This window comes from Schistocerca gregaria, chromosome 2 (assembly GCF_023897955.1).
Source record: "Schistocerca gregaria isolate iqSchGreg1 chromosome 2, iqSchGreg1.2, whole genome shotgun sequence".
In the NCBI taxonomy this organism is placed as follows: domain Eukaryota; kingdom Metazoa; phylum Arthropoda; class Insecta; order Orthoptera; family Acrididae; genus Schistocerca; species Schistocerca gregaria.
The window spans coordinates 904301734-904445912 of NC_064921.1; positions in this window are offsets into that span (position 1 = coordinate 904301734).

Here is a 144179-nt window from a genome sequence, read left to right on the forward strand (position 1 = left end):
AGTTAAATGTTTTGTTTGCATTTTCTTTCTGGATTGGTGAGCATCTTTTATTTTTTTTATGTCATTCATTGCTACGTCGTCCAAGGCTGGAAGATCGTTGTTTTAATTTTTTTTGCGTAATGTCCGTAGTAACTAGGTCGCAGTCGAAAAGTGTAGTCACCATGGAGGAGGGTGATTCTGCGGTGAACGTAGCAGGAGGATTAGTGGAGCAGGAAGTTATTGACGACCTTGGGTTAATGAGCGAGAATTCAGAATGGGCTGAATTGGTAAGCGGACCACGTCTAGAAGATCCGTTGTGCTGCGGGCTTTGACCGCCATCGGGGCTTTTCCCGACGACGCGGGCGAGCAGGGACTAGGTCAGTTATGCAGTGAAAGTGTAGCTACCCTTAGCGAAGCTCCGGTTTCTCAGGCGAACGAGGTGAGCGCACCGAAAGTATCAAAAGACAATGTGCTATTACAGTTTTTACAGAGGATGGATAGAGATAATGAGAGAGTTAGGGAGAATAAGGAAAGATTGGAAAAGGATACGGAAAGATTGGAAGCGATGGATAAAGACAATAAGGAAAGATTGGAAGCGATGGATAAAGATAGTAAGGAAAGATTGGAGGCAGTGGATAAGGGAAATAAAGAGGCAAAGAGGGAGCTGCGTCTGCCTGCAGTTAATAATCGGTTAGATGATGGGGAGAAGAATCTGGGTGCGTTGAAGCAAGTATGTGATGCCGTGAAAGAAAAAATCCCATAATTTGGAGGTACGAATAATTGCAATAGAGAGTCATATTACAGACTCTAGGGACGTGTTGCCGAATGAGCGAATCAAAGAGGTAGTGGAGGACTTAATTGCAGATAAACAAGGGACATTAGACAGCGTGGAAGCTCAAGTCACCTGGCAGGAAGTGGCGCTAAATAAAGACAGGGATGAAGTTGCACAGGTAGTGGTCAGAAAGAATAAGATTAGTGCAGATGTAGAAAAGATCAGTATAAGAGGCGAGACAGGTTCTGACAGTAAGCAGCGAGAGGTTTATGCCGACCAGGAGGAGATACAATCACTATTACAGTTTAAAGAGGCACAATTAGAAATAAATAGGAAACAAAGGGAAGAACTAGCACAGTTGCAAACAACGTGCAGTAGCGAAGGTGACACACCACCAGGTAGATTGCTGACGTAGAGTGAGATAAATTCAAAAAATGAAAATAGGCAGAAAGAGGAAGACGAATTCAGAGAGTCGGAAGAACGGTTGTGTCGGATAAAACAGGTGGCAAACCCAACTGGGTATAGTCCAAGGCTGTCTCAGTTTCAAGATTCATTCCGTTCATCGTGGGGACCGCTCCTCAAAATGAAGTTTGTGTGTAATCATTTGAGGGACGAGGCTAGATCGAAAATGCAGGAAGTTATTAAAGATTGTAGTGGCTACCAGATATTTTGTGACAAGTTTTTAAATTTAATTCTGGTCGAAAAGTAAGCAGAAACAGGTTAAGCAAAGCATATTGATGATGCCAAAATGTAACGAAGGTGGCATAAGAGATCCAGTGGCGTGCTATCAGGAAATGCTGAGACGAAATAGGTATTTGGATGTGCCATACGAACCTGGGGAGCTCATTAGGACCTGTATAACGAAGTTTGCAGTGAAATTGGGCAGAGATATAACAATAGCACGCAGAGGCTTAGACGATTCTTCGTCATTTCAGCAATTTCTACAAGAATTGTGTAATGAGAGCAACATCGTTAACGGAGACACGACTCATAGGCCAGACAGTGTCGAGATTAGGAACGGCAGAAACTACCAGAACGAAAGGAGAGCATGGAATCCTGGCATTTCATTCTTGTCATAATGGATTGACGGATAGGAGAAACTAATCCAACGTATCAGCCCTTAGCATCTTGACTTAAAACACATGCCGCTGGCACTGAAAATGGTCTATGTAGCAGACATACTCTACTGATATGTAGGAATGCAAATACCATACTTCAGATCATAGAATAAAACACCAGTAATGGCATCTGTTAGGCTGGTCTCTCAGAGCAAAAAGATATTAAGGCATACAAAAATTTGCAAATTTTAATTTGGAATACTAAAGTAAAAGGACTGTTTCCTCAACAAAGAAAAACAGTTGCTAAAAATGTTATATGTTATGTAATAATGCCAATGAGTCCAGTTTAATTAGTGCGATTTGACTATTGCAGGTACTTAACACGTAATGTACAAAGTCAACATGGTGATCGAAGTTTTTAGATTAACTGCCATCTGATCTATAGTATGTCATTGCCGTGGTGACAGATATAATGAAGTGCTGCGTATGGATGTTCAGAATCTGGTCTTAAGGAAAGAGGCCACTGGCATCAGAGTTTCTAACACTTGTGCTGTCCCTTTCTCTCAGATTGTATATTCTCTGCACACATTTAATTTTCATGCAAGCACAGATTCCTAACTAGCAAATTCTTTACTGTGTAAAGTGGACCATTCGGACTGAGGCGGATTGTCCATGAAATTGCTGTACTGATTGAGATGATCAAGGGAAAACAATCACGTGGCCTTCATCACATTTCTAACATCAAGTTATGGAAAAGTTAAGGATAGATCGAAAGTAGGCAAGTTATGGTAGATAGTCAGTGTATTTATTTGTGGTGTGTCAGGAAGTATGACGGAATAGACTGGTCGAATGAGTCATGAACAGGAGTCGACAGAGTGGTGTATGTATGTCTTTTTTGCCATATGAATAAGGATCAAGCGGAAATGACGTGATGATTAATGAATGGATACAGATGGTAGATAGAGAAGCGACGTGATAAGTAGTAGTGGATAGGGGTGATATTTAAGGAGAGAAGCGACGTGAAGCAGTGTGATTAATAAAGAGAGATTCGACGAGATGAAACAGTGGTAAATGAAGGTGAGTAGAATTGATATTGGGGAGATGTCTTAGATGTATGCTACAGAGAGGCCTGAGTATGCTGCAATCGAGATTGATGCCAATGGCGAAGGAAGACCAGGAAATGATGGAGTAATGGACGGACGGAGAGCCGAAATACGAAAGAAGAGATGAGGACAACTGCACAACGTGATGGGACATAAAGGGAGTATGAGATACAGATGGTGAACGTTGTGGAATACTGACGTAAGTTGTAATATAAGTGTAAATCTAATTCTCACCATAACATTTGCAATATCACAAAAATAATTTTTGTTGTTGTTGTTGAAGCCTGGTACCTGTATATCTAATCAAAACGGTACCAAGAATGAGTACAGTTGTTTTGCAGGATGAATAATTTGTGTATTTTTTGTTCATAGATGAAATGTCGCAATTCTAAGTTGATATTTAGCAGGATGAATAATCGGTCAAGTGAATACAGAGGTAAGCCGATGGAGAGAGGTGCCAGAGTAAGAGGACGAATTCGGAGACGGGAATGCTATCTCCGAAACAACTCCACGTGTTATGTGGTTGAGTGTAAGGGAGCAAAGGTATGGTATGTTGTCGTGAGTGTGGTGGTGTTAAGGTTAGCTGACTTCTAGACCTATTCTGTTGATGTATTAATGGACTGAATGACAAGGAAAATGTGGTGTCAGTTGAGTGAGAGTCGTAGAGTAGTATGATCAACACGCACACTCCTGTAAAGGGGATGCTACCGATCCATAACTAAAACATTATTGTGCTTTAACTTTTGATTTGGACGAACCTCGATAGCAGGTCAGGATATGACGTCATGTGGATGGTACATACATGTCCTAGAAATGTTGTAATATATAATAAAAGGTAAAATATGTAAAGAGATACAAATTTCTGTCTGTCACAAGCATTAAAGTGCATTGTATGTTGTAGATTTAGAGTCATCAGTTTCTAAAATGTTTATTGCGTTAGAATGTTAAAGTAGTTTACTATTTAACATTATGTGGTAGGTAATTGAGAGCTTTATAGATTGTTTCTTATTTTTTTGTTAGAACACTTTCAAGGGGTATTAATTTCAGGCTGTCACAAGTACAAAGGTGCGTTGTATACTGTAGTTTTAGAATCAACAGTTTCTAATATTTTCACTGTGATAGGATGTTAAAATAGTCTACTATTTGATATTGTAATTATGAGCTGTATAGACTGTTTCTTATTCCTTTTTTTGAACACTTTCATTTTTTGTATGAGAGACGACAGGTACAATCACTAGCACAAGTGTGGGCTGTATATAGAAAAGAGATAAATGTTGATGTTGTATGTGTAGAAAACTAGGGTGTATGAAGAAACTGCAAAAAGGTGGGAATTTAAGGAGATGCGACCTGGATAAACTAAAAGAACCAGAGGTTGTACGGAGTTTCAAGGAGAGCATAAGGGAGCAATTGACAGGAATGGGGGAAAGAAATACAATAGAAGAAGAATGGGTAGCTTTGAGGGATGAAGTAGTGAAGGCAGCAGAGGATCAAGTAGGTAAAAAGACTAGGGCTAGTAGAAATCCTTGGGTAACAGAAGACATATTGAATTTAATTGATGAAAGGAGAAAATATAAAAATGCAGTAAATGAAGCAGGCAAAAAGGAATACAAACGTCTCAAAAATGAGATCGACAGGAAGTGCAAAATGGCTAAGCACGGATGGTTAGAGGACAAATGTAAGGATGTAGAGGCTTATCTCACTAGAGGTAAGATAGATACTGCCTACAGGAAAATTAAAGAGATCTTTGGAGAAAAGAGGACCACTTGTATGAATACTAAGAGCTCAGATGGAAACCCAGTTCTAACCAAAGAAGGGAAAGCAGAAAGGTGGAAGGAGTATATAGAGGGTCTATACAAGGGCGATGTACTTGAGGACAATATTATGGAAATCGAAGAGGATGTAGATGAAGATGAAATGGGAGATACGATACTGCGTGAAGAGTTTGACAGAGCACTGAAAGACCTGAGTCGAAACAAGGCCCCCGGAGTCGACAACATTCCATTGGAACTACTGACGGCCTTGGGAGAGGCAGTCCTGACAAAACTCTACCATCTGGTGAGCAAGATGTATGAGACAGGCGAAATACCCTCAGACTTCAAGAAGAATATAATATTTCCAATCCCAAAGAAAGCAGGTGTTGACAGATGTGAAAATTACCGAACTATCAGTTTAATAAGTCACAGCTGTAAAATACTAACGCGAGTTCTTTACAGACGAATGGAAAAACTGGTAGAAGCCGACCTCGGGGAAGATCGGTTTGGATTCCGTAGAAATGTTGGAACACGTGAGGCAATACTGACCCTACGGCTTATCTTAGAAGCTAGATTAAGAAAAAAAAACCTACGTTTCTAGCATTTGTAGACTTAGAGAAAGCTTTCGACAATGTTGACTGGCATACTCTCTTTCAAATTCTGAAGGTGGCAGGGGTAAAATACAGGGAGCGAAAGGCTATTTACAATTTGTACAGAAACCAGATGGCAGTTATAAGAGTCGAGGGACATGAAAGGGAAGCAGTGGTGGGGAAGGGAGTAAGACAGGGTTGTAGCCTATCCCCGATGTTATTCAATCTGTATATTGAGCAAGCAGTAAAGGAAACAAAAGAAAAATTAGGAGTAGGTATTAAAATCCATGGAGTAGAAATAAAAACTTTGAGGTTCGCCGATGACATCGTAATTCTGTCAGAGACAGCAAAGGACTTGGAAGAGCAGTTGAACGGAATGGATAGTGTCTTGAAAGGAGGATATAATATGACCATCAACAAAAGCAAAACGAGGATAATGGAATGTAGTCGAATTAAGTCGGGTGATGCTGAGGGAATTAGATTAGGAAGTGAGACACTTAAAGAAGTAAAGGAGTTTTGCTATTTTGGGAGCAAAATAACTGATGATGGTCGAAGTAAAGAGGATATTAAATGTAGACTGGCAATGGCAAGAAAAGCGTTTCTGAAGAAGAGAAGTTTGTTAACATCGAGTATAGATTTAAGTGTCAGGAAGTCATTTCTGAAAGTATTTGTATGGAGTGTAGCCATGTATGGAAGTGAATCATGGACGATAAATAGTTTGGACAAGAAGAGAATAGAAGCTTTCGAAATGTGGTGCTACAGAAGAATGCTGAAGATTAGATGGGTAGATCACATAACTAATGAGGAAGTATTGAATAGGATTGGGGAGAAGAGAAGTTTGTGGCACAACTTGACCAGAAGAAGGGATCGGTTGGTAGGACATGTTCTGAGGCATCAAGGGATCACCAATTTAGTATTGGAGGGCAGCGTGGAGGGTAAAAATCGTAGAGGGAGACCAAGAGATGACTACACAGCTGATTCAGAAGGACGTAGGTTGCAGTAGGTACTGGGAGATGAAGAAGCTTGCACAGGATAGAGTAGCATGGAGAGCTGCATCAAACCAGTTTCAGGACTGAAGACCACAACAACAACAACATGATTTTATGTTTTTTAGAACAAAGATTCTTTTATTACCAATGTATCTAATAGATCATACATGTAATCAATGAGTAATTAAATAGTGTAAGAATATTCTTTTGTCTGTAATGTTACGAGATGCACTGAAGGGTCTAACTCATTGGGTGTCGTAGCGTTGAGGGGCTACACAGAACTCGCCCGTCCCACATAAGCCAAGCTGACGTCGGCATGGGAGAAGCAACAGAGCTGCTGCGCTCCCCACTCCACTGCCGGTCGAGGTACATTCCACGCGCCCACTACAGCAGGTCAACGGCCTGGGGCAACACGCACGTACCACTGGACATTCATAAGTTCCGCCACCTTTACGACTGGAGACAGTATCCCGTGGAGGTAACAGCGGGTGGTTTTTCCTGGTCAATGGCTCGCTTGGCGGTGGCGCGACGGCAGAACGAACGACGCGCGGCAGAGTCCGGCGGGCATTTCTTAACAGCAACTATTAATTAGTACTGGACTGTGGAGCCGTGAAACAAGATGACTGCTCGTGTGTCTCAATAAGTTGGAAAGTGGTGTTTCCATGGTGTGAGTGGTGGAAAAGATTTTGTCTTCAGCAGACAGGACGATTGCTCTGTTTTGTCTTGACCACTGAACGGTGGGATCCATAAACTTTTGGCAGTGACTTGTTAAGTGTGCTTTGTAAATTGCATGTGGCACACTTTGTATACTTAAAGAGGACAGTTGTCCTTTGGTGACCAATTATTGTCTGAACGCAAGAAACTAAAGTGGGACATTGACATTTGCATTTGTAGTAGGAGACATTTCTTTAATTGGTGCGGGAATAAGTGCTGTTTGTTGGAACTTACGACTTTTAATTACACCATGAACTCAAAGGACAGAACCGTGGGTAATAGTAGTTGTAAGGCCATTTCTGGACAACCAGATTCGTGTGGATGGTAATCTGAGAGTGACTGTGACATTTGTGTTTAATGTGAGAGACAGTTTGCTGTTCAGTGCTTGTTCAAAATGCCGATTTGAGTGACCTAAAGACTTTCGTACGGGTAACTATGGGAGAGCTTTGACACAGAGACAGTGTTTATAGGAAAACTATCAGCAACTTTTTGACCCCAACAAAAGCACAGAATGAAATGTTTCCGTGTAACTCGCGAGATAGGGAATAATGTTTTGTACTTGTAAATGTGTAAATTTTTAATTATGTTTTATTCCTGAAGGGAGAGCAAGTGTAATTGTATTTCATTAACATATGTTTTTAGAATAGTTAGTGTGTATTTTTTGTTTGTTCTGGGTTATCAATATCACGTAGCATGTTTATTAGAATATTTGGCATGAGCATGCTTTAATTATTAGCCACTGGCGCAATAATAATGTAGCGGCTCTTGTTGCGTTGGTCAGTTGGGTTGTCACAGGGGACAAGAGTTTGCATTCCACAACAAATATCGTAATTAACTGACGCATTTTGATGTCGTGGACAGTAATAATCTTGTTGGAGTGGTGACTGAAGCCACTTATTTTCATTATCATAGTGGTGATATTTCACATTGAAGTGTAACGGAGGCTAGTCAATGTAAGTTCTTGTCGTCTAAATGTGTAACAACAGAGAAATTAGCAGTAGAGTAAGATATGAGAGCTACTGGTGGATTCAAGCACTTATTGCTAACTATTTACTGTGTGTATTGATCAAAGTTGATGAACTGAATAGCTCAGCATCAGGTGTATGCAATGGTGTACAAGGATACTGTTAAACTCAAAGTCGAGTAGTGGTGGCAATTGCTTAAGTGATGATAGTTAATGAGGTACGACATGTTATCGTAGATGAACTATATTACGTAACCACTATGTAACTTGTGGTATATTTCATTGTTTTTCTTCTCAGTTTTATTTCTCTATATGTTTGATGTACATTTTAGAGTAATGGTATGGAGCCTGACATTCTACATGTAACTAGCGTACGCAATTTTTTTTTCATTTGTTAATTTTGTTTTGTATTTAGACATTGCCGGGTAAAGATTATTACAATGCAATTTATGAATGTCAGATTACTTGTTCTGTGTTTGGACGATGAGCTATTTAATATCTTATGAGTGCAATTAGTATTTTTTATTTGTTTTAGAATTATTGAAGATTGGATTACTCCTACAAATAACGGAGATCCCGGTAACGAAACAAATTTTTATCTCACCATTATTTTTTATTTGTATGATGTAATGTTTTATTTGTCATTTGGATTGTTGTAAATTTGCATGTGTACGTTACTCCGGATTGTGGAGAGTACAATAATGCAACAACTGTGTCAATAATTTGACAAAGTAACAGCATTTGGTCGTCTATTTGAGGTCACCAGGGGCTAAGGTCTCCTCCTTTATGACGACTTGCAACATTTGTTCTAATACAGCTTTCTTAAGAAAAATGTTCAGAACTACCCTCGCATTGCAAGGATATTACCGTGCCATTTTGTTCTGCACGGGTATCTGGTGGTGAAAGCGTACAGTACTGCCCGACATTGAAAATAGGTACTACATTCTTGGTTATTCTTGTCAGTACAACATATTTTTTCTAACAATAACTCAATTTCAATTAATATAGCCAAGCTGGATACCAGTGTGCCAAAGAATGTGCACTCCCACAAAATAAATCCCTACATCCAGTTTGGTGAGATCTGTGAAAAGAATGAATGTCTGGTCGTCTGCTAACTGCAGATAGTGAATGTGAATATATGATCATCTTTGATACATTACTTTGGTCACCTATGGTGGAAGCAAAGAGATGAAACTTGCCGGAGCTTTGAGCGCCTGAAACGTGGCTGACCAATACGGTAGCATGGTCTTCCCACACCTCGACAGAGATGCGAGATGACCTGAAGAACGGAGATGTTTCAGCACTCTGCGCTGGATCTAGTGTTGGTATGACCTGTCTTAGGTGTGCTCAGTAAAGACAAAAGAGTGGAGACATGGTATGCATGTGATATACTTAAGAGTAGTTTGAATAATAATTTCTCTATTTCAGGAACTTTTGTGGGGAGAATTAAATGTTAGGCAGGTAATATTAAGGGGTTCCTAGTAATCTTTGGAAGTGGCCAACAGTCGCAATGAAACCACGTGTAGCAATAAGTTGAAATACTTCCAAGTGCTTAAGTTAAGCTGAATTACTAGCGTGTTGGAAATATTTAAGGAATGGCGTGTGCAGGACTTGAAATTAGAGACGAGTACTTCCACGTGGTGAGTGCTGTGTGAGTCCCAGTCTGTGTGTGAGACAAAGGATAAAGAGAAGTACTTGCCCATGGTATCAGTTGAGGACCCGCTTGTGTGATGAATATGTTCTTAAAATTACTTTGCGTGTTATGATTCCGTGTGACGCTTGATTCAAACTATAGTACTCTGAGAGTGAAGCAAGGTGAGTCAGCCGTCTATCCAGCAACGCCACTTGGCTTGTGTGGCACAGGAAGATGTGCATATATCCTCCTGAGTTCATAGTAGGAATGAAAAGTTGAGAAGTGGGGCAGTGTCGTGTGAAAGTGGGATAAATACTAATTGAAGTGGGAAAGCTGGAACTATTGTGATTATAACGTTGAGACTATGCATGTTCCTTTTGGTACCGCACAGTCCTGAGGAAATTTTCATGATGATGAGTGTGAGAGTAGAAGTGTGAGATATAGCGAAAGATCCACCATCCTATCCAGAAAGTGCACGGTAGCGTTAAATAATTACGAGACCATAAGATAGAGAATCACCAATGTAAAGCGGAACTTCTCATGTGTTATTGTTGTGGGTTATAGAGTTTGTGTGTTTAGGTTACAGAATTTATCGGAATAAAGAAGATAGTGAAAAGAAAAAGATCTGTGGTGTTTTCCTTCGAATAGTGTGTTGTCATGATACCCAGAATTTATAATGTGTGCACTATTCATATTCAGTGCGGTGGTGACGTGTTGATCAAAACTGTTAAATGAGAAAGAAAACGTAGGATTGTCAGTGCGTAGTGAACAGTCAGAGTTGTGTAAATTACTAATAGTCAGATGTGCGATTCCGTTGCGTAATATCCAAACAGGGGAATAACTTTTAACTTAATTGTGTGTACTAGAGTTCATGTTACTCGATAAATAAGAATGAGTCCACTCGCTTGGCAGACGACTCATCTTGCAGGCCTGACTGCTTGATGCCACAGTATGAGCAAGGCGTGTGGGTGCCTCTCAACGTGATCCTATGCTTTCTTTGCAAAACTGTGTAGGTTCCTGACGAGAGTTTTCTATACCAACAGTAAACAATTGCCTGCAGTTAGTGAAGCCTGTTTAATCAAAGTACGGTTTGTTTCAGTAAATTCATCCCATATTCTCTTGGTTTGCTTTGGCTCAATATCTCAAAACGTTTGGACTTTGTGTCAAGATGAAACATATTTATAATTTACACTTCCACAAGTAAATGACTTAGGAGAAAATTGTAGAGGTGTGATCTGTTATTAGAGTACGGTCGATAGCTGCTATTCAAGCAGCATGAAAGTTATGTTATGTGTTCAAGAAGAGAACTGTTTTATGTATATGTTGTCATACTGTGTCATAGAGTGAATTCGGAATAGTTTTCTTTAGAGGTTCACGAAATATTGGACTCTCTGGACACGACAGAAGAGTTGCTGGCTATGGGTTGTTTAACTCTAGGTCAGACCTATTAATTTTAAACTGAGAAGTTACTGAAAGGATGTGGTACTAAACTGTAGACAACAACTGAAGGTCTTATTTAAATAGTGGTACAAGTCCACTTTTGTAAATTCAGAGATACAGAGTCCTAAAGTTAAATGAGCACTGAAAAATCTGCAGTTGAGATATAAGAAATATTCAAGCATATGGTTTCTTTCTGTTTGTTTGGACCATTAATGTCAGAAGCATTATAGACAGAAAAGTGGAGTTAATGGACTTGTACCACTATTGAAATATGCCCTTCAACTACTATGTATACTTACGTTGATAAACATCTATGCGTCACTGCTATTCCCTCAGATGATGTTCAAAGCTGATCCAGTTACCATATAGTATTTCCAATTAATGAAACTTACTCATTGGTGATGAAAAGTTGCTGCTGCAGTCGAGAATGTCCACGTTTTAAATGATGCAGTAGATACAGATCATCAGTGACATAGTGCCTGCCATATTACAGCATAAACATAACTCACTATAATGTCACACGCTGAACTGCTGAAAAAGCTCGTAAGACACTTCTTGATTCTTTTGCTTTGTATATATCGTTGTTCCATGCAGCAGTAGAGCTTTTCGGGGCACGTCTTCAAATCCGTTAATGTAGATTGCTAATAAATTTTCGTGAGACACTAGACTACGTGATAATATGACAGTTAAAATGTTGTACCAGGCTTATCTACAATGTAGTCACAAAGTCGTGAATGAGGCTCTCTAGTTCTGGATTGGTTGAAGTCAAGAGGCTGCAGGTAAGGTGTCTCACATCCACATCTGATTTGGGGTAAGGATGATCGCTGTGACTGGGATAGTCTGATCCTTATTACCCCCAGTTGTATCCACCAAACATTCAGGTAATGGTAATTACCAAGATTAGGCTAATGACACCTTGTCAACTGACACCTATCGCTTCCTATGGTATGCGCAACGCATTCAGCGTAATGGTGATCACCTTGATTGGGGCAATGATAATCAAACGTGCTAAATGACTACCATTATCCCTCCATAGCCGCCCGCTGTGGCCGAACGATTCTAGGCGCTGCAGTCGCGAAACGCGCTGCTGCTACGGTCGCAGGTTCGAATCCTGCCTCGGGCTTGGATGTGTGCGATGTCCTTAGGTTAGTTGAGTTTAAGTAGTTTAAGTCAAGGGGACTGATGACCTCAGTCCCATAGGACTTAGAGCCATTTGAACAATTTTTGAGCCCTCGTTAAGTGCCCATGGTGTGTTCACCATAATGGCAGTCACCATGATTTGTGGAATGTTAGTTACCATAACTTGGGAATACTGGCCTTCATTACTCACATAGTGCTTGTCCTGCGTTCAGTGGGTAATGATGATGACCATGATTGAGGAAATGGTAGTCAACCTGTAAAATAACCTCCGTTGCCCCTCCCCCCCCCCCCCCCAAAAAAAAATATAGTATGGAGTGAAATGGTGCTCACTCTGTAGTTGGAGCATCATTTGTGATGTAATTTCTTAGACTTTCCCAGCGATTTGATGATATCTCGTGGAAATCGAGTTTCCTACCAGATATCAGCGTCTTCCAAACACGATATTTATACGTCATTACTTAACGTCTTCATCAGGTGTTCCCTGAGACTGGCTGCTTGCTGAACCGGGTCGCATATTTATGCCTGTCCCTTGCCTGGTGTTCTGTTTGCCGTTCCCTAGTCGGTCAACGCGCCCACGAGTCGCCCTATCCTGCCTCTCTAGGTGTTCTCTATTCCATCCGCGCCCAGTCCAGCCGCCTCCAACTGCGGTTGTGGCCTCCTGGTGTTGCCTTCTCGCTCCGCGCCCGTGAGTGGCGCTCCCCTGCCACTCTGGACGTTCCCTATTCCGTCCGCGCCTGCCCTAGCCGCCTCCTATTGCGGTGGTGGTCTCCTGGTGTTCCCTTCTACGACCAATTGTGAGCAATATTGGGGCAGCCCCCTACCCAGCTGCAACATATCTCAAGAAAATCTTGGCACCGTATATGGGGAAGTGTGCACACCGCATCCCCAACTCACGGGACTTTGTGGAACGTCTTAAAAACTTACGTTTGTCAGATGCAGATTTAATGGTCAGTTTTGACGTGGTGACCCTGTTCACCAGAGTGCCCCTTAAGGACACGCTTGACTTAGTGAGAAGTTTGATGGACCTGTGATGGATCTGTTGAAGCATATTCTAACGTCGACTTACTTCCTATGTGGAGATCAATTCTATGAACAGACTGAAGGGGTGTGGATGGGTAGCCCCTTGTCACCAGTAGTGGCCAACCTGTTCATGGAGAAGTTCGAGGACGAGGCTCTTACAACTGCCACTTACCAGCCAACATGCTTCCTGAGATACGTTGATGACACATTTGTCATTTGGCCGCACTGTCGCGAAAAACTGCAAGACTTCCTGAACCACCTGAACTCAAGGCATCTGAATATTAAATTCACCATGGAGGTACAAAAGGACGGTCAGCTTCCGTTTCTGGATGTCCTGGTGAAGAAGAAGGCGGATGGCACCTATAGCCACAGTGTGCACCGAAAGCCAACACACAAAGACTTATACCTACAGGCCGACAGCTGCCACCATCCAGCACAGAAGACCGAGGTGCTTAGAACACTCGTACACCGAGCCAAGACACTGTCTGACTATGATAGCCTGGCAGGGGAACTTTAACTCCTTCAAAAAGTGTTTGCTAACAACGGATTCTCATCCAGGGACATCCGCAGAGCTCTACATCCCGCCAGACTTGAGGATACACCGAAGAACGAGCAAGAAGAAGAAATGAAGGAACTGACATTTTTACCGTATGCCGGGCCTGTTTCTGCCAAGATCAGCAGAATACTAATGAAACATAACATCAAAAGTGTCTTCTGCCCACCTAGCAAAATCAGGACCTTACTTGGAATAGTCAAAGATGACCTGGGCTTAAGGAAGCCTGGCATTTACAATATTCATTGTGAATGCGGTATGTCCTACATTGGCCAACCGGCTAGAACGGTGGAAATCAGATGTAAGGAACACCAGCGACATACCAGGCTAAGCAGGCCACAAAATCAGCTACAGCAGAACACTGCCTAGAGTTGGAACATTCCATGGATTATAAGAACACCAAGGTCATGGTCCAGACCCCCAGGTTCTGGGATAGTGTCATCAATGAATCTATAGAGATAAAGATCGCACAAAACATGATTAACCGGGAAGCAGGATACTAGCTAAGCACTGCATGGAACCCGGCATTCCTGGCATTTGAACTGCTGTAGCAATACCGGAGAAAATATGTTTCCAACACCAACAATGAGCCTCAGACATCCGCACACTGCGTGCATGAACCAAGAAGGGAACACCAGGAAGCCTCAGCCGCAGTCGGAGGCGGCAAGAGCGGGAGCGGACGGAATAGGGAACGGCCAGAGCGGCCGGGGAGCGCCACTCTCGGGCGTGGACCAAGAAGGCAACACCAGGAGGCCGCGACCCCAGTTGGAGGCGGCCGGAGCGGGGGCGGACGGAATAGGGATCACCTAGAGCGGCAGGATAGCGCGACTCGCGGGCGCGGACCGACTAGGGAACGGTAAACAGAACACCAGACACTGGGCAGGCATAAAATTGCGACCCGGTCCAGCAAGCAGCAAACTGTTCACCATGACACACATTCGACGGGTAGTCGCTGCGACGTGCAGCAGCGAGAAGGACGTACCTGCGCTTGCTAGCGACACGAAGGGTGTGGCAGATAACCGTCCGGCCGTGCTTTCGCCGTCGGCAGCACCATCTGGCCCCCCACTTACGACGACCAGTGCAATGGCTATGGATTTGATGGACACCGCTACAGAAACCTTGAAGACATCGCTGTCTGCTCCACTCCCCGATTTTGATGATGAGAGCTCCACCGCGCCTCAGCCACGCGGAAGAAGCGGGAACAATAAGTGGAGGGCAACAGCCGCGACGTCCGCTGTTCGCAGCTCGCTGATCGAGAAGAGGGCTAAACAATATTTCGCCCCTGACGCCGACGGTTTTGTCCTGGCCCGGCGAACTGCAAGACGCATGCAGTCATCGACGACGCTTCCAACAGCTGTCGTCAACTCATTCGACGCGCTCACTGATGCGCCGGAACAGCTGCAACGCGATCCTGCGCTGAAGAATGACTCCCATCTTCCGCCGGTGGTCATCCAGTTTCGACCGCCCTGTGAGGAACTGCAGAAGTTGTTGTGCAGCTGGACAACGGCAGTGTACACCGTGAAGCCTGCCGGGCGTCACCTGTACAGGGTCTTACTCCGCACCACTGACGATTATCGCCGGGTCACTCAGGAGGCGTCTGAGCGTGGTATACCATTCTATACCCACGCTTCCGCACCTGACAAGGTCTTGAAGATTGTCATACCCGGCCTCCCGTTCAACATGGAAGCCGATCACCTGCATCGTGAACTCGCTGACCTGTGCTTCTACATTCGGACAGTCGTGAAGATGAAGTCGCCTAAATCACGCGACGATATGCTGCTCTTCCTGGTCGTCTGCTCTGACACCGTGGAGAACTGCAAGGTCTACCAACTGACGCGGGTCATCGACGTTCAGGTTCGGACCGAAGATCTTCGCTCCAGGAGAGGCCCAGTGCAGTGCTTTCCCTGCCAGGGGATAAATCATGTCGCGCGCCACTGCTCTATGCCGGACAGATGTGTTAAATTGGCCGGGGACGCGCTTGCCCCCGTCCGCCCACCGAGAAACCGACATGTGCTCTCTGTGGCGGTGCACACGTGGCCAGTTATAGTGGGTGTGCGGTGTGGAAGCGTGCCATCGCTCGCCAACGTTGCCAAACACCACGCCACGTCCGAAGAAGCCAGCAACGAGACGGCCCAGCTTCACTTTCGTGGCGGCAGCACCAGGGTCGACCTCTGCCGTCGTGACAGTGTCGGCTGCTCCTGCTCCCGCCGCATCCGAGGCCGTGCCGACACCTGAGGCTCCTGCGCCTGCACCTCAGCTGCTAGTGGCGGAGAGGGACGTCGGCCGGACTGCGCTCCGCCAACCACCGTCGCGGGGGTCAACGCCCCATGGGGACCCAGCGCTTGGCGCCTTCAGCCAAGCAGCCCGAGGTGGACTCTCACAGCGCAGCAGCCGTGCCTCCCACTTCCAGCGACGGGACCACGCCTGCTGCCTCCACCGCTGACCTGGCCAACCTCGTTGGGCAGCTCAATGCCCTAGTGACCAGTGCCACGAAGTTGATCGAAGTCCTGCCGCAGCAACTCACTGCGACAGTGCCGATGGCCGTTCCGGCCCCGACTGCTGTCCACCCTCACCAGATGCACCATGGGCAGCGTTAGAGGGCTCACAGTCGTCGCGTGGAATGCCAACGGCGTCCGCACTCAAGCCGGCGAACTTCGCCAATTTCTTCGCGACGAAGCCGTCGACGTCTGCCTTATCAACTAAAACCCGCCTGAAGCTGAGGGACGACGTCAGGGCGGCAAACTACTCCAGCTATCGCACCTAGCGACTGACGGCGGGTGGTGGGACAGCTGTTTACGTCCGCAATGGCATTCGTCATCACGTGATACAACTTCCACCATTGGCATCGCTGGAGGCCATTGGTGTCGTCGTTTATACCTCGTCGGGCGCCACCTCGTTCGTCGCTGCCTATCGACCGCCGTCTCGTCCACTGCACCCTGCTGACATCGATGCTCTGCCCTCCTTGAGGGGCAGGTGTTCATCGCCGTAGGCTTTAATAGTAAACATGTCTCCTGGAACTCCAGGATCACCAATGCAGCTGGACGGTGCCTGCTCTGGGTACCGGAATGTCACCATGCGCTTGTGGTAGGACCGTACGACCCGACTATCTTCCCTGCCTGTGGCCTCCCGGATATAATCGACACCGCGGTCGTCAAGGGCATCCCTCATCAGATAACTGCCACGACGAGGACGGCACTGTCTTCTGATCATGTACCAGTGGTTTTTGATAGAGACCTAGACGCCCTACACCAGCCCAGAAGAGACATCTCACTTGCTGGCATCGACTGGGACAGGTTTCAAGCAGCCGTGACGGACTCACTCGCCGCAGCGGCGCCCCCTGTGGAAGTTGGAGCGGACGCCGCACTTCTGCACTTCGAGACAACCACGATCGACGCTGCCACTATAGCAACGCCCCCCCCCCCCCCCCCGGCCACGCACTCCGCTTGACTACTCCCGCCAGCTGCCGCCGGACATCCTTGCGGCCATCACTGAGAAGAACCGGTTCTACCAGGAGTGACAGAGGAGAAGAAATGCCGACACCAAGCGCCTCCTCAACAGGTTCAAATAGCTCTGAGCATTATGAGACTCAACATCTTATGTCATAAGTCCGTTAGAACTTAGAACTACTTAAACCTAACTTACCTAAGGGCATCACACACACCCATGCCTGAGACAGGATTCGAACCTGCGACCGTAGTAGTCCCGCGGTTCCGGACTGCAGCCCCAGAACCGAACGGCCACCGCGGCCGGCTCCTCAACAGGATGAGTCGGGACATCCGGACCGCCATTGACGACCACCGCCATCGCGACTGGAATAACAAGGTCGCCACCATCTGCCTTGACGATGGCAGGGCCTGGCGGACGACGAAGCGTTTCCTACGCAGCCGCAACGTATCCCTCCGCTGATGGTCCATGGTCAGGATGTCTGCGAACCACCTGTGAAAGCTGATGCCCTCGCAGACGTCTTTGAGGCTGCGTTTACGCCGATAGACGACCCGACCGACGCTGCCCACGACGACCTGCTTGCTGACCGGCTCCCGCGCTACTTGGAGGCACGCGACGACGATGACGTCATTGACGAGACGACGGCGGAAGAAGTGTCGTCCATCCTGCTTCCCCTGAACCCCAGGAGAGCTGCAGGCCCAGACGAGGTTTCCACCGCCCTTCTCCAGAAGCTGCCGCCAGTGGCTGTTACTCATCTCGCCGACGTCTTTAATGAAATCCTCCGGTCCTGCAGTTTTCCTGAGTCCTGGAAGCATCCAGAGATCGTGACGATTCCGAAGATGGAGAAGTATCTGCGCCAGCCCGCGAACTACAGACCTATAAGTTTACTGCCGGCCGTCTCCAAGGTCTTCGAAAGGGTGTACATCAGGCGGCTGCAGCGCCACGTTGACTAGGAAGGCCTCCTGCCCGAAGGGCAGTTCGGCTTTCGCAGCGCTACGTTGACTAGGAAGGCCTCCTGCCCGAAGGGCAATTTGGCTTTCGCACGGTCCACTCGGCAGTTCACCATCTCCTTCGGCTAGTGGAAGATGCGTTCGTCGCCCTCGAGGAGCGCGTTCTTCGGCGTGGTGTTCCTGGGCGTGTCGCGTGCTTTCGTCAGTGTGTGGCACCGCGGCCTCTTATTCAAACTTTTCGAACTTAGGGTCCCGACGTCGCAAGTCCGTCTCATCCATTCCTATCTTGCCGCTGGACCTTCCATGTGAGGGCCGCGCATGACTTGATCTCCGTCCGCCGCATCAACGCTGGTGTGCCACAGGGCTCGGTCTTGGGGCCACTCCTGTACTCGCTGTAAACTTCTGATGCGCCAAAGATGGACCGTGTGCGGTTCGCCCTGTACGCGGATGACACGGCTTTATATACGAGGAGCCTCAATGCCGCCGTCATGCGCCGCCGTCTGCTGCTCGCCGTTGACACCCTGGCAGCCTGGGCAGTCAAGTGGCGTCTACAATTCAATGGGGCCAAGACGCAGTTCCTGATCGTCACCAGGCGACTCGTTCCTGCAGGTCGGCAACCGCTCACCGTCGGTGGAAGCCCTGTCCCGTGGCGTCCAACGGCGCATTACCTCGGCGTCACCATCGACCGGCGACTCACCTGGGTTCCACACATTCGCGAAGTGAAGAAGGAAGTGTGGAACAGGCTGCACATACTCTACTCGGTGCTGAACCCTGGCTCCCAACTCCCACCGCTGCTGGGCATCACTCTATACAAGGCGCTGCTCCGTCCTGTACTCCAATACGCCGCCGTCGTCTGGGGGAACGCCGACGACACGTACCTGAAGAAGCTGGAGACACTGCAGAATCGCATCCTTCGGCTGGCCTTACACCTGCCTTAGGATTTCCCCACCGCTCATCTTCACGACGACGCGGAAGTTCCTCTGCTCCGTGACCTCTTCCAGACGACCGCCCGCACCTTTTACGACCGTGCTGGTCGGTCGCACAACGCCCAAATCCGGACGCTGGGCCGAAAACTGCCGCGTAGCGTCACCACCCGCTGCCTAGCTAGCACTGCCGAACTGTGCTGAGGAGACACCCAAGAAGACAATCTACACGTGAAGACGCATTACATCGGCATGCATGGGAGGCAAAGCACTAACTGCTGCGAACTCCATCACACATCGGAGGACAAGTTATATTCATGCAGATCCACGCGAGACAAGCAGCCAGTCTCAGGGAACAGCTGATGGAGACGTCAAGTAATGACGTCGAAATATCGTGTTTGGAAGAAACTGACATCCGGCAGAAAACCCGATTTCCACGAGATGTCATCATTTGTGATAGTGAACAAAGCACATCAGTCTTCTAAACTTAAAATGCCTAGTGCAAACCGTCCTGGCCGTTTTCCTTTGGCTGTTGAGTAAGACAGAGTGGTTTTCTTTTGTAAGCAAAGGTTAAGATAAATTGCCTCTTCAGTGAAATAGTAATGACTGAACAGTATCAAGGTCGACCTTACCATCGTATCACATGATCTTTTATTAACGGTTTAAACCACACTGCTTTTATTAATTGTTGTATAAAACTATACCTTTGGTATAGTGCTAGTGACTATGATCCAGGGGCATTGGCAACTTCCCTGTAATCCGAGCATCATTCCTAATCAGTACAGATTTATATTTATAGGTTTGTGTTTCAGATGGGTGCAAAATATGTAAGACAGGCAAAGCGAAATGGACTGCAGAAGATTTGAAGGCAGGTCAGAATTTTAAAAATATTTTTTAATATCACTTCAACCAGATTAAATAGTGGAAATTAGTTGGACTCAACCACAGGACAGATATGTGCGCACCATGTTTAACTCCCTGAAGCCACAGTGTGTTTGAAGAGGGGATGCTCTTTCATATCCCATGTTACTCTCTTCCAGACACGAGCATAAAATATGTGAAAAAACAACATTCAATGGATTCTTATCGTTATTTAATTTTGTTGTTTTTGTGATCTTCAGTCCTGAGACTGGTTTCATGCAGCTCTCCATGCTACTCTATCCTGTGCAAGCTTCTTCATCTCCCAGAACCCACTGCAATCCACATCCTTCTGAATCTGCTTAGATTAGTCATCTCTTGGTCTCCCTCTACGATTTTTACCCTCCGCGCTGCCCTCCAATACTAAATTGGTGATCTCCAGATGCCTCAGAACATGTCCTACCAACCGATCCCTTCTTCTGGTCAAGTTGTGCCGCAAACTTCTCATCTCCCCAATCCTATTCAATACTTCCTCATTAGTTATGTGATCTACCCATCTAATCTTCAGCATTCTTCTGTAGCACCACATTTCGAAAGTATTTATTCTCTTCTTGTCCAAACTATTTATCGTCCATGTTTCACTTCCATACATGGCTACACTCCATACAAATACTTTCAGAAATGACTTCCTGACACTTAAATCTATATTCTATGTTAACAAATTTCATTCTTCAGAAACGCTTTCCTTGCCATTGCCAGTCTACGTTTTATATCCTCTCCACTTCGACCATCATCAGTTATTTTGCTCCCCAAATAGCAAAACTCCTTTACTACTTTAAGTGTCTCATTTGCTAATCTAATTCCCTCAGCTTCGCCCGACTTAATTCGACTACATTCCATTATCCTCGTCTGCTTTTGTTGATGTTCATCTTATATCTTCCTTTTAAGACACTATCCATTCCGTTATTTAATAAAGATGTTAAATAAAAGATGGTTATTCCTGCAAAAAAGGCCGGTTGACTTACTTGGGAACAGCAACCAAATCCACTTAACTGCTACCTAGATTGGGACAGCTATCCCGAAAGAGAGCATATTAACACAAAGAAGATGAAGGTAAAAAAGAAAATGTATTTATAGAAGCAGAAGATGGAGCAGAGGATGATGATGATAATGATTAAGAAGTAGATTCATCCATGATAAGAAGATGTTGTCCAATGAATCGTCTGTGGGTTTCGAATGGAATGCCTGTAATGAAATGGGGGAGTGACTCAGTGACTCTCTGAGTTTGAACGAAGCTGGATGTCTCTTCTGCGATATTGCGCAAAGACTTAGCAGGAATATAGCCCCTGGGCCAACATTTGGAGTTGTGGTCTCAGCTGCGATTTCGTATGACAGCAGGAGCTCTTTCGTGGTTACCGCGCACAACATGACTGCCAAATTGGCGATTCGTCCTGTTGTGATGTCAATCATGATCAGCATTCCTTGGGGTGCTTTTCAACGGATGACGCTCACTTACCGCTGTTGTAATTCAAAATGCTATAGGTAGTGTTTGCATGTTGCCTTGGCCTCCTCTAACGGCACATCTGTCTCCAGTCGAGCACATGTGGGACATCATAGGACAACTCCAGCGCAATCCACAGCAAGCATTAACCGTCCCTGTACTGACCAGCCAAATGCAACTCCCATGGAACTCCATCCCACAAACTGAGATGCGGCACCTGCACAAAACAATGCATGCAAGTTTGCATGCTTGCATTCAACATTCTGGCTGTTCAACGTTATTAATGTAATACCATTTCTCATTTACAGTGGCTTATCTCATGCTCACATGTAGGCTTGCAATGTTAATCACTGAAATATTTTGCCTAGGCAAATGTATACCCGAAATTTAATTACTCTACATTAATTATTTTTCGATTATTCAGTTTTTTTCCTTTAGTGTGTAACATGATTTCAGAAGTGCCAATATTACAAGATGTCAGAGTAAAGAAGGTGAGAGCTGAAGATACACACATGCATTCATCTATCACTCTATTGTTTGCAATAGATGGTATTCTAAAAAATGCTGGAAGAGAGTAAGAATGTGTCAGCATAACATGTCAAATATTATGTGCTGCAAGACAAACTCAGCTGTGATTTTAGCGCACGTGTGGAAAAGATACCATACGAGGTGCTTTATTGTGTGTCGCACGCAAGTGATGGAGATCAATGCATTTCACTCTCAGCTCGGCTTAATGTAACACATATGCCCGTTAGGCATCAGCCAGTTTGATCTTTCTGGCTATGCATTCCGCACGTCAAGGCCTGTCCTTCCCGAGTCGGTGAAATCTGGCTCACTGGGGACTGCAAAACACGTTGTCTTGCTGACTAAGAACTTTATGTTTGGTGCAATTTGTCGACAGTTGCTGTCCCAGGAGGAAGCTTTATAAATACGAGACAACTACTAACCGAAGTTAGTCTAGGTGCTGTTGCCACTGGTGCTGTAGCTACTGCCATCCTCTTTGCATCTGTCATTAGCAAATATTTAATTCTAATATGCACCGCTACTAATATGAGTGCTAATGAAATTTGTATAGCGTTTATCTATAATTCAAGAAAGCGGGAATTCTTCTGCTTCCATGGCGCAGAACTTGAAGCATTCGGGTGACAGTGGGAGTGCAATGTGCATCGAAAAGCTTTCGGCTCTGGACAAGTGCGTTCAGTACCCAATCTAGACAGCAACACACAGCAACACATCTGGAGCAGAAGTTATGATTTATCTGAAAGAGTACAAAATAGGTTTACCGTCAAATTTCTCAATTAGCAGTAAATATGAACGTGTTATATGCAAAAATGGCACCGTGTGCGCTACAGAACTTGGAAGAGCCAATAACATGGACGCTACTGATTTCGAGAACAGTGATGTGAACTAACGTATATTTCCACATGTGCCTAGTGGAAGACTGGCTATTAGATTGGTGAATAAGTTTGCGGCGTTTTTGTTGATATTCCGGTTAGTACATGTCTATTTCTCGATTGTCAATTTTATTTGTAGTTTTAGTTTACATATTGTCGTTATTTCGAGATAGTGAGAGGAGCTGTGGACACTAGTAAACGCAGTGCCAAGTGGAGAAATCGAAACTTTCTGACATATTCTTCTGTTTGAATTTAATAGAGGGGTACTAGCAGCGGAGACAGCCAGAAACATTTGTACCGTGTATGGGAAAATGCCACCGGACACAGCATGGCAATTAAATGGTTTTCTCTTTTTCATTAGAGTTGTTATGACGTTAGTAACTCTCTAAGATCAAGAAAACCTTCGGATGTCGATTATGATCGTTTAATTGCGTTTGAAATTTCTTAGCATATATTTTTTTTCTTTATTGATTTTCAATTCCCCCCACAGCGGGCGGGCTGGCAGCAGCCTAGTATGCTGCTCTACAGCCTACTGACTTTTTAAAAACGGAAGAAGAAAAGAAACAAGAAAAACAGGAGATAAAACGGTGACTTAAAGTTTAAAATGGCGGAAAAATGCGGAAAGTTAAACAGAAAGCAAAAGGGGTTGGCAATGGTAATAGAAGACACAGGAATCAGACAAGTAACATAGTATACACACAATTAAAATACATGGCGACAGTCAGGTTTCTGTTCCTAAGAGATAAAAAATCACACCCAGCGACATATTATGGCCCTTCGGAACACTTCCCAAAAGACGCAACACGGAACACTCACTGTAAAACACTGTATGTTCGAGGAATAGGAGCAGATGGGGGAAAGGAATGAGATCATAGAGGATCCGCGTCGGGGACGGGAGGCGTATAGGGAAGGTGAGGTGGAGTGCATGACGCTCAAGGATCTGGAGGGACTTACAGAATTTAGGAGGGGGGGGGGGGGGGGCAGATATCCAGGCGGGACTGGCATAACAGAGGATGGGACGGATTAAGGATTTGTAGGTGTGGAGGATGGTAGAGGGGTGCAAACCCCATGTCCAGCCAGAGAGGAATCTGAGGAGTCGGAGGCGGTTGTGGGCTTTGGATTCGATGGAGCGGAGATGAGGGATCCAGGTGAGGTGACAGTCGATGGTGAGGCCAAGGTAGGTGAGCGTGGGGTGAGGCGGACAGGACGGGCGCAGACAGTAAGGGAGAAATCCAGGAGCCGGAAGGAGCGAGTGCTACGACCTACGATTATTGCCTGGGTCTTGGAAGGATTGATTTTCAGGAGCCACTGGTTACACCATGCAGCAAACAGGTCAAAGTGATTCTGGAGAAGGCGTTGGGATCGTTGGAGGGTAGGAGCGAGAGAGAGGAATGCGGTGTCATCTGCATATTGCAAGAGGTGTACTGGAGGGGGGTTCCTAGCATTTCTTTTCTTTATTGTTATTTTAAAGCCTGTACAACAGGCAGGCTGTTAGCAGCGTTCTATGCTGCTCTTCAGCCATAGGATACACAATGAGAAATAACAGAAAGATTACACATAGGTTACAGAATGGTGGGCAAGAAAACAGTTGACACATAAAGACAAACACGGAGCCGTTCACACTCGACGATAATCCACACTTAAAACTGTTGACACGACGCACAAACACTGAAGACGGCGATGGCACAGGTGAACGATGGAGTGTGACGGTGAACACTGAACATTAAACACGACGGCACACACAAGACACTGATGGCGATGATCTCCGCCGCGCGAAAGTTCACGTAGTGTGTGAGTCCGGGGACTTGCCAAGAGGGGAAGAAGGGCGGGGGGGGGGGGGGGGATGGAGAGGGAGGAACAAAGATACCAGTAGCTGAGGAGATGGGAGGAGGAGGAGAGGGATAGAGGAGAGGAAGCCAGGGGGAGGAGTGGGGAGAAAGAGAGGAGGGAGGGAGGGTGCCCAAAGGAACAGACACAGGAAGAGGGAAGAAGGATCAAAGTTGGTAGGAGGGAAATATGGAGGGGAGGAGGACATCATCAGGAAGGGGGAGCTGGCGGAAGCCACCTTGGGAGAGGGTTAGGAGGATGGAGAGATGGAGACCAGGTGGGACGTGGGAATACAGGGGCGGCAGTGGGCGGGGGTGGGAGAGGATGGGCGAGACAAGCGGGTGAGGAGGATCGAGTTTGCGGGAGGTGTACAGGATCCGTATCATCTCAAGGAAAAGGAGGAGCTGGGGGAATGGAATGAAATCGTACAGGATCCGCTTGGGGGAGAGGAGACGGATGTGATTAGCGAGGCGGAGAGCATGGAGTTCAAGGATTTGGAGGGATTTGTAAAAGGTAGGAGGGGCGGAGATCCAGGCCTGATGGGCATAACAAAGGATAGGGTGGATGAGGGATTTATAGGAGTGGAGTATGGTGGAGGGGTCCAGACCCCACATACGGCCAGAAAGGAGCTTGAGGAGATGGAGTCGGGAGCGTGCCTTGGCTTGGATTGTCTGGAGATGTGGGTCCAGAAGAGTCGACGGTCGAGTGTGACGCCAAGGTACTTGAGGGTGGGGGTGAGGGCGATAGGACGGCCATAGACGGTGAGATAGAAATCAAGGAGGCGGAAGGCAGGGGTGGTTTTGCCTACAATGATCGCCTGGGTTTTGGAGGGATTGACCTTGAGCAACCACTGGTTGCACCAAGCGGTGAACCGGTCAAGATGGGATTGGAGAAGTTGTTGGGAGCGCTGCAGGGTGGGGGCAAGGGCAAGGAAGACGGTGTCATCGAAAAACTGGAGAAGGTGGATGGGGGGTGACAGCGATGGCATGTCTGCCGTATACAAAAGGTACAGAAGGGGAGATAGCACGGAGCTTTGGGGCACACTGGCGGAGGGAAAAAAGGTGTAGGTATCCGTGTTATGGATGGTGACGTAGGAAGGACGGCAGGAGAGAAAGGAGCCGATCAGGCAGACATAATTAATGGGAAGGGCGAAGGTTTGGAGGAGACCGGAATAGCATACACGGTCATAAGCATGTTTGATGTCCAGGGAGAGGATGATTGCAGAGCGACGGTAATTAAGCTGCTCGGAAAGGAGATGAGAGAGGTGAAGGAGAAGGTCGTCGGAAGAGAAGGATGTCCAAAAGCCACACTGGGTAATGGGAAGGAGGCGGTGCTGGCGGAGATGCTGGTGGGTGCGGCGGGTGAGGATAGATTCCAGGACCTTGCTGAAGACCGAGGTAAAGCTGATGGGACGGTAGGAGGAGACGGCGGATGGTGGTTTACCATGTTTAAGGAACATCAGGATATGTGAGGTTTTCCACAGGTCAGGGTAGTAACCAGTGGACAGGACTACATTGTAGAGCCTGGCTAGGGTTGAGAGGAAAGAGACGGGAGTTTCACGAAGGTGACGGTAGGTGACACAATCGTGAGCCGGAGCGGTTTTGCGTTTGGTGCGGAGTGTAGCAATGAGATCGTGTGTAGTGATAGGGGCATTGAGTTCTGTGTGTGCAGTGTTGTCCAAGTACTGGAAATCAGACGCGAGGGGAGAAACAGAGGTGTCAGTTTGATCGCGGACATCCGGGAAGAGGGAGTAATCGAACTGGGGATCGTCGGGGATGGAAAATACACTCCTGGAAATGGAAAAAAGAACACATTGACACCGGTGTGTCAGACCCACCATACTTGCTCCAGACACTGCGAGAGGGCTGTACAAGCAATGATCACACGCACGGCACAGCGGACACACCAGGACCCGCGGTGTTGGCCGTCGAATGGCGCTAGCTGCGCAGCATTTGTGCACCGCCGCCGTCAGTGTCAGCCAGTTTGCCGTGGCATACGGAGCTCCATCGCAGTCTTTAACACTGGTAGCATACCGCGACAGCGTGGACGTGAACCGTATGTGCAGTTGACGGACTTTGAGCGAGGGCGTATAGTGGGCATGCGGGAGGCCGGGTGGACGTACCGCCGAATTTCTCAACACGTGGGGCGTGAGGTCTCCACAGTACATCGATGTTGTCGCCAGTGGTCAGCGGAAGGTGCACGTGCCCGTCGACCTGGGACCGGACCGCAGCGACGCACGGATGCACGCCAAGACCGTAGGATCCTACACAGTGCCGTAGGGGACCGCACCGCCACTTCCCAGCAAATTAGGGACACTGTTGCTCCTGGGGTATCGGCGAGGACCATTCGCAACCGTCTCCATGAAACTGGGCTACGGTCCCGCACACCGTTAGGCCGTCTTCCGCTCACGCCCCAACATCGAGTAGCCCGCCTCCAGTGGTGTCGTGACAGGCGTGAATGGAAGGGCGAATGGAGACGTGTCGTCTTCAGCGATGAGAGTCGCTTCTGCCTTGGTGCCAATGATGGTCGTATGCGTGTTTGGCGCCGTGCAGGTGAGCGCCACAATCAGGACTGCATACGACCGAGGCACACAGGGCCAACACCCAGCATCATGGTGTGGGGAGCCATCTCCTACACTGGCCGTACACCTCTGGTGATCGTCGAGGGGACACTGAATAGTGCATGGTACATCCAAACCGTCATCGAACCCATCGTTCTACCATTCCTAGACCGGCAAGGGAACTTGCTGCTCCAACAGGACAATGCACGTCCGCATGTATCCCGTGCCACCCAACGTGCTCTAGAAGGTGTAAGTCAACTACCCTGGCCAGCAAGATCTCCGGATCTGTCCCCCATTGAGCATGTTTGGGACTGGATGAAGTGTCGTCTCAAGCAGTCTGCATGTCCAGCACGAACGCCGGTCCAACTAAGGCGCAAGGTGGAAATGGCATGGCAAGCCGTTCCACAGGACTACATCCAGCATCTCTACGATCGTCTCCATGGGGGAATAGCAGCCTGCATTGCTGCAAAAGGTGGATATACACTGTACTAGTGCCGACTTTGTGCATACTCTGTTGCCTGTGTCTATGTGCCTGTGGTTCTGTCAGTGTGATCATGTGATGTATCTGACCCCAGGAAAGTGTCAATAAAGTTTCCCCTTCCTGGGACAATGAATTCACGGTGTTCTTATTTCAATTTCCAGGAGTGTACATCGGAGAGGTAGGAGGCAAAGTGATTGGCCATGCTAAGGGTGTCAGGGAACGGGTGATCATCATGGAGAAGAGGATAGTAGGGGGAGGGTTTAGTTCCGGTAAAGCGACGGAAGGCTGACCAGAACTTGGACGAGTTGATAGGTAGGGTATCATTTAAAACGGTGCATGTCTGCCGCCAGAACCGGCGTTTCTTGGCCGCGAGCAAATTGCGAATGTGTCGCTGGAGTTGCCGGTGGCGTCGTAGTGTGTCCGGGTCACGCGTGTGGAGGAAGGCACGGTAGAGACGACGGGATTCACAGAGGAGGAGGAGAACGGCCTGTGGGGGTAGGCCGGTGGGGTAGGCCGGTGGGGTTGGATGGCGACAGTAGGGACGTGGGCATCCACGGCCTCAGACAAGGTCTGCTGGAGAAAGGAGGCAGCATGGTTTATATCATCAGGGTGGTGGTAGGTGAAGGGGTGGCTATCGACCTGGGTGCAGAGGGTATCCTGGTAGGCATTCCAGTTGGCACGGAAATAGTCATGGATGTATATTGGGGGAGGCTCATAACGAGGGTCGGGGCGGGAGCGACGACCGTCCCTAGCATATTTTTTTTTTTCCTTTATTGTTATTTTAATATCTATACGAACAGGTAGGCTGTCAGCGGCATGCTACGCCACTCTTCAGCCATAGTGTTGACAATGACAGAACACAGGTTGGAGAAACAGAATGAACATAGTGACGGGCTAAAAAATAGTGGTCACAGATACACAAAAAAACACAGAGCCGTTCACATTCGACAATAACGTCACGGAAAACACGTTGACACGGCACACAGAACACTGACGAATCCGATGGCACAAGTGAACGTAGAAGCGTGGAGGCGAACACTAAAAACACAAAACGACTTCACACACACACGAGACTCAGATGGCAATGATCTCCGGCGCGCGAAAGTCCACGTAGTGTGTGCGAGTCCGGGACCGGCCAAGAGGGGAAGAAAGGTGAGGGGGGAGAGGGTGGGGAGGGGAGCACAAAGATGCCAATGGCTGAGGAGATGGGAGGAGGGGGAGAGGGACAGGGGATGGGAAGCCCAGGGGAGGGGTGGGGAGAAAGGGAGGAGGGAGGGAGGGTGCCCAAAGGAACAGACAGAGGAAGAGGGAGGGAGGATCAAAGTTGATAGGAGGGGTAGATGGAGGGTAGGAGGACATCACCCAGGAGGGGGAGCTGCCGGAAGCCACCTTGGGAGAGGGTAAGGAGGGTGGAGAGATGGAGACCGGGTGGGATGCGGGAATACAGGTGCGGCAGCGGGCTGGGTTGGGAGAGGATGGGCGAGACAAGCGGGTGAGGAGGGTCGAGTTTGCGTGAGGTGTACAGGATCCGTATCCTTTCAAGGAAAAGGAGAAGGTGGGGGAAAGGAATGAGATTGTACAGGATCCGCATGGGGGAGGGGAGATGGATGGAATAGGCGAGGCAGAGAGCATGGCGTTCAAGGATTTGAAGGGATTTATAAAAGGAAGGGGAGGGGGCGGAGATCCAGGCCAAATGGGCGTAGCAGAGGATAGGGCAGATGAGCAACGCTGCTAGCTCTTTATTCGCACGAAGTAATGGCCGCCATCGACAGGGGATCTCAAGATGATTCCGTATTTCTAGATTTCCGGAAAGCTTTTGACACCGTTCCTCACAAGCGACTTCTAATCAAGCTGCGGAGATATAGGGTATCTTCTCGGTTGTGCGACTGGACTCGTGATTTCCTGTCAGGAAGGTCGCAGTTCGTAGTAATAGGCGGCAAATCATCGAGTAAAACTGAAGTGATATCAGGTGTTTTGCCCAGGGAAGCGTCCTGGGACCTCTGCTGTTCCTGATCTATATAAATAACCTGGGTGACAACCTGAGCAGTTCTCTTAGATTGTTCGCAGATGATGCTGTAATTTACCGTCTAGTAAGGTCATCCGAAGACCGGTATCAGTTGCAAAGCGATTTAGAAAAGATTGCTGTATGGTGTGTCAGGTGGCAGTTGACGCTAAATAACGAAAAGTGTGAGATGATCCACATGAGTTCCAAAAGAAATCCGTTGGAATTCGATTACTCGATAAATAGGCTGTCAATTCAACTATGTACCTGGGTGATAAAATTACGAACAACTTCAGTTGGAAGGACCACATAGATAATATTGTCGGGAAGGCGAGCCAAAGGTTGCGTTTCATTGGCAGGACACTTAGAAGATGCAACAAGTCCACTAAAGGGACAGCTTACACTACACTCGTTCGTCCTCTGTTAGAAAATTGCTGCGCGGTGTGGGCTCCTTACCAGGTGGGATTGACGGAGGACATTGAAAGGGTGCAAAAAAGGGCAGCTCGTTTTGTATTATCACGTTATAGGGGAGAGAGTGTGGCAGATATGATACACGAGTTGGAATGGAAGTCATTACAGCATAGACGTTTTCGTCGCGGCGAGACCTTTTCACAAAATTTGAGTCACCAACTTTCTTTTCCGAATGCGAAAATATTTTGTTGAGCCCAACCTACATAGGTAGGAATGATCGTCAAAATAAAATAAGAGAAATCAGAGCTCGAACAGAAAGGTTTAGGTGTTCGTTTTTCCCGCTCGCTGTTCAGGAGTGGAATAGTAGAGAGATAGTATGATAGTGGTTCGATGAACCCTCTGCCAAGCACTTAAATGTCAATTGCAGAGTAGTCCTGTAGATGTAGAGGAGGGTGGAGGGATCCAGACCCCACTTACGGCCCGAAAGGAGCTTGCGGAGGTGGAGTCGGGAGTGTGCCTTGGCTTGGATTGTCCGGAGATGGGGGGTCCAGGAGAGTCGACGGTCGAGGGTGTGGCCAAGGTACTTGAGGGTGGGAGTGAGGGCGACAGGACGGGCATAGATTTTGAGATAGAAATCAAGGAGGCGGAAGGAAGGGGTGGTTTTGCGTACAATGATCGCCTGGGTTTTGGAGGCATTGACCTTGAGCAACCACTGGTTGCACCAAGCGGTGAACCGGTCAAGATGGAATTGGAGAAGGTGTTGGGACCGCTGCAGGGTGGGGGCAAGGGCAAGGAAGGCGGTGTCATCGGCAAGTCCCTAGCATAGAAGGGACAAAGGATATGTGACGCGGAAGGGCGAATCCAAGCTGAGCACATCATTATTCCTGTTTCAAAATATGTCAACAAGAATCAGAATGTCAATTAAAACCATTGTCTTTTCTTGCTCCTGATATACAGTGTGGTCCATTGATCGTGACTGGGCCAACGAAAAAACTACAAAGAAGGAAACTTGTCTAGCTTGGAGGCTATGGTTGGCCCGCTAGATGGCGCTACGGTATGTCAAACGGATATCAACTGCGTTATCTTAAATAGGAACCCCAATTTTCATAACATAGTCGTGCAATACGTAAAGAAATATGAATGTTTTTTCGCTTTGATATAGATGGCGCTGTAATAGTCACAAATGTATAAGTACGTCGTATCACGTAACATTCTGCCAGTGCGGTTGGTATTTGCTCCGTGATACATTACCCGTGTTAAAATGGACCGTTTACCTATTGCGGAGCACATTCTCCGGCGGTATTCCGTAAGGTTACCGCCCTTCGATTGTGCAGTCCCCGGACTAATCGCATCGCTACGGTTTCAGGTGCGAACCAGCCAGCCAGCCAGCCAGCCAGCCAGCCCGACCTCCAGCAGCAGCAGCAGCAGCGGCAACCCCGGCCCTGTCCGCAGCAGCGGCGCCAGCTGCGGCATTCCTGCCAGTCGGCGTCAGCTTCAGTTTCCGCGCCAGCAGCGTGGGACTCTGGTCGTCGTCTGTCTTCGTCTTCGTACGTCTTCGTCTTCGTCCGTCTTCGTCTTCGTCTGTCCCCAGTTTTTTTCTTCTTCTTCTTCCTCTTCCCATTTTGTCCTGTGTACTTTTCTATATCCTTGTCATCATGTCAGCTCCCACCACCACTACGACCACTACTACCACAGCCATAGTCTACACGTCCCCCTCTGCCGCCACCACCACCATTACATTATGTGCCCAGTCACACCCCCCTCTTTCCATCCCTCCTCTTCTCGCTCTCCCTTCGCCTTAGCTCTTTGTCGCCCCCTCTCCAGCTTCTTCCTCCCACTTCTCTCCCTCTGATCCTTTCCCCCCACTCCCCCAGCCTGTTACTGCAGCTCCAGCTAGGGTGGTGGCCCGTCGGGCTACTGCCCACGCCCAACTCTCCCCATCGCCTTTGCCGTCACCGCCACCGCCGTCGCCTTCACCGTCACCATCTCCTGCGCCGTCTGCTGCGTCCACGCCGGGACCTGCCCGTTCCCGCCACCTCCCTATAGCTCCTATCCTTCATGGCACCACCCACCCCTCTGCCGCCGTTAAACGCCCTAGTGGCACCGCCACCTCCTCTGCTCCCCACCCCGTCCTCCTTCCCCCTCCCAGGATACCATGGATGTCGCCCCACCTGCCCCTGCTCCCCCGCTTCCTCCTCCTCCTCCCTCCTTCTTTATACAAATACCTCCTCTCCCGTCCGGATCCTTCCCTTATCGAGGCCCGGAATCTCTCTCCGTCAACACGTCCCTGGTGCCTCCGTCTCTCTCCTCACTCCCAGATGGGATTCCGTTCTCATCTCCTCCCCCAGCCCTACCCTCCATACTGACATTCTCTCCCGCCTCTGCATCACCCATTTTCGCCCCAACACTCCCATCACCCCTGCTCCTTCTCCATCCCCCAACCGGCAACCCCAACCCCGCGTCAACCGGAGACCCTCACCGCTGTGATGACTCAGCTCAGTCCAACGATCACGGAGGTGGAGGTGTTGGCAGAGCTCAAGGCACATCCCACACTGGAGGTGCGGGCGGGCCGCTGCATTTTCAACTCGTCCGGCCCCACCCGCCTTATGCGGGTTTTCTCCGAGGACGCCCCTTCCATTGACCATCTATTGAAGGAGGGTGCCCTCCTCTTCCACCAGCGCTATAAGGTCGACCCCACCCATTCTCCTCCTCAATCCCTGCATTGCCAGAGGTGTCTGCACTATAACGCACAGCCAACAGCTGAGTGCCGCGGGGCCCTCACCTGCCAGCACTGTAAACAAACGCACTTCCTCCGGCAGTGCCTTAACCTACAATCCCCTCCCTCCTGCAATACCTGCAATCTGCCCCATCCCACCTACTCCCCAAAGTGTAAAGCCCGACCCCCTCCGACCACTCCTGAACTCCCTGTACCTGTCCGTCCTCTGGACGCTCCCATCCCTCCTCGCAATTCCCTTTGTCCCACCCCCACCACTGTGGACATCATCAGGTTCCTCACCATTCCCTTGCATAACGTCCACCCTTTCCAGGCCCCTCACACCCTTCAACAGGTCTCCCTCGCCGCCCATTCCATTTTCCACTTGAAAATGTATGCCACCTACTCCAACAACCAGGCCGATTTCACCTTCTCCCGTCTTGACACCCTTGTCTAAATCCCTGTGACAGCACCGTATCCTTTTCAACAACATCCGCTCCCATCCCGCCAACAAGAACCTCTTCCTGCACACCCTTGCCACCCACCGTGTGGATGCCTTCCTCCTCAATGAAACTTTCCTCCAACCCCACCACACCGTCCACACATCGCCCTACCTCCTTCACCACTCTGATAATCCCCTCCCGATTGCGCATGCCGGAGTTGCCATTGGTCTCCACCGACAGATCCCAGTACGGTTCCAACCTCTCCTTCCCGACCCCACCGAACACCTGATCCCTGGCCTTAACGTCACCTGCGCCACCATCTATGTCCGCCCAGACATCCCTACTCCCTTCGACTTCCTCTCCCACATTGACCATACCTTCTCCTCCTACGTGATCGCCGCCGACCTCAACATCCATAGTCGTTCCGCCGCCTAGTTACGGCTGTGGCATCAGTTCCTCTCCTCCCTTCAAGGGGACCTCATCCCGATCCCCCAGCACACCCGTCCCGAATCCAACTCCACTCCCGATGTTATCCTTTCCTCCCCTAACCTCCCTGGCCGCATAACGGTGGATGTCCTGGAGCCTGTTGGTAGCGACCATCTCCCTGTCCTCCTCACCGTTTCCGACGGGCGTCGCCAGCGCCCCGACCCTCGTAATGACCCTCCCCAAAGTATATCCATGATTATTACCGTGCCAACTGAAATGCCTACCGGGATACCCTCTCCACTATGGGCGATAGCCATCCCTTCACCTACCGCCACCCTGACGATGTAACCCATACTGCCTCCTTTCTCCAGCAGACCTTGTCTGAGGCCGTGGAGACCCAAGTTCCTACTGTCGCCATCCACCCCCACCGTCCTACCTTACCTCCACAAGCCGTTCTATTCCTCCGTGAATCCCGTCGTCTCTACCGTGCCTTCCTCCACACGCGTGACCCGGACACACTCCGACGCCACCAGCAACTCCAGCGCCACATTCGTAATTTGCTCGCGGCCAAGAAACGCCAGGACTAGCGACAGACATGCACCCATTTGAATGCCACCCTACCTATCAACTCGTCCAAGTTCTGGTCAGCCTTCCGTGGCCTTACTGGAACTAAACCCACCCCCTACTATCCTCTTCTCCATGATGATCACCCATTCCCTGACACCCTTAGTAAGGCCAATCACTTTGCCTCCTACCTCTCCGATGTATTTTCCATCCCCGACGATCCCCAGTTCGATAACTCCCTCTTCTTGGATGTCCGTGATCGAACTGACACCTCTGTCCCTCCCCTAGCGCCTGGTCTCCAGTACTTGGACAACATTGCACAAAGAACTCAATGCCCCTATCACTACATGGGATCTCATTGCTACACTCCGCACCAAACGCAACACCGCTCCTGGTCATGAATGTGTCACCTACCATCACCTTCGTGAAACTCCTGTCTCCCTCCTCTCCACCCTGGCCACTCTCTACAATGTAGTCTTGTCCACCGGTTACTACCCCAACCTGTGGAAAACCTCACGTATCCTGATGTTCCTTAAACCTGGTAAATCGCCATCCGCCATCTCCTCCTACCATCCCATCAGCCTTACCTCGGTCTTCAGCAAAGTCCTGGAATCTATACTCACCCGCCACATCCACCAGCATCTCCTCCAGCACCGCCTCCTTCCCATCACCCAGTGTGGCTTTCGGCCATCCTTCTCTTCCGATGACCTTCTCCTTCACCTCACTCATCTCCTTTCTGAACAGCTTAATTTCCGTCGCTCTGCAATATTCCTCTCCCTGGACCTCGAATGTGCTTATGACCCCGTATGGCATTCCGGTCTCCTCTTCAAGCTCCAAACCTTCGCCCTTCCCATTAACTACCTCCGTCTGATCGGCTCCTTTCTCTCCCACCGTCCTTCCTACGTCACCATCCATAACACAGATTCCTACACCTTTTTTCCCTCCGCCGGTGTGCCCAAGGCTCCGTTCTCTCCCCCCTTCTGTACCTTTTGTATACGGCGGATATGCCGCCGCCGTCACCCCCCGTCCACCTTCTCCAGTTTTCCGATGACACAGTCTTCCTTGCCCTTGCCCCCACCCTGTAGCGCTCCCAACACCTTCTCCAGTCCCATCTTGACTGGTTCACCACTTGGTGCAACCACTGGTTGCTCAAGGTTAATCCCTCCAAAACCCAGGCGATCATTGTAAGCAAAACCACCCCTTCCTTCCGCCTCCTTGATTTTTATCTATGGCCATCCTACCGCCCTCACCCGCACCCTCAAATACCTTGGCGTCACCCTCGACCGTCGACTCTCCAGGACCCCACATCCCCGGACAATCCAAGCCAAGGCACGCTCCCGTCTCCATCTCCTCAAGCTCCTTTCCGGTCGTACATGGGGTCTAGAGCCCTGCACCATACTCCACACCTATAAATCCCTCATCCACCCTATCCTTTGTTACGCCCATCCGGCCTGGATCTCTGCCCCTGCTACCTTTTACAAATCCCTCCAAATCCTTGAACGCCATGCTCTCCGCCTTGCCTATCGCATCCGTCTCCACTCCCCCACGCGGATACTGTATGATCTCATTCCATTCTCCCAGCTCCTCCTTTTCCTTGAGAGGCTACGGATCCAGTACACCTCACGCAAACTCGATCCTCCTCACCCGCTTGTCTCGCCCATCCTCTCCCAACCCCACCCGCTGCCACGCCTGTATTCCCGCGTCCCACCTGGTCTCCTTCTCTCTACCTTCCTTACCCTCTCCCAAGGTGGCTTCCGCCAGCTCCCACTCCCTGATGATGTCCTCCTTCCCTCCATATACCCCTCCTACCAACTTTGATCCTCCTTCTCTCTTCCTGTCTCTGTTCCTTTGGGCATCCTCCCTCCCTCATCCCTTTCTCCCCACTCCTCCCCCGAGCTTCCCATCCCCTGTCCCTCTACTCTTCCTCCCATGTCCTCAGGCATTGGCGTCTTTGTTCTCCCCTCTGAACCCTCCCCCCCCTTCTTCCCCTCTTGGCATGTCCCCTGACTCGCACACGCTATGTGAACTTTCGCGCGCCGGAGATCATCGCCATCAGTGTCTCGTGTGTGCTGTCGTGTTTAGTGTTCAGTGTTCACCGTCGCACTCCATCGTTCACCTGTGCCATCGCCGTCTTCCGTGTTTGTGCGTCGTGTCACCAGTTTTAAGTGTGGACTATCGTCAAGTGTGAACAGCTCCGTGTTTGCCTTTCTGTGTCAACTGTTTTCTTGCCCACCGTTCTGTAACCTATGTGTAATCTTTCTGTTTTTTCTCATCTTGTATCCTCTGGCTGAAGAGCAGCATAGAACGCTGCTGACAGCTTGCCTGTTGTACAGGTTTTAAAATTACAATAAAGAAAAAATAATATTGCGGAAAAGGTCGATATCGTGATGGTGTATGGATATTCTGATCAAAATGGCCAACGAGCGTGTGCTATGTACGCTGCTCGGTATCCCTGACGACATCATCCTAGTGTCCGGACCGTTCGCCGGTTTTTTTTAAGGAAACAGGAAGTCTTCAGGAGCATGTGAAATGTCAACCATGACCTGCAAAAATGATGATGTCTGATCAAAATGCCCAACGGGCGTGTGCTATGTATGCTGCTCGGTATTCCCGACGACATCATCCAAGTGTCCGGACCGTTCGCCGTATAGTTACGTTACTGAAGGAAACAGGAAGTGTTCAGCCGCATGTGAAATGTCAACCACGACCTGCAACGAATAATGATGCCCAAGTAGGTGTTTTAGCTGCTGTCGCGGCTAATCCGCACAACAGTAGCAGACAAATTGCGCGAGAATGGGGAATTTGGAAAACATGGTGCAGAGAATGCTACATTAACATCGATTGCACTCGTACCATACTTCTATGCTCCAGGAATTGCATGGCGACGACTTTGAACGTCGTGTACAGTTTGGCCACTGGGCACAAGAGAAATTATGGGACGATGACAGCTTTTTGCACGCGTTCTATTTAGCGACGAAGCGTCATTCGCCAACAGCAGTAACGTAAACCGGCATGAAATGCACTAGTGGCCAACGGAAAATCCACGATGGCTGCGACAAGTGGAACATCAGCGACCTTGGCGGGTTAATGTATGGTGCGGCATTGTGGGAGGAAGGATAATTGGCCCCCATTTTATCGATGGCAACCTAAATGGTGAAGTGTATGCTGATTTCCTACGTAATGTTCTACCGATGTTACTACTAGATGTTTCACTGCATCTCAGAATGGCGATGTACTTCCAACATGATGGATGTCCGGCACATACCTCGCGTGTGGTTGAAGCGGTATTGAATAGCATATATCATTACAGGTGGATTGGTCGTCAAAGTACCATACCATGGCCCGCATGTTCACAGGATCTGATGTCCACAGATGTCTTTCTGTGCGGAAACTTGAAGGATATTTGCTATCGTGATACACCGACAACGCTTGACAACATGCGTCAGCGCATTGTCAATGCATGTGCGAACATTACGGAAGGCGAACTACTCGCTGTTTAGCCGGCCCCTGTGGCAGAGCGGTTCTAGGCGCTTCAGCCTGGAACCGCGTGACCGCTACGGTCGAAGGTTCGAATCCTGCCTCAGGAATGGATGTGTTTGATGACCTTAGGTTAGTTAGGTTTAAGTAGTTCTAAGTTCTAGGCGACTGATAACCTCAGATGTTAAGTCGCATAGTGCTCAGAGCCTTTTTTTTTTTTTTTTTTTTACTCGCTGTTTGGAGGAATGTCGTTACACGTATTTCCAAATGCATTGAGGTTGACGGACATCATTTTGAGCATTTATTGCATTAATGTGGTATTTACAAGTAACCACGCTGTAACAGCATGCGTTCTCTGAAATGATAAGTTCACAAAGGTACGTGTATCACATGGGAACAACCGAAATACAATGTTGTACGTACGTACGTTCTGTATTTTAATTTAAAAAACTTACCTGTTACCAACTGTTCGTCTAAAATTGTGAGCGATATGTTTGTGACTAGTACAGCGCCATCTGTCACTAAGCGAAAAAAGTGGTCCAACTAAAACATTCATATTTCTTTACGTACTACACGAATATGTAAACAAATGACGTATGGAAGCTCCATCCAGCGGGCCAACCATTGCGCCATCTGTTTCCCCCCTCAAGCTAGACAAGTTTCGTTCTTTGTAGTTCTTTTGCTTGACTCTTATTTCATGAGATATTTGGCCTTGTCACGATCAATGGACCATCCTGTATAATAATGAACAACAAGTTTCTCTTACATAAGCAGTCTTTGAGGCAAGAGAAACATCAATTTCGTCAAAAAACATCACTTACACAAGTAAGTTTAAAACGAAGACACAATGATTGAAGTAACTACTGTTTATCACAATAAGTAGGCGGAAACCACCCTTATCCCTGCCGAGGTCACTCTTAACACATGTTAAACTAACTCAAAATTTTAATAAATAAAATCCATTTACCCTCAAATAGAACACCTGGGAAATTTAACTTCTCCACCAGATGCAGCAAGAATCAAAACTCCAAAGAGAGCTAACGGCCACCAGCGGCAAGCGCCGCGTCAATTACGATGTTAAGGCTCAGAGGCCAAGAAGTCAACAAACAGCATACACGTTTACGACACTTAAGACAAGAGCTCCGGCAATAGGTCCTCCGGGTATTTCAAGATTTAAGAAACCCTTAGAGTAACGTAACGTTAACTAAGCAATTACTTTATTCTAAATTAAGTGACTAAGGCTTAAAGCTTTTTATAGTCAGCATAAATTTCAGTTACAGTACTAAAACTGCTAATATAATAGTATAAGACATTTGTGATAAGCAATACCAGATTTACCAATATACATCGAATGCTCCATTGAAACTGCAGAATAACAGATACGTAGCACAGACTTTACTCTAAGCATTTACAGGTATAATTAAGATTGAGTTGCCGACTCTCGAGATTTAAACCCATCTAAAACCAATTCAAAGGATTATTAGGTTAAATCATCGGAAGCTGATTCAACATTGTTCAAAACTTACAATAGATAAGGAATTACTTAAAACCTAGAAATCAGCCACAATGGATGCTACTGTGCATACACCAGGAGATCCCAACTGCCACCATGTCAACATACTGTCCCCTCAGTCTGTACGTGCTACTGCCTTGTACCAACACCGACTCGCCAACTGTGGTACGGGTCCCGCCTTCCACTACTCTCACCCAGCGATAAACGGAGCGAATCAGCATGGGATGTTACTCACTCAGAGGATCCAATGACAGCACAAGCCACCAGGGCTCAGTCTCCCCCATTCAAACCGAAAAAACGCCAGGGACACCCACGCCTCTCTTCCAATGACTTAAAACACAGAGATAATGAACTAACTTGCCTGTTTAACTTCGCGTAAATGCGTTGAAACGTTTTGTGAGAGGCGAGAGTACGCGCAAGTTGACTGACCGGACTCAAGAGTTCTGAAAATTTTACAAGACCAAATAAATTGTCGAGGTAACTTACCAATGATTCTCCTACACTGACCGCCACCGATGTTCAAGTGGTGAACATCACTTACTGAACGCCGAATAGGTTGCCTACATGCACTGTGACATTTTTCCTGATGTTGATGGGCTACCTTGATGCTATTCCTGGCATTCGACAATTCTGTTTCATAACAGCGCAGTTGATACACACAGATCAATTAATTATTTTTCATAGATTAGAAAGGCAGTCACTCCTATACTATGAATCAACCAAACGAAACGAGAGAAAACAAAATAATCGGCAACCACTAGGACATAACGGATCCCAGCCTTAGTACGGGGAAGAGGAATGACATAAGCAGTAAATAATTTATCCACTGGAGCCGGCTCCCTTTCGGGCTGTAGCAGTCCCTTACGAGAATCGAAATCTGTTTTACCCATATTGTAAAACTTACAATCATGAACCCAATGGTAAAAATGCTTTTACAACGTTAGCCAGGTGAAATATTTTCGAATTTTAGTCAATGTATTGTAGATAATCAGGTGCCACCTACCAAGGAATTATGAAAATAGTGAAATATGGATGGAACGAGTTCAACGGGCAAAGAAATTTAAGGCTCAGCACTCCTACCGACTTCATAATATAATATTTCCATTCGTTAGACATAACCGGGAATCAGTTCGCAAGCTAACAGTCGCTTCCTTAGTGGGCGGAAATGGTGATTTTGATCGTGCTTAAAACTGAGGTCAGTGAGAAGATGGTATACCTTAGTCAAAACACTACTTTCAGGCAGACTGCCTGACAAGTCATCGACCGCCATTTCCTAGCCCCCCTCATCAAAAAACGTGATTAAGCGTGTGAGCCAACAGATTGTCGGTGCCTCTAATATGACGAACTGTATACCAAAACGCGGATATGTCATTATCCCACCTGGCTATTTTGCCCGTTTTCCTTGAGCGTGACAAAACCCATCTCAATGCCTGAGTGCCGGTTTCCAATTCAGATTCTCTGTGCTCGAGATAAGATTTGAATTTATTGAGAACAAACAAGTCAGCCAAGACCTCACACTCTCAAACGGAATACTCCAATCTCTTGGATGCAAAGGCTAAGAGGCGCCTCTCAGCTGAATATTTCTGGGAAAGAAAATCGGCAATGCCAGCATTTTACGCATCGGTTTTAACTATAAACTTCTTCTGGAAATCCAGAACTGCCAGTACGGGAAGTTTAACGAGAGCAGTCTTTATGGCTTCAAAAGCGGATGGCAGACTATGGCCCAAGACAAAAGTTCCCCCTCTCTGACAAAGATTGTTGAGAGGAGCAGCAAGTTAGCGAAATGGGGAGAGAACTTTGTAAATTAAATGGCCATGCTAATAAACCTGGCAACCTCCTTTTTATTCCTGGGACTGACAAATTATCTCAATACAGAGGTGCGCTCTTGATCTGTCTGTATACCGTCCCTGGAAACCAGTGGACGTAAGAACCAAATCTGCTCGCTGGTAAGGGTGACCTTGGAAGGTTTAACAATGAAACCGGTTGAACGATGACGTATTAATATGAAAAAGGTGGTCCTCAAAGTAGCGACTACAATTGACGACATTATCTAAATAAATGCAAACACACACACCATCAAAGTTGCTAAGAAAGCTCCACCACTGATGTCACAGAGGCTTGCCCATGAATAGTTCTACATAAGACAGCTCCTCCTTACGCAGTCACACTACGCTCCAAATGTTACTGGCAACGGTACTTGTAACAGCGCACATGAAAGCAATACCAAATTTCTAGTTATAATCTAATATTACAGTCTGGTGGGCATCATGTCAGCACAGTTCACAACAGCACACTGCTATAAATTTAAGAATAGTATTTAGATGGGGTAACGTTCAGGCTCGAGGTTGTGCAGGTGTGGCTTATTTTTCAAACATTTTTTTAAACGAAAATATCTTACTAGACAAGTAAGAAACTGAACGTAATATGCGGCCTGGTTGTAGTTCCTAAGACCCAAGGTTTAGAACAACACGATAAATTAATTAAAATTTTTTCAGCGCAATGATTAAAAGTTGAAATGTACATCACCACATTACAACTAAAATTTGGGGCAACAACAAGAACACAGACTGTTCAAAGTATAGAGTCCAAAGCAAAGAAAGGAATACAAGTCTCACGAAATGGAAATAGCATTCACACTGAAACGCTGCCTACAACAATCAGATAGCAGCCCTCTGACTCAATTGTACATACTAGATGTACTAATCACTAATTTCACAGTTATTCATTATAGTTCTTCGTACAGAAGCATATAAAGCTCTGCTCACGTCCAACGAGTGGTAATAACAGACGAAATTAACATAGGTCTCACTTGATGGAAATGGCCCGTGCCTTGTGTGTGATCAAACACTGTAACATATTCATGCCACAATGCTACAACGTGTACACGGTGATTCCGTGTAGAATACGACCAACAAATGCCTACACAGGGCACAGCGCTTGGATCCTTCACAGCTTTAATCACCTTAGCCTAATAGGGAAGAGGAGGGTAACACGATTTACCTCTGTTTGCGAAACGGGTTGCCAACGGGTGCCATACTCTCTAAGTGGAGATGTTAATTAACGTATCTTTTATCGGCTGGTTCCGGCGGAGGTTCGAGTCCTCACTCAGGCATGGGTGTGTGTGTTTATCCTTAGGATAATTTAAGTAGCGTGTAAGCTTGCGAACTGATGACCTCAGCAGTTAAGTCCCATAAGATTTCACACATATTTGAACATTTTGTATCTTTTATCTTCTCTCCAGGGTACCTGTGTATCAGTTAGCTAGCGTGAGACTCCTCTTTTTCCTTTTTCTGGCCTACATAATTTGGTATCAAGTGCTGCTATGTGCATGGCTACTTGTGCGTTATATTAATTTGCTAATTTTTTTTTAAACTTGTAATGTGTAACCCCTCATACTAATAGGTTTTAGTCCTGGTATTCCTCCGATTTGTGCACAAGCGGGCAGGCAAAATAACTAATCCCTGATTTGTTACTATTTTTCAGTCATGAGATGCGTAACTGCCGGCACTGGTAGATCAGAGCAACATTCACAGCAACACTGCACCTACCCACATGCAGAACAAACTGATTACATCTGCTAGTCATACTACTCGACTAATTTATAACACATACTAAGGTAAGGTCTGTGTATCAATACACTACGTAAGTTCTAATTTCTAACTTACTTTGTAATTGTTTTAAGCAAAGTCTCCAATGACATGCTATTACAACATATTGTAGTATTAATCGCAGATGTTCATAGTCTCCAGAAAACTGGAAAAATATAAATCAATCTGTGAGCACCTCGAGCTACTATGCAGGCCCTAAATATTGAAGCTTGTAGCTCGATGTGGAAGCTAGAATCATGCATAAACAATGGACAGTAGTCTCGGTCGCAGCTTTCAAGCGCCTTACCACTGCGTTTCTATGTACTTCAGTCTCTTATACACTGAAATGCCAAAGAAACTGGTATAGGCTTACGTATTCAAATACTGAGAAATGAAAACAGGCATAATACGGCGCTGCGGTAGGTAGCGCCTATGTAAGACAAGCGTCTGGCGCAGCTGTTAGTTTCATTACTGCTGCAATGGCAGGTTATCAAGATTTAAGTGAGTGTGAACGCGGTGCTACAGCCGGTACACGAGTGATGGGACACAGCATCTCCGAGGTAGAGATGAGTGGGGATTTTTTTCGTACGACCTTTCCACAAGTGTACCGTGAATATCAGGAATCCAGTAAAATATCAAACCTACGATATCGCTGAAGCCGGAAAAAGATCCTGTGAGAGCAGGACCAGGATGACTGAAGAGAATCGTTCAGCGCGACAGAAGTGCAACCCTTCCTCTAATTCATAAATATATCAATGCTAGGCCATCAACCGGAGCGTCAGCGTGCGAACCATTCAACGAAATATCATCGATGTGGGCTTTCGGAGCTGAAGGCCCACTCGTGTACCCTTGATGACTGCTCGACACAAAGCTTTACGCCTCCCCTGGGAACGTCATCACTTACATTGGACTGTTGCTGACTGGAAACACGAGGCCAGGTCAGACGAGTCTCATTTCTAATTGTATGAGTGGATGGACGTTTACTGCTAGAGACAACCTCATGAATCCATGGACCCTGCGTATCACCAGGGGACTGTTTAAGCTGTTGGAGGCTCTTAATCTTGTGGAACACGTGAAGTTGGAGTGATATGGGACCCCTGATATGTCTAGATGCGACTCTGACAAGTGACACGTACGTAAGCGCCCTGTCTGAACACCTGCATTCATTCGTGTCCACTGTGCATTCCGACGGACTGTAGCAGTTCCAACAGGACAATGCGACCCCGCCCCCCCCCCCCCCCCCCAAGTCCAGAATTGCTACGGAGTGCTCCAGGAACAATGTTCCGAGTTTAAACACTTCCACTGGCCACCAAACTCACCAAATGTCAACATTACTGAGCATATTTGGGTGCCTTGCAATGTGCTGTTCAGAAGAGATCTCCATCTTCTCTTCCTCTTAAGGATTTATGAACAGCCCAGCAGGATTCATGGTGTCAGTTCCCTCCAGCACTACTTCAGACATTATTCGAGTCCCTGCCACGTCGTCTTTCTCCACTGCTGCGTGCTCGCGGATATCATGTACGCGAGCAGGCCGGTGTACCAGTTCCCTAGGCTCTTCAGTGTATAAGAAGAATGGAATAAAAAGTCAGAGAATTCAAGTTGAGTCGGCATCGGTTTCGTGAACCAGGCTTTTCTTCTAATCTTCTCAATATTTCAACCTGCATGTTACAGCACACAACAGAGGCAGATAATAATTCTTATCGATAATTAACGATTCATTAACCACCTGTCACTACTAGAGCATCAACTGCATCATGTGTTAACTCCATCTAAAAAATACAGTCGTGGTAGTATTTGTCTAAAAACACCACACATGAAACGGGAAGGTCCAAGTGACCCTGCAGCCAATCAAGAATTGGAGACCACTGCAATCAAAGAGGTTCATGGTGGTAGTTCTTTCCCTATACAGAATTAGTATAAAATCCTAAATCCTTTCAATATTTTATTCTTCTTATTAGCAATTTTTACGCACCTATGAATGCGCAGATGTAATTGGTTAATCTCCAAGTAGCTTTTAATAAATTATTCACGTCCAAAACATAGAGCACAGTGCCTGTAATTGTTAACAGAGAGAAAACGTTACAGAACTCACTACATGAATTATCGTGGTGATTACACTGGTGTTGCTACCCATTAGCAGCACAAAAAACGACAAATACTACAGTCGAAACTAACGCGAATAAAATAGTAACAGCTCAGCACTGGCTGTTGTCATCCGAAATTAAGCAGGAAATTCCCGACTTGTGTTTTTCCGCGCTGCCACATTCTGGCCCCCGTATCTGGGTCGGCGGCGACCAGACAGCGGGACAAAGCGGACACGAAGAAACATTATTATCACGACATTAACGTAACGCGGTCAGAGAGCTTTATGCCGGCGCGTAATAAATTCCGGCCGGACGTGTACGTTAGCGGCTTTTACCGCAGCATTACGCCACGGTACAGGAGGGGACCTGCGGCCGAGCAGATAACGCGGCCAGCAGCGGGCAGAGTGCTTCGTACCCGCACAGTGGCGCCGGGAGGCCAGGGGACACGCGCCTCAAACGCGATATCCTCCCTTCCATCGCCCCTTCCCCTCCCCGCATGCATTCTTTATACACGGCGCATCGAAATTTTCAGATGTATTATTCATCAAAACGCAATATGCGCCCAAGAAATGGAGTACTCACCGGCAGACGTATTGGAAATGAAAATGTTTCGATAAAATGAGACTACATTTGTGACGGGAGCCTCTCTTTTATTATTATTATTTTTGTTGAGAGTGCGTTAATACTGCGCGGTGACGTACGCTCCCGTATCGATAGTACGGGCTGTATTTCGCTCGTAGATTATTTTTCGACAGGTATTATTACCCACGTAGTAATTTGCAAAGGTATTTGCGTGACTGTAAGAGATCCCACGTGATACACTAAACTGGTCACAGCAATATTAAAATGAATTATTTGTTCATAATATCATTTTGTTAAGAGCTGTATGTTTTTTTTACTGAAAGAGCATAATATGTCAGCCAATAAACATCATCTACATTTTCATCTGCATACAATCCCCGCAAGTCACCGTATGGTGCTTGCCAGAGGACAGCTTGTACCATCAATACTCATTTCCTTTCCTGTTCAGGAAGAATATGGAAGTAACGAAGAATACTGTTCGGGCCGAAATTTATCCAAGGAGCTCGCTAACCAAAAAGAGCCTGTTGCCAATAATGCATCTTATAATAAACACTACTTCGCACCACAGGCAACGTATCCCAAATTAAGATCCAGCGAGTGTTTTGTAGTTGCGAAGTACTCTTACCAGCGCCTTAGATTTGGCACATCACGATATGTTTACTGAAAGAACAAACTTGTCCATAACCATAGGCAGCTTCCTCTCCTCTCACCATAAATTCCGAAAAAGTTACAATTGAAATAAGTAATCAAAAGAAGCCAAAGCTAGTAAAATCTAAAGTTCATCTTCAGTCGAGTGATTATTGTAAATAAATGCAGTTGCAAATATAGTTGTTCACATAGTACTGCCTTACTACTGCAGGCAATCACTTAAAATTAAGTGACTTGAAGTGAAATTCATATGCAATGGCAAAATAATTCTTGCATTCATATGGTCAAAGTAATTTTACAATTTTGTTTTCTATTTTGTAAACGATATAATGTGTGTACGTCTACGTAACATTAGTACCGAAACATAGTTTTTGCCATCAGTGAGATTTATTATGGCATTAATATGAGACGCAGACATTTGCAAAGTAATAAATAGAGAGTGATAAACAGTTTTTGCCACGATTAAGAACATTTTCAAACGGACAGCATTATCGCGAGTTATGTAACTCAGTACAGTTTCTTTTAAGTATTGATTGTCATTGGTTATCATTGGTGTTTGTTATGGTGACTACTATCATTGCATTCTAAATTAATCTGAAAGTTAAGGCTAACTGCAGTGAAATTTAATCAAATGTTGAAATGTGTATGAAATCTTAAGGGACTTAACTGCTCAGGTCATCAGTCCCTACGCTTACACACTGCTTAACCTAAATTATCATAAGGTCTAACACACACACCCCTTGCCCGAGGGAGGAGTCGAACCTCCGCCAGTATCATCAGCACAGTCCATGACTGCAGCGCCTTAGATTGCTTTTTCTTTTGAAGGAATAGTGATGTTTATTTTTATTTATTTATTATCAATAAATATCACTCTGCTAAAAGGAACATGTAGATCATTTCATGGTATAGTATGTGCATTACATATAGAGGGGTGAGAGAATCGTAATATTCATTATCAGCTGTCAAATGTTCCCACCGACTGCACCCGGCACATCCCAACTGCGTGGTGGGACGAGGAAGACTGCCTGCAGATAGTTGGCAAAGGCTTTCCGATAGTGTGACCATCTATGAACCTCATTGTGGGCTTGTTGCAAGAAGTACTAAAAGTCAAGTCGCGACTTGGCAGCATCCCCATACAGATACGCGATCGTCAAACCCTTGACCCAGATGATCGACTGTGATTTAGTTGCCGGAAAGTAGTCACGCTCCGGATGTGAGAAGGAAGCAGGTGTAATATGTTGCTGGGTCACACGGAGGTAGCAAGCCACCATCAGTCTTCCTAGGAGCCAGACGTCCTCCAGCGCGATACAAGTTAAGCAGCGATGGTCGCCCTAGGCCGCTTGGCTAATCCCGAGCGGCTGAAATTTAATCCAATACCATCTTATACATTTAAGTCGTTCTACGCAATAACAAATACTACTGCGATAGCGATCTGATTCTATCTACAATCTATAGATAAGCATTGATTTTCGGCTCTGTGTTTTGTTTTCACAAATAGCGGAACATCAGGTAGACGTGTCACAATAAAACCTTACGTATACCATGGAGTATAGGTACTTTATACTATAAGAGGAATCTACCAGTCGGACGGGAAGTATCCTAGCAGGAGAAACGTGTTGTAAATGCGGGTTATCAACACCAGTGGATTCTGGGACAACTGTACCGGGGCCTGAGTTGTTGCCGGGTCGTCGTACAATGAAGGAATTTCCACCGGAGTTGTTAGTAGTGGTTCCGTCTGTGGTGTTATCTGTCGGGTGTCTTCTGCCTGGCGTCGTATTCTTATCTCCCCTTCACCAACGGCGGCCTTATGTGCCAAGACATTTTGTACCACATATGTCGTGGAAAAAAGTTCTGCCTTGCTCAATGGGTCAAAACATCAAGGTGGGAACAGACATCTTATTTTCCCACTTTTCTTGGAGGAATTAAACGGCTGTGTAATGTAGTTCCGTAGAGATATGTTGTTTTATTTTTGCATCCTGTTTTTAAGGTTCATCGAGGCCTGGAGCGGTGGTGAAAATTCTTCACCGTAGAATGCACGCCGCTCAGTTGTGGCCGCAGCCTGACGGTAGGACCTTCAGATCTTTCCAGCCAATGCGGAGACTGCCTCGTCAATGAGGACAGCTGTCTAAGCGTCTGTTGTGGGGCAAACGTTGTTGTTAAGGAACGTCCCGGTGGGTCGTCTGCTGTAGCGGAGGGCGTAGATGTTCGAGCGTGTGTGTGATCGGACGTAAGATCATTAATGCTCTGAAGGCGCAGATCGAGCCTTAAACTTTTCCCGATAGCTATGTCCGTGACGTCCGTTCTGTGGGCTAGATTGTTTGGGATGTGACTTGGATCGACGGGACCAAATGTGCTGGCTTGCAGTACAGCCGCACACCTGGTTCCCTTCTGAGTTGTAGTCGAGCTGTCGGTCGTCGACGGAGCAGTGGCAACGCCTTCTGTCCGCTGAGCCGGCTACCCTGCATGGCACCGCTCCGCTGCGTAATCTGCCGTCACCTCACCGACAGCGTCCGAAGACTGCTGAGCGTCCTTGTCAGACCGTTTCATTCTGCGTGCTGTCCGCAGCCTTCCCCGCTGCTGCTACCCACGGAGAAGGCAATCGATGGTACACTAAATGTAATAAATGTCCAAATCCCTAAAGTTGTCTACTTAGCGCTCGTGGTGCACTAAATGTAATAAATGTCCAAATCCCTAACGCTGTCTCCTTAGCGCTCGTGGTGCCTGACAGGCCCTCCACTGCCAAGCTCCACTTTTCGTCATCTTCCATCCTCAAGGATCACAGCCCACTGACCTATATGGTAGTATGAACTTTTAGAAAATACCACCCAAGTAAGAATTAAGGATTTAGTATGAAAAAGTACTAACATTAAACTGCATCCGTTAGTTTTCTGCAATTCTTCGTATATCAAGCAAAATAATTCACTATATGAAATAAAAGAAACACTAGAAATAAATGAGAAATGACCAGTCCAGCAAATATGACCAAGGAAAGACACAATGGGAGGCTAGTAGTGTCACATGTATGTCCGATTTAAATTCCAGGAATTTGATTTCTGCTCCTGACGTGTGTTCCTCGCTTTCGTGTACATGTTCATCAATCTATCCCTTATAGAATCGACTTCAGTTGGAAACACAGAAGCGTCCGATGCCACCCGTCTGCTTTGATCCATGACGTCACAAATATGGCGGAAATGACCATACACTACAACTCCAATATGGCGCCTATGACGACATTACGTAAACATGACCACAAACACGAAAATACATTGAAAAACCAACACAAAAACGTTCCACAAAAAACCTAATCAAACTAACGGAACAATCGTGGGAAACTGGGGGTTTTTGGGTGGGGACAAAGTAAATATAAACAAATTTAGACACACACCACCATGCCAAACCACACAAAACGACGAAAACAACCGACAACCCAAAACTCCCCAAATTCCACTAAACACAATATCCTCTGGAAACGAACACATCCCTTGACCTACATAGGTCAACAGAAATTACCGATACCAAATCATAAAACCCAAATCTACAACCACGTCCACAATCATCACGGCCTCAAAAATACCACAAACCAGCAAAATTGGAATCGAACACTTCCCTTGACCTGCTATCCTTACGACATCTCCACATACAGCCACCCTGGTCCGAGACGCCGGAACTTTTGTAAGCCTCATTTTTTTCACGACATACTGAAGACTTCACGACTTCATCCAAAAATCCGAATAGTTGAAGAGATTTTATTAGAGACAACGCACTGTCCCCCATCATCGCCAACGACCGAAAACTGTCGATGTTGTCAGTCATGTCAATACCTACCAAATAAATAAAAAAAAGCAATTTTCCAAAGTTCACACACGATGAACAGCAAAAAACTACAATAACGTCGAAATAACAAAACTAAAATCGTTAACTCAGTGAAAAATATTCCGCTGAAAGCAAAGTTCCGATACCACACACGTGCAATACTATCATGCAAATGAACCCTATAACCAGCGACCGCAACAATACGCCACCTATGAACACGCCACAGACGCAAACTAAACCAGAAACATCACCTAACACACCACCAGAGAACAGCACCGATCACATCAAAACGACACCTACAAACAAGCCACTCTCACAAACTAAATTCCGCGCCGTGGTGACGTTACACACCACAACAGCCTTACCTCACGGGCCAAAGCCAACGGGTGGAATCGGACGCTTCGGTCGACCCACTCAGTTTATATCACAAGTAGGTGCACAGATAGTGACTGAAAAAGAACTTTTGAAAAGCAAATTGAAACATCGCTTCTTCTCATTTCTAACATGAGAAAATGGAATCACATCATTGAAAGATGTACACAATACCAATAAATTAATATGTCCAACACTTACTGGAAACATTTTAACAGGTGTACGCGCTCCTGACGGGGAGGCGTCTTAGACTTAAGATTCATAACACTGTCCAGGACTGCGGAAGATTATCGTAAACCAAGAATCACTTTTCAAAAGATATCATGTCTCATCGCTTAACACACTGAGGCCTGGATAGTAATTTTATGTTAGGGGTGTAAGTAAATAATTGTCTTTGTGTATAACACTCAACGAAGACAGACATCAGAGCCAAGATATGAAAACAGCTACAAAATATGATAACTTTTCATTTTCTGTCAACTCTGCTGAAATGTACATGACCTTCTTTTGCTGCTGTTTGCAACGTCAACTGGTTCTTGTGGTTCTCACTACCTAAATGAGAACAGCAATTTCAGTGGATACTGATTTGTGCATTCTCCATTGAGACAAACATGTATGCAGTGCTGCCACCTCCCTCACGTGGATGGTTATCACACATCGAACATAGACGGTGGTCACATTAATTTTCTTACACCGTGTGTACTCATATTTAATTTTCAGTCTCACTACAGCTAAGTATTTATAAGAATAAAGCTAAGCTGAAATTAAGTGCTCAGATACGAATCAAAAACTTGTCCTTAAGGAAAATAAAAATAATGAGGAATATTACATAAATGATCTAGTCAGATTAATGTGACCACCATCTACGTCCGATGTCAACATGAAACCATCACTCACATACGATAGGTGTCTTCACTAGCAGTGGAGTGTTTACAAATCGTCTCGGAGGGACGCGACAAACTTTGCAGTTAACGAATCGGAGCGATATATCTGACATCCAAACGGGGGTAATTTCCAGGAATGATTACCTATCGAACGTGCTATCGTAAATCGATCATACGACAGTGGTGGCAGGCCTTATGATCAATTATTAGTGGTCGTCATTCTTATCTGTTTTTCGTCGTTCCCTTACCTGCTGTAAAGTACATACTTCCGAGAAATTATTTGTGAGTTGCTAGGGAAACCCAGACGATGTTTGTCGGTAGTCTGTGGGATGTCTGGTGTTCTTGACGTTTCTTAGGCGGATTCTCTCACATGGAAAAATTTAATTCCATGCTTATCAAAAATAAATGGTTCAAATGGCTCTGAGCACTATGGGACTTAACATCTTAGGTCATCAGTCCCCTAGAACTTAGAACTACTTAAATCTAACTAACCTAATGACATCACACACATCCATGCCCGAGGCAGCATTTGAACCTGCGACCGTAGCAGTCCCGCGGTTCCGGACTGTAGCGCCTAGAACCGCACGGCCACCGCGGCCGGCTCCATGCTTATTCTCCATAGAAAATTGTTCAACTTTTTGTTGCAAATATGGAGTACTACCGGACGACGAAAGGAGGAACTGTGTAGACTGTGATGGTGCGAGATGTGTAAAACTTGCTGAAATACCGTTAAAATGTCTTTGCGGAGAGTGCGGCAAACGAACGAGTATAAGGAACAATACATGGTTCGACTCTTATCCATCCAGATCAGTTTAATGGCCTTTCACATGACAACAAAACCAACGACAATAAGATTAGTCGTCTCCTTTGTAATTAGAAGTATTTTTGTAACGCTCTTATTTTGTCGTAAAGATACTCACAACGCCCGCCACCAGAGTCGCGTGATCGATTTAAAATCGGACGTTAGATACGTATCGTTTGGAGTCCGCGACTTCGATAGGCGATCATTCTTGGAAATTACCCAAACGGGCGTCATCATTTTAATTCGGTAGAATGGTAGAAGCGTCTCTGAAACGGCTAATTTTGTAAACTGTTCACCTGACACCGTGCTTAAAGCATATCGTGCGTGGCAAAACAGCGCTATGCAAGCCCGGCGCTGAGACAACTGTGCTGCGCCACTGGCCATAGATAAGACGGGTGAAGGACGGCTTCGGAGATGAGGCCGGTCGAATTTTCGTTCAATTGTGGTCAACTAAACGCCCACATAAACCAAGGAGATACCAACAGAGTCTCCTCTAGGGCCGTTCAGGGATCATTGCAGGTATAGGCCTCCGCAGGAGGTGCCTGGCTCACGGACCCATTCCACATCTACATCTACATGGATACTCTACAAATCACATTTAAGTTCTTGGCAGAGGGCTCATCGAACCACCTTTATAATTCACTATTATTCCAATATCTTATAGCGCTCGGGAAGAATGAACACCTATATCTTTCCGTACGAGCTCTGATATCCCTTATTTTATCTTCGTGATCGTTCCTCCCTATGTAAGTCGGTGTCAACAAACTATTTTCGCATTTGGAGGAGGAAGTTGGTGATTGTAATTTCGTGAGAAGATTCCGTCGAAACGAAAAACGCCTTTCTTTTAATGATGTCCATCCCAAATCCTGTATCATTTCTGTGACACTCTGTCTCAAATTTCGCGATAATACAAAACGTGCTGCCTTTCTTTGAACTTTTTCGATGTACTCAGTCAGTCCTATCTGATAAGGATCCCACACCGCGCAACCGTATTCTAGAAGTGGACAGACAAGCGTAGTGTTGGCAGTCTCCTTAGTAGGTGTGTTATATTTTCTAAGTGTCCTGCCAGTAAAACGCAGTCTTTGGTTAGCCTTCCCCACAACATTTTCTGTGTGTCCCTTCCAATTTAAATTGTTCGTAATTGTAATACCTACGTATTTAGTTGGATTTACGGCTTTTAGATTAGACTTATTTATCGTTTAACGAAAGTTTAATGAGTTCCTTTTAAGTACTCATGGGGTTGACCTCACACTTTTCGTTATTTAGGGTCAACTGCCACATTTCGCACCATTCCAATATTTCTTCTAAATCGTTTTGCAGTTCGTTTTGATCTTCTGATGACTTTAATAGTCGATAAACGACAGCGTCATCGGCTGCTCAGATTGTCTCCCAAATCTTTCATATAGATAAGGATCTTCGGTTTTACTCGATGACTTTCCGCCAATTACTTTCAACTGTGAACTCTGTGACAGGAAATCACAGATCCAGTCACATAAGTGAGACGATAATCCATACACACGCATTTACACTACGAGCCGCTTGTGTGGTACAGTCTTAAAAGTCTTCTGGAAACCCAGAGATTCTGATTGCTGTTCATCGGCGACGAAGAATGGAATTTGCACGCCAGTATCGGAACTGGACGTACACTGACTGTCGACAGGTGGCCTTTTCAGACGAATCACGATTTATGCTGCAGTGAACTGAAAAGAGTCGTCGGAGGGGCCCAGGCCGGAGGATCGAGCGTTATTGTTTGGGGAATGTCTTCGTGGCATTCCCTGGTTGTTCTCTTCACTCGGGAGGCCTTAGTGGATCAGCACAAGTTTGCATCTGTCCTCCGGGATAGTGTCCATCCCTACTTGCAGTTCGTTTCCTCAGCTCGATGACATATATTGGCAGGACAGTGCAGCGTCTCAAACAGCTCGATTGCTTGAACTGAAGAGCACCAGGATGAGTTTACCGTACTCTGCTGGTCACCAAAATTCTCGGATTTGAAGCCAATCGCGAATCTGAGGGATCATCTCGATCTGGCTTTTCGCGACGTAGATGCTCCACGGGGAAATGTAGCGCAGCTGCTTACGGCACTAGAGTCGGCGTGGCTCCACATCCCTGCCGGTATATTCCACAACGTCACTAACTGTCTTCCCGTATGTCTCGCCTCGGTCCGCGCTGCAAAAGGGGTCTATTCAGGCTTTTGTCAGGTGGTCAAATTAGTGTAGTATTTAAAATGAAAAGTAAAAAGTTTTTTGGAAATTTGTGGTAAGGTCTTATTGGACCAAACTACTTACGTCATCGGACCATAAGCCTGCACACTCCTTAATCTAACTGAAAGTTACTTACGCTATGGACAACACACACAACCATTCCCGAGTGAGGACTCGAACCTCCAACGGGGGGAGACGCGCGGACCATGACAAAGCTCCTGAGACCGCGCGGCTACCCCGAGCGGCTAAATGAAATGTAATTTTTTTCTCCATTTCTTCGTTTCATCGTTAAGTAATGCACGTCTTTTTATACTTACTATACACTTGTGCTGATGCCATAGGCATTGAAGAAATAGTTCATACAGAATAATTCCGTCCAGCAGGCATCTCGTCACCATTCTACAGTTTCTAAGCTTCATGCAACATTTGCAAAAAACCTCTAAAGGTTCAGAACACATCCAATAATAATCGTCGTGACCTGATAATTGGTAAGTAGCTAGCTATGTCTATATTTTGTATAGATATGGGGCATAGAATTCCAGAATGCCTCTTATTTACTAAACAAATTTTGGCTTTAATGAGATATTTGATTAAAAATCGTCTGGTCCTGGGAGGCTCTAGATAATTGGACGCCCCGAGAACCAGAAGTACTGGGCGAGTTTCCTGCTCTGCCCTCTCCCTTCACTAAACCCAGGCCTCCCTCCCCCCTTAATCAGTCTCTGTGTTTAGTCCTTCACTGTTGTGAGTTTTTTATCTAAGATACGAATGTTGCATCTAGGATCTTTACTGAGCATATCAATATATACTGTTTGCGCAAACTACTCGTAAATTGATACTTGGCGCAGTGGGTGACAAGAGCGACCGTATAGGCATTTTCCCCATTTACAGTCACTTCCATCATCTACCGCCGTGTTACAACTTAGTTTGTAAAGACAGTAAGACCATTTCAGTTTTAATCAAGGATAACGTTTAAGCGAACCGTACATGCGTGTGTGACTGCTTTTGCAGAAGCCTGAAACATACGTAAAGGACCCTGCAGCTAGTATGGTGTTAGCGTTTCCTTAGAGTTGTCACGACTCGGTGGTGATGGTTGTCCCAGTAGGTATGACGTGGAACGGCTTCCGTCGCTTACGACAACGCCACTCTGTAACTTGTAGAAAAACGCAAACTCCTAGCGTGGTTTGGTCGTATTTCAGATACCGTCTTTCGTGGTTAATGTCAATATTTCGGCGTCACAACATGTAAGAAGCTATTGCGTCCTCACTAATAAACGCAGCAGTTGCAACCCTCGATGACGCAATGACTCCCTTGATTCGAAATGAGGACCACCAGTTTTCTTTTGTTGTGAGTCCGTGACAGATTTTTCAGCTTCCGCGAACTGCCTAACTATAGTTCTTGTTTTTATTATACCCGGTTAGATAATGAATGTTGAATATTAATAATATAAAGTCTTGTATCTTCAATCCATCACCCAAATCGTGGCAACATTATGGAATGGCAAGAATGTTAATAAATTGTTATTCCGTGGTCAAGACGTCGCTATGTCACGTGTTCAATAACTACATGATGCAATTCCAGAGATAACACGAATGTTGAATATTAATAATATAAAGTCTTGTATCTTCAATCCATCACCCAAATCGTGGCAACATTATGGAATGGCAAGAATGTTAATAAATTGTTATTCCGTGGTCAAGACGTCGCTATGTCACGTGTTCAATAACTACATGATGCAATTCCAGAGATAACACATACTTAAGCAATGTTCAGAATGCGTCGGAATCTTGGGATAAATCGATGAATGTTCACTGTCAAATAATCATGAATACACTTTTCACTTCACAATATTCTAATAGTCAATTAATTGTCCCTAATACACATAATAATGTCTATTCAATTATGTAGGCCACACGAATAATTAAAGTTTGAATCCAATTTTATTGTTCCTTGTAATTTATTGTCCCTACTCTGAGCACGCTCACCAATTTCTCACTCAAGGAATTGCTTCCGTTTACATCAGTAACCCTGTCGTTGACGACAGCTTCTGACAACTCGGCGCAATTGTAAGTTCTTCGTGTTTGCGTTTGTCTGTTGCATACTCGAGACTTATTCTTTTTCTGTCGCCGATCTTTCCTTTTCAACGTCCTTGAATGTTAGTGCTTATTCCGTGTCACGAAGACTGTAAGTCCCATCACAAATCTCACACGATTTAATTTGTCTCGAATCTCCGTATAGAGTTATCTTGCTAACGTTAAAGATGGCTTTGCTTTAGTATGACTTCTGAATACACTGCAATCTAAATCGCAAAACTTTCAAACGTCCGATTATCTCGAAACAATCTGGTAGCGCTTACATGCGCGCTACGATCTCAATAGTACTATAGAGCAACTGAAACTAACATTTCCATTTCAGAGTTACACTGTAGTCACATAGAACTTTCTTTTCTATGCGGCTACAACTCCCTTCTATGTTAAATGTTGCCTTTGGCCGGTTCACCATCTGGGCTTTAACCTTCGTTATTAATTATTTTGCAATTCCTTCTTTGATGTTTTTGTTGCGTATCCTATCATATTTTTTTATTCGGTCTCTACTTCATGATAAATATTATTATTCACATGACGTTCCTGTTCATCAAATTATCACAAGTGCCGCTACTGTCAGGATACCTAATTTTCCTACTTCTTTTACAACAAAGGGTTGTATATAAGGGTTTCGAGAATTGGTGTGCTATACTAGGTAGATCTTATCCCTCCAGCCCCCCTCCCCACCCACACACATACACTGTTCGTTACCAATGAATAAGGGAGCTGGGTTCACTTCTTCCAGTTCAGATAACCTCTCTGGCGGCTGGTCGATGATAGTTAACACAACGTGGGAAAAATTATAACTATACCAAACCTAACAGCCGGCCATTGTGGCCGAGCGGTTCTAGGCGCTTCAGTCTTGAACCGCGCGATCGCTACGGTCGCACGTTCGAATCCTGCCTCGGGCATGGATGTGCGTGATGTCTTTAGGTTAGTTAGGTTTAAGCAGTTCTAAGTTGTAGGGGACTGATGACCTCAGATGTTAAGTCCCATAGTGCTCAGAGCCATTTGAATTTGAACCAAAGCTATCATTAGCAAAAATAATTGACAACTTAAATTTTTCTGTGTTATTTTACAGTACCGGTAAGATGAGATTTAGGCACATACCATAGACAGACAACAAATAAATATTCAGTTAAAGTTAATTCCTCTTCCTTCGTTTAGCTACAAAGTTAGCACTCGATGTCACTAAAGTGTTCATTGCCTTGGAGGGTACTCACAATTGTAATCAGTTTCTATATTCCTTGCAACAGGCTCAACGTGTCTCAAACAATGCAGTCGAAAAAAATACGAAATAAACTCATGGAGACAGAAATTTTGACGCAGTACGGAAATACTGCTTGTTCGTTCTTTGTAGAACCCTCACCCAAAAGCAGAATTGTGTACGATATGATTCTCACTGCCCGTTACTCCGAACTGTTCTCCAAAATTCTGTAATCAGCGATTTAATATACCGCTCCTCTTCACTTCATCCACACCTCGTGGCAGAGGAAATTATCTACTTCCACTTAGGTGCTAGCCGCTTTTCATCACCTTCTTGATACTCTGAAGTGATTTACTGTTGCAACAGTGATCAAAATACATCTAAGGATCCTTTAAAATCTTTGAAAGCTATGAAATCTCTGCTAGTATAACATGTTACGTCTGCTTTAAGTCTCTCCGTTCCAGTGAAAATATAAAAAAGTCATCGTTCTCATGTGAGGCTGAAACAAGAAATATTTCGAAACAGACGTCAGAAATTTGGTTTCAACACGCTGCGAAAGAGAACAACCCACTGTAGGCCTGTCCTACGTCAAGTGAAGTATCAATAGCAATTTCAGAAACAAAGACTTGTATCTAAGCAAATGAAGGAAGCGTTGTCTGAATACTCCCAGGAAATTAAGTCAGCTGGCCGGGGTGGCCGAGCGGTTCTTGGCGCTTCAGTCTGGAACCGCATGACCGCTACGGTCACAGGTTCGAATCCTACCTCGGGCATGGATGTGTGTGTTGGCCTTAGGTTAGTTAGGTTTAAGTAAATCTAAGTTCTAGTGGACTGATGACCACAGTTGTTAAGTCCCATAGTGCTCAGAGCCATTTTTTTGAAGTTAAGTCGTTCTAAGTTAAGGTACAGTCGCTAGAGTCAACTCTCCGATTTGCACGTGTTTAATTTTCTTACAGAAACCCCATTGAATGTTGTAACAGATGTTGTATGTGAGAAGTTGTTCTAGTAAGTATTTTGTGGGGTATGTATAACATGTATGATGACGATTCTGCTAGTGTGTGCTGCAGTGTAACGCAGCAAGTTTATGAAGAGAGAGCTTAAAGTCAGGTATTGTGAAAACTTTCAAATAGGTTTGCGGTCGAAAGGGGCTACAAATGACTTCCGGGCTAGCGGGGATGGGAGGACACAATAATCCTCTGTAAAATGACGAAATGCAGGCGACTTGCTAGCGATGGGAGTGGACAGAGACATCCTGGCCACAGTGCTTGAGAGCTACGGCCATATGCATACTGTCTCCATTTGCGACCCAAGGCGCTGGTTGGTGCCGACGTACAAAACACTCAGATCACTACCGGCATTTGAACTGTATATGATCTTTTGCTATGAAGAATAAATAATGTATGTTATACAAGCGAAGGGAGTCTACCTTGTATCATGTCATTACTCTTTTCAATATTACATTTAATATTGAAACACTCTTAAACGTGGAGGGAGGAGCCAGCTCCTAATTGGCCTACAGAAACTTGGGTTGTGCAAGCAAGTACCTCACAAAAAATAATAAATAACATCGTAAGGACGGCTGTGAGAGTTCCATTTTATTATATGAAAAGAGAAAGCCTGTGAAATGATCCGTCACACCATCGCAGTTCACCGGCCTCAGAGGATTCCGTTCGATAAAGTGACCTGGAATTGAAAAAATCATGGTGAAATCGATTTGAACTCCATGGTAACTTATGGAACGGCAACAATTCCTTTTGGAAATGACATAAGCATTTTACTTGTAACTTGTTCCTGAGTGCTTTTTAATGCTTTCGAAATAAAATGATGTACGTTTAATTGTGTGGCGATTTTCCGCAGCAGATTTTACGTATGTTACTACACTTTACTTCCCCTCTTAACCTTACTGCCGTTTATGAGTAGCTTTCCACCATACGCGTTTCGCTCTGATTTACAGGTTTATATTTAACCTTTTTCCATCATAGGTTTACTGCAGTTTAAAATAAGTTTTCATTTGATGCGTACAGAGCATTTGCTGCGGTCATTGGTGTCTCTTCTTCTTGTTTGTATATTTTAAAACCCACTGTCTCTTTCTCCGTTGCTAGCGAAAGCTGGATTCCGAGGAAAACATGACCGAACAAGTGCTAATCTGCGCAACAGGTAAAACTGCAGTTCGATTCCTATGAACACAATTTTTTGAAATTCACAGAAGTGAAGTACAAAAAAGTGCCAATACCACAAAACAAAAGAGAGTGCAAGCAAGTATCTCACAAAAAATAATAAATAACATCGTAAGGACGGCTGTGAGAGTTCCATTTTAGTATATGAAAAGAGAAAGCCTGTGAAATGATCCGTCACACCATCGCAGTTCACCGTTGCTAGCGAAAGCTGGACTCGGAGGAAAACATGACCGAACAAGTGCTAATCTGCGCAACAGGTAAAACTGAAGTTCGATTCCTATGAACACAATTTTTTGAAATTCACAGAAGTGAAGTACAAAAAAGTGCCAATACCACAAAACAAAAGAGAGTTGGTCAACTCCTCTAGCAAGGCAAGAAAAATCAGTAGACTTCAAAATATGAAAACCAGAGGAAAGGAAGTCAGTGAACATAGAAGATGCTTCGTACATACAAGCGAAACGCGCCTGGTGAAAACCTTCTTTTAAACTGTAGTAACATTAAGACGGTGAAATCAGTAACAACTGCAAATGATTAAGTTATTTATCTTCACAGTTCACGGTTCGTTCAGCCTTCACCACAGAACGCCTCTCCATTCAGATGTCGCGCTTGTTCAAGATGAGTATGTCCGTTGTTTCATGACAGTTACGACTGACTATAAATTGCCCACAGCTCTTGGTCTAGTGGCGTGCGTTGCTGCCTCTTGATCACGGGTTCCCGAGTTCAACTCGACCGGGATGGGGATTTTCTCTGCCAGGGCTGCTAAAACACAGTTAATCAAATGTTCCTTTTTTTTACTGTTGCCTCTATTTTTAGTTCTGGGTAAAGCCATAGTTATTGTTTTGCAATCAGGGTTAGTCGATTAGTATCGTTATTTACATTGCAATATAGTACTTACCTTCTCAACTCTTGGTTTGATCACCAGGTAAGTTACCCTAGCCTTCAAGAAAATTTGTGTGGAAAATACGCTAAAGGCATAAATAAACCTTGGACATTAATAAGTTTTTTGTTGATTGTTTGCTGAACAGAGATCCTCATGAAAACAGGACTGTTACTGGACTAACTACAGTTCTTACAAAGGTGGCACAATCACGAAGATGTCCACCCAGCTGCAGTGGCAGAAGCTACAAGAGTCGTGGTGCGGACAACCATACGGTTTGCTGGTAAATTCACCTGTCACTGTACAATTCGCAGTAAAAGAACGTGAAGGCCAAATCAGAGAGATTCGGTCTTGGACTGTTGCTTACCAATGACAGTTCTTTCTGCTAACCACTCAAGACTGAACAGGAATGTGGGGAAGTGTCGCGGTATAGAAAGTACCCTCCGTTGCACACCGTAAGGTGGCTTGTGGAGCAGGGATGTAAATTAAGATGTACCTTCAAGCAGTCAGTTTTCTCCACGCTCCGTACATGAATACGTGATACAGGAGGAAGTACCCTCTGCCTGGAAAGTATGGATGTAAATGTGGATGAATGACCAAAAAGTCTCGAAATAGTACATTTAACTGCAGTTAGCAGGGCAGTATTAGAGGGATGAAACCCACTTTTTCAAACCACACAGCATTATCTCCAAAGTCCCTCGACACAGGTTCACGGTGGTTTTTACGATCTTCCTTCCCTCACGAGAGAATACTCGCACCTAACGAGGTCTTTTACAGGGGCAATGCATTTTAATAGGCACCTTGGCGTCGCAGAGCGGGCATAACTCTGTCTAGCGTCCAGCGTCCAGTTACAAAGATCAACGTCGAAAGGCCGCCCAGAGCGGACGTTTAATTGAACTTGCCGCAGTTACACGCTTTGCGCCAGAACACGGGCCCCTGCCTACAACATTCATTTACGAGGACGGTGCTGTCTAAATTCCAACAACGCCTAACGGCTGGATTTAATCTGGGGAATGTGTTCATCACACAACTAGGTGCAATTTGCATGTGGAATCACCCTGCCTGCCTGTTAGGTGGCGAGGATGCAGGGGTGGGATTGTGAGAGGGGGGTGGGGTGGAAAGCGAAACGCCGTACACCATGCGTAGAGAGAGTACAGGGTGGGCCGCACGCGCTCTCGCGTGTTTTACTCAAAACACGGCGTCCAACATTTCCGCAGAGATGCTGCGGCCCCGATTAGACGCCGGGAGATGTAGTGCTTGGCCACACTGACGGCGGGGAACCCCCCGGAGGGACGCCGGTGGCGCTTGCTGGGGATTTATGGTGGGCGGCGCGCGGCAGCGTGGTGCTGGCGCGCCGTGACACACGACTAAACATTTTAATTAGCCTCATTTCCTGGGCTTTAAATTTAATTAGCGGCACGGGCACACTTCCTAGCCGTCCTCTTCAATTTTCCGCCTTCCTCGCCCGCGGCAGTGTCAGACGCCGCAGTGCGGTCACAGCGCTCTGCGGCGGTGGTCCCTCTCTGAAGGATCAGCTTGCTTGAGATTACAAGTCGAACAGAGAAAACCTCGAGGTCGAAGCTAGTCCACGTATTAAGGCATACTATACAAGATACAGGGACATTCAACTTTGCCATAGAGTTCATGGCACTACATATTCGTAAAATATGGGAGCAAGGACTATTGTTGTTATTTTGGTCTGCAGTCTAATGACTGGTTTCATGCAACATTCAGTCCTGCTCCGTTTAGTGTAAGCCTTCTAAAGAAAGTCGCATCAAAATCCTTACAGTAGTTCCTGTGATTAAGACAGAAAAACGTGGCGGGGGATTTCAGTTTATATTGTACTACGTACAGACATGGCAACGGATAGCGTAGGCTTCAGTCGGTTTCTCATGCTTCAACGCAATTAATATGTTCCCTTCAGTTACTAGAATGCATTGAAGCTTCAGGGGGAGAGACGGCGGTCTCAATGTGATTCAGTAAATAAAGGTTTTTGAAAGTAAATACTTGTGCCTGGACTGCAAATTTTCGTATCACAATCAAAGTTCGGTAATTAGTTTCGGCTGCAATCTTCAATCATCTTCAGGTGGTTCAGACTATTGAAATGCCGTTAATAAGTATTGGAAAGCATCGTTTGCTGTATCCATGCAACAAAATGCATTCGCAAGTACCAAAACAATAACAGTAAATAGTAGAAAGCGTCACCGTAAGCAAGCCAAGTTGTAGATAGTAATTTCGCATGTTCACCGTCATATATTGCAGTTTGGGCATGAAAGGAATTTACTTTTAAAATTGTAATTATTTGATATATTAGAATGCACTTGTTTAATATTGAAGGTTGCGTTAAAATAAGATTCTTCTCCTTCGTCTTCCCCTCACTCCTCCCCCTTCCCCCTCTCCCCCCCCCCTCCCAAACATACACACATTTCGCTGTAAGTCTATAGGAAATATGTTAGTATTTAGATAAGCTTCAAATGCGACTTTTCATCCGTTTTAAATTATTACTTGCGTTTAATTTTTTCGAGGATCAATATTTTTTCGTTTGTCTTAGGCCTATATGTCTATCAGTATATGTATAATCGAACTGTATCTTGGCGGAAAGTAATTCCAATGCCACATGTGGTTTATAAACTGCACTACTGAGCGTCAACTGCATAACATCGTAATTGAATGCGTTTTCCGGCCGTAGTGGCCGATCGGTTCTAGGCGCTACAGTCTAGAACCTCGCGACTGCTACGGTCGCAGGTTCGCATCCTGCCTCGGGCATGGGTGTGTGTGATGTCCTTAGGTTAGTTAGGTTTAAGTAGTTCTAAGTTCTAGAGGACTGATGACCTGAGAAGTTAAGTCACATAGTGCTCAGAGCCATTTGAACCACTTTTTAATGGGTTTAGAATGATTATTATGCAAGAAATGAAGATTACGTTTCAAGTAGACTTGTTTATTAAGGAAAGAAATATTTGGCAGCAGATAATAAATAGCTTTTGCCAACGGTAGTTGCAACGACTAGTTAGCTCTCACTTTCTTCCCTGTTACAGCTCTAACAAACATTTATGATTCGTAAGCTGCTTAACAGTCTATGAGAAAAGTAGTTAAATTTAAATTCCTAACTCTGTTTCATTCACGGAACTTGAGAGATAAATCTGCATCTACAACTTCATACATACTCCGCTAGCCGCTGCGCGGTACCCGCCGGACAGTACACACTACCACTACTAATTTCCTGACCCGTTCCACTAACAAGTAAGGCTCCTTATGAGACCTAATTTCCCGTATCTTTTCTTCTTGCTCCTTACGCAAAATACATGTTGGCCGTAGTAGCATCGTTCTTCAGTTAGCTTCAAATGCCGGTTCTCTGAATTTTTTCAGCGATGCTCCTCGAAAAGACCGTCACTTTCCCTCCAAAGGTTCCCATTTGAGCTCCCGAAGCATCTGCGTAACACCTAAATGTTATTCGAAACAACCGGTAACAAATCTACCAGTCTGCTCAAAATTTCTGCGACGTTATGCTTTATTCGTCCTGGTACGGATCCCAAGCACTCGCACAATTGTCACAGGTGATTCGACGTGGACCATTCGCCTTCCCTACCACAGTCGTCCTATACGCGTCCACTTCATATTTTTTTGCAACATACATCCAGATATTTAAACGACAATACTTTGTCAAGCGGCACATTAGTAATGCTAAGCTGAAGAGCCAATGAAACGGGTACACCTACCTAATATCGATTAGGGTACCCGTGAGCACTCAGAAGTGTCGCAAAACGACGTGGCATGGACTCGACTAGTGTCTGAAGTGGTGCTGGATGGAACTGACACCATGAGTCCTCCAGAGATGTCTATAAATCCGTGAGAGTAGATGGGGCGGAAGATCTGTTCTGAACCGAACCTTGCATGGTATTCCGGATATGCTCAATAATATTCGTGTCCGGGGAGTTCGGTGGCTAGCGGAAGTGTTTTAAAGTCAGAAGAGTATTGCACGAGCCACTCTTCAGCATACTTAGATTTGTGGGGTGTGGTATTGTCCTGCTGAAAGTGCCCACGTCCTTCGGAACGCACAATTCACATGAATGGATGCAGGTGATCAGACAGCATGGTTACGTATGACTCACCTGTTAGAGTCGTATCTAGACGTATCAGGAGCCCCATATCACTCCAACTGCACACGCTCAACGCCATTATAGAGCCTCCACAAGCAATCCCCGGCTGACTTGCAGCGTCCATGGATTCACGATGTTGTCTGCACACCCGTTCACGTCCAAACCGCTCGATACAATCTGAAACGAGACTCGTCCCACCAGGCAATATGTTTCCAGTGAACGACAGTCCAATGCCGGTGTTGACGGGCCCGGGCTAGGCGTAAAGCTTTGTGTCGTGCAGTTATCGAGAGTACACGAGTGGGACTTCGGCTCCGATGATGTTTTGTTGAATGGTTCGCACGCTGACACATGTTGATGGCTCAGCATTGAAACCTGCCGATATTGACGGAAGAGTTGCTATTCTGTCATGCTGAAAGATTCTCTTCAGTCGCCGTTGGTCGCGTTGTTGCAGAATCTTTTTCCGGCCGCAGCGATGTTGGAGATTTGAATTTTTAACCGGATTCCTGATTTTGTTTACAAATCCCTGAATTTGAATACGCATGCCTATACCTGTTCCTTTGGCGATTCAAGGAATATCCGAACATTACTGGTTTGTTTTTCTTACTCATCTACGTTAACTTACGTTTTTCTACATTTAAGCTAGCTGTCATTCATCACACCAACTAGAAATTTTGTCCAAGTTATCTTGTACCCTCCTAAAGTCGCTCAAATTCCCGTACACCATAACATCAACAAATGACCCCAGATAGCTGTCCACCCCGTCCGCCTGAATATTTATGTATACACAATCGCTCATCCCAGGGGGTCTCAGACGACACATTTGTCTCTGATGAACAGTCGCCGACAAGAATCACATACTGCATTCCATTATTTAAGAAGTCTTCAAATCACTCATAAATCTGGGAACCTATTAGATATGCTCGTACTTTGGTTAATATTCTGCAGTGGGGCACAGTATCAAATGCTCTAGGGAAATCTATAAATATGGAAGCTGACTGTTGCTCTGCACCCATAGTTTGCCTTACATTATGTGAGAAAAGAGCAAGCTGAGTTTAACACTAACGATGCTCTCTAAAACAATGCGTATTCGTGGACATAAGCTGCTTGGACTCACGAAAATTTACAATATTCGATCTGAGAAAATGTTCAAGGACTCTGCATCAAAATGATATTAGGGCTATTGGTTTGTAATTTTGCGGGTCCATGTACTGTACGCATACGCGGCTATATCCCGCCCAGACAACACAAACGTCAAATACTTCACTGTAGTGTGAACAAATGCAGTTTCTTACTTCTTTGCCAACAGAATGAGACACCCCTGTGTCCTACGTTCCCAGAGAGCTCCTTTCTTCATCGCATCCATCACTGTGTCGTGCGAACCTACTACGGATCAGCTCGCTCATTTCTCCTTGGTAGCAATTTCAACCGCTCCCATCCAATCATTTATAGTTACTAATGATACTAAAACTAAACTAAATTCCTTCGGAACAAGTCTCGAAAGAGCCTAACGGTGCTGTCCGATCGCCCTAACAGCCTCAGCCTATAGGCGTCATTGGATGCGGTTATGGAAGGGCGTGTGGTGAACACACCTCTCTCCCGAGGTGTGGTGAACAGACCTCTCTCCCGGATGTATATCCGAATATTATGGGTTTGATCTTCCTATTCACTCGCATTAACTAAAATTTTTCTACATTTAGTGCTAGCTGCCATTCATCGCACCAACTAGAAATTTTGTCCAAGTCATCCTGTATCATCCTGCACTTGCTCAAATTCCCCGTACACCACAGCATCAACAAATGACCGCAGATTGCTGTCCACCCCGTCTACCAGAATATTTATAAATATGCAATCGTTCATCCCTGGGGGACCCTGATGACACCTTTGTCTCTGACGAACACTCGTCGACAAGGGCAACATACTACATTCTGTTCGTGACCGGAGCCGATACTTCCCACTCAAGCAGCTCTTCAATTTGCAGCACAGGGGCTGAGCGCACCGCGCTTGCCAACAGCACTCGACAGACAGTATGGTCATCCATACAAGTATTAGACACGTCCGAAAGCGCTTATCTTCGGTGATATGACGGGAACCGGTGTTGCCACTGCGGCAAGGCCGTTGGTTACTATTGATACTACTCACAGTAAATTACGTGGTGCTTAAGTTTTGACATAAAAGTCACGCGGGAGGCCTGCAATCATTGCAATAACTCTGGGCACGTCTTATACCACTGCTTAATTGCGTCACTAAAATCAACAGACCACTTGTTGCTAAAGATTTCTGTTTTTAGCAACTAAATAAAGCAGGCATATAAGAGCGTGCTCAGAACTATAAGAAGTCATAACTTTCGAAACAACATAAAGTTTTAAAATAATAAAGCGTCATTAGCGGCGCACTAACGCACTGACCGTGGTTGTATAAAACATGTCATAGTTGTCTTCATTTTTACCCATGAAATGAAAAATTTCCTTCTCACAATTTTATGAAAAATTGGAGCGGCGAAGATACTTTCCAGACGCAGTATTCTACAGATACGTACCGTTATGATAGCTCATTTCTCATTCATTTTCTCCTTAATGGGTAAGTTAGGTAATTCGAGTTAACACTAACATGTTGTTGATGTTGTTGTGGTCTTCAGTCCTGAGACTGGTTTGATGCAGCTCTCCATGCTACTCTATCTTGTGCAAGCTTCTTCATCTCCCAGTACTTACTGCGATCTATATCCATCTGAATCTGCTTAGTGTATTCATCTCTTGGTCTCCCTCTATGATTTTTACCCTCTACACTGCCCTCCAATGCTCAATTTGTGATGCCTTGATGCCTCAGAACATGTCCTACCAACCGGTCCCATCTTCTTGTCAAGTTGTGCCACAAACTCCTCTTCTCCCCAATTCTATTCAATACCTCCTCATTAGTTATGTGATCTACCCATCTAATCTTCAGCATTCTTCTGTAGCACCACGTTTCGAAAGCTTCTATTCTCTTCTTGTCCAAACTACACGAACATATCCGCACATATTCACAACTATACTGCTTGAAAACTGATAAGGAACAGAGATATTGTTGGACAGAAATAATGACAGTCAGTGATCGACTTAATGAAACAGTATATACGTAATAGAGGTGGAGTGCTACACTTATAACGAAAAATGATACAGGTTTCACCACATGGGAAAGCAGGATAACATACGTAAATAATGTTAATGTTTGACTGAAGTCAGACTCCCAACATAAAGGTCGATATCCACATCTGAATAAAAAATATGCTCTCATCGGGCACTAAAGCAAATTTTGCACCTCTTATTCATGCTGGTTACCAACTGTTGAGGTTCCCTTGGGTAATACTATCCTATTCTTTCTCAAGGGGGTTTCCAGTTCTTGCAATTTTCTGGGAGGGGGCGACAATGCATTCGAGGCTTGATCAATGTGGTGTAGGTCCGAGGAGTAAGCAGGTCGTTCCAAATGTTTAAAATCTGCATTTTCCTGTCTGCAGACACCTCAGCGGTCCTGTGTAAATGGGCACTGCAGCTCGTAAACAGAATTTCAGGATCTGCCACACCCCTAAACAGGCGGACATGGATTCGAAACATATCCCTGCAGTACCACTGTGCTGTAACAGTACCTCAATACACAGAGGTGTTCTACCACAGTCCATAAGGGCCACCCCCGTCGTAAAGCATAAGACATACCGAAGACGTTCATGAACACTATGTAGAGTAACGAGTTCCTCTCCCTCTCCAGAAACTGTTGGCCTGAGTTACTTAGCACAGTGAAGCTGGATTCATCGGAGAACGTCACTCTGGACCACTGTGATGACTCCAAAGAACATGCTCCCTACATCAACGGATTATTTATTAACGATGGTGTGGTTGAAGCGGGATGCATTTAACAAGCTTCCGAGCATACAAACTAGCTTGATGTAATCACCACTAAATGCTTCTGACAGTGACACGTAGTCTCTACAAGATCTGCAGCAATCTTCCTGGGAATGTAACGTCTGTCCCTTTTCGCCACTAGGGCATTGCATCGATCCTTTTCCATTGTGGCTTTCCGTCTGCGGCCACCGGCATGCTTTCGCATAGCGTTTCCAACTACAGCGGCCTTTTTTAATCGCGAGGTGGCACTTTTGGACACACCCATTACTCTTGCCACATTAGTGAAATTTTGCCCGGCTTCGAGCAGTCCAACTGCTCGTCCACGGTCTTACGAACTCAAGTACTGTCTTGCAGACACTTCCCACAAAATACGGAATGTGGCACTAACCGGTTCCACAACAATCTTCGCCAAGATCTCTACTGCATTAACTGCCGAATGCATATAGATCATTCTTGCCCAGACTTCGTTGAAGATAACACATTCTTCCCTCTACATTGGCTTGTACTATCATTGGTCGGGTGTTCCGTAGCAACTGTCGGTTGTTCCTTGGAAAATATCAGTTGTTCCTCAGCAATTGTCAAGCATTGCACATTGAAATAAAATAATAAATAACGTAAGGAGAAGGATGCTGTGGCCGTATGATATGGTACATTATCATCTGTTTGTTAACGTTATTAAGTGACTGCACTACTGTATTGTTGTGGTTTAATGTTGACGGCTAAATAAAATGTTTATCGAGTATATCCTTCAGTCACTTGATAGGCGCTTGTCAAAGGCTGTCTAAGAACACCTCTGTAGATTGCTATATCTGCTTCTGTTCAAAACCAGTAAATATATAAATTGTGTACATAACCAAAAGAAGAAATTTTGCTGTTGGATTTACAATACATGAAATACAACATCGCATCAATATTTTCTTAATCTGTCTAAAAATATGCATGTGAGAATGTTTCTAGATTTTACGGATGTCGACTGGAAATTAAGTTGCTGTGGACGTTAACTTTAGAGAGAGTTGTTTGTTGCAGACAAAACAGATCTATTCTTCAGGTGCTTACTTTGGTAATCTCTTGTTTCCGCTGAAAATCTGTACTCAGTCCCTTTTACAAGTACGTAGCGTCTCAGCGGACTTGGCCAAGCTTACGTTCTAGAACTTCCATGTAGAAACTCATGTTTCACACAAACACATAGTTTGAGAACATATTACGGAAGTCATCCATCCACCTGTGGAGTTGACTGATCTTATTAATAATTCTGGATCATGTTGCTTTTATTGTGCGAATCGTGTGCCGTTAATCAGCAAATATTTCATTTGAAGGGAGTAGAGATTTGGTTTAGTGTTGCTAATACGCTTGTACTTGAATGGTAAACTGTTTAGCCTTATATAATCAAATTATGACCACTACTGCTTTATTTACATAGTATACTATGTAACAAAGGCAAATGCGCGCACACGGTCATCCATGTTTAACATTGTGAACACAGTTCTGGGGACGGTGGCTGTGTGAGCCTGTAGATGGATGGAATGCTGTACCCGTCTACATTCCGTAAAAGCCGGCTTCCAGTTAATTTATTTTCGTTTCTCTTAGTGGAAGATTTGTTTTGCCTTACTCAGTTACTGCGATCTGCCGGTTATTCCTGTGAACTCTCGAAGTGTGCTGGGTTTGTTGTTGACAGCAGGTATGCGCGCTACTCCGTTTTCTTTTCTACGACCCGCTTTTCCAATATATGCTTCCAAACTACAAAAGACATAAACACAATTCAAATGTTCCTGGTAAGAGAAAAACTACACTCCTGGAAATGGAAAAAAGAACACATTGACACCGGTGTGTCAGACCCACAATACTTGCTCCGGACGCTGCCAGAGGGCTGTACAAGCAATGATCACACGCACGGCACAGCGGACACACCTGGAACCGCGGTGTTGGCCGTCGAATGGCGCTAGCTGCGCAGCATTTGTGCACCGCCGCCGTCAGTGTCAGCCAGTTTGTCGTGGCATACGGAGCTCCATCGCAGTCTTTAACACTGGTAGCATGCCGCGACAGCGTGGACGTGAACCGTATGTGCAGTTGTCGGACTTTGAGCGAGGGCGTATAGTGGGCATGCGGGAGGTCGGGTGGACGTACCGCCGAATTGCTCAACACGTGGGGCGTGAGGTCTTCACAGTACATCGATGTTGTCTCCAGTGGTCGGCGGAAGGTGCACGTGCCCGTCGACCTGGGACCAGACCGCAGCGACAAACGGATGCACGCCAAGACCGTAGGATCCTACGCAGTGCCGTAGGGGACCGCACCGCCACTTCCCAGCAAATTAGGGACACTGTTGCTCCTGGGGTATCGGCGAGGACCATTCGCAACCGTCTTCATGAAGCTGGGCTACCGTCCCGCACACCGTTACGCCGTCTTCCGCTCACGCCCCAACATCGTGCAGCCCGCCTCCAATGGTGTCGCGACAGGCGTGAATGGAGGGACGAATGGAGACGTGTCGTCTTCAGCGATGAGAGTCGCTTCTGCCTTGGTGCCAATGATGGTCGTATGCGTGTTTGGCGCCGTGCAGGTGAGCGCCACAATCAGGACTGCATACGACCGAGGCACACAGGGCCAACACCCAGCATCATGGTGTGGGGAGCCATCTCCTACACTGGCCGTACACCTCTGGTGATCGTTGAGGGGACACTGAATAGTGCACGGTACATCCAAACCGTCATCGAACCCATCGTTCTACCATTCCTAGACCGGCAAGGGAACTTGCTGTTCCAACAGGACAATGCACGTCCGCATGTATCCCGTGCCACCCAACGTGCTGTAGATGGTGTAAGTCAACTACCCTGGCCAGCAAGATCTCCGGATCTGTCCCCCATTGAGCATGTTTGGGACTGGATGAAGCATCGTCTCACGCGGTCTTCACATCCAGCACGAACGCTGGTCCAACTGAGGCGCCATGTGGAAATGGCATGGCAAGCCATTCCACCGGACTACATCCAGCATCTCTACGATCGTCTCCATGGGAGAATAGCAGCCTGCATTGCTGCGAAAGGTGGATATACACTGTACTAGTGCCGACATTGTGCATGCTCTGTTGCCTGTGTCTGTGTGCCTGTGGTTCTGTCAGTGTGATCATGTGATGTATCTGACCCCAGGAATGTGTCAATAAAATTTCCCCTTCCTGGGACAATGAATTCATGGTGTTCTTATTTCAATTTCCAGGAGTGTATAAAGTCTACGCATTCAATATGAGCACCATGTGCTCCACGACAAGTATCAGAACGGTGGCTAATTTTCTGGCACTCAGCTGCTGGTCTCTCGTTACCGAAATCACAGCTTCAACAATGCGATGTCGCAGACTTTCAAGAGTGTCAGGCATAGAGGGTATAAAAAAGCGGCCCTTTACGTTACCTCACAGATAAAAGTCACAAGAGTGAAGTCTGGAGACATGTAAGGTCACCGGCGATGTTTCCATCTTCTGTTCTTCCTCTTCCTGCCCAACGTTCTGGAATGGTGTCATTCAGGTAACGTAGGACGTGCTTAGAGAATTTCTTCCACCAGAAAGTAATATTTGAGGCATATGAAACGCAACGTTGCTGTCTCTGAAAAATGAAGAACGTTTTTTTAATATTAAAAGAGACTGACTGAACTGTAGTGCATGAGGAATAATACAGTTTGAACTTTCGTGGAGATACTGAATGCCGTTCCCAGAATATGTTATTGTTTGTAGACGTCTTGATAAATTTGTAATTGACGTAATTAAGAGTGTTAGTGGACGAGTTCACGACTGTTACCGTGACTAAGTAATGTTAACGACTTTTACGGCTGATTTCAAGAGTATAGGGTACTAAGTTTCAGGTAAGTGTCCAGCGGCTTTTTCAATTTTCTGAACTTCAGTTTTCATATTGAAACATTTATTTCTGCGCATTCTGGGTGAATGTGTGAAGGATAACGTGTTAAATACAGCCTGCAACACTGTCTTTGCCTTTTGAACAAATCATTCGATTACGTGATTTCATTTCTTAAGTACAACTAATTAATAAGCCGTTCATCATAACTCTGAATTCAAAGTGAACCCTTTTGCTAATGTACTACGATTAGCCCATTTCAGCTGTGATGCAACACAGCTGCGCTGAACAAATGAGCCACATACAAAGCAAAGGTGTTCCGTCTGGGCTTCGATGGACGGAATGAGATTTCAGTGGACACTTGTTGAACTTTATTATTTATAAAAGGGAGATTTTATTGCGCCAAGCTGATTTAATGACACAGGTAGTTAGATAGCATCTGTGTCAGATCATATGTTACTGTGGACGTTTTCCTTGTTGCCATAGTTTATACAAATGGTAAGACAGCAAAATGTAGTGATCAGAGAAGCCACAGACAAGTGTCCTTTGTTAAAAGAAGATTGAAATATTTTCTAATTCATTACCATTCTCTTTCTTCGAAAGTTACCTACAAATTTTTGAAATTAACTTATGTTCAGTTACAATGGCTTTTATTAGAATGTGTGATGGGTAGGGGGCTAATGACGCCTCACTTGATTCCGCACCTATTTCAACGCATCCACCGGATACCACCCCTCCTACCTCTCGTCGGCAGTTCATTAGCTCTTGACTAGAACTAAACCCCACGAAGTCTACATGATAACTGAGGTTCACCACGTCTCCACTGGCATTGAGGGAGGATCACGAATATATAACGCGTTCTAATGGGTAAATACGCTTGCATAAATGGAAGTTAATGACACAGCCCTCCACTCACGGTGCCTATTTTTAGCAGTGCTTTCCAGTATTTACACCAGCGTACATAAAAAAGTGAAGCCTGCAGAATACATGATCGGATACCAACGTACACACACGCACCATCCGCAGATACGTAAGTGATTAGAGTTATTGTCCCCACTGACGAGTAGAACGTCTAACAAGTTCATTAATGTTATCCGTGTTTAGTGTTGTCAAAGCTAGTAGGGCATTAAGGGGTGGGAACAGAGTCACTCTGAATGAGACGGAGATGGTGCGTACTCGTGTAGACAGCCTATGGAAGGGGCCCCTTTGGTGGTCTTCATTTCACAGGGCGGAAGTATCTAGATTTTTGGGGCATTCAGATGTGACAGTGGTCCTGTTTTGGACAGCATAGGAACTCGACGCAGCAGGCATACTCGTCATCAAGGTTCCGTCCGACCGTGCCTGCCCATTACCATAAATGGTTCAATTGGCTCTAAGCACTATGGGACTTAACATCTGAGGTCATCAGTCCCCTAGAACTTACAACTACGTAAACCTAACTAACCTAAGGACATCACACACATCCATGCCCGACGCATCATTCGAACCTGCGACCGTAGCAGCAACGTGGTTCCGGACAGAAGAGCCTAGAACCGCTCTTACACAGCGGCCGGCGAATAGAGGATCAAAGATGCACATCTTAACCCCTTCACATCTGCGTCTATCATTCGAGAACTCGTAATAAAACCTTTTGTGTCATCCACACTAGCAGACTAGCACCAGCCATATTGGGGAATTAACGTCCTACTTTTAGGCGGAAATTGCCACCACAATACAACCGGTTGCGTCTGGAGACGCCATGTGTGCTGGCGTACGCCTTCGCCAGCGCACCAGTCGGCACTTGGAGACATTGCATAGCAGGCGCTGAACTAAGTGTACCTATGACAAAAGAAGACCAAGACACGCCCTCCGACGTTTTCCCGGCGTATTTCCAATTTGAACAGTTCTCGGGTATCCGACCGGGTAGAATCCTATGTATTCCGACCCCCTGCCAAACCCTTGACTCTACTGGGTTCAGACCTTCGAAAACCAGGCGTTTATCAAATTCCCTGTCAGTGCGGAAAATCATACGTTGGGAGACTGTCGGCACTGTAGAAGAGAGGTGCCGCGAACACAAGCGCAATACCGAATCACGCCAGGCCACTAAATCGGCCGTGGCTGATCATTGTATAAAGACTAGCCATACTATGGACTATGAAATAAAAAACTCTTTCAGTCCTCCCACTTCTGGGACTGCGTTACTAAAGAGGTCATCGAAATCCGACTACAGGACTATCTGATTAATAATGACAGCGGCCCTCAACTTAGTCAGGCTTTGATCCCTGCACTCAGCCTGGAGAGAAAGATGTGGTCCCAGAGGTCGAGGAACCACCTCCGACGGCAGCGGCAGGGAGAGACTGTAGACCCCAGTGCAGACCCAGGCGCCGCTTCCCCACCACCTCCAGTGGCCCCCGCGCCGGCCGCACAAAAGACGCCGGGAGAAGAACGGTGGAGGGGGTAGCGGCTAGTATATATAGGGTGTCGAAAGGAACAGCACAGCATTCGTCAGGAACCACCTGAAAATGGCACTGTGTACGTCTGCCGAAATATTGTGGAGAAATTAGGACGCTACTCAGCCGGATACCAGAGAACTGTTCAAACTACAAGAGGGCACAGCCACAACACCGTGACCATAAAGCATGGACTTGTGCTGAATGGCGTTCCATTTTGTCCAGAGATAAATCACAGTGCTACACTATACAGGTTGTCCATAGTCAGCGTGTGTGACGACGAGCTGCGGAGTGGGCGCACCCTTCCACTATTTGAAAGTCAACTACATCCCAGAGCCAGTATCCAGGATATCTGAACTAGTTACGACAATTGGGGCCAGCTTGCCTAAAGAGAAAACATAAAGCTTCATTACACACTTCCCTACTAATTTCCCTGCACTAACCCCGCTAGTAGTGACCGGCCATCGTGCATGATGCCTGCCCACGCCATAGCTCATAAGTCGTACCGATGACGTTCATTACAGGGGTGCTACATCCTCAGACTGTTAAGTTGACTCATTATGTGAATTTTTTTGTGGATTTACTCGATTTGGTTATCACTGCTGCAACATCACATACGGTCTCAGTGTGTGAAGCTTCATTTCAATTCCTCCCCCCTTTCTCAGTAATTCACTCGTTTTGTCAGGTAGTGTTCACGCTGAGTCCAGTTTTCATATGTCAGGCAAACGTATCACTATCTTAAGCTTCTGTTTTAAACTTATAAACTCAGATCCTAATTGTTATTACGTATGTCCAATTTTTTCTGTTTTCTGATTTGTAGGGGCCCTAAATGGAACGTACTCCGGCCTTTCCAACGAACGGAGCAAAGTTAGGTGTTCTCGCCTCTTACCTATGCTCGTCGGCAACAGTATTTTGGGCTCCTGATGTGACTTACGCTAAGTTCAAAGGCTAAACACTAGTGCTTTGACCTATAAGCATTCTCTAACTTCTCCCGCCCTCCCCATGACACAATAATCCCAACTTAAGGAATGTAAGACTCTCGAATCTTTAATGATACTCGGTGCTTCACAGTTCAAATTGTACGCTTCTGGGGTTTTAGAGAGGGCTTCGAGTAAAAAGATCTGGAAAATTAACGTCAGGATATAAAATAAGTTTGAAAATCGGAACACTTTCTAATACACCGTTTCTCGGTACAACACAAACTTAGAAGAGGGCGCCGTCGTCACTCCCTATGGTGATTATGACATCACGTACTATTTTTGTCCGACTGTAACAAAGGCTGCGAGAAAGTGGAACGTTCGCTTCTAGGAGGGTAGACCGTAGTGCTAAACTGACGCAAAACACACTCATCTTCAAAGAATACGGCTTTCATAACGACGAATGGAACCCGATGATTACTCCAACATGGTCCATGTTATGGACTCCTTTAGAGCACACATGTGTGCTGTGTGACCCCGTGAAGCGGCAAATTTGAAAGTCATCCGACCTGTAGACATATTTTGCACATTATTGAACATGGGTACTTTATCACAAGTATAGCTACTAACTACTGCGCACAGCGCATATACGCGTGTTACAGGAATTATACAGAAGACGTCCCATTTCACGTAGTTTGACACATTATAACTATTGATATATGACCAAGTCCCATCTGGGCTATTCACGTCAGAGGTTATGTTCAAACTCACCTCAGCTTATGACATAAATAGTCCACTTGGGATTATGTGCATCTGCAAGTCGTTTTCATGTTCTAATTCACATTTACTGCATTGGAGACGTACACACAGTGCCAGACATGTAGATATGGTTCAAATGGCTCTGAGCACTATGGGACTTAACTTCTAAGGTCATCAGTCCTCCAGAACTTAGAACTACTTAAACCAAACTAACCTAAGAACATCACACACATCCACGCCCGAGGCAGGATTCGAATCTGCGACTGCTCGACCGTAGCAGTCGCGCGGTTCCGGACTGAGCGCCTAGAACCGCGAGACCACCGCGGCCGGCATCTACATATGCAATAAACATTGTTTGCTACTAAATGCCCTACCGTTCGCTACACTACTGGCCATTAAAACTGCTACACTTCGAAGATGACGTGCTACAGACGCGAAGTTTAACCGACAGGAAGAAGATGCTTTGATATGCTTTCCAGAGCATTCAGACAAGGTTAGCGCCGGAGGCGACATCTACAACGTGCTGACATAAGCTACGTTTGCAAACGATTTCTCATACACAAACAGCAGCTGACCGGTGTTTCCTGGTGAAACGTTGTTTTGATGCCTCGTGTAAGGAGGAGAAATGCGTACCATAACGATTCCGACTTTGATCAAGGTCGGACTGTAGCCTGTGGCAATTTCGGTTTATCGTATAGCGACATTGCTGCTCGCGTTGGTCGAGATCCAATGACTGTTAGCAGAATATAAAATCGGTGGGTTCAGGAGGGTGATAGGGAATGCCGTGCTGGATCCCAACAGCCTCGTATCAGTAGCAGTCGAGATGATAGCATCCTATCCGCATGGCTGTAACGGATCATGCAGCCACGTCTCTATCCCTGAGTCAACAGATGGGGACGTTAGGAGACAACAACCACCTGCACGAACAGTTCGACGACGTTTGCAGCAGCATGGACTATCAGCTCGGAGACCATGGCTGCGGTTACACTTGACGCATCACAGATAGGAGCGCCGTGCGATGGTGTGCTCAACGACGAACCTGGGTGAACGAATGGCAAAATGTCATTTTTTCGGATGAATCCAGGTTCCATTTACAGCATCATGATGGTCGCGTCCATGTTTGGCGACATCGCAGTGAACACACATTGGAAGCGTGTATTCGTCATCGCCATACTGGCGTATCACACGGCGTGATGGTATGGTGTGCCATTGGTTACACGTCTCTGTCACCACTTGTTCGCATTGGCGGCACTTTGAACAGTGGACGTTAAATTTCAGATGTGCTACGACCCGTGGCTCTACCCTTCATTCGATGCCTGCGAAACCCTACATTTCAGCAGCATAACGTGTGACTGCATGTTGCAGGTCCTGTACGAGCCTGTCTGGATACAGAAAGTGTTCGACTGCTGCCCTTGCCAGCACATTCTCCAGAGCTCTCCCCAATTGAAAACATCTGCTCAATGGTGATCGAGCAACTGGCTCGTCACAATACGCCAGTCACTACCCATGATGAACTGTGGTATCGTGTTGAAGCTGCAAGGGCAGTGGTTCCTGTACACGCCATGCAAGCTCTGTTTGACTCAATGCCCAGGCTTATCAAGGCCGCTATTACGGCTAGAGGTGGCTGTTCTGGGTACTAATTTCTCATGATCTAGGCACCCAAATTGTATGAAACTGTTATCACATGTCAGTTGGAGTGAAATATATTTGTCCAATGAATACCCGTTTATCATCTGCATTTCTTCTTGATATAGCAGTTTTAATGGCCAGTAGTGTATGTACTGAGTGCGTGTTACTCTGAGGTCATAAAACAGCGCGACGCAGCCATCTCACTCCTTTGCTCGTTCCGACGTCAGCGGCTGAACGTTCGGAAGACGCCAAAACCTCTTCCAAGCTGTTACTACAGGTTCTCCCATCATTACCTTGGTCATTGACGCGTAATGTCACGTGCGATGAAGGATCACCGTTTTAACGCAGTGTAATCAACGTTTTTGAGCAGGAGCGTTGTAGTTGTTGGCTGGATGCTCCACGCCAACTGATACATGTCTCATGCCTCTTTATCCAGTGCAGTGTACGGCTCTGAGAGCATCCCAGAGTGCCCCAGGGAGTTAAACCATCAAAAAGAATCGCTTCTCGGCTTTTGACATAATAATAATAACTTCATTTGTGATAATATTCTGTATAATGTATGATATACTGTAATGAACATCAACAAAAGCAAAACGAGTGTAATGGAAAGTAGTTGAACTAAATAAGTTGATGCTGAGAGAATTAGACTAGGAAACAAGAAGCGTAGACAATTTTTGCTAGTTGGGCAGCAAAATAACTGATGATGATCAAAATAGAGAGGATATCAAATGTAGACTCGCAATGGAAAGAAAAGCATTTCTGAAGAAGATAAATTTGCTAACTTTGAATACAGAGTTAAGGGTTATGAAGTCTTTTACGAAAGTACTTGTATGGAGTGTAGCCATGTATGAAGTGAAACATGGACGATAAACAGTTTAGGCAAGAATGGAATAGAGAGTTTTGAAATGTGGCATTACAGAAATATGCTGAAGATTAGATAGGTAGATCATGTAACCAATGAGAAGATACTGAATAGAATTGAGAAGAAAGGGGGAAACAACCTGGCTAGAATATATCGGTTGGAAGGTTACATTCTGAGACATCAAGGGATCACCAGTTTAGTCGTGGACGGAAGCATGATGGGTAAAAATCGTGAAGGGAAACCAAGAGATAAATATAGTAAGCAGATTCAGAAAGATGTAGGTTGTAGTAGTTACTTGGAGATGAAAAGGGTTGCACAGGATAGAGTTGTATAGAGAGTTGCGCCAAACCAGTCTTCGGACTGAAAACCACAACACCTGTACAGTCGCTAGTCATTTTAACACATTCACATGCATCTTTACCTTTAACCCAACCATTAACACTTTCGTCACAGTTTATTTTACGTTTATTACGAGTATGCGAACTAAATGCGTAGGGAGATACATAACAGGTCATTCGAAAATCCTTATTAGCTTACTCCCCAACATGATAAGTACGATAAACTATAACATCGAGTTAGAAAACATCTGAAGACCAGACACTTTAATTACACTAATATGTTTCCAAACAACAGCTGCTGCAAATTAATCATTACCATGAGACAACATATTCTTAAAATCCAAACTAAAACTCTAATTACATCCTACAAAAACAGGTGGACCATCAAGTGTAGCATGAGCAGCCCCTCGTCTCTTTATCGCCGCGAACGAACCATCATGGGTGCAAAGGTCACTCGCTTATACCGAAAGCTTTTCTATAAAAGTATCTGCAGTGTGGAGGTTAAATATAGTTGCTACAATAGCCAAACGATAACCATTACTCTGTAAACATACTTGTTTAGTAATTTGTTAACAATACCTGTTTCCTTTTAAGTGCTTTGCTAATAGTTGCCTGCAGTTAACTTTTGGCTCAATCAGTACTTCCGTCGCTAAAATTTTGTACATTATCTTCATGCATTGCTCATTAAAATCCACTGTTCTTATAATGTTTGATAAAAATTTGTGGCTGATTTTATCGTACGCATCGTCGAAGTCCAGAAAAGTAAGTGGTTCTCGGAACGGTGAAAATATTAATATTATAGTGATAATGTAATGAAAATATTAATATTATAATGATAATCACTACCTTGCGTGGCGCAACCCCTGTCCACCTGTTCAGTTTCTTAGTTAAACGTTTTCGGACCCTCTAAATATAGGGAATATTTCGATTACGTTAAAAGATCAAGAATGAGACTGGAAATAAATTTCTCATAGGCACGGCACTAGATGCCAGCACTTACTCTCCTCTTTAAACAGGGTGGCTCTATGTGCAGCCCAGCTACAACTAGCAAGAATATAATTAAATTCCCTCGCGCGCTGTGAGATAGGACAGAGTTTAGTACCTACAGGATAGTGTAGGCCTACTCAGGAACAAATGTGTTTGTTTCTGTTACGTATTGTCTAGTGACTGCTTTTAGAATCACGTGAACGAATGTGCACTAGAGACGGCCATTAGCAGTTTGGCTCATTTTCAAGACCTTTTGTTGTTGCTAGACACAAGTTTCTGATTCGTGCAGCATTTGTACATGCATTCTAATACAATAAAAAGACGTACCACAGAGGAACTTTCCGAATGGGGCAGATTTTGCTACATCCGATGAACATGTATGGACAAACTGTTGCTTACAATGTCAGGAGAAATTCGACGAATTTTTCAAGAGCAAGAGTTTTATTTTTTTAGCAAGCCAATAAGGCATTGCTCCTCCTCTGGCTCATCTGCAAGCAGTTATTCCGTTTGGCATTCATTCACAGAGTTGTTGGATGTCCTCTTGAGGAATATAATGCCACATTCTGTCCAAATGGCAAGATCATCAAAACCTCGAGATGGTGGGAGGGTTCTGTCCATAACGCTCCAGACTTTATCAACGCGGAGGAGGGGGGGGGGGGGGGGGAAGGGAAATACGGCGACCTTGCTGGCCAAGACAGTCTTTGGCAACCACAGAAACAAGAAACACTCGTTGTGTGCTGGCAGATATTATCTTGCTGAAATGTAAAACCAGGATGAATTGCAGTGAAGGGCAACTAAACGGAGCATAGAATGTAGTCGACATATCGCTGTGCTATAGAAGGGAACCGCGAATAACAACCAAAGGGATCCTGATAAAATAAAAATGGCACACCCGATCAAGAATTCCAGTTGTTGGGCTGCATAGTAGGCGACAGGTTGGTATCTCATCGCCGTTTGGGGCGAATCCAGGCACATCTATGGTCTGGAATGTCATTGAATAATGATGAGATTTACATCGAACTGAGGCTGATGACCACCAAAGACGTGTCTGGAGACACCTGGGAGTGTGGTGGCGTACCAACCTGAATGTGGGCCGCCATACAGCGTTGGCCTTCGGTACCTTTTCTTCTCGAACCAGGACTCCTTTTTGTTGTCATAGGCGGTATCCTTACAGCTCAGCGGTACGTCTATCATGTTCTACGCTCCGTTTTGTCGCCCTTCATGACAATCCATCTTGGGCTTATGATTAAGAAAGATAATACCCATCCACCCAAGGTGAGTCTCTACTGCTTGATTATGTTCTTGCGAAATACAACTTGGACGAAGTCGTCCACACACTCCTCAACAGAGAACGACTGGAGCGTTATAAGCAGGGCTCTGCAACAAGCTCGGGATTTTGGCGATCTAACCCACCAAATGAACAGAAATTGGCACGCCATTCCTCAGAATGCTATTCATCAGATCAGTCAGTGACAACAACCTAACCACTAGCACAAGGGTCATAGAGGAGCCAATACATTACTGATTTGCTCAAATTGTGAACCTCTATCCCTTGAGTACTCCGTCCTGTGGCCTGAGGATAGCGCGTTTGATTAGTAATAAAAACGTCCTGGGTTTTTGTTTGTGCCTTCTTTCGACTGGAGATTCTGGACATCACGGCCGTTCACTATTGCTAGAAAATGAAACGCCTACAGCCGTACTTATTATCTTATTTATTGTGTAGTTTCCAGTTTCGGCGCTTCAATGAGCCATCTTCAGGCCGTCAGGGGCCAACATAGCTGGTATACGCAGACTGTCTGTAAACTTTGGATCCAGCACTCCACCTACCAACTGCCAACTGACTGGAGAAACATTCAAATAACTTGGTATGATCGATGTCGCATTGAAGCTCCGAAGTTGGTAGCTACACAGTTCATAAGGCTTTAGGCGTTTTATTTTCTTACAAAACGTCCTCAGTCCCGCTTTCCAACTACGCCACCGCTAAATTTTGAATAAAAATCGTCAGTAATGTCGGCCGAAGACTTCCGGCATAAGACTTACTATCTATCTGGCAATGGATCTTATCAAGATGGGCGGAGGAACGGAGCGGACAGAAGTTCAGGGTTCTCTTTTGTCCGTGGGACGGGAAACTGCCCCCAAAGGCGGAGGAAATAGCAATGATCAACGGGCATGAGGATGCAGTAAGCAGCGAATACCAGTGCGTTAAATACAAGTTATCCCTATCTACAGGACAAGTGGCCTGTAATTGAAAAAGTGTCATGATGATCTCTCCACTGGCAAAAGATTCCAGACTAGGCCCCCATTCAAATCTCTGGGAGGGGACTGCCAAGGACAGGACGGCCAACAGAAAAAGAGTGATAATCAACGAAAGGTTAAAATTCCACGAGTCGGGCCATGGAATGTCAGATGTTTGAACGTGGTAGAGAAGTTAGGAAACCTGTAAATGGAAATGCTAACGCTCAATCTAGATATTGTTTGGGTCAGTGAAGTGAAATGGAAATAAGACAAGGATTTCTGGTGAGACGAGTATAGGGTAATATCAACACCAACCGAAAATATTACAACAGGAGTAGGACTCGTTATGAGTAAGAAGCTAGGGCACAGGTAGAGTTACTGTAAACGTTTCAGTGATAGTCTTCCTCTCATCAGAATCGCCAACAAACGAAAAACAACAGCAAAAATTCAGGTGTAACTGCCAACGCCGCAAGCCGATGATGAAGAGAGACAGAAAGGATATTAAACACGTAATACAGTACTTGAAGGGAGATGAAAATGTAATAGTAACATGTGGCGGGGTGTTTGAATGTGGTTTTTGAGGAACTAGTAGAGGAAAATATGTGATTGCCATTAGGAATGAGTGAGGACAAATTCTAATTGAGTTATAGAATAAACTTCAGTTACTAATAGCGAAAACTGTTTTCATGAATCACAAGGCGAGGAGGGATACTGGGAAAAAAGCCCGGGAGATACGAGAAGATTTCCGTGAGATCACATCATTATCAGACAGAGATTCCGAAATCAGTTAGTGGATTGTACCCAGAGACTCGAATAACAATATAGCACTGATGAAGAGTAGGCTGAAGCTACAATCAGTGCACAAAGAAGCGGAATACGAAAGTACTAAGGTTTGAAGAGATACGCTTGAAGTTCTCTGAGGCTGTAGATACTGCGATAAAGAATAGCTCAGTCAGTTCAGTTGAACAGGAATGGACATTTCTGATATGGCAATCAAAGAATTTGGAAAGAAAAATATAGGTACTAGGAATGCAACTGCGAAGAAACCAAGGATAACATAAGGATAATAACATAAGAATACTTCAGATCGTAGATAAAAGAAGGAAGTGTAAAAATGTTCAAGGGAATTCAAGAATACAGAATCACAAGTCACTCAGAAATGAAATAAACAAGTGCAGGAAAGCGGGTCGAAACGGCTCCATGAAAAATGTGAAGAAATCGGATAAAAAATGACTGTCGGATGGATTGTCTACGCATACTGAAAAGTCAAAACAACCTTCAGTGAAATTAAAAGCAAGGGTGGTAACAATAAGACTGCAATGGTAATTCCGCTTTTAAATGCAAAGTAGAGAGCAGATAAATGGAAATAGTGCATTGGAGACCTCTATAGAGGGAAAACTGGTCTGGCGATGGGATAGAAGAAAAAACAGGAGTCGATATCGAAGTGGTAAGGTATTAGAACCAATATTGAAACCAGAAATTAAAAGAGCCTTGGAAGACTTAAGATGGAACAGGCCGGAGGGATAGATAAAGTTCCACCAGAACTTCTGAAATCATTTATGGAAATGGCAAGAAAACGACTATCGACACTGGTGTGTAGAACGTATGAGCCTGACAATGTACCACTTGGCTTTCGGAAAAAACCATCATTCTCACAATTCGGAAGACTGCAAGAACCGACAAGTGTGAGTACTGTTGCACTGTCAGCTCAACAGCTCAAGCAACCTAGTTGCTCACAAGAATGATATACAAAAGACGGGGGAAGAAAATTCAAGATACGTTGGATGACGATCAGTTTGACTTTATGTTAGGAAAATGCTGATATGAATTTGCTTCTGATAATGGAAGCAAGACTAAAAAAAAATAAAAGACGTTCACAGGATTTTTCGTCCTGGAAAAAGCGTCCGACAATGTCAAATGCCGCAAGATGTTTGAAAATCTGTTACCCAGGAGGCAAAATAACCCATGACCGATGGAGCAAGAAGGACTTAAAAATTAGTCATTTACTGGCAAAAAGGGCTTCCCTGGCCAAGTGAAATCTACCAGTATCAAATATAGGTCTCAATTTGGGAAGAAATTTCTGAAAATGTACGTTTGGAGCATAGCATTGTATAACAATGAGACAATGCTATAGAATAATGTTGAAAGTAAGGTGAACTAATAAGGTAAAGATTGAGAAAGTTTTCCAGAGAATTGGCGAAGGAAGGAATATATGGAAAACACTGACAAGAAGAAGGGACAGTATGGTGGGACATATGTTGAGACCTCAGGGAATAACTTCCATGGTACTAGAAGGAGATACAGAGGGTAAAATCTGTAGAGGAAAATAGAGATTGGGAGACATATAGCAAAGAACAGAGAAATTAGATTGCAAGCTCTGCTCTGAGATGAAGAGGAAATCATGATAGGCCGCATCAAACGAGTCAGAAGACTGACGACTCAAAAAAAAATTCTCTTTAATAAATCATGCAATTTGATTGAAACTGTTATCATTTGTTTGTCTGAAGATGTTAATCACATTTATGAATTGCCGTCCCATTCGGATAATTTTCTCATGGCGCTTCCTTTTTTGTCTTAGAGTGTATTTTGAGTTCTACAGATTCAAGTTGCGTATTAGATAACGAATCTGTTTGGAATATATTGTTAAAACTCTTCACGTACACAAATGTCGGGTGAGTAAAAGCTATATATTTTAAAAGCTATTTATGTAACATACCGGTGATTATACCGTATCTCGCTGGCCGTCCACACTCTTCTACCTTGAAGCAGAAGAAGAAATTTTACAATGGACCAAGTGATACTTCGATATAAACTGAGTTTTTGATGTCTTAACAGTTTTCTGCGTATTTAAAAGTGGAAGTATATGTTGGCTTCCAGTAGGTTCAGTTTCAAAATGTATTTAACTTTTAATTGGATTCTGTTAATACTTCTGCTTAATTTGATTTGATTCATTCATTATTCGTGTGTAGTAGAGTAATAATATAACACGTAGGCGACTGAGTATGTAACAACAACGACACTGTACTATTGTACATATAAATAATATTTTTTCCATCTGAATTTTCGTTTAACTTGTGTAATTGATGTTCTGATTACATTTCTTTTTGTGTTTCATGTCATTTTGTTAAGAAAACTGTAGACAAGTTTCAATGTGAATATTAATGTTTATGTCAAATGTCAAGTAATATTGTAATGGAACTGAAATGTAACAAATGTTGAAACTGTTGTAAGATGCTTAAAATTGTAACTGTGCGTCTGGTCCATACGTAGGCAATGTGTTAGGATATGTAGAATGCAAAACCTAAAGTGAATACCCTGTCTGTAAGGGAGCGGTAAAAGGTGGAGGGCAGGCGAGCGCGGGAAAATGCGCACGGGCACTACACGGCACAACGGGCTCAAAGTTAGTTCGATTTTGGCACCGGTTTGAGCAACACCTTCTGGAGCGAGGAGGCTCTCCTGGAAGACGTAGCTTCACTGAGCCTCGGGTATGCCGTTCCAACGCCCACACAGTATGGCAAAACTCCATAGGCACTAAATGGAAAAGTACTGCGTCGCAAAGAAGAATTAAAGTGCCGATACTTCAAGAGCCATAGCTGTGATTGTATGTGTGCTCTGTGCCTCGCCATTTCGCTGCCCGCCAACCACCAGATCGATACAAGCAGATTGAAACTTTCAGTACTGTATTCGTATGGACCATAGAGTGAACTGTTCAATAATAACCTAAATTTTACCAGAATTTTCCCATCATTTAATTATCCTCACAGCTAACCTCGACAGGGTCCTTTCCAAATGTTGTGCAATCCGAGTGTCCCAAAATGAAAAATTAAATTTTGTGTTAATAATAATTATTTGCAGACCTAGCTATCTTAGAATGGCGTTTAAAGAACTGTTTTGTTAGTGAACCAGTAAACGAATAACGAAGGTCTAACGAAGTTGAAAGATAACTTTAATATTGATATAGTAATGAAGTTTAATTATTTCGAAACAGATATAAAGGTATTTAAATGAGTAGTAAATAAGATAAAAAGAGTAGTAACTCATATACAGGAAATCTTGAACGCTTAATAATTTCAGTAATCCAATTGTTTTTATACAGTTTCAGAGTCCTCCCCCCCCCCCCCCTCCCCTCCCTTTTTATTCATTTGAATTCTGAAGTGTTCTAAATTGGTTTGACCAGCAAAAATTAAATATAAAAGCCAATATTTATCAGTGTTTTATCTTTATTAAAATTGATATTTTGTGTGTGGCATGAGAGTGATATTTCTAGGGTAACCTATGTCCGATTTTAATCAGATTGATAGATAGTATAAAGTTTTGTAGTATACATTATAGTGTAGAGGTATCTATTCATGGTTTTTGCACATCAGTACAGAACGTAAAACTATCAGTTCAATAGATTTTCTGGTTCTAAAATTCTATAATATTATGCAGTGTTACTACTTGTTGCTTTGCACGAATATCTACCAACTTGTACAGGGAAGAAACTCAGTTACTGCCTAATTATGCTGGCGAGTGTATCATTAACAAATTGGTAGCATCTTCTGTGTTGCTTTTTGTCTGTCCTGATGTGTAGTTTCATTTCGAACTTGCTTGACGTTTCATTGTTATTACAGAGTGGGTGTAAGTCTGATTTGCCATCATTCAGGTACACGCGGTCGATATCTGTAAGAAAATCCTTTTTATAAGGTGAACCCCGCTCAATTACCATAGCACAGGCTTTACCGAGTATTGGTTGTCACACGCGAACGTTGCAAGTACAGTATCGTTAAGATTTTCTTTATTGCAACGCTTTTCTCTTTCAGTAGATTTTTTCCCATGTACATGATTATGTTGTGCATTTGAAAATAATATTACATTTGGAGAAACCTTAATTATCCAGAGAAAATTGTAGTATTTCAGAATTGATAGCAGGACATATAAAGTGAATGCCATATGAAGTTCAGTCAAAAAGTAGCTGGAATTTTGTTGTAACTATTTATTACCGCTATACGGGTACTTAATCGCCTTCAAAGTATGTTCATTCAGCACACACACACTTGCTCCACTACTCCTGTTATTGCTGGGAATAGTGATGAGAGTTTTATTTTGGTATGTTCTGAAGTTCATCTGTCACGTTGGTCGTTTTCGTGGCCTCTACGGCAGCAAAACGGTTATCTATGCAGCCCTTTTTGGTCTTGGGGAGTGTGGCTGGTCCAGGCGGAGGTTCGAGTCCTCCCTCGGGCATGGGTGTGTGTGTTTGTCCTTAGGACAATTTAGGTTATGTAGTGTGTAAGCTTAGGGACTGATGACCTTAGCAGTTAAGTCTCATAAGATTTCACACTCATTTGAACATTTTTTTTCAGTTTGGGGAAGAGCCATAAATCCGCGGGCGCTGAAGTCCGTGAGCAGGGAGGTTGATAGATGAGTAGAATGTTCGTTGCTGCGAGCCATGACATTACAACTAAAATATGTGGGAGGAAGTAATGTCGTGATGCAAACATGCCATTTCGCAGGACTTATTCTTCGAACTGCCTCCCTCAATTGTTTCAAAACCTGCACGTAAAAAGGGCCGTTAACAGTTTGACCAGCTGATAGAGCTTTTGATTTGAATCTGATGTGAAGTGTTTCTTTTGTCGAGTATGGGACGTTTTGTGTCTTTATGATGATTTCCTTTTTTGCTCCTAGTCATACGCCTACAGCCACATCACATCACAGATAAGTAATGTCTCAACATACATTAGGTCCTCCATGCTTTTTCGGAATATTCGACTGCAGTCAACGACCGAGCTTCCATTTAATCGGGTGTCAGAATCCGCGGGAGAAACTTTGCACAGACACGTTTCATCTTCTAATCATATGACAAAACTGAATAAATGGATCCCCTGAGATATTTGGAATTCTCGTGCCAGCTCGGTCTGATCTGATTTAGTGGTTTTACTCAATCTATGGATTCTTCGTTTCTGGAGGTAGGAGGTCTCCCACTCTTGCTCTCTCTTAGAGTGACTCCTGTCAATCTCGACATCTTGAACATCACTAGTAAACGGCTGCTTTCTTTAAAGCAGTGTCCCCATAATCTGTTTTTAAGAATAACAAAGTCTCTGCAGCAGCTGTCTCTAATGAGCACGTTAATTAAATGTACGTCCTTCGCTTTGATTGTGATACAGCGCCTAGTGATCACCACACACTCTTACAAGTAAATAAGGAAAAAATTATGCAAATCATTGCAAAGTAATCAATAATAATTATTTAAATGAGAATAATTAATTGAGACTAATAGGAACAGTAACAAAATACCTTTTCACAAAAATGTATAATCTTTAGAGGTACCAGTTCACTCAAGGTTTATCATTGCAGTAGTGCGTATCGCGTATATGAAATTATTACATTTACAGATCAATAGCAGAAGCGGTTCTTAGGTACTACGTACTGGCCCATGCTGTAACGCCTTATTTAGTACGTGGTGTAGCATCGACGGGATTCAATGCAGGCGCTGCCCCTGGCAGCCAGTGCACCGTACAGGTGGCTAATAGTGTCCTGGGATACGTTACCCCAAGCCTGCGTGACCTGTTCGCGTATTCTATAAGAGTCACGTCTCGTCTCGTCATATCCCACACGTGTTCGATTAGAGGCAAGTGCGGAGATCCTGCTGGCCAGTGCGGGCTTTCCAATAGAAAACGAAATGAGCGGCCCTCAACTGAGCACCCTGACACTCAACGTTGAAATATCAAAAATTTTTGCTGGTTTCGTTGTCTGGACCCTACGATACGTAGTTGCCGCATTACAAGCCAAATACTGCTCAGTCTGCCGTATACAATATGAATATACAAATGAATCGAATGGTCGAAGGTTCCTATCACTCGGCAATTGCGAATTTAGAACGTAACAAAGACGTTTGTAAATGAAAGATTGCAATTCAATAAAACATGCAGGTACTAATTCAATAACTTTACATGATGAATACGGTAGAAGAAGTACTTTTTAGAATGCGGTATGATTCTGCAAAACACTTGTTGGTGTCGATTGTCCAGAAATTAAATAAAATACAAGTTGAATAACAGGGAGACAATAGCACGTAATAACTTATGCACAACAACATTGCTCGCGAGGTATTCACTTCTAAACATACACTATGTCTTCACTGTAGAAGCCACTGAAAACTCACAAGTCAGCACTCCGTTGTCCAAGTCTTTCCCCCACTGTACGTCACGCCTTTACGTCCAGCACTTTCCGTACTGTGTCATACTGTCCAGGACTCCTGAACTCGCTTCCATCCAGTCTCCACATTCAAGAGCCGTTACCTCACACTCTGTTGCCGCACGTCTTTCACAGCACGTTCATTTTCACTGGCAGTGTGTGGGTGAGCATTATACTGTGGAAACAACACGTCACCTTCCCGTCGCAAGTACGGGAAAAAACCGGGTCTAACGACATTCTGCACTTAGCGAGAGCTGGTTAGTGTCCTCTCCAGAAACATCGAAAATGAACTAGGGTTGTAACTTATCGCATCCCAGACCATTACGCCTGGCGGGGGCCAGATTGTCTTGAATAAATATTCTCTACGAGACAGAACTCCCTTGATCATTTCGTATGCGCAACAACGATTACTTGAGTGCAGCAAAATCTGCTTTCATCGATGTAGGCCCCGAAAAATTCAAGTAACCATCCGACGGCATCAGTCGAGCCGTGCACGTCGATGTTGTGGCGTAAGGAGAAGAAGGGCTAAAGGTGTGTGTGCCCGTAGTCCCAGTTATAACAACCGCTTCGCAATAGTTTGGGATGGCACGTCTGGTCTCACAAGCCTTCTCATCTTGGCTGTGGTAGGTTTCAGGTCTGCCGCTGCTGCCTTTACAATACGGGAATCCTAGCGGGCATGTGTGCTGCTTGGATGTCCAGAACTTCGTCTTCAGATGTGATAATGTTCACGTGACCACTTACATCAGCATCGCTGCACAACTGAAGCAGCTCACGAAACTTCTGTGGAAATTCTCAAAAAAACCATCCACCGGCTCCGAAGCTCACAATGTGACCAGTTTCAAATTCGCTCATTTGGGTGTAGGAACCACGAGTTCGTCCCCGTGACACGGTGATCTGCTTGCTTCTGCTAGCTGTGCCTCTACGCTACCGGTTGGCGGACGACGCTGAAACCAGTATAATTAAATCACTACATCTACTATCCCTCAGTTGACAAACCCCGTCATCGAGCCAAAATCGTAGTATTTCCAGACGTATTTTTTGTTCCGATAGTGTAGTTAGTACTCAACTCGGGAGCTTTTTGTCTCCCCCCAATGAACCATGGACTTTGCCGTTGATGGAGAGGCTTGCGTGCCTCAGCGATACAGATAGCCGTACCGTATGTACAACCACAACGGAGGGGTATCTGTTGAGAGGCCAGACAAACGTGTGTTTCCTGAAGAGGGGCAGCAGCCTTTTCAGTAGTTGCAAGGGCAACAGTCTGGATGATTGACTGATCTGGCCTTGTAACAATAACAAAGCGGCCTTGCTGTGTTGGTACTGCGAACGGCTGAAAGCAAGGGGAAACTACGGCCGTAATTTTTCCCGAAGGCATGCAGCTTTACTGTATGATTAAATGATGATTTCGTCCTCTTAGGTAAAATATTCCGGAGGTAAAATAGTCCCCCATTCGGATCTCCTGGCGGGGACTACTCAAGAGGATGTCATTATCAGGAGAAAAAAAAAACTGGTGTTCTAGGGATCGGAGCGTGGAATGTCAGATCCCTTAAACGGGCAGGTAGGTTAGAAAATTTAAAAAGGCAAATGGATAGGTTAAGATTAGACATAGTGGGAATTAGTGAAGTTCGGTGGCAGGAGGAACAAGACTTCTGGTCAGATGACTACAGGGTTATAAATTCAAAATCAAATATGGGTAATGCAGGAGTAGGTTTAATAATAAATAGGAAAATAGGAATGCGGGTAAGCTACTACAAACAGCATAGTGAAAGCATTATTGTGGCCAAGATAGATACGAATCCCACACCTACTACAGTAGTACAAGTTTATTTGCCAACTAGCTCTGCAGATGACGAAGAAATTGAAGAAATGTATGATGAAATAAAAGAAACTATACAGATAGTGAAGGGAGACGAAAATTTAATAGTCATGGGTGACTGGAATTCGAGTGTAGGAAAAGTAAGAGAAGGAAACGTAGTAGGTGACTATGGATTGGGGCTAAGAAATGAAAGATGAAGTCGCCTGGTAGAATTTTGCACAGAGCACAACTTAAACATACCTAACACTTGGTTTAAGAATCATGAAAGAAGGTTGTATACATGGAATAACCCTGGAGATACTAAAAGGTATCAGATAGATTATATAATGGTAGGACAGAGATTTAGGAACCAGGTTTTAAATTGTAAGACGTTTTCTGGGACAGATGTGGACTCTGACCACAATCTATTGGCTATGATCTGTAGATTAAAACTAAAGAAACTGCAAAAAGGTGGGAATTTAAGGAGATGGGACCTGGATAAACTGAAAGAACCAGAGGCTGTACAGAGTTTCAGGGAGAGCATAAGGAACAATTGACAGGAATTGGGGAAAGAAATACAGTAGAAGAAGAATGGGTAGCTTTGAGGGATGAAGTAGTGAAGGCAGCAGAGGATCAAGTAGGTAAAAAGATGAGGGCTAGTAGAAATCCTTGGGTAACAGAAGAAATATTGAATTTCATTGATTAAAGGAGAAAATATAAAAATGCAGTAAATGAAGCAGGCAAAAAGGAATACAAACGTCTCAAAAATGAGATCGACAGGAAGTGCAAAATGGCTTAGCAGGGATGGTTAGAGGACAAATGAAAGGATGTAGAGGATTATCTCACTAGGGGTAAGATAGATACTGCCTACATGAAATTAAAGAGACCTTTGGAGAAAAAAGAACCACTTGCATGAATATCAAGAGCTCAGATGGAAACCCAGTTCTAAGCAAAGAAGGTAAAAGTGGAAGGAGTATATAGAGGGTCCATACAAGGGCGATGAACTTGAGGACAATATTATGGAAATGGAAGAGGATGTAGATGAAGATGAAATGGGAGATACGATACTGCGCGAAGAGTTTGACAGAGCACTGAAAGACCTGAGTCGAAACAAGGCCCCCGGAGTAGACAACATTCCATTGGAAGTACTGACGGCCTTGGGAGAGCCAGTCCTGACAAAACTCGACCGTCTGGTGAGCAAGATGTATGATACGGACGAAATACCCTCAGACTTCAAGAAGAATATAATAATTTCAATCCCAAAGAAAGAAGGTGTTGACAGATGTGAAAATTACCGAACTATCAGTTTAATAAGCCACAGCTACAAAATACTAACACGATTTCTGTACAGACGAATGGAAAAACTAGTTGAAGCCGACCTTGGCGAAGATCAGTTTGGATTCCGTAGAAATACTAGAACACGTGAGGCAATACTGACCTTACGACTTATCTCAGAAGAAAGGTTAAGGAAAGGCAAATCTACGTTTCCCAGCATTTGTAGACTTAGAGAAAGCTTTTGACAATGTTGACTGGAATACTCTGTTTCAAATTCTAAAGGTGGCAGGGGTAAAATACGGGGAGCGGAAGGCTATTTACAATTTGTACAGAAACCAGACGGCAGTTATAAGAGTCGAGGGAGATGAAAGGGAAGCAGTGGTTGGGAGGGGAGTAAGACAGGGTTGTAGCCTCTACTCGATGTTATTCAATCTGAATATTGATCAAGCAGTAAAGGAAACAAAAGAAAAATTCGGAGTAGGTATTAAAATCCATGGAGAAGAAATAAAAACTTTGATGTTCGTCGATGACATTGTAATTCTGTCAGAGAAAGCAATGGACTTGGAAGAGCAGTTGAACGGAATGGACAGTGTCTTGAAAGGAGGATATAAGATGAATTTCATCAAAAGCAAAATGATGATAATGGAATGTAGTCGAATTAAGTCGAGAGATGCTGAGGGAATTAGATCAGGAAACGACACACTTAAAGTAGTAAAGAAGTTTTGCTATTTGGGGAGCAAAATAACTGATGATGGTCGAAGTAGAGAGGATATAAAATGTAAACTGGCAATGGCAAGGAAAGCGTTTCTGAAGAAGAGAAATTTGTTAACATCGAGTATAGATTTAAGTGTCAGGAGGTCATTTCTGAAAGTATTTGTATGGAGTGTAGCCATGTATGGAAGTGAAACATGGACGATAAATAGTATGGACAAGAAGAGAATAGAAGCTTTCGAAATGTGGTGCTACAGAAGAATGCTGAAGATTTGATGGGTAGATCACACAACTAATGAGGAAGTATTGAATAGGATTGGGGAGAAGAGAAGTTTGTGGCACAACTTGACCAGAAGAAGGGATCGGTTGGTAGGTCATGTTCTGAGGCATCACCAATTTAGTACTGGAGGCTAGCTTGGAGGGTAAATATGGTAGAGGGAGACCATGAGATGAATACACTAAGCACATTGAGAGGGATGTAGGTTGCAGTAGGAGATGAAGAAGCTTGCGCAGGATAGACTAGCATGGAGAGCTGCATCAAACCAGTCTCAGGACTGAAGACCACAACAACAACAACAACTCGTATAGGAAACTTCTGTTATAAAGCTGCCTAGAGGCGAAAGCCAAAAAAGTATTGCAAGGTGAAACTATTTCCCCGCGCTCTACACTTGTTTATATTTCATCAGTAAACACTTCCGGGCTAAATTGCCGTGGTCGATCTGTAGTACTTCTTCTCCCTGACTTTTCGTTCTCAACTACGGAGAAAATCTTCCGAGGTGAGTCGACGACTTGTTTATATTTTCTCATATTTAAACTTCTATTAATAGGTGACTGTAGGCTTTCCCGGGGTAAACTGTTGATGAAGGTTTCTCGGCTCTCCAGCCAGAAGGTGGCTTGTAGGACACTTCCCGAAACGTCGCGAGATATCAATGCTACCACCTGGCTGGAAAACCGAAAAACCTTCATCATTCTATTAATATGGTTGTCGTCAGAAAGAGATGACACAGAAAATATTTAGAGTGGTTACTTTTACAAAGTTAAATAATACCCCACTCCGAAGTCTCTCAACCACCACGCTCCATGTTCTGCAGTGTGCTGCTGTACGGACAGAATACCATAATGAAAGGTAAATTCGGGACAGAGAAATTCGAGGTGCGCGAATTACCGTCTTGAAGGCACGTGGCTGTCGACACTGCTATATACAAAAATCCCCACTCACTACCGACTTGCGGAAAGACTCAGATGACGTCTCGTCAAAGAAGCGTTTCATGCCATCGCCGCCAGACATCGAAACATACGGTCACCTGAGTGCTGATAGAGCCACAAGTCAGGTTCCAGGCGATGATCGTGACAGACCAGCGTGCTCTGGACAACCGTCATCATCAACCAGGAGGCGTTCGGGTCGCCGTACAGCACCGCCTTCAAGTCGCCATGTTGATCTGTATGTCACCATCTGTGCGGAGCACTGTCATTCTGGCCTGCAGGAATGTTTCGCTAGCCTCAGCTGTTCGTGATGCCCCTTAGCGCTTCTCCAGAGCTGGATCCAAGCAGCGTGCCTACCCTTCAGGAACATCCATCGCCTCCACTGTACCAATACGAAGACATTGCGGATTGACGCCAGGCTGCGCCACTGGCCAAAGGCGCACGCCTGTATCTCCTCTAGCTTGCTGTAACGATAAAGTGTTTTCGTGAGCGCCGTCTGTCTTGCAGCCATCAGCATTTCCAAAGGATTCGGTAGTCCTCCGGACGAACCTACAATGACGACAACCGGACACATTATTGACAAACTTGAGGAAACGCTCCGCCACCACCCACCGTTTAGCTCAATACAACGCCCCCTCCCCCCCCCCCCCCCCCCCATACATGTAATATATCCTTTCTAACAATGATGATCCTAGGATATTCGTAGTGTTATATCTAGTTTCTGTTAGATATGAGTGCAATAATAGAGCAACGAATTGTCGTGAAATTGCGCATGAAACTAAGAAAAATTGCTGCTAAAAGTCATCTATAAGAAAAACAAATGTATGGCGAAGTTTTTGTGTGGTTTAGGAGTGTCAACGTTGGTACAGAATACTATGAAGGTGACTTACGCCTAGGATGCCCTTTACATAAGAAACGGATGAACTATTAAAAAAGTAGATAATCTGATGCTGCCTGACAGCCGTTTGGGTACTCAATCGACTGATGGTACTGAAGGAATTGACTAACGATGCGTAAGGCAAATTTTATATAGCAGATTTGACATGAGAAAAATGTATGTGGCGCTGGTGCCAAAAATTCCCAAGTGGTTCAAAAGGATCTGAGCACTATGGGACTTAACATCTAAGGTTATCAGTCCCCTAGAACTTAGAACTACTTAAACCTAACTAACCTAAGGACATCACACACACCCATGCCCGAGGCAGGATTCGAGCCTGCGACCGTAGTGGTCGCGCAGTTCCAGACTGTAGTGCCTAGAACCGCTCAGCCACCCCGGCCGGCAAAAAATTCTCATCCTCGAACAAAAAGAAGATCGTGAAAATGTACGTACTGACACTTCGAACACCACTAGTAAAGAGTGATAATAACTGACAAATCTTGGCTATGCTCTTATGATTCAGAAATAAAGGGCCAACCCATGCACTCTAAGAGCCCACGTCCATCGAGAGTAAAAACAGCTCGAATGAAAAAAATCAACATTAAAAGCGATATTAGTGGAACTGGGGAATAAGAAATTATGGGTTCTGCATCAAGATAAGGCACCAGCTCTTACCGCATTGTCTTTTAATTGCTTTCTAGCGCAGTGTAGCTTTCCAGTATTAGACCACCCTCCTCATTCGCCTGACCTAGTATCATGTGACTTTATTTACCCCAGGCTCAAATCTGCATTAAGAGAAACAAGACTCCAGTCTATTGAAGCAAGCGGCACGTGTCATCAGGAGCTCTCAGAGGAAGAATTTCAGCAGTATTTGCATCAATGGAAATTTCGTATAGAGCGTTGTGGGGAGAGAGGAGGGGGCTCTATCAACAGTGACAGTAACTAAGTATGTAAGTTTTTCAATTATTTTTTTTTTTACTGTAAGTGTTCTGCTATTTTGTAGCCACACCTCCTAGTAACATCAGGTGTCTACAAACATGCACATTGTTATCATGAGACAGCATGCAGTGGCCGTTGAAAGAGAGGCTGTTGCACAAAAACAACTGCACCAGGCATTGACCTGAAATGACACACAGTTCGTCATCACTAATGCTCACGACGAATATCGTGTACTATCATCCAGGAAACTTTAAAGTTTTGTGTATCAGATTTAGTAGAGAAAATACGCTCCGATAAATTAACACGATATCTCTTCTCTGCCCTGTGAAGTGCATTACGTAATGTAGCAAATAACGAATATCTGTGTGTAAAGATGTTCTCTATTTTATTTTCCAAGTTACTCGTTTGTAGATCCTCTGACTGCTGATAAATGCCTCGTGAAAGTGAAAGACGCGCACTTGGCAGCGTACCGATTTTCTTAAATGTATCCAACGATCTAAATTTCATCTGGTGGGAAGGGTGTTTTCCTAAACCAACCGAAGCGTAATCTTTCGCAAAGTAGTAAATGTACGCTATTACGTAATAACTATGCAGTGTTAGTGAAAGTGTATACCATTTTAGTTACCACTTCTACAATGAATTATGTACCTGTTGAACTATAAAGTCGGTGCACAAAACACTTAACTGCCATTTCAACTATCAGGCTGCCAGCAGTAAAGGTGAATGGGGAAAGCTACATTGGTGGTAACAGAATGCTAACATGCGTCAGTAAACAAAATGTAATGTGTCGTTACAGTTACGCAGCTCTCTAGTAGCGTCGTGACTGGTTGACGGAACTTTTCGCATCCATCTCGAGCAAGATGCTTCTTCTTTTATACTTTTCGTAATTTACAAAGGTAACTCATTTAATCGCATGTGTGAGAAATTACTTCCTTAACGGAGCGTTTGGATATCGTTCAATTCGTTATTTGGGGAACACAAAACGACCAGCACCTCACCACACGGAATGTGCTTTATCTCTCACGGGGAGATGCTAGAAAAGCACTAATAAGGCAAAGATAAATAATAACAAGGGTGTATTTCTACCAAAATAAAATTTAATAAAAAAGGCAAAATTCTTCTCAATAAAAATATAACACAACTTCTCAGACAATAACAGGCATACGCCTGTAAGGCACAACGAATAAACGCAGAATGTGAAGACTATAATACTGATAATCCCTAACTACGGTGATTGAGCGTTCGGCGTATTTTCCTGACAGGGATATTCCAGGAAAGTCGTAGGTGGCGTTGAATTGGCTTCCGACCGAGTTCTGCCTTGTGGGCTCCTAAGACCGGCGCATCAATTGGCCTAGAGCTTCGCTGGAGCAGACTGCCGACGTTTTGGCTTGCGTCGTCCTATAGAGCAAGGCAGCGGAGGAATTCGTGCCGATACAGTTACGCACACGTGCCAGGCTGGAGGAAATGGGTCCCTAGCGGGAAGGACCCTTGGTGGCGCTTCTCCTGGCGTTGTTGCGATCGACTCAGTCCAGGGAGGCAACGCCTTGTTCTTATGCAACCCAATAATGCTGTATTGCCTGAGGAGTTGCCCATCCTTTTAGGCGAACTTCGGGTAAATGGCAGAAACTCCGGGGGAAAATTAAAACAAAGTGTGTGGAAAAAACACCAATGACTTCAGCAGGTATGAAATGCCGTATTGCACTGGCATGTGTTATGAAGAGCCCAGATGAAATTCAGAGAGCAGCATAGTTTGTTCAGAATGCCTTTCTTCCTGGTGTAAATGTTCAACGTTTTTACTACTCATTATATCAGTAACAGCAGTCAAATATATCACTCGCATCTTAGTTCCGTATTTCCATGAGTGTGGTGCAGCAGGCCTGACTTTCGTAAGACGTTTTCAGCTAGCTGCGTCACAGTGACGTCTCTGTTACCGTCTTAGTAAGCGAAAAAGTTCCAACTATCAAATTCCTTTTCACAGCCTCTTTCACCTTTCACATATAAATGTACACACTTTTAAAGTAATATACTTTTACTTAGTAACTGGAAACTGTGTGTGTGAATACCTCTCGCTAGTAATCTGAAAGACGTGTTATAAAATTCCGATTACTGAATTTGGCCTATAATCGCCTTTTGGTACTTCATCTTTGAACACGAGCTTACCTGTACAAATTACGGTTCAGTGTATGAATTTAACTAAGGGGAAGCGAATTTGTCAGTCTGTAAGTAGAACTGAAAATAAAGAATGGTTTTTGGTAATAATCAGAATGGCTTTGACATTACACACTTGTACACAATGTTTAACTGGTAATTAATTAAAACTGAGCCATGTTAGGAAACGCATCTAATGAATTCATACGAAAATTTGTAAGCAAAAACTAATCTTTATTCTCTTTCAAAATGCTCATTTAGGCAATGAAATCGTTTTTTACCTCGCAACGAATCACTCGGCTTTGTTGCGTCTGCACTGTAACGTGATAAGTTGCATAATGAACTGTAATAAAACACTGTGCTGCAGTTTACCTTGTAATATCATTTATTATTAGGCTCCATGAGCAAATTAAGTCTCTGTTTGTCTTTTGAGAATATGATTCACTGTGCACACAACAGAACAAGGTATGACACTGTAGATTTCACCAAATTACCAACGGGGATAAGCTTCATGAAATATTTGTAAACCAGTAGAAGAGCATTCTAAAATTATATAGAACTCTTTTAAAATTATGACTTTTCCTTAGCATTTCACACATCATAAAATTTAACTTTGGAATTGACCGTCAAATTACATCAGGTCCACTCTTTACCTTTCTAATGAAATTCTTTAGCTAATTGTGGAAGGAGGAAAATAATTGAAATGCTGGAGATGAAACATAATATCAACTCTCCATGGATACAAAAAAATATATGTTAAAGAACACAGAGAAAACATTATATTACTATTCATTCTTAGCTTTCCTAATGAAATGTTTTAACTAACAATAGAGTGAGAAAGATAATTGCAATAATGGAGACTTGACTGATGCACATAGGTATTGCCAAACGTAATGATATTTATAAACTACAATACATACTAAACTAGCGCTTACAGAATAATACTCACTGCAATTACATTTTTCCATATGAGCCGTCTTCTATAAAATCCTTTCTAAGAAATCGTCCTTTAACTTTAATCCTGACTTACATTATCTCAAATAACGAATTCATTCTTTATGCGGCACATCCGTCACCCATGGTCCTCACTCTGTCACTATACAACACTCTCTAGCTCTCTGGCTGACGACTGGTAACAACTGCAGCTCGAATGTTACTTCTTACAATCGCCCGAGCTCTATTCAATAATACATTCTCTGGTAGCCAACGAATGTATAGGTCACGTGTTCAGACATGGAAAGTTGCTAGTAGGGGTAAACATTTTAAGCAACTCTGATTTCTCACCATATTTACATTATACAGCTATTTCTCGTACTGTGTATAGCTTTTTCCTTTCTTAAATGGGAGAGCCATAATTTGCTATCGCACATCAGGGTATTTACAATATTGTCCACTTCAATTTAGTAGCTACTATGGCTATATATTGACTCCCTATGGATATATTTTGTTATTAAGGTAAGGTAAGGCCAGATGAAGCATTTCAAATGCTACACTCCAAAGGGGTCCCGTTATAAATATTTTATTACTTATATTAACGGTGAATAGATCTTAGGTATAAGTTTTTTGTAATAAACGTACATTGCGTGAAGGTCTATTCTTCGTCACTGTAAATATCGAAATTTAAAATGTTAAACAACGGAAAAATTAAAAATTGATGTCGATATTTGAACCCTAGAGGAGGCTATGAGACTCACTGCAAACTGTCATGCAATTACATATAATATAGGACATCACACTTTTTACACCCAGTCGTTGTTACATGCATTTCTCACAGAGAAATTGGTTACGACCAGCAGCCCCACACCGAGTTCAGGAAACCACACCTTACACTTATTACACACTATTCCAATCCTCTTTATTGACAGATGTAGGATCGTAATATATTATGTTTCAGAAACCACTAGGTGGGTTTCATTTTTCCAACTCAGCTTCAGATAATGATGACGAGGCATCCTCTTCTGGATTTGAATGTATCTCTTGAACATCCAGTGTATTTATGCAACCCCGACGTTCTCTCTTCCCTCTTTTATGACTGACATAAACTGGTGAAGTCAGACGGCAAGATGAATATTTAACTCTCCTCGCTCGAGTGGTACCGGTGGTTTTCGTTGGGGTTGACAAAACAGAACTAACCGATTATGATGATATTTTGCTGTGCTACGACTTTCCAATTTTCTTGGAGAACTTGAAGGAGGTGCAAGGCCTGAGCTTAGTATTGATTCTGTGGTAGCAGAGTGAGACACGTAATTCATGAAACTGGACGAACGAAGGGATTTGAGTTATGGTATTTAGTTGAGATTGAAGAGGGAATATTCCCGCGCACTGAAATTCCATCACAGCATTCATTACATCTTCTCCATATCTCCATACGACTTTGAAAATTGTACCAAAAACATAACTTGTGATAGAGCCTGGGGGATCACAGTGTGTAAATAAGCTACAGTACAGAATAAGTAATTTACCATATTCAATTCCAATTCAGGAAACCCCAAGAGAACTGATTTACAAAACCACATTCTCTTACCATTTTTACGTGTAAACAACTTTTGAAATTTATAACTGTTGTCGCTAGTTGTTCTGTTGCCCGACCTGGGGGATGCTGTACAACTGGCAGGTGAATGAATTATATTTAGCATTAACGTCTTTCAACAATAGACGTTATTTAGAATAGACTTAATATTGGATAGCGGATTAGTATAAGCAATACTGTTTTAATTCTTCTATTTCAGTCTGGATGATTGCTATTTAATATTTCTGGGAAAAGCTATTTACCGCTTGTGCACGACTTGTCCTGCAACTGTCCTGTAACATAGTGGTATGTGGGCTCATTACATAGGCTGAACAATAGAAAGTTATTTTCTTCTATCCAAGTAGCCTCGTGATTCAGAAAGCTCCCCACCTATCTTACAGTCTAGCTGCCTCACCATCTGATATAAGGGTATCACTTGTACCACTACTATGAACTACTAGTCAGTTTCACTCCTGCTACTTACAGGGCGACAATTATTGAGTTGTATGAACTAAATTCGTCAGAACTTCTCAACGGTTTGCGTTAGGGGGTTCAAACAGTACGGTCGGCCGCGGAGCATGATGGGATTTAGTATGAGCTGTGTTGTTTAGCTTAGCGGCGAAGTCAGTTTTTATTCGGATGGGTCCGTCCATGAACAATACTGGTGCATTTGGGGGACTGACAATCAACATTTCGCGATGGAAAAATCTCTTCATTCTCAGTTTGCGACTGCGAGGTGTGCAATGTCCAGTCACGGAATAATTGGTGCGATATTCGTTGATGGCACGGTGACTAGCGAACGGTATGTGAATATTTTGGCTGATGATTTAATCCTCGTTATACAAAGTGAGCCTGATTTCGACAAGATTTTGTTGATTCTAAACGGAGCGCGACCCACTCGAAGCAGGGGAGTGTTTGATGTCCTGGAGGAGCACTTCGGGGATCGCATTCTGGCTCTGGGGTACCCAGAGGCCATTGGCATGGGCCTCGATTCACCGGAATATTGTCCTGATCTGAACACACGCGACACCAATTTGTGTGGGCATAAAACCCTTGTCGAGCTGAAAACAGCCATTTAGGAGGTCAACGAAATCATCGAAGTTCCGACACACCAGCGGGTCATGCAGAATTTCGCTATTCCTCTGCTCCACATCATCGCCAATTATTGCAGTCATATCCAACATGTCGTAACTTAAATGCGAATTTCTGTAGTGACGTTTACATGTTGAAGGAAGTATGTGGACGCAGCAGCTTTTTCTTACAGTTCAATAACTGTCACCCTGTGGAATGTCATTTCAGCTGAAAGTGTTGCTGACTAAAGTGAGCGTAGAGTTCTACAAGATGAAGTCTCTGATCAGACCTTTATTTTTCTTCGCGTCTTTTGGTCTAGCTCATAAATTAAGGCTCAGGCCGGTGTTGAGTCTGGGGTGGCGTTGGCAGGGGTGAGACGGACACCTTGTCAGCGCAAACACCGCCTCACCAAGCCGCACCCCACTCCACAGCCCCATTCATCAGGCTGCGGTACCGGCGGCACCAAGTCACCGCAGGTACACACATCCGTCTCTGTCAACTGCGGCCGCCGACTGTTGCCTGCTCTCCACCCCTACCACAGCAAGGAAGGGGATGCCACTGCCGCACTCGACGCTCATTTCGGTGACAGTAATTCTTTCCTCCAGGAGCACGACGTAATCTCCATTGATTGTTATCATATTCGTAACGACGTTACCGCAAACGCTATGTTTAATGATAAATTACCGATCACTTTTCAGTATTAACTTACATTTGCTGCGGATCACATTTTGACGTTGTAGTTGAACTCTATCTCCATCCACATAATTTTCGAGATGGTTTAGTATTTTCATAAGAGAGACAGATGGTCTGTGACACTACTATATTGTTGTCGTCTGCAGTCGAAAAACTGTTTTTTTAAAGCCGCTCTCCACGTTTATCAGTCCTGTACAAGCCTCTTAATCTGTGAACAACTGTTACTGAAACTAAACTTAACTTCGTCCGAAAAGGCATCAGAAGGCCCAAGGGTACCGACCGACCACCTTCTCATCCTGGGCCGATAGGAGTTACTGGATGCAGTGGAGCGGGAAGCTGTATCTCTAATTTGTTGACGCCGACCTACATAGGGAGAAACGACCACCACGATAAAATAGGGAAATCAGAGCTCGTACGGAAAGATATAGGTGTTCGTTCTTTCCGCGCACTATACGAAATTGGAATAATATAGAATTGTGAAGGTGGCTCAATGAACCCTCTGCCAGCCACGTAAATGTGATTTGCAGAGTATCCATGTAGCTGTACATGTAATGGGGTCGGTAGGGTGGAGACGTGAACGCTCGCTCGTCCGATGTCTTTTTAGAGTTTTGGAGGTTCCTGCTGGCCGCTAGGAAGGCCGTGTTGCTCCGTGTGGAATTCCGGGCGGTTATAACGACAGCTACTTTCCGAGAATCCTCATTATACTGTAGGCAAAACTGGCAACAGGATAAGCTGTTGCGTGTATATTAAAACATTATATGGTGACGCTATGAATGGTGCAACAAATCAAATAAAATTTTTTAAGTGTTCTGTAATTTACGAATTGGACACAGTCCATCCAATGCCCTCAGAACGTAACCAGTAGGGGAGCAACACAGAAGAGAACAGCAGCTGAAGTGGATATTAAAAAGTTTAGTTTGTACTAGCTGACAAAAAATGACACTGGCCAAGTATTCATTTTGTCGATTTTCTATTAGAACGAAAACGAAAAACAACTGTGAAGTGTAATGTCGAAAAAATTTAATTTCCATACATTCGTGGAAATATTTTTGAAACTATGAAAATATGAGAACGAAGTCTTTCGCGACGAGATTGTTCTATAAAGCATTCTCAGATTTCTTGCCACGTGAGTTCACGAAAAAACCTCGAGATTTCGACTGTTCTCACCATGGTCTTCCTCCGGAGCAACTGACAGTCAAAACTGCTGATGGTTTCAACTTCTGTTCTGGTGGCGCCATGCTTCCGCCGTTGCGTAAACATTGCGGCGAATATCTCCAGTTCTTCTCTGCATCGAGCATGCTGCGCTAGTATTATATATGCCGTCACGGTTGCAAGTTTTCTCACACATTCTTATTCCTACAGCCTCCTTAATTACACAGTTCCACTTTTGCTTCATCAAATACTATTTTCTGTTTATTTAAAAGGCTGTGCTCGGCAACTGAAGATTTATACAGTTCTCGATTTTCAATACGCCATTAATGTTCTTTGCAGGTGACGGACACTCACATCTAACTGACAAACCAGGGACTCCTAAGATACGATTTGGCAAACAAATGGTAATGAAATGGGGAGCTATTAATATCAATGGGGGTTACTCTGGGAAGAAGGTAGAGCTGGCAGAGGCTGCAAGTAAGATGGGGCTGGACGTTTTAGCTGTCAGTGATATTCGGGTAAGGGGTGAGAGAGAAGAGGAAGTGGGAGTATACAAGGTCTACCTGTCAGGAGTCAAAGCAGTAATAGCAAAATAGGGTGTAGGGCTTTACATCAGGAAAGAAATGGAACCCAGCGTGATTGCAGTAAGGTATGTAAACGAACGACTGATGTGGATAGATTTGACAGTGTCTAGCAAGAAAATTAGGATCGTGTTAGTGTATTCGTATTGTGAAGGGACAGATCAAGATAAGATGGATAGTTTTTATGAGGCAGTCAGCGATGTAGTTGTTAGAGTAAAGGACAAGGGCAGTGTTCTGCTCATGGGTGATTTTAATGCCAAGATTGGAAATCGAACAGCAGGGTATAAAAAGGTTTTGGGTAAATTTGGAGAGGATATGGAGGCCAATAGAAACGGGAAACAACTCTTGGATTTCAGTGCCAGTATGGGCTTAGTAATCACAAACTCCTTTTTTAAACATAAGAACATTCACCGGTATACTTGGGTAGGCAGGGGAACCAGATCTGTCATTGACTATATAATAACAGAGCAGGAATTCAGGAAGGCTGTGAGGGACACACGTGTATTCAGGGGATTCTTTGATGACACTGATCATTTTTTAATCTGCAGTGAAGTTGGGATTGTGAGGCCGAAAGTGCAGGAGGTCAGGTCCATATGTAGGAGGATAAGATACGAGAAACTTCAGGATAAGGAAATCTGGCAGAAGTACATAACAGCGATCTCAGAAAGGTACCAGTTACTTGAATGTAGTCAATTACAGTCATTGGAAAAGGAATGGACAAGGTACAGGGACACAGTACTAGAAGTGGCTAAAGAATGCTTGGGAACAGTAGTGTGTAAAAGTAGGATGAAGCAAACAGCTTGGTGGAATGACACAGTAAAGGCAGCCTATAAAAGGAAAAAGAAGGCTTATCAGAAATGGCTATATACTAGAACTCACGTAGGCAGAGAAAGTTATGTTGAAGAAAGAAACAAAGCCAAACAGATAATTGCAGCATCCAAGAAGAAATCTTGGGAAGACTTTGGTAAGAGGTTGGAGATTATGGGTCAAGCTGCTGGAATACCATGCTGGAGTGTAATTACCAGTCTTATAAAGGGAGGTAAGGAGGAAATGACAAGTATTTTGGACAGGTCAGGAAAACTTCTGGTGAATCCTGTGGATGCCTTGAGCAGATGGAGGGAAAATTTTGAATAGTTGCTCAATGTAGGTGAATATACGATTAGCAATGTTTCAGATTTCGAGGTAGAATGGGATAGGATTTATGATGAAAATAGGATTACATTTGAGGAAGTGGAGAAAATGGTCAATAGATTTCAGTGCAATAAAGCAGCTGGGGTGGATGAAATTAAGTCGGAACTCATCAAATACAGTGGAAATTCGGTCTTAAATGGCTACACAGGATAATTGAAATGGCCTGGGAGCCGGGGCAGGTTCCGTCAGACTGGACAAAATCAGTAATCGAACCAATCTTTAAACATGGAAACAGAAAAGATTGTAACAACTACAGAGGTATCTCTTTAATCAGCGTTGTGGGTAAAATCTTCTCAGGTATTGTTGAAAGGAAAGTGTGAGTATTAGTTGAGGACCAATTGGATGAAAATCGGTGTGGGTTTAGGCGTCTTAGAGGTTGTCAGGACCAGATTTTTAGCTTACGGTAAATAATGGACAAGTGTTATGAGAGGAACAGGGAATTGTATCTATGCTTTATATATCTAGAAAAGGCATATGACCGGGTTCCTAGGAGGAAGTTATTGTCTGCCTACGAGATTATGGAATAGGAGGCAAACTTCTGCAAACAATTAAAGGTCTTTACATGGATTGTCAGGCAGCAGTTAGAGTTGACGGTAAATTTAGTTCATGATTCACAGTAGTTTCAGGGATAAGACAAGGCTGCAACCTGTCTCCACTGTTGTTCTTATTATTTATGGATCATATGTTGAAAACAATAGACTGGCTGGGTGAGATCAAGATATGTGAACACAAAATAAGCAGTCTTGCATATGCGGATGACTTAGTTGTGATGGCAGATTCGATTGAAAGTTTGCAAAGTAATATTTCAGAGCTAGATCAGAAATGTAAGGACTATGGTATGAAGATTAGCATCTCCAAAACGAAAGTAATGTCAGTGGGAAAGAAATATAAACGGATTGAGTGCCAAATAGGAAGAACAAAATTAGAACAGGTGGACAGTTTCAAGTACTTAGGATGCATATTCTCACAGGATGGCAACATAGTGAAAGAACTGGAAGCGAGGTGTAGCAAAGCTAATGCAGTGAGCGCTCAGCTACAATCTACCCTCTTCTGCAAGACGGAAGGCAGTACCAAGACTAAGTTATCTGTGGTCCGTTCAATCTTTCGACCAACTTCGTTGTATGGGAGCGAAAGCTGGGTGGATTCAGGTTACCTTATCAACAAGGTTGAGGTTACGGATATGAAAGTAGCTAGGATGATTGCAGGTACTAATAGATGGGAACAATGGCAGGAGTGTGTCCACAATGAGGAAATCAAAGAAAAACTGGGAATGAACTCTATAGATGCAGCAGTCAGGATGAACAGGCATAGATGGTGGGGTCATGTTACACGCATGGGAGAAGCAAGGTTACCCAAGAGACTCATGGGTTCAGCAGTAGAGGGTAGGAGGAGTCGGCGCAGACCAAGGAGAAGGTACCTGGATTCGGTTAAGAAAGATTTTGAAGTAATAGGTTTAACATCAAAAGAGGCACCAATGTTAGCACTGAATAGGGGACCCTGGAGGAATTTTATGAGGGGTCTATGCTCCAGACTGAACGATGAAAATCATAATCAGTCTTAAATGATGATGATGATGATGATGATGATTAATGTTCTGCACAGCGGTCGGAAATGGTGCGGTTTCCATCATTCAATTCAGAAGAGAGCATTCTTAAATATACTAGTACACAGAGCGGCCACTGTTTCTGAAAAGGACCACTTGGATTCTCAAACCAATCATCTGAAATATGTGTTTCGAAGGAATGGCGAAGGGTCATGTGATATAAAGTCAGTGTTCTCCATGAGCAGGAAACATGAAAATGTTGAAAATTCACGTAATGAGCCGGCGAATGCATTCCTTCCCTTCTACGTCACTTCATCCACCAAAATAGGCAAAATCTTGGAAAAACAAGGTACTAGATCTATCTTCCGACCTAATCGTAAGGTAAAGCAGATGTTACGCTCTGTTAAGGACAGTCTCAGAGACAGGATTCCTGGGATATACAACATCCAATGTGAATGTGGCAGCAGTTACATCGGTCAGTCTATCCACAATTTAGGATTATTAATAGGTAAATTTAATTAATTCGCATATCAATTTTACATCCTCGTTCCACCATTACTCAAGTTTACATACACTTCTAAACAGTGATCCACAAATTAACTTCAGGTGTACCTTACTGAGATAAACAGTCAGCCACCAATTACAGTGTATACGCGGTTAAGGCGCTCAGTCCGGAACCGCTTGACTGCTACGGTCGCAGGTTCGAATCCTGCCTCGGGCATGGATGTGTGTGATGTCCTTAGGTTAGTTAGGTTTAAGTAGTTCTAAGTTCTAGGGGACTGATGACCACAGGTGTTAAGTCCCATAGTGCTCAGAGCCATTTGAACCATTTTTTACAGTCTATACATCCTTAACGTTTCGCAGCAACTATCAAACAACTGATACTGCTTTTTTTCATAAACAATCTCGGAGATGGTGAACGAATTGGCGACACTGTAGGTGCTCGTTCCTCGCCGAGGCTGCCCCGAGACTTAAAAGTCACAGCAAGCTGACAGGTGAGCCAGTCACGTGCTGGGAAGATGCAGATGTAAACATTCCATCAGAAGAAGACGGGGCGCCTCCCTTACCTCAGCGCCATGCCCACCGCGACTCTGTATAGCATTGTGTAAATTCATATCGACTAAACTCTCCAGCTTAACATCTACAAACGTCGATCTTCAAGACATCATTAAAACTTTGTAAATTCATAACACAAGAGCAACGAGTCTACATAACATTATATAAAATCAAAACCATGAAAAGCTACAGAAATCAACAAAAAGGAGACTATAATAAAACAAAAAAATATATTGAAGATATTAGTTTATGAAAACCCTTAGTATTCGCCTATATATATCTTATGTACTCTGATTTCCTGTAACCGATTTGTATAACTAACGTAAAGTTTTATTTACCTATAGATGCACATATGTAAATACTTTTTAACTAACAATTATGAGAATATATTGGAACAATAATTAATGTGTACCAACAAAACTTCCTGGCTGATTAAAACTGTGTGCTGGACCGAGACTCGAACGCGAGACGTTTGCCTTTCGTTGGCAAGTTCTCTACCAACTAAGCTACCCAAACACGACTCACGACCAGTCCTCACAACTTCACTTCCGTCCGTACCGCGTCTCTTACCTTCCAAACTTCATAGAAGTTCTCCTGTGAATCTTAGAAGACTAGCGCTACTGGAAGAAAGGATATAGCGGGGACATAGCTTAGCCACAGCCTGGAGAAGTTTACAGAATGAAATTCTCACTCTGCAGCGGAGTGTGCGCTGATTTGAAACATCCTGGCAGAGTAAAACTGTGTCACGGACCGAGATTCGAAATTGGGACCTTTGTCTTTCGGGAGGAAGTGCTCTACCAACTGAGCTACCCAATTATGATTCACGACCCGTTCTCACAATTCCACTTCCACCAGTAATGCTATTCCTACAAGTTTCGCATGAGAACTTCTGTGAAGTTGGCAACTTGCTATAACGTCTCTGTGATTAATTCACTAAGCAGTTTACAAACTTGAATGCAAGCGCGGAACCTGAAATGATCTGGCCACAGTCTCCAAGGTATGATTCCATTTCACCCGTAAATAACAGACTCTGACCTTGAAAACCTGATGGTGGTATTAAAAGATGTACCCTTTTCCAAATTTTATGGAATTTTTCTGTAAGTCAATTTTGCCACTAACCAAGACGCATCTACCATTAACAATGACCGTCTGCTCTTGTTCATTTTAACAGTTTGCTTTCTAGTGGTTAATTTCAGTTGCTATTTGAAGTAAAATTTTTGTATTAAAATCTGGTGTGAGCAAACGCTTTAGCGTCAAAACAAAGGAAATGGACCGTTTTCAAAGTCCTAGAGTGAAACAGGCTTAGAAAAATGTCGAAATTCACTAAAATTCCGTTATTACTTTTTCAGCAAACTATTTTTAAGTTAATTACTCACTTTTCTTTATAAAGGTACATTATTTTGTTTTAAGATGTTCCTACTGATGATCATTGTTACTGTAATGGTTCATCAGTCCTTTGACTTTCTGTATAATAACGACAGAAGTTATAACGAAAATTTATGACGTTACAAAACAGGTAAGTCTAATAAAACTAGTATTTGTAATACTGTCAAAATTGCAATGAGAAATACTCTTTATTAGTATTGTCTAGTTTCGGTCACGTCTTCCGTGGTCAAATAATCGCCTTCATTATAAGCACTGTATCATAATACAACCAGTACATTTGCCAGTAGCGACAATCCGCAATCATGAGTGACACACACAAAATCATCTACAACGAATCAGTGCTTTTTGCACACAGCACAAGGCCAACTAGTCACCCCATATAGAGGATATTTGTAATTCCAACTTCGACGGGGCTACAAATAGTGGCTTTAACGAAAATGAGTTACTGACCCACATTCCTGGATCATTCTGGAGATTCGTGAAAGATTAGTCTCTCCATATCGATTAAAAAATTACGGAAACAGAAATGTTTCTCATCGTGTCATTTACAAAATAGGTGTTTGTTTGGATATGTACAGAAACTAAATAAGTTTTAGTTGAATAAGGTCGAATATTTCTAAGAACAAGTCTCGTATATGTCACAGTCTCCACAACATATACAGTCTTGGGTAAGCTACAGGAACGACTGTATACGATACTCTCGAGTTAACTACCCACTCGTCTTGTTTTTATTTGAGTCTCCCCCAGTGATCCTTACGCCTGCCAACTGAATCTCTGAGACGGTTTTGCTGCAACCATATTTCTCAGCCTTGTGATCTAGCGGTGTTATTTTGCATTCTAGGTTTCGTATTTCCGTACGATACCGTTACAATGACCTTTAGCTAGAATCACCCTACAAAAAGCAGAATGTCTTTTTCCTGCCTATTCCCTGGCACACAATTATTTCCTGTCTTCCTATAAAGAGCTACCAGTATAAGGGCTAGCGCAACCGTGGCGTGATATCCTCTGATTGCGGGTCCTAACGCGATTTGCACGTAAATGCGGCCCCCAGTCACGGTTGCACCGCCGCCGACGCCGCCAATCCGCCGAAACAAGCGCATGTCATATCATGCAAATTTTCGGTGCCCTCCTCACTGTATTAAGAGATTAGCGCTAACCGAATGCGCACGTGAAATCGAGCTCATCAGGCCCAGATTGGGAGCAGACAAGTCCAGAGAAATGCTGGGCTGAGGCTGTCATTCTGCACGAGGGCCTAACTCATTCAAGCGTTCTAATCGCCACTGGATGACGTTATCATTCACCAGTTGTGGCATGTTCGTGTGTCATCGAAAACGTTTCACATCTGTATTAGGACCATGCACAAAAAATAAGCAATTACAGCGACGAAAGTCATAGGCAATATGAAGGTGAACGATTTGTATGGCTTATGTTTCTGTATCTCTGTACATCTTTTATACCCTTGTAATTTACAGGTAAGTCTACCGTGTACGGAATATGTGCTAGATTGATGATAACACTAGACTATGGAAAACGAGATCCACTCTCTAGAGTGTTCTGACGACAAACTGTAAAACTGTGGCATGGTACTCAACGTAGAAATACATAAGTAACAAATGCCCAGTTAGAATTTGCTTCTTAGAATTTGCAGCGACCCGCAAAGCGGCCTACAATGTCTCCGTTGTAGCAGCCACACAGGCAGCCACATCAGTCATTAGGGAATTTTCTGATCTTAGTATGGAACTCTGATTTAGTAGATCATTCGAAATACTGGCTTCCACTAACCGTGCGTGTTGATTTTGCAGTGGAATCTGTGTTGGTTTGCTACGAGTGGTGTATTTAGATCTGTATTTCACAACGATTATTAACAAATCACGAATTCCATATTGTTTCCTTTTGGTTATTCCAAATGAAACAAGCCACAAAAGGCCCCATCCTGCACTTAGAAATCGACTCAACCCACCCCCAAGCGCATAAAATGGCGATTTTCAATTCTAGTATCCATTGGGAGATTTCTATCTCGTTGTCAGATGTCAACCTCGAAAAAGAACTACAAATTCTCGAGATTATTGCACAGAATAATGACTATGATCCAATGATAGTGAGCCAATTATATCATAAGAAAACGTGAAAAAGGACAACGACTTTATTAACCACAAATACTCAAACCCAAGATCAGACCAAGAAATGGTTGTCGGTATCTTATACAGGTAATGTATCCTACAAGATAGGGAGCCTGTTGAAAAATTCAGGTTTTAAAATTTCCTTCTCGATGAATAATAGTTTAAAGCGAAAGTTGGTTCATACCCATGAGAAAGACTGTGATAAGTCAGCGAAATCAGGCGTATATAAGATTATGTGTGATGATTGCCCATGTTATTACATAGGTCAAACAGGCAGAGCTATAGCAGTAAGGTTTCAAGAACATCTTCCAGTAAAGGGCGTAAAAACACGGGGGTCAGCCTTTGCGGAACATGTGGTGCAAATGGCTCATACACCTAAATCTTCACGTGACGTAGAGCTACTACATCATGCAGTTTAGGGGTATAGACTCGACAAGCTTCAGGAACTACTAATTTATGCACACCTAATTACAGATAGAGGCAATTTTCTAAACGATCAACTGTATCTAAAAAATGGGGAATACTCCGAAGACCTCCAGCCTACATTAGGTTTACAATAATTCATAATGCATGTGACCATTACAGTTACTGTAATAATAGAACCTTCCCTATAGATGTTCATACGAGATTAGTTGGTCAGTTTATTAGGCTCTGTAGTAGAATATAAAACGTAGTCATGCTGGATACTGTGATTAACGTACAATAGTAAAGTATAAAATTAATTCATAGGAAAAATGTTATCTGACGTGTGCGTAATAAGAGTTCCATTCTATACGTCTCGCGCATGCGCGCCACCCTCTGTGAGGCAGACCGCGAAGCCCTCGCGGTCCGTAGTCTCTGGTCACACGACGAAGCCCATACAACGGGCTTAAAGTGAATTTTCTACAGCTTGTTTAATAGAAGTGACAAAACCTTATGGTTATGCATCAAGTTTTATAAAGTTGACTTAGGACATGGCTTGTTTTAGGCAAACATTTAAATAATATTTGATGTAAGTACTACACGTTGCATCCTGTAGGATGACCATATCTAATATAATTTACTAGCACAGTATATTATTAACTTTTGGCAGGTTCTGAAGAAGACGTTATTACTAACGTTGAAACCTAGGTAAACGATAAAGTTAACCTGTAACTGTAGGCTATATGTTCTTATATTTCGTGAACCCTAACCGCGATAAGAAGCAAGTCTTAATCCACAAAACTTTTAACAAAATCTAAGACATATATTTGTGTGTGTCTCTGTACAGTACTTACATCCTGTAGTTTGTTGTTAAGATGGCATCATAAAGGAACATGATTCGATTCATGGGAAAGATGAGCTGCACTATGGTAGACGGGACGAGCTCCGATGAGTTTACTGAAAACAACTTATAAGACCACGACAACCCTTGCTGCGTACTTGTATGTAAGTAGAAAGTGGTTAATAAGGGGTGCAGATAACACTGCTATTTCGTGGAATTTGTAGCGACACAGGAAACGGTGTGTCACACCACAGTTTAAAATAGACCTCCAAACAGTCACACTATTGTGTGAGTGAATTATCTGCTTGTAGCGTGAAAATCTGTATTAGCAGGTCATTTTTGTGATTGGTTCCCTCCATACTATGTATTTTAATTTGATCGCCGAATTTGCTTCACTTCGCTAGGTGTAATTAATTAGAATCAGTCTTTGGCAAACCTTATTAATAAATCATCTGTGCGAAATACCTTCTAAACGAAATACTCCGCACCCGATCCCATTACTCACTGTAGACTGGTTGCCAGAAACCAAATCGACAGCAGCTAGTAACATTAATATATTATAGGCGGTTACTCACTTGATCGCCACAACAAGTGAGTCGCTGGAGGCGAAGAGTAGAGGAGCGTCCAGCCCTGGCACTAAAGAAGTGCAGCAACAAGTTGCGTGGATTGAACAAGCTATGCGTGCACATACGCTTGTAACAACCAAACGGTGACCTTTGTGTTTATGAGACGTTTCCAGAATACTTTGAAGGGTGGCGTCTCATATCGTTCCCTATGTATCAGGAGAATGACCCTTGCGTGCACAGTGATGGATGGTCTGAAGTCGATTCGGTCGAGTTACGTAGTTTTAATTTTCATCTGCTAGAGGACAGTAGTATACAGAGACATTGAAGAAACATGTCAAGAGAATGTATTTGTGAATTGTTCTATTATTTCTTGAAGCCTTTTTGGTTTATTTATGTTTGAACAGTTTTGTATATGCTTTTAGTAGTGTGAATGATGCGTGAATGTGGTCTAAAGTAAATTTGTAGATCATTGACCCATTGATAAACGCTGTACGAACTAACGTGAGAAATTTTTAAGACAGTGAGAATGCAGACGATGGGGAATGTTGTATCTTAATATGTTAAGTAAGTTGGTGGTAAAAGGAAAGCTAATTCGAGTGCAAATGAAAATGGTTCATAACGTAAAGTATAAACAAAATATCAGAATTATAAATATATATTTCGGGAAAAAGTACAGTTTGAATGTGTGTAATTTGTTGATTGGTTAGTCATGAATGAGATCGAAGTATGCTACGCGCGACTTTTCTGTTGGAGTTATAGAATGCTTACAGCAGTCTAAAGGAGTTGGAGTCCAGCCTTTCAGTGGTACTGTCGTATGTAGTATGAGATCTGAAGGATGTTACAATTTGCCAGTTTTTGTTGTGCTACATACCTCAAAAGTGCTTTAAAGTGAAGGCAAACTTATCCCGGCGTGCTTTTTTGGAAGTACGGATTTTTTTTGTGATTTTGTGTTTGAGGAAAGACAGTAATTCCACGTGGCATGTTGAGCAGATCGGTGACTAAAAACCTGAGTGCATTAGAGACCGACAAACTTAATTTGTGGTGTGCACTTTCATTTAAGAACAATCTGTGCTTAGTAGATATTCAGGTTTCGGGAAATACGTTACCATAACCTTGCTAACATGAATGAAAGGGTTTGTGCATGACTGTGTTAGTATTAGCACGGGCTTGGCAGTGAACGTGTAATTATCGACTTCGGAATATACCGAAGTTGCCAGTATTTCCATGTTTCATTCAAAATTAAGACCTTTTCCCAATTCTTGGAATAGTTACATTGTATGCATCCCAGTGCGGGGAGCAATACGGTAGGTTTCTAATTGGCTTTCCTACCGGTGCCCTGCTGAAACGAGTTCACAGGTAGGTGCAGGTAAAGGACGAAAGGAAGCAAACCGCCGTAGCGTGGTTAATACAAAGCGTTTTATCGCCGATTTTGAAGGCCTTGGGATGGCTATGTGTTTCATGGAGTATTCAAATGAGGTAAAAGGAAATAGTCTATATCCTTGCAGTTGAAGGACCGGATGATAAGACAATCACAACTAAGAAAGCAAAGATTTTCTACATCTACATGTACATTCACATCACTGGTTTCCAAATCACCATCTATCCAACCGCGGAAATGCAAAAAAGAAATTCGGCGTATTTTAGCTAGTTCTGTCAGCTTGTTCAATAACTTCCAAAAGAAATGCCTTATAAATATGAACCCGAAACCACCCGTCTTCAGAAGTCAGTTTAAACTGCATAAACAAAAACACCCGATTCGCCCTGTAGTGAATGGAATAGGTAGACCACATCACACACTCGATAGGAGCCCTTTTAAAATTAAATATATGAAAATAATTTTTCGGTTAAAAACAGCAAGGAATTTATCAACAATATTGAAACTGTAAGATGTACAACTGGCACGAGACTGGTTTCCTTTGACATCGTTAGTCTTTATACAAATGTCCCTGTCGATGTAACCATGGCCCTTGCGAAAAAGAATCTACTAAAACATAAACGAAGTGAAATTCAGATTGCCGAACTGATTAGTTTCCTTAAAGTCGTTTTGAAACAAAATTATTTCACGTTCAATGGCAAAATCAATGGACTATCAGATGGTTTAGCAATGGGTAGTCCCCTCGCTGGTATTTTGGCAGATGTTTTTATCAACGCTCCGGAAATAACGTTCAATTCAAGTACAGAATCACGCCACAAAATCCGTTATTATGCACGTTATGTTGACATTATCATTGCTTTTGACGGTACTCATGATGAGTTAGAGCTTCTCTTCAATACTTTCAATGTTTCGTATGGTTCAAATGGCTCCGAGCAATATGGGACTTAACTACTCTGGTCATCAGCCGCCTAGAATTTAGAACTACTTAAACCTAACTAACCTAAGGACATCACACACATCCATGCCCGAGGCAGGATTCGAACCTGCGACCGTAGCAGTCGCGCGGTTCCGGACTGCGCGTCTAGAACCGCGAGACCACCGTGGACGGCTACTTTCAATGATTTACATGAAAAAATTTCCTTCACAAAACAGAATTAAAAAGGTGAACCTAACTCTCTTGATTTAACAATTTCTATACGGAATAGTTCCTTCAGTTTCAACATCTTCCGTAAAGAAACGTATTCAGATAATGTAATCCCTGATGACTCAACTCATCCAAAAGCTCATAAAGTGGCGTTTTTTCATTCTGCCATTCACCGTATGGTAACTACTCATTTATCACCTGCCGATAAACAAAAAGAATTGAGTGTTATCAAAGCGATTGCGGTTGATAATGGGTGCAATCAGAATATTATTTATTACATGTTTAGAAAGAAAACTTCCCAAAACTGTTCGACTTTGAACAATAATCTCCCCGCTGATACAAAGAAGGTAAAAAATTTATTGCCATTCCTTTCTTGGGTAATATATTGTATAGGATAAAACGTCTTCTAATGAAAAAATGTAACAGCAACGTCTCCTTCTCTGCAGATAACAGTTTAAAGAGAAATCTTGTACATTCGGTAGAGATCGCCGTTGATTGGTTTTCCAATTCAGGGTTTACAAACTAACCTGTAATAACTGTCCTTGATACTATATTGGTCACACAGGACGAGCTGTGAAAACAAGATATAAAGAACACCTAATAGCTAAAAAAGTAGCGAATATACACAGTTCTACTTTTGCTGAACACCTCCTGATAGCCAGGCATACGCCTAAACATTTAGAAGACACTGTTATCCTACACAGAAAAGTCAAAGGGCGTAGATTAGATCTGTGGGAAGAGCTACAAATATTCAAACATCTTGAGCTCATGGACGGTAATATACTGAACGACCAGTTAAACCTTGCTTATAGACAATTTTTCGATGGCTTTAAACCTCTACGGTTTATGGTATAACATTAATGCTGGTAACCTTAGCGGGTTATTTCCTCAAGAAGCTATGATGCACCTTCAATGCTTCAATCTCACTACCCCTTATATAATGGTGATTTTCTTAAGATGTATGTTTGCTACTACATAAGCCCTTATGTGATTTTGCCTGGCTCTAAAAAAATTTGGTTTTCCCTGTGAATGTGTATTAACAGAATCGTGTACCAGTGTCCGTAATTCTTTCTCGACAACAGCCATTACTGTCAATTTTAAAGTTCTAACATATATACCGTTTGTGAGCTTCACTAATATAGTAATGTAATTTTTTTATTTTGGCTGTATATGCCACTAGGCGTAAGTTTCTCGGCGTACGCGCCACCTGCTTTTTATGATGTAGAACTACATTATTTGCCCCAATGCTCCCATACTGTTATAACGGGAGTGTTAATTTCCTTCTTTTTTATTGTCACTTTACCTAAGAACAGAGCAGCAGCAGAAATAAAATCTTTACACACGTCAGATCCCTGTTGCAGGTTGCTGGAAGTCAAACGAACGTGTAGAACTGTGCCAGATTTTGAGTTTTTATCAAATGCATCGCTACATGAGTCAGCAGACAAGCTTTCTGTGTATCGTAGCAGTACAAGAAATGATTTCCAGACTACTCGCTGAGTCTCATCTACGTACTAGGCGAATATTGCTACACTTTTCGTTGTCTTCGTATCCAACATGCTTGTATGTAGATTATCGGGATACTTAGGATTTTTTAACAGACTGGTGAATAGGACAGGCGAATACCCTCGTATAAAAACAAACTACGCAAAATGACTATATGCATAACGAAAACAGTAGAAAAAATATGAAAAATGACTTAAAAACGGTAAAAAACGAGGAAAACTGTATAATTACGAAAAATTGATGGGCACTACGTAAAACTGGCGGAAATTCGACGAAGTACGTAAAATACCGAAAAAAGCTTGCAAAATGGAGTAAACTGACAGAGAATACTTAAAATTAGAGAAAAATTACCATGAAATGGGAAAAATTCAGGTGGGTTGGGGTTACAGAGACCCTCAAGGCAGAGAAAAGTTTACAAATTATGCTCTGTCTGCTTTCAGTTTTAACTCTCTCTCTCCCACTGTAAACTACGTAAGGTTTCGTAATGAGGTGACATATATATATTACACAGAGGCGCTATATCAAAGTAGACGAAATCAATCTGAGCCGTGCGAGGCTCGTGTTCATGTTTTTTGTTTGTCGGCCAACCGGAGTGGCCGAGCGGTTCTGGGCGCTTCAGTCTTTAACCGCGCGACCGCTACGGTCGCAGGTTCGAATCCTGCCTCGGGCATGGATGTGTGTGATGTCATTAGGTTAGTTAGGATTAAGTAGTTCTAAGTTCTAGGGGACTGATGACCTCAGATGTTAAGTCCCATAGTGTTCAGTGGCATTTACCCCATTTTTATTGTTTCTCATCTTGTCTTTACGGTTCTGTTGGTTAGTCGTTCCGTCGGTCGTCTCATCGGGCGACCTGTATTTGGTCTTTCGACCGCTTCTACGACTCTCCAATTGGTATTCTTGCAGGACGTGGTTCGGTTCCTTCTTTGTGCAGAGATGTCAGGTGGCCAATGGGCAAGTGTTCCCTCTGCATGGTTGGGTCCGTGCCAGTGTCTCTGGGTCGTCGTGTATCCGAGTCGCGAGCCAGTGTCTCTGGGTCGTCGTGTGTTCGAGTGGAGGGGAGGACGGACATGAAGGGAGTCGGGGCGAAGCGGCAGTGAGGTCCAGACAGCCATGACTCGCCCGACCGTTGCCGACACACATGGCTTGAGTGGGGACGACCGTGGTTGATCGTTCGGTCGGTTGCCTCATCGCACTACATGTATTTGGTCGCCGACAGCTTCTGGGTTCTCCATGTGTGTCGACATGTGATCCGTCCTCGTGGTTCCACTGTCACTGGTTTTAGTATTGATCGAGTAGTTTGTGGAATTGTTTCATGGAACCACGAGTAGCTTGTGTGGTTTTGACTGAACAGCTATTTTAATGCTGTCTGCGTGCTGCATGCAGTGAGTCGGTTGGGACGGAGCAGCAAGCAAGTCTCTACAGCTCGTTACCAGGCTGGGGCCGCGGGCGTTGTGCACACACTGTCGGATCGAGAGGCGCTAATTGCGAGAGCGACAAGTTCGTTGCCCACCAAACCTGGACGCTGAAGCTGAGTGATCAGTTAATCTGTTATGAAACCTCAACTATTGGGACATAGCTTCGTTTATTTGCGGGTTGTTGCCCTCTGTGCCGTTCGTGCTAGCAGCATCGTGTGATATGTTGGAACTGGCGAAATCCTGCAGCCGTCTTCCTATGTCGTTGTTAATTATTAAATTGACTGTTACTTATAAGTGAAGTGCATCATCGGTATTTTCTGCCTCGTGGCCGTTAACGCTCCAGTTATCTGTCCCGGTAGTTAGCGTAGTTTGTAGGCAGTGTGCCTTTTCTTCGTCGTGTTGTTGCTCTCCAGCAGGGCGTGTAGTTCGACAGCCCTTTAAGTCGTTTGGTTCATATTTGCTTCGAGTGTTTATTGTTCCCTTGGCTGTTTTTGGACACCAATTTCTATTCGTATTCTCGTCCTCGGCCGACATTCTCCATGATTGTACCATTGGTCACATGGACGGGAATTGTTTAAATTGTTGGTCGGTCCTTGGGCCGTCCCTAGTTTTTGTTTCCATCATATTAACTAACTTCAACTGTTGGCTGCCTGTCTCGCCTCACGTTTGATCTATCTTCCCAGGCCGACGCTTTGAATACTTCTGAGCACCACTTGTTCTGTTTGTTTAAAATTGTAATTTTCATTTTAGTCGAAGCATTTTGCGATGCCTTTGGCCGTGTATTAATTCAGTATTTTTTTAAATTTTACATAAAGGCCGTCAGCCCCGTTAAATTAAAATTTTCGGCGTGGATTGTTTTAGAAAAGAAATCATTCTTAGGAATTGTTCTATCCGAAACTGATTGTAATCCAGACCCCAAGCCGTTAGTTGTACTATGTGTTATGTGTGGCCTTCAGCCGAGGATTTGTGTGAGCCCCTTAATGAGGCCTTCAGCTGTGTGTATTCTCTATAGGAATTTTTTTTCGTAAGAAGCGTGGGGTTTATTCTAAATTATTTATTTGACTTGTTGCTCAGGCATTCAGCCGTTGTTTTAAATTTGTTTGTCTCCTTCAGCGATGCTATAAGTTAATCAGATTTCGTCCGTTCTGTTGTAGTTTAAGAAGAAATTTTCCTGCCAAGAAAATGTTTACTAATGTGCCTCAATTATAGTTGTCCTTCAGACGTGTAGTGTAGGCCTTCAGAGGTTAATTGTTCACACTGCATTTTTTTAAATTACCTTCTATTTTTAATCGCTTTTTATTTCTTAGCCAGGCCTTCAGCCTTTCTCGTGTTTGCTTTGTGATTGAGGGCCTTCAGCAGAGAAAACATCGCCTTCAGGGCCTTCAGCCGTATTGTTTAGTTGTAATCTTTTACGCCAATGTGTAAGTGGTTCTTAGAAAAATAAAGTTGTGTGTTTGCTAGTGCAACTCACAGTAACCGTTTACGGCCCCATCCACAACCTTAACCTTATCCTGTGCGCTCTCTGACTACCTTCCAATTAGGTCTCATAAACCATAAGTTTGTCCGCACACATGCAGTCGAATATACACTTTACCGAATGACGGTTGGTTCTCACAAGCAATGTTATTCCTTACGAATGAAGGAGAAGAATCAATACGTTTATCAGAATTTCGCCATTCCCTAGAGAGTTCTGTAGGCGAATGGAACGGTACCACATATTTCATCTTTAACAGTGTGCGGGATGTGTACCTGAAAGACATGGTGTTAAGAAGAAATTGCTATATTATCCTGCACATGAGCAAAACTACCTAACATCAGACCAGGGATTTCTTTGTGCAAGAGGAATGTTGCCAGAGCTATGTTGATGCTACTGTTACATCTAAGTGGTTAAAATGGCTCTGAGCACTATGGGACTTAACATCTGAGATCAGTCCCCTAGAACGTAGAAATACTTAAAACCAACTAACCTATGGATATCACACACATCCATGCCCGAGGCAGGATTCAAACCTGCGACGGTAGCAGTCGCGCGGTTCCGGACTGAAGCGCCTGGAACCGCTCGGCCACCGTGGCCGGCACTGTTTCATCTCCTTAGGCTTCTGATCATGGTGCTTACTCGCTGGTAAGACATTGCTGTTCCTTTGTGTGCATTTTGATGTAGCAGGGTGTGGGTGGTAACACAGTCTATCCACTAATGAAAATATTTGTCGTTTTTTCTTCATCTGTTTCCTAGTGAGACATAGCCGAATCCATTAAAATCAATAATACAGGGTATCTGTAAATGAATATCGGGGTTTTAACACTTGATAATATTTATTACATTAAACTTAGTTTTAAATGATTTGTCAAATAAAAGAGCAAGTCAAACAGTTTTACCAAGAACCTTATAAATGTTCAATGTGAGCACCATTTATCACACGACATACATCAAGTCTATAGTCTCAGCGCTAGGTAGGCCGCAAGGGCCCAATGACAGGGCTTGCTTTGCTTGGCCTCCTCGTTCACTCCACCTAACGGCATGCGATTTGTTTCCTTTGGGGCTACATCACGGATCTTGTGTACGTGCCTTCGCTACCAGCAGACCTCCCTGAATTAAGAAACCTGACTGAAGCACCTGTTGCTACAATAACTGAGGATACACTTATCAACGTTTGGGAAGAACTCGGCTATTGAATTGATGTGTGCCGTGTGAGAAATGGTGCTCAAAATTGAACATTTATCAGGTTCTTGGTAAAACCGTTTGAGTTGCTCTTTCATTTGACATATCATTTATAACTGTAAGTTTAGTGTAATAAATATTATAAAGCGTTAAAACACCAATATTCATTTATAAACACCCCGTACTTCTAAAAATAATTATGACTGACGTGAGAAGCGTGACTGAGGGTGCATACGTTCCCGACTTCAAAAGATGTAGAGAAACCATTAATTTCCTGCGTGGCAGATCAGCAGTCTCCTGACTTTGTTCTTGAGCCGTATGGCTCGATTAGGGGTATTCCCGCCGCCGGTATGGGTCATCTATCCGGCGGTGTGCGCGGAGCGCCCACTGGCGCCACCTACCGGGCCGATCGTGGGGGAGGAAAAGCTGAGGAAGAGGGGGTGATTCTGCTTTGGGACGCCGAGCATAAACGGAGTTTTGGGAACTATGGCGGACAGCTAAGGTCCGGTGTCAGCCAGCAAGTAGGGCACGTCTAAAAGGGGCTGTTTACACCGGTGAGCCGCAATGGCAAATATCGCCTTCGTGGAAAGAGACGTTACTGGGAAGCCGTTGGTGTTTTTTTCCGCTTACTTCATCTCTCCTGGCATCGGGATATGCGGCGGCTGGTTTCGTCGAACAAGTAAGGGGGTAAGGGCCTTGCTTGACCCGTAAATTGTGGGCGGAATCCACTACTGGGTTCTGTGCGGTTTACTGTATTTTCTTGGGCAGCCGTCGCTACTCCTACTGAGTCTGGCCTTTAGTGTTTTGGTTTTAATTGTTTTAATACGTAATGTTTTAAGGTGTATGGGGTGTGGTTAACATCTATGAGGTCCTGGAGTGCTGAGACATTCCGTTACAGATCCCTAGTGTCAAAGCTTAACCGCCATTGACATCAGTTTGCTGATCCTTGTTTAAGTACGCACGGTTATTGTATTTATATCACACCACGGAGTTAAGATGGCTGGTAGCTATTGATTATAAATACATATAATTTCCCTGGGTGTATTTATCTCTGAATTGTAATAACATTACTGTTACGTTTCTATTTGAACTATTGTGTCTGTAGTTTCCTTAATTTTTACCAGTCATTGAGAGGCCAGTTGATGTGTGTTTAATAGCCAGAAACGGATTGTGTAGGTGGTGGTATTAGAATTCCTTCAGAAGAGCAGATCGTTATTGTAATTAATTTCATGTATTAATTTTATTGATGTGTTGTAATGCGTTTTTGTGTTTCTAGTTATTTAAGGCAGATGTCAGTCTGTTTTAGATACCCACCAGTTCTGGGATTATCTCGTGCCCATTCGTGACCGTTGCTGCTAACATCTGGGGATCCATGTTCAGCCTGTATTGGAAATAGCTGAGCGGATGGGCGTCCTTTTTCAGAGCGTAGTTGCTGAATCTTACGAGATTCTTTTGCTCATAAGAAATTTTATATTTTATATGCTAAATTATGTGCTGCTTACTATTTAAGTAAACTGGTGTGTGCCATGGTATCTAATTGTTGCGTAAACTCGGAACTATTTTGGTAATAAGTCAGTCATAATGAAAGAGTACTTTAGTTAAAATTCAGTAAATTGTTCTTCAGCTTGATTACTATTTAGAGTATATAAAACACATTTCAGTAATAACATTTAAAGTTGAAGTAATTTATTTTCACCTGAATGGGAATTTCAAAGATGTGTGGTAGTATTAAACATGTGATGGTTTCTGTGTCAAGTTCTCTTCTTTAAAGGCACCATATCAAGTATTGGGTGCAACTGTCGATGGTGATTTCCTGATGTGTCACTTTGGATTTGTCCTACAAACCTGCAGCCTATTGTGCTTAGTTCGACATTGCGTAAAAGGTGGAATTACATGTTGCCTCTACACTTCAGTTTTAGTTGGTTTATAAGCAGCTCAAGCGACGGATGTACACTGATGATGCCTTCCTAGGACACCAGAATAATGTAGAAGGAAGTAGTTATATCATTTTAAAGTTTGTCACCGTAGTGATTGGGGTAGCAAACTTCTAGTGTAGTTGTAATTCTGACATTGAACAAATATATCCTGTATTAGTGTATGGAGAGAGTTGCATTCTGCAATAGTAATGCTTTGGAAGTCATAAGATCCTAAAATTTAGAATTCTAAGTGCAGAACCGTGTGGGCAAAAGCGTGTGTGTTCATGCTCTATGATCATTTCTCTCAAGCCAGTACCTTCGTGGTACTGAATGTACTCTGATAAGAGGTGCTACCCTTCTGGACAAGCATATATCTGGAGAGATCTTGTGAATTTGGATGGGTGACATGGGTAAGACTGGTGAGAAAGAGTTTTCATTGAACAACAGTTATGGACACAGCAGGCCCTGTTCCTTCACAAGTTGTGGAATGTAGCGGTTCTAGGACAGTCATACTTCTGGTCAGCCGGACGTTGTGGCCGAGCGGTTTTAGGCGCTTCAGTCTCGAACCGAGCTACCGCTACGGTCGCAGGTTCGAATCCTACCTCGGGCATGGATGTGTGTGATGTCCTTACGTTAGTTAGGTTTAAGTAGTTCAAAGATCTGGGGGACTGATGACCTCAGAAGTTAATTCCCACAGTGCTCAGAGCCATTTGAACCATTTTGAACTTCTGGTCAAGTGCAGGTTAAATTGTCAACCGTGTTATAGGGAGGACTGGTCAAGGACAATGTGAGAGGGATCTGTCAACCGCCAACTTCATCCTGCGGATGTGAGAGTACTACCTGATGCCCATCCATACAGGTAAAGATGGCCAGTCATATTCTTAAATTCTGCACTATGATTGATGTGCTGGAAACACGTAAATAACCTGAATGCATCTGTAGCGGACGCTGTCTGTTACACATGGTGTATATGACCGAATGGATGTACTGCAGTCATCTATCTGCATCCAAAATTTAGTACATGGTACTTGCTAAGTAGTGAAGAAGTGATCTAGGGATGATACAGAAATCACGGAGCATCCTCCAGGTGTCTTAGCTGGATTATAAATTACGGACCAACTAATAAAAATTGCTAAAATATATTGTACTATCAAATGCAGTTCATACTAGAGTACATCCTATATGAATTGTCTTTCCCATCCCATTTGTCCACTGCTATGCTGCTGATTACCACATAATGATTGACACCACTTGGTTGAGTTGGAGAGAGCCTTGGCGGAATGCAGGATATCTGCTACTTCTCACAGTGGAGTGTGGGATTAAATATAGAGATCGTCACCTTCAGACAGTTGTTACGAAGCTTTCCTCAATGTTACAGAGTCGTCCTATTTCCATATGCTACAATGATCTCCATATGGTTTTTTTTCACCATCAAATAATTGTACCTCTTTTTACTGCCTCATGCATATTGCGAACAGCACGTGCTGGCGACGGTCAACAAAGAAACAGTAATCGTGTACATGACTGCAAAATGCTATTCAGAACGGAAGACTGAAACATCTTTTCGTGGTTTTTTCTCATTTTTTAGAATTTATTAAGGTACCTCAGCTGTTACAGAGTCTTTGAATAATTTTTACCTTGAACCATTTTCTCAACAACAAAAAAGTGGGACGCATACGTCCCACCGATCATTTCTGGAACCGATTTTCCTCACAATGATGTTACTACAAATTAGTGTAAATGTTTTGAACAAGGCTTATTTGCACTGGTATTTAGAATTAATGTACTGGAAATTAAATGTAACTCATTTTTGCCAATATCCAAACATGTGGTATACTTTATTATTTCCAACAAAAAAAAATACATTTTGCTATTTAGTGAATATTACTTACATTGCGGGAAATTTTGGAAAGCAAGGTGAAATTCAAAGTGGCATATTACAGGATGAACAACATATTTTGTTTGTTCTTCAGTGTCTTTTGTGCTGCAAAACCTACACCGCCTCCTGGTCTTTTGCTCCTTGGGAATATGAGACCCGACATTCGTAAGCCTTACTTCCTGTGGCACTGCAGTGACACCTCTTTTTCCAGAACAGAAAGCAGGTGATGGGACCTTCTTCATTCTTGATGAAAGTCCATTTATCAACTGCCTTGCTAGTCTCATTCGAAAGGACAGCAGGTTTGCTTCGAAACAGATCATAAGAGTTGACGATGGCTAAGCCAACTAAAAAATAAAATAGTCTGTGCCACTATTTTACTGATGGCCTGCGAACCATATACCCTTCTCGTAGCTGGTCAAAACGATCTACTCCACCCATAGTACTAATATAAATATGTACTACTTCAGGACATGAAATGCTGATTGTGGATCCATCTTTCAATTTTCTTTTGATGAATACATCTTTAGGATTATGTGCAGTGGAAAGGAGACATACTGCTTTGCTATCTTGCCACTTAACAGCAGCAACACCAGATTTGACAGCAAATATAAACTCTCCATGGTTTAGACTTGGTAATGTAGTCGCCAAAAATGGAGGTAGGCATTTTCTGCTTCCTCTGACTGTACCACAGCAACAGAGCCACCGTTTTCTCAGTTCGTTCATTAGTCTAAATGTTGAAATTATCAAAAACCACAGTTCTATTGCAATTAAAAAATGGTTTACGGAGTTCCAGCACAACTCTTTCACACATTTGGCAATCTTTGAATTCCCATCTACTGGCAGCAAATTTACCTGAGTAGACATTAAAATTTGAAATAAAACCTGTGTTTGCATCAGCAAGGCACCGAATTTTGTAACCTCTTTTTACTGATCTTATGTGCGTGTACTATTTCAGGCTTGTTCTTCCTTTGAATGCAACCATTGACTCATCAACTGCAACCGAAGTAAAAGGGTGATATACTTTCTAACGGTTTTTGTTTAGGGCTGAGATAAGTGGTCTGATTCTGTACAACTGGTCATAACCACGATCGTTTGTTGCAGGCTGAAACAAATTATCATTGCAGTGAAGGTTGTCTATTATTTTCTTATAGCGAGCAAATGTCATAACATTCGATACTGCATTTACATTTACGTATGGGTCTGAGCTCCAGTAACTGCCTGCTTCAGGTAGTTGATGAATACCCATTACTATGGTAATACACATAAAAGCTTTTAGTTCCGGAACTGTGAGATCCCTCCACTGTGCACTATTCTTCTGTTTGGCATACAAATTTGTTTGAAACCAGATCTGTTGCATCATCGAATCGTCAAATAATTTTCCAAAATACACAAGTTCATTGTCTGTGAAAGTAAAATTTACTTTTGGTTTTGGGTCGAACACTGGGGGTAAATTTAGACCTTCAAAGTGAGTTACATCATCATCCCAGTGAGAATATGTAAATTCACCAGTTTCATCATCTTGCTGAAAACTCAGTCCACTTTCACTCGCAATACTGATGTTTTCCTTTGTCAATGAATCTTGTTGCACATCGTTGTTGACAATCTGTTCCACATAATTGTGTGTCCATGTTTCTGATGGTGTGCTTGGAGTAGACAAAGATCATGAGATAAAAAAACCTCCTGTAGATCATCATCATCAGCTTCAATGTCCGATTCTTCTGAATTATCTGGCAGTGAAAATAAAAAATCCAGGATCTTGCTGTCTCGCAGCTTCTGCAAAAAGTAACATTAACATGTCTTAATTCTAAACCACATACCGTACTTTTAATATCACAAAATGTTACATAAAAAAGCTGTTTCTCTGTAATATAAGTCCTACGACATCCTAATATATAGGAACTATAGGGTCACACAATGGTCACTGGGATATATGTGTCCCACTAATTGTAACTACGCTAAAAACTTATTTTAGAAGTAAAATAAATTTTAGATAGTGTAGCTGTCATTTGTAAATTTCTTAGAAATTAAAAATAGCAAAACTACTTACTTCGGACATTTTTAGTAGTCAGAATACGCCGAAAACTTTCTCGAGACACAAGAAATTGAAGTTTTGGCGCGGAAACTCACGTGCAAACGCACTGTAACAGTCACAGCCTTCTATAGACTGAGAATTTCAGTGCCTCGATTTTTTTCAGAGTTCAGGAGAGCTGCCAACAGAAGGCAGGACAAAGCAGAAATATGCAACTCGCTTCCCAGTGTTTTAAATAAGGCCCAAAATTAGTGGGACATATGTGTCCCAGCAACTACGAAAGGGTTAACTGTATAGGTCATAACCTTTGGAAAGATATCGGAAATACTCTTCAATACCGCAAACTCAGCAGTTTTCCATAGACTGCAATGTCATCCAAGTTTTTGTCAATGCGAAACATCACCTCTGTGTTTCACTTGAACCAATCTGCACGCGGCAACTATGTATTCCAGCCCCTAGACAACGAAACCAGCCAAAACTTCTAATATTTCTACTCTCAGTCGGTGGGTGCGTAGTTATTTGAAAGCACGCAACGCACAGAGGTCATGATGTGATTATTCATGGAAGAAAATTACATCATACATTGAAGGAAAAAATCGCAACAACAAGGAGTAATTGCACCAAGAAGTAACTGTGCGACATAAACGAAAGTCTTTAGACATTTTTCTACATCTGAAAGATGACGTCTACTCAAATTCACGTTAGTCCCATTAGAGTGGCGCTAGAAACGCGACTACCAGAATGCAAGTCAGGTTTGTTTGAATACGCGCTGTATCGGTTGTGAGCGTCGGTTACCTTTTAGACTGAATGTGGTGGGTTGACGTTACTTAAGAATCTCTTTAAGACGACAAGGTCACCATCATCAACACCTCAGAAAAAAGAGTGTTAACGAGGTCGTGTAATAGGGCTACAAGAAGCTGGACGTTCCTTCTGCGATGTTGCAGAAAAACGTGGCAGGAATGTAGCCATTGTGCGTGTTTTCTGGCAGCGGTGGTTACGAGAACGTACAGTCGCAAGAAAACTAGGCTCCGTACTGGCACGTGGCACTGCCGACAGGGAAGACCAAAGTGGTTGGCGAATGGCTCTGGTGCTTCGTACTGCATGCAGAGCAGTAATTTGAACAGCGTTTGGCACCACAGTGGTGCAACGAACTGTCACAATTTGTTCCTTAAAGAACAGCTCTGAACCAGAGTTCCTGACCCCAAACCACCGTCATTTGCGATTTCAGTGGCGTCAAGCGAGGGGTCACTGGAGGGCTGGGAGGAGATCTGTTGCCTTTTCCAATTAAAGCTGGCTGCACATCGGTGTCAGTGAAGGCCGTGTGTTGGTTATAACAACCTACCTGTCTGCGTAATTCACACACTACACTTGGAGTGACGGTCTGGGGTGCAATTATGTATGACAGCCGGCGCAATATCGTGGTTAGCCCAGGCACACTGGCTGCAAATTTACACGTCTGGTGGCTCGACTTCTTTTGCTGCCATTCGTGAACAGCATTCCAGGTCTGTATTCCAACAGGAAAAGGCTCTCCAACATACATCTGTTGTACCCGCGCATGCTGTTCAGAGTGTCGACATGTTGCCTTGGTCTGCTCGATCACCAGATCACATATGGGGCATCATCCGACGACAGCTCCGCCGTCATCCACATACTGCAATACACGTACGTGTACTGACCGACTAAGTGCAACCGGCGTAGAACTCTATCCCACAAACGACATCCGGCAGCAGTACAACAAAGTGCGTATGTGCTTGCATTCAACTTTCTGGGGGTTACACCGGTTGTTCATTTACTAGCTTCTTATATTTGCAATGGCTTACTCCATTCCTGCATAACCTCTGACCTTACACCATTAATCATTTAATCCATTTTGTTACTGTAAATTCATTACTTTTTGGTGTTGCAATTTTTTTCCCACTGTGTATTACAGAAACACACCGTTCTCACAGGCAGTCTGTGAAGTTCATTAGCAAGGGAGAAGGTTCCCTGCGAGTTGGGCAGTTTTGGTGTATATAAGGCTGTGGCTTGCTTCGTGCTTTTGTCAGCAGAGCTTATGCATCTCCTAGCCCAGAACCTAAGATGCCATACTGCCAGAGGGTAACGAGTACGACAGTTTTGCCTCTTCTGCTAGCTCAGCAAAGGACGAGATACCGAGACGCCGACCGAACTGCGTAGGAGGAGGTCCGTTGCTTTCACTCCAAAATCTGGTATATCTAATCTATTTAACACGCCTCATCACCATCTCCGGGTGAAGATGTCGACCAATCGCTTGGACACAGTTGCATCCCAGTACCAACCTCTTACTTGTTAAGTCGGTTTTATACGCTCAGGGTGGGAAATTTCGACAGCGTTCCTCCGTTTTCTTTTAACATAAAGGATATTGTTGCCCATCGCATTGGCAACAGCACGAAATGGCCCCATCATACAGAGTTTTTTGAAAGTAGAGAGTTGTGCAGGGAGATATCTGTTTCGTGGACGTTCGATCTGCACCTGCCGTGAGGGTCACTCGTCTATCTGCTGTTTCGTGCAAATGGATGCCAGTTTGCTGATTTTATTGAAACGTAAATGTCGTAATTACGGTAGCTTGGTTCATATTCTTAGTAGCTCGTTACTTTTCCATGTCAGTTGTGTTGCTTAATCTAACAATTTGCCGCATCTTGTAGAATCTTTGTTTTCGTGAGCCGCCCAGAGGAGCAGGTGCTGTCGTTTTGCCACACTGTCTTCCACACTTTTTGTTATATCGTTAGCGTCATTTTGCCATTTGATTTGAGTTTTAGAGAACTTAGTTCTCTTTTAATTTTCATTTTGGTTTAGTCAGTCGTTAGAGCAAATAAACATCCGTTAATCTGTCTCGAATGAGATTCGAAGATCGTCTACTTTGTCTCACAACCGTTCCATAATTAAGCGACCCATTAATAATATTATACATAATGTGATTCACACCTAAGAATGTCACTGTGACGGTGTTATCAGTGTGCACAGGTGCGAAACTCAATTACTAGTTATATTAAGAATTCAGAGAAAAGAACAAACATTGCCCTCGCTCGTCTCGTATTATCAAAGATATCGAGTATGGCAACTACACTCCTCGACTCTGATCCAGAAGTGCGATGCAAATTCACAGCTTATCGTCCATTTCTACAGAAGCCTGTAATCCATTTAAATTTATAACTGACTCTCGGAGCGCACAGTTTATCTCTCCTAACTTATGTTAGCAGTGCAAAAGGAACATATCGCAACATGGAAAACATGCTGATAAGAGAGGAGTATGCTGGATACTAGTGGAAAATTTTCAACGATTTTGATCACACTGCGACTGCAACTCTGCATCTGCACGTACAATGATATTATGTACCAGGATGGATAGCAGTGCTAGGAATTTATACTATTTTAGAAAAGTAGATTGAAGACTTATTAACTCCTTATATTAAAAATGTTAATGAAGTGATGGTAGAAACACGGTACGTACCTGCTACTAAGTTGATGGTGTCAAGAGCATGACCCCTACTGTGGCTAGTGAATTAGGCTTCTAGTAAGTCAGGATGTACACCAATTTCCCAGCTGGGGCGTGTTTGATGTGGTGGCGGTTGCAGGTGTCAAAAGGTGGCCTGTCAGATAAACATTTCTGGTTGAGAAAATATTTACGGCCCTGTGCCAGAACTGGAACTGGAGAGTTGGTCGTCCGCCTCCATGAAGCAGGCCACCACGGCTGCTGAAACGCGTTAGTGGTAGCAGTTGTCCTCCAAGCGACCGGCGGAACGGCGGCTGGCTGTGTCTGGTGCGATCACCACAGCAGCTGAGTACTGTTGCCAAGCAGCGGCGTCGTCTGGAGACGGACAGCAGGAAGCAGTCACGGCTTCTGGCTGTTATTGTAACTCGGTCAAAACACACTGGATCAGGTGGGGCTAAACCAAGGCCTACATGACAAGCAACAACATGTATCCATACGGGACGTCAGACGGCGCAGACTCGAATCTGCAGCTAACTGGGTAATCACCCAGCACCTGACGTAGATTTAGTGACTGGTATAGAGTCCACACATGGACACTAACGAGGCTGTGGGGCAAAATTAGGTGATATATATATGAGCCAGACAGTAAACACTTCTGGCATATAAATTGCAACATGCTGGCTTTCCTCCCCATTTAACTCCTCCAGAAGACCGGTTGGAGTAGTAATACTTTCAGATTCTGGCTGGTGTCTTCGGCAATAGCAGTATACTGGATACATGTTACCCCTACTGAATAAGCTGATGTGCACCCCCTTCTCAGAATCGCCATCCTGAAGCCAGGATGGACAGTGTGCTGTGACATGTAGGCATGGGGTTGTTCGAGTGAATAGCTACAGGATGCCGAGGCCCCTATCCTGGACAAGGAACGAAGCCTTGTATGTCAGAAAAGAGACGGATGTGACGGAGGAGGACGATTCCCACTACTGCGTCATCTCTGGTATAAAACGTCCATGTGTGTTGGTGATGTTGCAGAGCTCACCATTTGCACCATAGTCGGCAGAACCTGTTGTAGATTTCTGGTACAGAGCCGAGTGGAGAGTCTGAATCAGAGACTCAGACTGTCCTGCGTCCGTGTAGGCTGCACATTCCTTGACTTGCTCCATAGGGTGGTTGGGCTTTGGGTTCCGCTGTATAGGTCAGGAGTCTACTGCACGCAGTAGGGGCTTAGACGGGTAGGAGGGGCTGAATGTCCTGTACTGAGTAGTATTTTAGGTTAGAGGGTCTCCGGAAACACAAAAAGGGCGTCAGTCACAAAGGGTGAAGGACAAACACGCGCAGATTGTAGGTACAGGAATCATCGGTATAACAGTTCTAATTCGCCTAGCTGTGTTGGGAAATTACCAGAGCTCCAAGCGCTAAAAGAAAGCACTGATGCGCAAATAGTTGTAGGCACTGAAAGCTGGCTGAAGCCGGAGTTAAGTTCAGACGAAATTTTTGCGAGGAACCTAACGGTGTTCCAAAAGGACAGGCTCAACACAGTTGGCGATGGCCTTTTTGTTGCTGTTACTAGTAGTTCAGCTTTTCGCGAAATTTAAGTAGGTAGTTACTGTGAGTTAGTATGGGCAGAGCTCATTCTAGGGAACCAGAATAAAATAACAATTGGATTCTTTTACCGGCCTCCCAGTTCAGATGATACAGTTGCTGAAAGGTTCAAAGAAACTTGAGCTTGATTTCAAATACGTACCCGACTCATGCACTTATAGTTGGTGGTGACTTTAATTTACCCTCGATATGTTGGCAAAAAATACGTGTTTGATTCGCATAAAGCGTGATCCGAAATTGTGCTAAACGCATTCTCTGAAAATTATTTCGAGCAGTTAGTTCATGAACCCATGCGAATAATAAGTGGTGGTGAAAACACATTCAACCCCTTAGCAACAAATAATCCTGAGCTAATAACGAACATCAAAACGGATACAGAGATTAGTGAACACAGGGTTGTCGTAGCGAGATTAGATATTGTATCCCCCAAATCCTCCAAAAATAAAAGAAAGATACCTGTTCAAAAAAGCAGATAAAAATTCACTTGACGCCTTCGTGAGAGACACTCTCCACTCCTTCCAAATTAACAATATAAGTGTAGACCAGATGTGGCTTGAATTCAGAGAAATACTTTCAGCACCAATTGCGAGATTTTTACCAAATAAATTAACAAACGATGGAGCTGATCCCCATCGGTACTCAAAAATGATTAGAATAGTGTAGCAAAAACAAAATGCAAAATTTAAATGGACTCAAAATCTCCAAGATTGGCGATCTTCTGCAGAAACTCGAAAATTATCGCGAACTTCAATGCGAGACGCTTGTAACAGGTTCCACAACGAAACTTTGTCCCGAAATCTGACCGGAAGCCCAAAGACATTCTGGTCGTACGTGAAGTTTGCTAATTGGAAGACACAGTCAGTGCCTTCTCTGGGCGATAACAATGAAAATACTATCGATGACAGTGGTGCCAAAGCAGTTACTAAACACAGCCTTCCGAAATTCTTTCACCAAAGAACACGAAGTAAATATTCCAGAATTCGGAACAAGAACTGCTGCCAACATGAGTAACGTAGAAGTAGATATTTTCGGAGTAGTGAAGAAATTAAATCGCTTACCAGAACCAAATCTTCCGCACCAGACTATATGTCGGTTAGTTTCCTTTCAGATAATGATGATACAATAGCTCCATATTTAACAACCATATACAACCGTTAGCTCGACGAAACATCCTTACCCAAAGACTGGAAAGTTGCACAGGTCACACCAATATTCAAGAAACGTAGGAGTAATCCACTAAATTACAGGGACCGATGACCATAGCAGTTTGGTCCCTTTAATCCCACAAACCAACCAACGAACCACTAAATTACAGGCCCATATCATACAGGTTCATATCATTAACGTATATATGCAGCAGGATTTTGGAACATATATTGTGTTCAAACATTATGAATTACCACAAAGCGAATGGTCTACTGACACACTGTCAACGCGGACTTAGAAAGTTCTCCACTATAATGAAGAGTTAATTATTACTGACAAGGGATTTCAAAATGATTCCATATTTCTGGGTTTCCAGAAGGCTTTTGGACTGTACCACATAAGCGGCTTGTTGTGAAATTGCGTACTTATGGAATATCGCCTTTGTTATGTGAATAGATTCGTGATTACCTGTCAGAGAGGTCACAGTTCGTAGTCAAATGAGCGTATGGCATCGTTGACCGGGAGGTCCCTTCCGGACAAGTTCGACCGCCAAGTACATTGGGCGACTTGCGAGCCGGTGATGACGATGAAATGATAACACAATACCCAGTCCCCAGCGGAAAAATCTCCAACCCGGCCGGGAATTGAACCCGGAACTGTCTCCATGGGGGACGTGCGTGTTACCACCCAGCTAAGCAGGCGGACACAGTTCGTAGGAACTTACGGAAAGTCACTGAGTAAGACAGAAGTGATTTATGGCGTTCCTCAAGGTAGCGTTACCCCTCTTTGCTGTTTTCGTCATCTACATAAAGATTTAGGAGGCAATCTGAGCAACCATCTCAGGTTGTTTGCAGGTGATGCTGTCGTTTACCTTCTATAAAAGTCATCAGAAGATCAAAACAGATGGCAGAACAATGTAGAAAAGATACCTGGATGGTGCGATAATTGTCAATAGACACTAAATAATGAAAAGCGTGAGGTCATCCACATTAATGGTAAAAGGAATTCATTAAATTTCGGTTGCACGATAAAACAGTCAGATTTAAATACCTTGGAACAAGAGTTAAGAACAACTTAAATTTGGCCGCGTGGGATTAGCCGAGAAATCAAGGGGCGTTGCAGTCATGGATTGTGCGGCTGGTCCCGGCGTAGGTTCGAGTCCGCCCTCGGGCATGTGTGTGTGTGTGCGTGTGTGTGTGTGTGTGTGTGTGTGTGTGTGTGTTGTGTGTGTGTGTGTATGTGTGTGTGTGTGTCCTTGGGATAATTTAGGTTAAGTAGTGTGTAAGCTTAGGGACTGATGATCTTAGCAATTAAGTCTCATAACATTTCACACACATTTGAACATTTTTGAACTTAAATAGGTAGGAACACATTGAAAATGTTGTGGGGGGAAGGCTAACCAAAGACTGCATTTCGTTAACAGGACACTTAGAAACTGTAACAGATCTACTAAGGAGACTGTCTACATTACGCTTGTGCGTCCTCTTTTAGAATACAGCAGCGCGATGCGAAATTCATTACGAGATATGATTGGCGGACTACATCGAGAAAGTTCGTAGAAGGGAGGCACTTTTTGTGTTATCGGGAAGTAGGAGAGAGAATGTCACTGAAATGATTCAAGATTTGGGGTGGACATCGTTAAAACAAAGGTGCTTCTCGTTGCGGCGGAATATTCCCACGATATTTCAATTACCAATTCTCTCCTCCGAATGCGAAAATATTTTACTGACGCCGACCTACGTAGGGAGAAACTATCACCACAATAAAAAAAGGGAAATCAAAACCCGCACCGAAAGGTAAAGACGTTAGATTTTTCTAAGCGCTGTACGAGATTGGGGTAGCAGAGAATTATTGTGGAGGTGGTTCGATGAACCCACTGCCAGGTATTTAAATGTGATTTGCAGAGTATCCATGTACATGTAGATGTAAGGTGTGTGTTGTAGATCTGTGAACTGTGATCTCTGAATTACTAGCCGCATGAAGCTGTAGAGCTGACAATTCGCCGGCAGTCGATGTTCTCCAGCGGTGATAAGGTAAAGTCGGATACAGTGTCCACCAAAATACACTTATTTGAATGGGTAGGCAGTCGACTGGGTATGTGCTTGAGTCACCCCTTGTGACTGTCAGCAACCTGATGTCTTCTTAGCCTATGACGGCCTCTGTTTGAAACTTTCCTTATGACAGCTTATAACACTAGCCTGTCGTGACACAAGCTAAAGCTACTCTTTGAGAGGATTTTTAAATTTTGGCAGCGAGTCTGTCTAATGGATGAAACTATCCGACTATAATTTTTAATATGGTACGATTAACAGAAAAACTAAACAGACTTTAACGTTGGGGGTTAATGAAAATAGTAAAAATCCTCTACCAATGAAAAAAAAAAAAGAACGGTCGCGAGCCCAATTAGGCACATTGATTTGGAAATTTATGATTAAGAAAATTGAATATTAGCTGTTGAAGTGACTAATATTAAGATTTCCCTATGAATAGCCTATAGGATACAAACCGACGCAGGGCACTCTGAGCTGTGTGTAGCAGCAGTCACCAACAATGCACAGACTAGTAATCATAAAAAGCAAAATTGGACCAAAGTCACACTAAGAAGAGCTACACTCAAAACCATTACTTGAATCAGTTCTGAAATGCTATTGCAAGAAGTGCAGAACTAAAATTGGGAGGGGCTTCTGTGACATGTAGCATCCACTACTAAAAACAATTAACATCTCAGTTACACTGTTTGTACTCCCATTCATAGAAATATATATCAAATTTCCTTAGTAGCAATAATAAACCTATTGTTATTCCTAATATGTCAAGAATATGATGGGGACCCATAAACTAGTATAGGGTCTCTAGTCAATTTCTACGATTGTTACAGTAGCAAAGACTAATTCAACGAAAGTTCATTCTTATTTCACTTGGAAAGGTTTATATTTTACTTTTAAAGTCGAATTAGTCAGCTCTGAGGTCAATTAACTTCAAAAAACCTTTCATGATAGTGATCAAGACTACATTATATTTCAAATGAGCTTAACGTATCTACCCTTTTCATCACCTGTGAAGCAGGTATTTTAGACTGTAACTTTTACACAATCTGGCACTGTATTTTTTCAAAACGATACTTTGTAATAAACTGAGAGTACTGTAGCAAAATTCTTACTAACTTCACTTTTGTGCTTTTAACTTCAACTTTTGCTAATCCTTGCAAGTCTGACAAATATAATCATCAATAGTTCATTTGAAACATGATACTAAGTTATGGTAACACTTAGGAGAAGGCCCTGGATAGGTTCGTGATCAGGATAGAGAATACGGTTCCAAACACAGATTTATAAAAGTGGGATTGTTATTAAAATCACTCACAAATTAACTGGTCCATGCTCTGATAAATATGTATATAGTTAGTGGAGCAGTTCCGAAGTTGAGGTGGCAATCGTCATGGCGGCTAACTGTACTCACTGCTCTTTGTGTTTGAATGATCTTTAAAATTTCTTCTTGGTGACGGATTTTTAACATATTACAGACATTCGTTATTGCCGAGAATGCCAAGCAACAGCCAAATCCACATCCGAAGCAAAATTCCTTGCAAAGCGGCTTAGAAGTGCCTCCCTTGGCACAGTTGATGTGTACCGTGCTACGGCTAGCCAGTGACTGCGTACTGTTTACACCAAGAAGCCACCCAGTTCGACCGCCAAAACCACCTTTTACATCGCTCCATGCCACTTCCGTTGTGGAGAGACTTACCTACATCTTTTACGTTTTACAACACAAGTGCCCTAAGCATGAACCAGCTTCCAGTACGTATTACTTTTCTTATAAATAAACGCATATTATAAAAATTCATTGTTTTAAAATATCATTTAGCTTCTGCCATATACAGGGTGGTCCATTGATCATGACCTGGCCAAATATCTCCCGAAATAAGCGTCAAACGAAAAAAATACCAAGAACGAAACTCGTGTAGCTTGAAGGGGGAAACCAGATGGTTGGCCCGTTAGATGGCGCTCCCATAGGTCATCTCAGATGGATATCAACTGCGGTTTTTTAAAATAGGAACCCACATTTTTTATTACATATTCGTGTAGAACGTACATAAAAATGAATGTTTCAGTTGGACCACTTTTATCGCTTTGTGGTAGGTGCTGCTGTAATAGTCACAAACATATGGCTCACAGTTTTAGACAAATAGTCGGTAACAGATAGGTTTTGTGAAAGTTAAAATACCGAACGTAGGTACGTTTTGACATTTTATTTCAGTTGTTCCAAAGTGATACGTGTACCTTTCTGAACTTATCATTTCTGAGAACGCATGCTGTTACCGTAGGATTACCTGTAAATACCACATTAACGCAATAAATGCTCAAAATGATGTCAGTCAACCTCAGTGCATTTGGCAATACGTGTAACGACAGCGAGTAGTTCGCCTTCCGTAATATTCGCCAATGCATTGACAATGCGCTGACGCAAGTTGTCAGGCGTTGTCTGTGGATCACGATAGCAAATATACTTCAACTTTCCCTACAGAAAGAAATCCAGGGACGTCAGTTCCGGTGAACGTGCGGGCCATGGTATGGTGCTTCAACAATCACTCTACCTGTCCTGAAATATGCTATTCAATATCGCTTCAACAGCACGCGAGCTATGTGCCGAACATCTATCATGTTGGAAGTACATCGTCATTATGTCATGCAGTGAAACACCTTGTAGTAACATCTGTAGAACATTACGTAGGAAATCAGCATACATTGGACCATTTAGACTACCATCGATAAAATGGGGGCCAATTATCCTCATCGTTCCGTAATTTCTCTTGTGCCCAGTGGCAGAACTGTACACGGCTTTCAAAGTCGTCGTCATGCAATTCCTGGTGCACAGAAATATGGTACGGGTGCAACAATGTTGATGTAGCATTCTCAACACCTACGTTATTGAGGTTCCTGATTCTCGCGCAGTTTGTCAGCTATTGATGTGCGGATTAGCCGCGACAGCAGCTAAAACACCTACTAGGGCATCATCATTTGTTGCAGCTCCTGGTTGACGTTTCACATGTGCCTGAAGACTTTCTGTTCCCTTAAATAACCTAACTATCCGGCGAACGGTTCGGACACTTGGATGATGTCGTCCAGGATACCGAGCAGCGTACATAGCACACGCCCCTTGGGCATTTTGATCACAACAGCCATACATCAACACGATATTGACCTTTTCTGCAACTGGTAACTGTCTATTTTTACACGGGTAATGTGTCACGAAGCAAATACCGTCCGCACTGGCGGAATGTTACGTGATACCACGTACTTCTACGTTTGTGACTATTACAGCGCCATCTATCAAAAAGTGAAAAAAGTGGTCCAACTAAAACATCCATATTTCTTTACGTACTACACGAATATGTAATAAAAATGGTGGTTCCAATTTAAAAGAAAAAGCGCAGTTGATATCCGTTTGGCCTATGGCAGCGCCATCTAGAGGGCCAACGATAAAGCCATCTCGTTTCCCCCTTCAAGCTAGACGAGTTTCGTTCTTTGTAGTTTATTTGCTTGATGCTTATTTCGTGAGATTTGGCACGATCACTATCAATGGAACACCCTGTATATATTACAGAACTCTAACTTTTCCTATCACAAATCAATGACCTTAACTAACAAGGAATAAACGATTCTTAATTACAGATACAGTTATATAATATAAACCTACTTCTAATTGATATAAATGTTACAAGCCTCAGTTTGAAATTATGGACCTCACAGCGAGGACGTCAGTCGTTTGCGGCGACACCGAAGTAGTTGTGGTATCATCAGAGTTGTGCCCATGATGCAATAGTAGTGACTGGTGTAGTGTTTTCCGCTGTGGGAACGATGCTGATGGTCGATGCCCGTGACATCACTATCACCTTTTCTCGATTTAGCTTGGTGCAGTCCAGAATAGGGGGACAGATAGCCTAGTGGGACCCTGCTGCGATCCCACTGTGTCTCTGTAATTTATACGAAATTATGCAACGATACGATGCATATGTCGTGCAGGCCGATGTGACCGAGCGGTTCTAGGAGCTTCAGTCCTGAACTGCGTGACTGCTACGGCCGTAGGTTCGAATCCTGCTTGAGGCATGGATGTGTGTTATGTCCTTAGGGTAGTTAGGTTTAAGTCGCTCTAGGTCTAGGCGACTGATGGCCTCAGATGTTAAGTCCCATAGTGTTTAGAGCCATTTTATGCGTATGTCGTAGTAGCTCGAAAATACTGACTGCAAGAGCCAACCGTTTTTCCGGGGATTTAGTTTTGTGTGATATCATTGCTAGTTGCAGTTGTGGCGTAAGTTTCACGATCCAGAGTGTCGCCGGGACGACATCTGGCATCCAGAGTAGATCTGAGTCATCCCCCAAGATGGTTCAGCACTCCGTCGCTCAAATACCAGTCACAGGCAGCTTGTGTTAATAGTCACTCGGGTGTCCGAGAAAGCCGTCTCAACAGTTCAGATTTTCCTGCGTCATACTTTTTGTGGGCAGGTGGAGCTATATTGAAGTCACTGATTAGTTTGACGTGTTTTGCCAGAGGAATTACTAATGAATCGCGTGTCATCGTCTAAAATGCTTAATGGGTCAAATATACATACCGCATTTTTCAGGTTCGAACGGTGGTAATTTACGTTGTAATACCGTGCGGATATTGTCGCCCAAGCCGGTATCGTGTGCAAAGGAATTTACTGAAATCGGGGCGTGGTGGGAACTGCTGCTCCTGGTACGTTGTTCAACAATGGTTCAAATGGCTCTGAGCACTATGGGACTTAACATCTGAGGTCATCAGTCCCCTAGACCTTAGAGCTACTTAAACCTAACCAACCTAAGGACATCACACACATCCATGCTCGAGGCAGAGTTCGAAGACGCAACCGTAGAGATCGCGCGGTTCCAGATTAAAGCGCCTAGAGACTCTCGGCCACACCGGCCGGCCTGGTACGTTGTAGTAGGGCTGTATCGCCATAGGTGTAGGTACAGACAGACGCGAAATAGTTGGCTCTCTGGTCGTATTACGTGGTGCAGGCGTCGCGGTTGACTCATGTGCTATATAGCAGTTTGAAATAAGTTCCACCTGCTGATGAGAAGATGACAAACATAGAAGTAGATATCCTCGGTGTAGCAAAGCAGATTAAATCACGCAAGAAAGGCAAGGCTTCCGGTCCAGACTGTGTAAGTTTCTTTTCAGAGTATGCAGATGCAATAGCTCCATGTTTAGCAATTACATACAATCGCTCGCTCACAGAAATTTCCGTACCGAAAGACGGGATAGCTGCTCGAGTCACACCATTACCCAAAACGGAAAATAGGAGTAATCCTCTGAATTACAGGCCCATATCACTATCGTCGATTTACAGTGTGGTTTTGGAACATAAACTGTATTCGTAGATTATTAAGTATCTCGGCGAAAACGATTTCTTGACACATAGCACGAACTGAGAAAATATTGTTATTGTGGAACACAACTAGCTCCTTATACTCACGAAGTACAGAGTGCTATCGACATGGGATGTCAAATTCAGCCCATATTTTTAGATTTTCAGAAGGCTTTAGACACCGTTCCTCACAAGCGTCTTCTAACTAAACAGTGTGCCTATGGAATATCGCCTCAGTTGTGCGATTAGATCGTGATTTCCTGTCAGAAAGGTAACAGGTCGTAGTAATAGATGTAAAGTCATCGAGTAAAACAGAAGTGATATCCGGCGTTCCCCAAGGAAGGGTTATAGGCCCTCTATTGTTCCTGATCTATATTAAAGACATAGGAGACAATCTGAGTAGGCCTCTTAGATTATTTACAGACGATGCTGTCATTTACCGTCTTGTAAATTCATCAGATGACGAAAATGAACTGCAAAATGATTTAGATAAGATATCTGTGCGGTGCGAAAAGTGGCAATTGACCCTTAATAAAAAAAAAAGTGTGAAGTTATTCACATGAGTACTAAAAGAAATCCGCAAAATTTCGATTAAGTAATAAGTGACACAAATCTGAAGGCTGTAAATCCAACTAAATTCTTAGGGATTACAATTACAAATAACCTAAGTTGCAACTATCAGATAGATAATGTTGTAGGTAGAGCAGACCAAGGACTGATATTCATTGGCAGAACACTTAGAAGATGCAATCGATCATCTAAAGAGACTGCTTACACTACACTTGTTTCCCCTATTCTGGATTATTGCTGTGCGGTGTGGGATCCCTATCACGTGGGACTGACGGATGATACCGAAAAATTTCAAAGAAGGGCGGCTCGTTTTGTATTATCGCGAAATAGGGGAGATAGTGCCACAGACATGATACGTGAATTGGAGTGGCAAACAAGGCGTTTTTCGTTGCGACGGGACCTTCTCATGAAGTTTCAATCACAAGTTTTCTCCTCTGACTGCGAAAACATTCTGTTGGTACCCACCTACATAGGGAGAAATGATCATCACGATAAAATAAGAGAGATCAGGGCTCGCACAGAAAAATTTAAGTGCTCATTTGTCCCGCGCGCTGTTAGAGAGTGGAACAGTGGGGGGATAGCTCGAAGGTGGTTAATTGAAACCTCTGCCAAAGTAATCACGTAGATGTAGGTGTATATAGTTTGAGCATTGTTGTCAGTCAGCGATAGATTCGCGTTCGAAGGCCAAAAAATAGTTGTCTGTTGCCTGCAATTGTCGCAGCTTAGTAGAAGTTTCGGTCGGTAACACATCACTCGTAGCCGGGATACACTCGTGTTTTATCACAGGTCGACGATCCACGGAATGGTTGTACTGTCCGTACACTTTAGAAACATTAATCCCAGATACGATGTTTCACGGACCTGGTAGGGCTGTATTCACAAAAAAAGACGGCCGCATCCTCAGTGCATAAAACGACAGTTCTTACTAAACTAGCATGATGCGTTTCGCAGTTGACGCAGAATCACCACTATGGAAGTGTTCCGTACCGGCTAATAGGGAGGGTCTCAATAATGGAGTCGAAGCGGTCAACTGCACATATATTTTATTCACGAAGCGCGATACAACAGCATCTGCACAATGCACGCAATGAAGTCCTTGGTTAGGCTAAGGTTGTTCCTCTTCTCTCACTCGTTAGCGATGCGTATCAAAGTCGATATCTCCACAATATCTCGCGTTTCACAAAACGCTTAAGATATCGAAATTCTGTCTACCGCAGGTAAACTGTACCACAGTCCACGCCGGAGTAGATGTGATGTAGTCATAGTGAAGTTAATGAGATTATGGTATTAATTTTGTTTTAAGGGTAGTAATTTACGGCCTTATCACAGTAGATGTGAAAAGGACTGATGCAACGAATGTAACTCACTCAAATCGGAAGAAAATTTAGTACTCAAAGGAGTTATGGTGATTAGAGAAACTAGGCGAATTAGAAGCTTTATAGGCTATTCCTGACCTATAACAGATAGTGACCCTACCTTGGGACATAGGAGGAATGGGAAACGGGTTCTGGTGTCCTAATTCATGTAAAAAAACTACATCTCCTGGTCCACAAGTTAAAAATATGACCTATGCAACGGATGATCTGTTCAGCTCTGCAACAGCGCCTAAAATGAAATAGTCTTCATTTGCAACTGAAATTAATCATCAGATTACCTTCCATTAGGGAATTGGGTGCACTCAGCGACTATTATGTAATTTATAAATGATAAAGCGCAGCAATCAGTCGTCCTTTTATTTTTATTTTTTTTAACGCTCTATGCATGTTAGTTCCCTGTTGTTCGGGTGTCAGTCACAGTTTTCTGAATCATTGTGACTGGCGCTCCAACAACAGGGAACTAACATGCATCGAGTTTAAAAAATAGGGCATTGATAATGGCTAGGCACTAGCCGAAATCTCGATTTGCGTAATAAAATCTGCAAAAAAGGACAACCGGCTGCTGCGCTCTATCTGTTATAAAGTGAAATTAATCATGCTGATGGGCACTGCAAATGCGCTAGACTGTAAAATGTAGTATTCCAGTAGTAAACGGGGAGTACGGAGTCATAATTAGCGTCAATCAAAAATTTACAAATTGGTGCCGGCAAACCAGTACATGATTAAAACGCCCCACTTACATTTCAGTTTCCAAGGATATGCCTCTTTGCTCATGACTACATCGAGGCGAAAATGGAACACAGAAATTAGAATAATATCTGGTGGTTATAATTAAAGTGCAGCTTCTCTCGTGGACTGCGATTACCGTATGGCAGCGAAACCGGTTAGATACACTAATGCGTTAAAGCGACACCGATTTACGCTCGAAAAATGTTTGCTTCAATACTGGACCCCAAGTACAAATCTGGTCTTGTTTGATCTTTAATGCCCACATGCGATTCCTAGTGCATAACGTATGGGCACGTTTCTATAAGTGTT